The sequence below is a fragment of the Erinaceus europaeus genome, chromosome 5, assembly GCF_950295315.1.
Source record: "Erinaceus europaeus chromosome 5, mEriEur2.1, whole genome shotgun sequence".
Taxonomy (NCBI): Eukaryota; Metazoa; Chordata; class Mammalia; order Eulipotyphla; family Erinaceidae; genus Erinaceus; species Erinaceus europaeus.
The window spans coordinates 124,226,622-124,370,800 of NC_080166.1; the positions used below are offsets into that span (position 1 = coordinate 124,226,622).

The 144,179-nt window shown below is 42.2% G+C and overlaps 2 protein-coding genes across 3 annotated transcripts; one reads left to right on the top strand and one right to left on the bottom strand.

The window, feature by feature from the left end:
* Window positions 1-12,517: 12,517 nt before the first annotated feature.
* TGDS (TDP-glucose 4,6-dehydratase) lies at window positions 12,518-34,934 on the bottom strand. Its single transcript, XM_007526847.3, has 12 exons — window positions 34,809-34,934; window positions 32,437-32,503; window positions 29,702-29,770; window positions 27,776-27,866; window positions 26,504-26,646; window positions 22,186-22,284; window positions 20,865-20,924; window positions 20,359-20,402; window positions 18,953-19,118; window positions 15,350-15,408; window positions 14,970-15,067; window positions 12,518-13,307 (listed from the first exon to the last, which is right to left on the bottom strand). Exons 1-12 carry the CDS (start codon window positions 34,892-34,894, stop codon window positions 13,222-13,224), a joined length of 1,068 nt encoding a protein of 355 aa, XP_007526909.1. The 5' UTR covers window positions 34,895-34,934; the 3' UTR covers window positions 12,518-13,221.
* Window positions 34,935-39,405: 4,471 nt separating this feature from the next.
* GPR180 (G protein-coupled receptor 180) lies at window positions 39,406-76,614 on the top strand. 2 transcript variants are annotated; one of them, XM_007526846.2, is made up of 9 exons: window positions 39,406-39,621; window positions 42,891-43,049; window positions 57,100-57,300; window positions 65,508-65,688; window positions 65,821-65,870; window positions 69,534-69,691; window positions 71,985-72,176; window positions 74,548-74,625; window positions 76,224-76,614. In XM_007526846.2, exons 1-9 carry the CDS (start codon window positions 39,477-39,479, stop codon window positions 76,380-76,382), a joined length of 1,323 nt encoding a protein of 440 aa, XP_007526908.1. In that variant the 5' UTR covers window positions 39,406-39,476; the 3' UTR covers window positions 76,383-76,614. The 2 variants fall into 2 exon arrangements, with proteins under 2 accessions (XP_007526908.1, XP_060047741.1); XM_060191758.1 differs by lacking the exon at window positions 71,985-72,176.
* The last annotated feature ends 67,565 nt before the right edge of the window (window positions 76,615-144,179 follow it).

Here is a 144,179-nt window from a genome sequence, read left to right on the forward strand (position 1 = left end):
GTCATCAGAACGTCCACTGAGAGAGTGAGTGCCTAGTGCTGAAATGGAAGTCTTGCACACAGAGAAAGGACAAATGATAAGGAAGCTAGCATCATAGAATTGTGGGAGGAGACGCCATGTTGAAAAGCAATAGTGTATAGGTTGCAAGTCTGCCACTCAAATTAGCCCAAGGATTTTGGTCAATTCCAGTCTAATTATCTATGATAACTCTGAAAGCTAGCTAGGAGAGGCAGTAACAGTTAAACAAGAGACTATGCTGTGTATAGTTATAGCATCTAATAAAATTTTGAGCTGTTGTCAATTGATAATCTGTTTTTCACTTTGCTTCTGGGTGCTCACAGCACAGGGAAAAAAACCAAAATTATTTTCATCAGCCTCTTGTGCTTCTCAGTATTTCTCTCAAAGTATGAAAAATTGACTCCCATTGGCCAAATCCTGTACAATTTGAGAATTAAATTAATTAAGGAAAGTCATAATGAATTATTTACACTTTGAATAAAATTAAAGTCTGTGGGCACAGAAGGTGGAGGACAAAAGTGACTGTTAAGTAATAATCCTTGACCAATACACAGGAAGTGGCAGCAGCAGGAATCACCATTTCCCAAGTGTCAGAATGAAGACTGGACTTTACTAGGGAAAGCATCCATCAGACATTCTCAGTAGGTGCCAGGTCTGAGGGAATAAAGGGGAAGGACATTGCCTGGTCTTGAAGTCTATCTGTACAGATTGCTTAGGAGTCACAAGGGAGGTAAATGGAAACCATTTCTTGGAGAGGTCGAACAATGCCTTGATCAGACCACCGACATTAGCATTGCCATGAGGATACTCAGACATCATGTGCCTTCTAGTATGATTCCCTAAGAAAAGAAACATCTCTTACATAGTGGTCAACCAAGCCTACATAGCCTATACTTAATCCTGAGGCAACATGGCATCCAAAATAAAGGTCATGCTGTGAATGACTGGTCTGTATACTTTCAGAAAGATAAGGTCATGGAAACAAAGAGATACTGAGGAGCTGTTCCAGAAGAAAGGAGCTTAAACAGATGTGACAGTGCAATGTAGTCTGTGATCTTGGGCTGGTTTCAGTTAAAAAAAAAACAAACGTATACTGAGGAATTCAGGATAAAGAGATATCTGTAACCTATTTTCAAATGATTCAAAAAACATCAATGCTAATGTGTGCGCAAATACACAGAATGTGAAAAATAAATGGAGAAATGTAGTACAAGTTGAGGGATTTGAATAAAAGACTATGGGACATCCCTGCAATATTTTGTAACTTTTCTGAAAACTGGAAATTCACAATTAGAAAATTAACAGCAGCAACTGCAGTGCTCTTCTGAAAACCAGACAAATTCAGTTCAAATCTTAGTAATGGTAGAAATGAAAGAGAATTTAGGGTCCATTTAGCATGGTGCACAAATCTTACATATCAAGCAAATGAGCATAGTGTGATAAGCTCAATGATGTTTGTTTGTCTCCAGTATTATCTCTGGGCCTCAGTGCCTGCACTGTGAATCCACTGCTCATGGCAGCCATTTCTTTTCTTCCTTCCTTCCTTCCTTTTTTTTTTTTTTTTTAATATTTTACCTTAGCGCTATTCAGTTTTGGCTTATGTTGATGCAGGGGATTAAACCTGGGACTTTGGAGCCTCAAGCATGAGAGTTTCTTGGCATAACCATTATGCTTTCTGCCCTCCGCCCTTTTTTATTTTTATTTTTTAATTCAATAAGAAAGAGAGAAATTGACAGGGGAGAGGAGAGAGAAAGATAGACACCTGCAAACCTGCTTCACAATTCGTTGAAGTATCCCCATTGCAGGTGGGGAGCGAGGGCTCGAACCTAGATCCTTGCATGGGTCCTTGTGCATAGTGCGTGTGCATTTAACCAGGTGAGCCACTGCCTGGGGAGTAAAACTCTACTCCACTACAACTTGTGCCCTTTGAGGTAGCCTTTGCTAAAAGACCTTCCCTCTCTCCTCCTCATTGTCTGCTGTGTTAACTCAGTTATTTAAAGATGGTGTCCCTAGAGTTCTGACCTCCAGCTTTCCAGAGGGGTCGGACTATTTTACATTCCCACCAGCGATGTAGGAGAGTCCCTTTGCCCACCCCGTCTCTCCAACAGTTGGTGTTTCTGCCTTTCTTAATGTGTGACATTGTTATGTGGAAAACTGAGGGATGTTATACATGTACAGTCTACTGTATTTGATTGTCAACTGTAAGCCATTAATCCCCCCCAGTAAAGAAATTTTAAAAAGTTGCATAGCAAAGGGAATCACTGCTGTAGTAAAAGACACCCCCAACACCACCACCACAGAGTGGGCGGAAAATCTTCATGGGCCCTACCTCAGACAGGGGACTGATAACCAAAATACACAACGGACTCACCAAACTCAACAATAAGAAGACAAGAAACCTGGGTGGGAGTACAGAGCATAATGGTTATGCAAAGAAACTCTCATGCTTGAGGCTCCAAAAAAAAAAAGAAAAGAAAGAAAGAAAATGAAAAATGGGGGGAAGGGAGATATGGCCAGAATCTTCTCTAAAAAAGAGATGCTAAGGGCCAGCAGACATGGAAAAATGCTCAGTCACAGATGATCAGGGAAATGCAAATAAAGACATCAATGAGGGGCTGGGTGGTGGTGCACTCGGTTGAGCGCATATGTTAGAATGCACAAAGATCCAGGTTCAAGCCCCCGGTCCCCACTTGCAGGGGGAAAGCTTTGCAAGTGGTGAAGCTGGGCTGCAGGTGTCTCTCTGTCTCTCTCCCTCTCTATCACCCCCTTCCCTCTTGATTTCTGATGGTCTCTATCCAATAAATAAAGGTAATAAAAATTTTTTAAAAATAAAAACATCAATGAGAGGGGCCGGATGGTGACACACCTGGTTGAGAGCACGTATTACAATGTGCAAGGACCAGGGTTGGAGCCTCTGGTCCCCACCTGCAGGGGGAAAGCTTTGTGAGTGGTAAAGCAGGGCTTGCAGGTGTCTCTCTGTCTCTCGCTCTCTATCACCCTCTTGATTTCTGGCTGTCTCTATCAGCCAGAAATAAAGAAAATTAAAAAGAAAAATTTAAATCTTAAAAAAAAAAAGCGTCAATGAGATACCACTTTACACTTGTGAGAATGTCACCCATTAGGAAAGGCAGAAACACCAACTGTCAGCGAGGCTGTGTGGGTAAAGGGACTAACCACGGAGATTTTTCCCAGTACCCTAAAGACCAGAAAACTTGAACTCCAGAGCTTGAGTTTCAGAAGTTTGAGCTCACTGTAAAGGCTTCTCAGCTTAATGACTTGTCTCTCTTATTTTGATGGGAGGCGGGGCAAGCAGTCTCCCCATGAGATTGCTCCCCAGCCAAGCGCAACCGAGCTCAGCCATTAAAGAATAAGGCCTGGTTATTCACCCGAAGAATCAAGGTGAAATAAATTTAGCACAGGAGTCTCCTCAATCCTTTGATAGTTTAAAAGTAAAGGGGGGGGCGGTGCTTGGGAAGACGTGAGCAGAAGGCAGGGACAAGAAATAAATCGGAGTTGGGCAGTAGCGCAGCTGGTTAAGCACACGTGGTGCAAAGCCGAAGGACCAGTGTAAGAATCCCAGTTTGATCCCCCAGCTCCCCACCTGCTGGGGAGTCGCATCACAGGCGGTGAAGCAGGTCTGCAGGTGTCTATCTTTCTCTCCCCCTCTCTGTCTTCCCCTACTCTCTCCATTTCTCTCTGTCCTCTCCAACAACGACGACAACAGTAAAAACAAGGGCAACAAAAGGGAAAATAAATAAATAAAATTTAAAAAAAGAAAGAAAGAAAGAAATCCATCTCTTCTTTTGTCCCAGGGAAGATGGAGGAGCTGATGTTAAATGACTTTGAGGCTGATCAAGGTCAAGCTCAAGGAACCAACTTTGATAAAGGTAAAACAGAAACAGTGCTAGCTGGTCCTCAGCCCCACTCCCAGGTGCCTGACTTCCAGCTGCTTCTCAAGTTGTGTGTGCATGTGTGTATGTCTCCCTGTCCCTACCCACTCCATGTTCCACCACTAACCAACATTAGTAACAACTTAGCTGTTCCCCACCCTACACTCCCCCTTCCTCTCTTTCTCTCCTTCTCTCCCTCTCCCTCCATTTTGGTTTTGAACTGATTTCTTTTTCTTTTCTTTCTTTCTTTTTTTTTTTTTTGTTCTTTTGTTGAGCATTTTGTTTGATTGTGGCTATTTTGCTAACTATAATTGCCCCCAATTCCATCCGTTTTGTCCCAAAGGACACCATATCATCTTTTTTCATTGCAGAGGAGTATTCCATGGACTCTATATCCCATAACTTCTTTAGCCAGTCATCTGACAATGGGCATATAGGTTGCTTCCACTCTTTGGCTATTGTGAATAATGCACCTATGAACACTGGGGTGCCTATGTCCCTCTGAATCAGTGTTTGCACGTCATTTGGATAAATGCCTGAGTGGTATTGCTGAATCATAAGGTAATTCCATTTTCATGTGTTTAAGGACTCTCCAGGATGTGAAGATGATCTGGCTGTGAGATCTGTCACCCCACTGAGCACCAGGGTTGATAGCTGATCTGGCTGGCTAGGCAGGTGTCCCCTCTTCCATCGCTCCACATGCGTCCCTCCTGAAGCTGTGTGTTGGGTTGAAGAGGACAATCTTCCTGCCTAGAGACAGACCAGTCTTGGTTCAAGGGCATAGGACTGGCTGCACTTCCCTGCTAGAACCTCTGAGCAAGCTCCCAAGGACTCTCCATACAGTCTACCATAGGAGCTGCATCCATTTACAGTCCCACTATCAGTGTTACAGGGTCCCTGTTTCTCCACATCCTCAACAACACACACAGCCCAGAGTTTTCAAGAGGCTTTAATGGGTGTATGGGATGAAGTGAAGGGGGGAATGGAGCTTGGGACTCAAGCAGAACAGGGAGATATGAGGCAGAGACTCCCCTCAGACCACGCTCCCCTGTCCATCTGTCCTGGAAGCCATTAAGCCACGATTCTGGAGCCCTCACTAATTAAGGTAAGATAAATCAGACTCAAGACTGCTGCACTTAGCTCCTCGGTGCTCATTTCTCAAAATAGCAACTGGAGAAGTTGACAACACCCATTTTTCTGACTCAAAAACAGCTAAGTGACTGAGGAGGAAGCAGATTAAGCTGCAGGTCTATCTGCCTTGCCACCAACCAACAGTCCAGTCCTTCCTTCCCAAATGGACTGCAAGGCTCCCATCACACAGAACAACCTCTTTAGACTATGCATTTAGCCCTCTTCTCAATAACCCAATGATCATGGGAGAATTGCTCTGATTGGGAAATTTGCCCCACAAGGAATGCAAGAAGTACAAAGTGTAGCTCCTTGTCTCAGCAAGAAGGCACCACTGTCATCCAACACAACGGGGCTTATGAAACAGTCACATAGTCTAAGTGACCTCAGGTCTGCTGGGACAATGGCTGCCACCTCTTCCTCATTTGAGTCACTGAGAGTCCAGAGAGGTGAATGGTTCCTGGAGTCACTCAATTATTTGGTGACACATCTCAGCCCCCCAGGTCAGAGCAGCCACTCTATTCACTGCTTGCTCCTGGGTTAGAATCACCTGATCAAAGTAAGGCAGTTCTTTCATGACTATATTTATTTATTTTTTCAACTCAAAATAAATTTTAATGAAGGATGCATTTAATTCTGATAAATGTACATTAAAAACAATAACAAGCAGCAGATAATATATATTATTTATTTATTCCCTTTTGTTGCCCTTGTTGTTTTTATTTTTGTAGTTATTGTTGTTGTTCTTGATGTCATCGTTGTTGGATAGGACAGAGAGAAGTGGAGAGAGGAGGGGAAGACAGAGAGGAGGAGAGAAAGATAGACACCTGCAGACCTGCTTCACCGCCTGTGAAGCGACTTCCCTGCAGGTGGGGAGCCGGAGGCTCAAACCGGGATCCTTACGCTGGTCCTTGTGCTTTGGGTTAACCTGCACTTAACCCGTTGTACTACCACCTGACTTCTGATAAAATATTTTTTTATAAAAGATTGGAGTAGAAAAAATATAAGTTAAGATGCATTTAATTATTAGGGTGCAGTGAGATGACACAGAACTCTGGTGGTGGGAACTGTATGGCATTATACCCCTATTATCTTACCACCTTGTAAATCAATATTAAATCACTAGTAAAAAAAAAAATCAAGAAAAAAATTGTCCAGCTACCACAAAAATAAAAAAAGGAAAGAGCCTCTGATGAACATATTTGGATTTCTGGAATAGAAACATTTCGAAGCAATGGTAGATAGTAGGAAGATCAAGAGAAGTAATGCCATGATAGCAAAAAACAGTCCTTGTGTTGAAAGACAAAAACTGAAAACACTTTGCAGTCAATACACAACGATGAATATTTTCATTACTATATTTAACCAGAGCACTACTCAGTGCTGGTTTATCATGGTGCTGGGAATTGAACTGGGGACCCCAGAGCTCCAGTCTATATGTATTTTTATTAGTGACTTAACAGTGATTTACAAGATTATAAGCTAATAGGGATATAATTTTACATCACTCCCACCACCAAAGTTCTGTTCTCTTCCCCCAATGGCAACCACCATAGTTCACCCAGGATCATAGTTATAGCTTGATGATATCTACATTTTTTTCAAGTTTCTTTACTTGTGAGTGAAATTACCCCCTAGTTGGCCTTCGTTTTTCCTCTTCCCTCTCAGATAAGCAAAACAGTGCCTGACTTCCTTGGGTGTTCTCCAGTATCTCTTCCCTTTCAGTGATGGTGTAAAGACAAAGGCTTCATGTCACAAAAGTTCCAGATCTCGGTGGAAATGGAGCTCGTGCCCTCTGGTCATCTTCAGGCAACATTTTCCCTTCTGGGAGTATGGACCAACATCTTTTTGGGGTGCAAAAGGAAGGAGTTCTGGCTTCTGGAATGGTTTCTTTGCTGGACATACATGTTGGCCAGTCAACTTCTACCCCTGCATGTCTCTCTTTCCTTGGTGAGGTAGGACTCACGCTTTGGTCTTTATTTGTTTTAATATTTGTTTATTTATTTTCCCTTTTGTTGCCCTTGTTGTTTTTACTGTTGTGGTTATTATTGTTGTTGTTATTGATGTCATCATTGTTGAATAGGACAGAGAGAAATGGAGAGAGGAGGGGAAGACAGAGAGGAGGAGAAAAAGATAGACACCTGCAGACCTGCTTCACCGCCTGTGAAGCGACTCCCCTGCAGGTGGGGATCCGGGGGCTCAAACCGGCATCCTTAGCCAGTTCTTGCACTTTGTGCCACGTGTGCTTAACCCACTGGTACCGCCTGACTCCCACGCTTCTGTCTTTTTGTATAATCATTATGTTATGTCCCCAGCCCAAGTTATTTATTTGCTTGTTTATTTATGAGGCACTTATTTTTAACCTGTGCTCTGGAAGCACTTGGGGACCATTAGGTATTGAGGTAAACAGTCTCCATGACCTTGCTCAGGGCTGAGTCTTGCTGCTGACACAGACCTGCTCCTTCCCCAGCACGTGGAGGAAATCCATGGCAGGGTTAGTCTGGGAACCAGAAGATGAAATTGCTCCAGTTCATACACTGTCTTCAGGACTCTGGGTTCAGAAAAGGAGCGGGGTTCATCGAGACTTTAGGGGAAACAAAGGCTTTTCAGCCTCTTTTTACCAGCTTCCTGATGCATTGGAACATAAAGAGCATGACCTAGGAAGGCTTCTTGCCAAGCCTATTTGACCTAAACTTAGTGAGTAAAGCGTGCAGGTTAGCATGTGAGAAGACTGGGGCTCGAGACCCTAGTCCCCACATACTCTGAGGAGCTGCTGCATGAGCAGTGAAGCAGTGCAGAGGGTATTTTTCTTTCTCCGTTTCTCTCTTCCCTTATCTCTCTGCCTCTTGCCATCTATTAAAAAATAGCTGCCAGGAGTGATAGAGTAGTACAGGCACCAAACCCAGCAATAATCCTGGTGGCCAAAAAGTTAATATAATTTGACGACTTGGCAGTGGTGCACCAAATTGAACACACATTACCATGCTAAGGACATAGGTTCAAGTCCCCGGTCCTCACTGCAAGTGGGAAACTTCATGAAAGGTGAAGCAGGGCTACAGGTGTCGCTCTGTCTTTCTCCTGCTCTATCACCCCTAACCCCTCTCAATTTATCTTTTTCTATAAAGTATAAGAAAAATACAAAATAGAGAAAAATATTTTTTCTTGTTTCTGCTTTTTTCTCACCTGAAAACTTTACAAAGACAACAAAAAATCATGTAAAATACATTTTTTGATAGTTTTCTATGAGTGGCCTTTACTGGAAAAAAAAATACAATAAAATAAAATACTGCTGCTTCCAACAAATGCTGGAGAGGTTGTGGGGACAAAGGAACCCTCCTGCACTGCTGGTGGGAATGTCAATTGGTCCAACCCCTGTGGAGAGCAGTCTGGAGAACTCTCAGAAGGGTCGAAGTAGACGTACCTTATGACCTTGCCATTCCTCTCCTGGGAATGTACCCTAAGGAACCCAAAACACCCATCCAAAATGATTTATGATGCCTATGTTCATAACAGCAAAATTTGTAATGACCTAAAACTGGAAGCAACCCAGGTGTCCAACAACAAATGAGTAACTGAGAAAATTGTGGTCTAGATACACAATGGAATACTACTCAGCTAGTAAAAAATGGGTGAATTCACCTTCTTCACCTCATCTTGGATGGATCTTGAAGGAACCAGTTGAGATAAATTAGAAAGAGAAGGATGAATATGAGATGATGTCACTCATAGACAGAAATTGAAAAATACTACCATGACACCAACCTGACTTCCCTGGCCGGAGGACCTCAACCAATGTGTCCTGGAAACCCATCTACTCAGAGCCCACTAGGGAAAGATAGAAATAGGTTGGGGGTATGGATTGACCTGCCAACGCCATGTTCAGTGGAGAAGCAATTACAGAAGCCAGACCTTTCACCTTCTGCACCCCATAATGACCTGGGGACCATGCTCCCAGAAGGATAAAGAATAGGAAAGCTTTCAAGGGAGGTCATGGGATATGGAACTCTGGTGGTAGGAACTGTACCCTCTTATCCTATGGTCATGTCAATATTTTTTATTTTATAAATCTTTTAAAAAATTAGAAAAAAAGAAGTTGAAAAACAGGATCAGAAGGGAAAACACTAGGCATGCGGAGACAGCATAATGGTTATGCAAAAGCCTTTCAAGCCTGAGGCTCTGAGGTCTCAGGTTCAATCCCCAGGCCCATGATAAGCCAGAACTGATTAGTGTTCTGGTATAAAATAAAATAAAATAAAATAAAATGGAAAACACTAAGCAGAACTTGGACTGGAGTTGGTGTATTGCACCCAAGTGAAAGACTCTGGGGTGGGGCTGGGGAGGGTTCAGGTCCTGGGACATGATGTCAGAGGAGGACCTCGTGGGGGTTATTATGTGGAAAACTGAGACATGTTACACATGTACAGACTATTGTATTTTACTGTCAACTGTAAACCATTAGTCCCCCAGTAAAGAAATAAAAAATACTGCTGCTTCAAGAAGATTTGGAACACAGTATTTCTGTACCTTGTAGTCAGCATCCATGTGATTTATGGTAAAACCCTTCCTTTCATTTTACAAGGTCAATGTAATCATCTATCATGACATATGTTGGGAATAAAACTGCCTCCCTTGTCTTTTATTCTTAACTTTTAATTTCCTTTTTGAATCAGGCTTTTCAGTTTTGACCTTGACAATTGCGAAGGAAAATCAGATTGCACTAATTAGAATGTTGCAGAAACGCCATCTAAAACTATGGTGGGATTCGCTCATTAACTCAGGCAACCACAATCTCAGCTCCTGAGAATTTTAACTGATTTCATTGAAGCTACACAGTTCTTTTTCTCTGCCCCTAAGGTCAGCTGGAACTTGTGCAGACTAAGCCAGAGGTAACACACTCACATAGAATACCAGAAAGAGAAAAACCTGCCAGCGGGCAGCTTAATTGAAAGGAAAGGTGCATTTTCTAAACATTACCACATTTTCTAAACATTAGCACATTTCATATGTGACAGCCAACTAGGTGAAATGAACATTTTACTTTGAAGGCCTTTTTTTTTTTTCTTTTCTGGGCAAAAGAAAATTGCTTTATATTTTTACCTAAAGCTTCTTCTATTAAAAAAAAAAAATGTATAGGGCAGAACTCCAAAACCAATGATCAAAGTTTTAAAATGTTGTGCAAATAGGTGTTTCTTAAGGGCTTATTTGACACATTCATTGGACCTTTCTCTCTCTCTCGCACACGCGCGCTTTTTTTTTCCACTCAGGACTTCAACTGTCCTCTGTGAACTCAGCTATTCTCACAGCCGTCTTCACATTGTGAGCCATGCTTCTACTCCATGAAAGCAAGTAAGAGACTAAGCAAACAGCAGCACTGTTATTTTTTTTAAAGTGCTGAACTCTTATTTCTTTTTTATTTATTAACTTTACTTATTGGATAGAAACAATCAGAAACTGAAAGGGTGGGGGGGAGGGGAGAGAGAGAAAGAGAGATACCTATATATAGTACTGCTACATCACTCGCAAAGCTTTTCCTCTGAAGCTGGGGACCAGGGCCTTGAACCCCAGTCCTTCTGCTTTGTAACATGTGTACTCAACCAGGTGTGCCACCACCTGGCCCCTTGTAGCACTGTTATTAGACAACGAGTTTGGTTTTCCAGGAGTTTCAAGTCAGAGGAAGGAGAACATGAATTGTCAATAAAATTGCTTCTTTTGCTGGCACCAAAGATTAGAGACATGTCAGTGAGGATATTAAGAGGCCCACACCACCACCCCACAAACTCACATACAAGTAGCTCACTTTCTACTTAGTTCTTTTGAGGAGACCTTCTCTGTCCACGCATGCTGACTCACACTCCGAGCCGAGAAAGTGAAAGTTAGATAAATGAGGAAGTTTCCCACATGATATAGATGCTGTAAAGTAACACCTAAGTGTGTACATAAAAAAAAAAAAAAAAAAAAAGGAACTAACTGAAATTGATGTGACGCAGGGAGCAGGTAAAGACTGTGAACCTTTGATAAAACATGAGTATGAGGAGGCTGGGTGGTGTTGCACCAGGTTGAACACACGTTACCATGTGCAAGGACTACGGTTCAATTTAATAAAAAGCATAGGGGCTGGGCACTGGAGTAGCCTGCCGGGTACTCCATGTTACTGGCACATGTTACATGTTAACCCTGTGCAAAGACCAGGGTGGCGCCCTGGCCTGACCTGTAGGGGAGAAGCTTCATGGGTGGTGAAGAAGGTCGACAGGTGAAGACAGTCTCTTTGTCGCTCCCTCTTTATCTTCTCATTCTCTCTCAATTTCTCTTTGTTCTATCAAATAATGAAGAAAGAAAGAGAGAAAGAAAGAAAGAAAGAAAGAGAGAAAGAAAGAAGGGAGGCAGGAAGAAAGAAAAATGGCCACCTGGCACAGCAGAGTGGTAGTGCTGGCACCGAGCCTCCAGTGATAATCAATAAAACAAAACACACAAAAGCATAAGCACGAAACTAAAACAGGAAATTGTAAACACACAGAGACACACACACAATCGAAAATCAAATCCAATTGAATATGTGACATTAAAAATCAAAAAAGTGTCCCAATAAGTAGACTAAAGAATTAAAGAAATGGGAAACAGGGTCAGAGAAAGACCATAACTCTAAGAGTCGAGTGCATAGCCTTGCCAAGCACTAGGCTCAGGATTGAACCCTGGCACTCTGGGAGAACCATGCCATGGGAGGGAGCTCTAGAATTCTAGTCTCTCTCCCTCTCCCTCTCCCTCTCCCTCTCCCTCTCCCTCTCTATCTGAATGAAAAAGTTGTCCTAACTGGAGGAATCCCGTGTGTATGAGGCTCCATTTCAGAAAATAAAAAGAGGAGACAGGTGGGGAGAGAGGGCCTGAACCTGGGTCCTTGTGCTTTGTAACATGTGCACTCAACCAGGTGTGCCACCACTCGGCCCCCCTTTTAACATATATATCTTTTTTTTTTTTCCCTCCAGGGTTATTGCTGGGCTCGGTGCCTGCACCATGAATCCACAGCTCCTGGAGGCCATTTTTCCCCCTTTTGTTGCCCTTGTTGTTGTAGCCTCGTTGTGGTTACTATTATTGCCATTGTTGATGTTGTTCATTGTTGGATAGGACAGAGAGAAATGGAGAGAGGAGGGGAAGACAGAGAGAGAGGGGGAGAGAAAGATAGACACCTGCAGACCTGCTTCACCGCCCGTGAAGCGACTCCCCTGCAGGTGGGGAGCTGGGGGCTCGAACCGGGATCCTTACGCCGGTCCCCGCGCTTTGCGCCACGTGCGCTTAACCCACTGCGCCACCGCCTGACCCCCCATATATATCCTTTTAAAATATATATGTTTTTTTTTTTTTTTTTTTTTTGCTAATTTCTTTTTTCCAAGTCATCTTAAAGTCTTTAGGAGAGGAATAAAGAATACATAATCAAAAAAATTTAAAAACATTTTTATAGTCAAATAAAGACACATTACTAAAAGAAGTCAGTTACATTAAAATACGGAAAATTTTATAAATAAAATCACTTGAAGAATAAAATACATGATAAAATTTCTGAGACAAAGTTATCTACATAATATGACTGATTCTAAAAATATAAAAACTACATATATTTTTTTAAGTAACTTAATTTTACAGAATTATCACAATAGTTCCAAAGTGCTAAGACAGACTTCTGTTTTTATCTACTGTGCCAGCTCCCACTTTGTTCCACTCTTAAAGCAATTCAAGCACAATATCAGGCCTTATAAACAGAGCTGAAGTAAGGCATGTGGCTTATCCCATACCGTCTAGAAATGGAAACTTCTAGGCAGTGGGTGTGTCAGGGAAGCTGTGTGAGTTCAATGCCAGAGAAAGCTATCATCTGCCTGGAGTTGATATGTGTGCTTGAAAGGCCTCCTTCCTGCCCCGGCCCTTTGGAGGGGTCTTCCTACACCTCCTGTCCCCTAACTGCTGGGAGAATAGGTGTCTGAGATGCTTTCGGTATGTCAGATTTGACATGCCACTATGCCACTATGCCACTACCGGAACTCTTCTGAAGATCGGAGGCGTTTCTGCATCAAAATGTTAGGCCTAAAATCCATGAGTCTGATTCTAAGTGACAAAGAGGGCACTTCATTTGGTCACTTGATTTGCTATTACTCATCGAGGTAAGATCATTCTCTTCTGACTCCGAAACCCGTCCTCATTACATGAATGGCGGCTGCACTGGGAAGGGTTCTAATGCCTTCTCTGCGTTCTTCCAGTTGTGAAAATTCTCTCGGTACCATTCAACTGGTGAAAAAAACAAGGCAAAAGTCAAAAAGTTAGATACCAATTACACCAACTTTTTCTGAATTCCAGTTAGGTCACCAAAGTCCTGTCCATCAGCTGACTTGGCAGGTCAGGATTACCTAGCGGCACAATGATTTGATTCTGACATACCTAGTGAATAAAATTAGAGGCTCCTGAGTCATCTGAAAACTTAAGATTTAAAAGTTAACAAGGGAGGTGGTGGGTGGTGGTGCGCCCAGCTTAGCACACACAGTACCATGTACAAGGACCTGGGTTCAAGCCACTGCCCTGCATCTGCAGGGGAGATACTGCATGAGCAGTGAAGCAAGTCAGCAGGTGTCTGTCTCTCTTCCTCTCTACCTCCCCCTCTCCTCTCAATTTCTTTTTGTCCTATCCAATAAAATAGAAAGAAAAAAAAAAAAAAAGGAAAAAATGGCCACCAGGAGTGGTGGATTCTAGCACTGAGCTCCAGTAACAACTTCTAGCAATAACCATGGTGGCAGGAAAAAGAAAAAAAGAAAAAAAAAAATCAACCCGCAGCCTACTTGTTATATAAAAGTCTTTTATGTCTGAGGTTCCAAGGTTGCAGGCTCAATTCCAGCACCACCTGAAAGCCAGAGCTGAGCAGTGATCTGGTTTAAAACAATAACAACAACAACAATATAAAAATGAAAATAAACAATTTGAGGAAGGTAGCACAGTGGACTGGAAAGCCGCAGGTCCAGAGTCCAATCCCTGGCATGATATATGTTAAAGCAGTGCTCTGTTTCTTCCTTCCACTCTCTCTCATTAATAAATAAATAATAGTAAGGACCAGTGTAAGGAACCCAGTTTGAGCCCCCGGCTCCTCACCTGCAGGGGGGTCACTTCACAAATGGTGAAGCAGGTCTGCAGGTGTCTATCTTTCTGTCCCCTCTCTGTCTCCCCTCCTCTCTCTCAATTTCTCTTTGTCCTATCCAAAAACAACATCAATGGCAACAATAACAATAATGACAAGGGCAACAAAATGGGGGAAAAAAAGGCCTCCGGGAGCAGTGGATCTGTAGTGCAGGCACCGAGCCCCAGCAATAACCCTGGAGGATATATATATATATATATACCTGAGAATCACTGAAGTAGTTATCTTACAAGTGCTAATAAGATACTGGAAGTTGGGTGTCGGGTGGTAGGTTAAGCACACTTGGTGTGAAGCGCAAGGACCGGCATAAGGATCCCGGTTCGAGCCCCTGGCTCCCCACCTGCAGGGGAGTCGCTTCACAGGCGGTGAAGCTGATCTGTAGGTGTCTTTCTCTCCCCCTCTGCCTTTCCATTCTCTCTCCATTTCTCTGTCCTATCCAACAAATATGGCATCAACAACAACAATAATAATAACTACTACAACAATTAAAAAAAAACACCAAGGGCAACAAATGGGAAAATAAATAATAATAAAATAATAGTAATAAAAAAGATATTGGAAGTCTTATCAGAAGTTAGTCTGGAATTCCAGATGTTGAGAGAATACACTACTATTCACAGAAATATATTAAATGAAGTAAATTGAAAAGTGAACGTGACCTATTGCAATATTTTGCTGAATGTCTACTGTTCCAAAAATAAGCTGCATTTCCTTTAAGTTTTTCCCAACTCCCCATCCACAAAATTGATCAATACAAAACATACTTGTTTTCTTGATTCCTTCTTCCCAAGGCACTTTTGGTCTCCATCCCAAGCCAAATATTTTTTCTGACTTCATGGGATACCTCATGTCATTGGTAGGTCTTGAAAAACAAAACCATTTTAAGATGAGAGTGTGGATATACAGTTACGGATTTAAATACTACAATAAATAATGCATGGCATGCACCTTTATCATAATTCAAACTTTTTCTTTAGAAAGAACTAAATGTCCAACCTTTCCTCAAAGTTGTTTTTTGTTTGTTTGTTTTGTTTTTAACTGGTGCAGGGACTGACTTGGGGAGCCTCAGGCGTGGGATTCTCTTTGCATAACCATTATGCGATTTACCCACCCTCCTTCCTCAAAGTTTTAACTTGCTACTTACCTATCATTAACATAGTCAACCCAGTTTTCCATTTCAGATTCTGAGTTAGTTTCTTTGATCTGTCAAAATGGAGAAGGCTTTTGAGTCAAATTATAAATGAGAACAGCAAGAAGGAAGGAAACAAGGACAACAAAAGAGAAAATAAATATTTAAAAAAAAAGAGAGAAGAAAGAGGGAGAATGAAAGAGAAAAGAGGAAGATTGAGGCAACAGCCAAACTGTCTTTCTTCTGAGATGCTGTAAAAATTATGATGATTAGCTTTATGGCACAGAACTCTGGTGGCGGGTTTGTGGACCTCACAATCTTGTAAAAGATGACTAAGTCTTTAATTAAAAAAAAAAAATGAGAATAGCGCATAACAAAAATTCAGTAGCTGATTCAAGAGACTAGAAAAACAAACTCTTGTGGTCCAGGAGATGGCGCAGCAGATAAAGCACTGGACTCTCAAACATGGGGTCTCAAGTTCAATCCCTGGCAGCACATGTACCAGAGTGATGTCTGGTTCTGTCTCTCTCATTAATAAATAAATAAAATCTTAAAATAAATAAAAAAACAAACTCTTCAAACTGGGGAGAGACAGCTTAAATGGACAGATGTAAGTAAAACTTTCCATATTTTATAACCTCAAATAACTGACTGAAGCTCTGAATATACATTAAATAAGCCGTGAGAGAGAAATGAACATTGTCTGACTTTTGGCTATTTCTCAGTGATATCCTGATTTTCAATAAAGAAAAATATATTTGTGGTATACAATAAGTAAGAAAATAAGGATATGAAAAACTAACTTGTCACTTAGCATTCCATTCATTCATTCATTCATTCATTCGCCGGGGCTTGGTACCTACACAGTGAATCCACTCGTCCTGGCAGCCTTTTTTTTTTTTCCTCTTTCTTTTCTTTGATAGGACAGAGAGAATTTGAGAAGGAAAGGGGAGATAGAGAGGGAGAGATAGAAGAGACACCTACAGACCTGCTTCACTGCTAGTGAAGCCACACACACACACACACACACACACACACACACACGGGAGTGGAGGCTCCAACCCGGCCCCTATAGTTTTTATTAAAAAAAAAAAATCTGGAAACAAAAGATTGTTTTTTTTCCTTGGTGGTGCCAGCTCTGTGTGTAAGCCTGACCTCATCCCTCCAGGTGGCCCACCCCACCACCAGAGACAGAGGCAGAGGCTTGCCAACAGTAAAGTCTCCCCTCCACTCCTGTGTAGAGCCCTCCTTCAGTCTGAGGTGCGGGGAGCATCGCAAGGCAGTCAAAGCCACCAGGCAAACCCTCTCGCTGACTACACAATCTTTTTTTTTTTTTTTGCAATACCAGGTCACTGAGCACCTGCAATTTTATCCCTCCAGGCTGACTCTATCAGATGGAGAGAGGAGAGAGGGGCAGAGACAGAAAGTAGCACAAGAAAGACAAACCTTCCCTCAGTGCAGTAACACTCCACATGGTGCTGGGGGTGGGGTGGGACACTGAGCCTGGGTTCACACACTGGGCCAGACAGATGTCTTTCCAGGTGAGTTACTCACTAGCACCTCCAAAATTAACCTTTGAGGGCCTGTTAGACAGCCTACTAGTGTAACATTTTCCCAACACTCCCAAAGCCTCTCCTACACACACACACACACACACACACACACACACACACCAGTCCCCAAATGCCGGCTTCCTCATGACACTATAGCAAAGCAACACAACACTCAGTGGTTTCCCCGGAAAGTGGGTCTATTGGTCTTGACGCCTCAGTGGGTCATGGGTGACAGACCCATTGAGTGCTGTTAAAAGGGGGAATCTCACTTGATATCTCTGATACTGGGAAAATGGCAAATGTAAATGAAATGTGCTTAAGGAAAGCAAGGTCTGCCTGGAAGTCCTCTTCTCCAAAGTTGGCTGGGAGTTTAATTTATCATCAACATCACAAAGAAGCTTCACTATTCTAGGACCTCCTGTATAGTCATTCATACTTGATCCTGGCACAAGTTCCTAAACCTCTTGGGGCTTCCAAAGGGATGAAAGATAAAGGTGTCTTTTTCATTATTCATAGCAAGCCCCTTTTAACACTGGCATTTATATGAGCATGTGCTTTTATGGAAAGACCCTAAGGATGGGAATTGGTTGCCAGGGGAACCAACCGTGTGCTCAAAGGGAGGGAACCTACTGCCTCTACTCCCATGAGGGGAGAAGGGACAGCTAGACACCGAGTTAGCCATCACCAGCCAGTGATTTTATCAGCCATGCCTAATGAAGCCTCCATACGGCCCCAAAGTATTGTGTTCCAAGAGCTTCCAGGCTGCTGAGAGGGTGGTTGTTCCTGGGGAAGGAATGGAAACTCCACAGCCCTTCCCTCGGCTGTAACTTGGCCCACGCCTGGCACCCACCTGCGTGTCCCTGAGGTGTGTCTTAGGTGGTGATCTAGTAAGTAGACACTTTAGCTTGGCCTTGTGGCTTCTCTATAACACACTTTAGCAGCTGGCTGATCCAAAGGGCAGGTGACAAGCAGGTCTTGGCATGGACATCAAAAGAAAAGGGGCTGTCTTGTGGGGCTGAGCAGCTTAACCCACATGTTCTGACACTTCCAGGCAGGCAGTGTCACACCTGAGTTAAACTGTAGGGCATGCAGCTGGTGTTTGAAAATTGAATTATGTGGAAAACTCACACATCAGCAGTGCAGAGTATTCAATGAGAAATAAAAAAGAAAAAAAAAATGCTCAGTCTCCCTTTCTGCTGAATCCCAAGACTTAGCCACTGTTTGCTCATACATAAATACACTTTAACTACACTAGTTTATAGATCGTTGATCCTTAATTCTAGTACATAAGATTTCTTATATTTCTAAGACTGAGGCAGGTCTTTCAAAGGGTCTGTACATTTCATCTCTATTGTTTTCTTTTTTAAAAAGAGGATGAGGGTTTTAATTTATTTTATTTATTTATTATTGGATAGAGACAGACAGAAATAAGAGAGGGGGGAGCCAGGTGGTGGCGCAGCGGGTTAAGTGCATGTGTCAGAAAGCGCAGGGACCAGCATCAGGATCCTGGTTTGAGCCCCTGGCTCCCCACGTGCAGGGGAGTCGCTTCACAGGTGGTGAAGCAGGTCTGCAGGTGTCTATCTTTCTCTCCCCCTCTGTTTCCCCCTCCTCTCTCCATTTCTCGCTGCGCTAACAACGACAGCAATAACAACAACAATGATAAACAACAAGGCAGTAAAAGGGGAAAAAAATAAATAAAATTTATAAATAAAAAAAGAAAGTGAAAGGGGGGAGGAGGATGTGGAGAGGGAGAGACAGAGAGACAGCTGCAGCTCTACTTCATCACTCACGAAGCTTTCCCCCTGCAGGTGGGAACCAGGGGCTTGAACCTTGGGTCCTTGCACACCATGGTATGTACACGTAACCAGCCTGGCCCCTAATGTTTTCTTTTTTCCTGGAAAACTTTTTATTAAATCCATACTACCACTTCAAATAATAACAGATCATGGCAAATATATGGTATGCATAGTTAGGAATTTCATCTTTTTGGCTGCCTACGTAAGCTGTAAACTGTTGATTTTGTGGGGATTTTGAAGCCACAGGCCATTTTATAATAGATGCATACCAGCTGTATCAGTTCCTTGGCAAGCTGGACAACGGACATTTCAAAATTGGTTCCGATGTTATAAATTTCACCTGGTTTCCCCTTTTTCAGGACAGTGAGAAATGCTTCTACCACATCAGTAGCGTAGAGGAAGTTTCTCCTTTGAAGTCCAGATCCATGAATGCAGCTAAAAAGGATTACATGAAATGAAATCACAAAGGGAAAAGAGAAAAAAAAAAAAGTGTGCTGCACCAAAGAAAAAGACTCTGGGGTGGGAGGAGGGCTCAGGTCCTGGAATATGATGGCAGAGGAGGACCTAGAGGGGGCTAAATTGTTATGTGGAAAACTGAGAAATGTTACACATGTACAAACTAATGTATTTTACTGTCCACTATAAACCATTAATCTCCCCGAAAAAGAAAAAGAAGAAGAAAAAGGAAGGAAGGAAGGAAGGAAGGAAGGAAGGAAGGAAGGAAGGAAGGAAGGAAGCTGTCCCAAACCAACAGTCAGTGTCAGGTAAGTGAATGGCAGGCACAAGCCCAGAAAAAACAAATTCCACAGAGATCTTAAACATCTTTCCTGCTAACACAAAATTCTAGCAACTTTTCTAAAATTTATCCATGGTTCTTAAATGACCTCTAGGCTTCCTGAAGGCACTTGGTAGAAAAATGGCTAGTGTTTACGTAGCCCTGAGAAACTCATTTTGAGGAAACAACTACAGATCTGTGAGTTAGCTAAATCCTTTCAAGATAGTAAAATTAAAAAGCACAGATGTCAAATTTAAATGCTCTAACTCAAAGTTCAGGGATAAATCATTTAAGACTCCAAAGTACATAAAGAAGCAAATATATGAAGATGAATGATACAGAACTATTTATTTACTTATTGGATAGACAGAACTGGAGAGGGAAGGGGAGAAAGAGAGGGAGGGAGGGAGACACACCCACAGCACTGCTTTACTGCTTGTGAAGCTCCCCCCAACCCTCACAGATGGGGGCTGGAGTCTTGAACCCAAGTCCTTGTGTACTGTAACATGTGCGCTCAACAGGGTGCTCCACTGCTCAGCCCTGAGAACTATTTTTTTTTAGTGACATAGTGTACATCATCATGTGTGAGCACTTATTCATTTATTCATTCGTTTATTTTACTGAGAGAGACCACAGCACCACTGCACCATTCTGTGCATTTCCAAGGACTGAACCTAGGGGCTCATGGATCCTACCTGCTGAGTTCATATCCTGGCCCTAGATGATAACTTAACTTTAAAAACTGCTATACTGACAGTTGAAGGAACCTCTAATTTAGTTAAGACATTCAATTCTACGGCTTCCAATGCTAATACCTCATGAGCTTCAAGAAAGGCTACCACCAAACACTAACAGAATCCCAGCAAAATGTACCAATGCAAAAAAGAAGTAATAGCATACCATTTCCTGTTGTGTTGTAGTAAAGATATAAATTTTGGAATGACCTAAAACAACATGTAAATATTATGTTAGACTTTGGAATTTCACTCATTAGAAACTCACCATAACATGAAAAGATTGTTGTAGAAGAATAAACATATAGATAAATTTGAATTCTTCCTTAAAGGCCTTAACCAGAGTGTGAAGGCAGTAATTTATAGTGTCATTGCGTCCTGCAAAGTACAAGGGGTGTCCTCATATGCCTTCTTCCCAGGTCCTTCAGAATCCATTCTAGATAGCATTTTCCTCAATTGGAAGTCAAAGTTCAAAGGTCTACAGTCAAGCCAGTAGGGTGTGAGCTGAAAACTCACTATTGAGTTCCTGATGAGGTTAGCAGGAGGTGCCTCAGAAAATTGTGTATGATGACAACAACGTATTTGGAATAAATACACCAAAGAGAGATTGCTTGAAATACTGTTTACCATTACTATAGTTGCCTAGGAATTCAGAAGAAAAATAAAAAGTACCTTTTCTGGATATTGATGTGGTCCATAAACATTACTGCTCCTTGTGATGACAACTGGGAACTTAAGAGAGTATTCAACAGTAAGGCAAATGATAGGCTCAAAATGATGATTATCTCAGATATAAGCAATTTTAGTATCTGGGCCAAATTATAACACACAGCTTAAAGACAAAAACAAAGGACCCCCCCGCATGCACCCCCCAGTAGAGCTAGAAAAGATAGAGAAGGACTGAAATTGATGAAGATAAAGCCTTCAAAAAGAGGACGAATATTCTCCCTACAGGGACAAGGGAGAAGGAACAGAGGTGAAGGCAGGATTATGAATTAGAGATCGCAGCGAACTAATGGCATTTCTGGATGATGAGATCATTTGGCTAGAGGTCAAGTTTGAAACTAGCTCTTCCGGCTGTACAATCCTTACCAATAACAAGAGCTACAAGGAAAAGGGGAGGGGCCGCTGCTATAAGAGGGAGATTTAAGTTGTCCCTTGGTTTGCATTTTTCACCTAGTCTCTAGGAATCAAGGAATCTGTAGGAGTCCACTGGGTCAGGCTCAGGCTCTCACTAACAATGTCAGAGCCACCTCAGGCAAATCTGTTTTCTGGAATCACATCATCAGATCCATTTCCAACTTTGTGTCCCTTCCCCACCCCCACCCAAAAAACAAACAAACAAACAAACAAAAACCCTGCGACAAACTAAAAGATGCAATGCTGTGAATACTGACTTGGAGTTTCCATACCTAGGCCCAAAGAAAACCTGATTCAATAGATTCTGAACTTGGGTTGACAAGACAGCTCACCTGAATAGTGCACCTGCTTGGCCGTGCGCATGGTATGGGTCTGATCCCATTCCTCTCTTCCTTTCTTTCTTTCCTTCCTTCTTCCATTCATTCCTTCCTTCCCTCTTTCTCCTTTCCCATTCTTCTTCCTCTTCTCTCTGTCTCTCTCTCTTGCTACCTCCTTTCCTTTCTTTTCCTTTACTTATTTTCTCAACACTCTCTCTCCTTCCCTCCCCTCCCTTCCCCTCCCCTCCTTCTCTCCTCTCCTCTCTTCTCCTCTCCTCTCCTCTCCTCCCCTCTCCCCTCCCCATCCCCTTCTCTCTCTCTCTCCCTCTCCCTCTCTCTCTCCCAGAGCACTAGTCAGCCCTGGCTTATGGTGATGCCAAGACTTGGGAAATTTGGAGCTTCAGGCATGAGAACCTCTTTGCATAACCATTATGCTATCTTCCCAAGCCTGTCTCTCTTTCTCTAACTGAAAAAGTCAACCTGAAATGGGGGAAGCTCCAACAATGACAGAAAGGGTTTCTGAACTTGATTCTTACCTTGTATTGTTCCCAGTAAGACTGGACAAAACATTCAGCAGCTGCTTTTGATGATGCATAAGGATTTGTAGGCTGCTTGGGAGAGGACTCATCAAACTCCTAGGTTTAAAAAGATACATTTAAATAGCATGTGTTATGCATACTTTCTGAGCAGAAAAGTCAGAACAAATTACAGACTTGAAATGTTAATCACTGTGTGGGGAAAGGAATCCCATTTACTGAGCTCTACCAATGTGCACATGGCATTATTGTAAGCTCTTCACAGGCGGTGACTCTTTCAAAGCTCAGACAACCCTACGAGGCAAGCAGAGAAAAGAACAAGTACAAAGGGCCTGGGGCCGAAGGATGTCCAAAGGACATGTGGAATCCTGGGAGCCTCTGTCAAAACACTAACAGGTCTTGAGGTTTTCAGCAATTTAATAGGTTAATGTGTGTAAACACACACACACTGGTGTACTGGGTCATATCTGATATAGGGAGAAAACTGTATAAGGAAGGTTATCTGATAAAAAATGCAGAGTTAAGGGTGTTTGCTTATCACAAGTGAAACTGGGGACTAAGAAGTGTCTTTCAAACAACCAGCAGGCCCTCAAATAACAACCTTCTGTTCAATGTCAGTTTGCTATAACTTTGATGGGAAAAAAGAACTCTAACTGAACAAAGGAATGCTACTGAAATGCCTGCTTTTATATATTTTTAATTTAATATCACTATTTATTGAGGATAAAGAAAGAGAAATTGAGACGGGAGGAGGAGATAAAGAGGGAGAAAGAAGAAAAAGAGTTTGGAGTATGGCACCAAAGTAAGAAAGCAGAAGTACACTAGAGTTTGCAGTGAGTACCTCCCTAATACTTCCTCTCCACTTTTCCAAGCTTTGGGTCCAGGATTGCTCAACAATTTGTTTGGCTTTGTATGTTAACTCTCTTTTCAGTCACCAGGTTCCAGGTGTCATCAGGATGCCGGCCAGACTTCCCTGGATTGAAGACCCCACCAATATGTCCTGGAGCTCAGCTTCCCCAGAGATCCACCCTACTAGGGAAAGAGAGAGGCAGACTGGGAGTATGGACCGACCAGTCAACGCCCATGTTCAGTGGGGAAGCAATTACAGAAGCCAGACCTTCCACCTTCTGCAACCCACAATGACCCTGGGTCCATGCTCCCAGAGGGATAGAGAATGGGAAAGCTATCGGGGGAGGGGGTGGGATATAGAGATTGGGTGGTGGGAATTGTGTGGAGTTGTACCCCTCCTACCCTATGGTTTTGTTAATTAATCCTTTCTTAAAGAAAAAAAAAAGAATGAGAAAAAAAAAAAAGAAGAAAAAGAGGGGTCAGGTGGTGGCACATCTGGTTGAGCGCACATGTTTCAATGTGCAAGGACCAGAGTTCGAGCCCCAGGCCCCCACCTGCATGGGGTAGCCCTTACGAATGGTGAAGCAGCGTTGCAGGTGTCTCTCTGTCTCTCTCATTCTCTGTCACCCTCTTCCCTCTTGATTTCTGGCTGTTTCTATCCAGTAATTAAAGAGAGAGGGAGGGAGAAAGAGATACCTGCAGCACTGTTTCACCACTTGTGAAGCATCCCCCTGCCCAGGTGGAGACCAGGGGCTTAAACCTGGATCCTTGTGTGTGTTCAACCAAGTCCACCATAACTCTGCCCTTAAGACTTCCTTTTATTTTATGTTGTTTGACTTAAAGTCACAGCCCTCAAAAATAATAATAATAATAATAATAATAATCTATTAATGTAGGTAACTGAAGACATACTGTACGTGTTTTTTTCTGTTCCTGTGCAGGAATTTTGATTAGAACAAACAAATAAGCAAACAACACAACAGAGTGAGACACTGTGAAAAAACTGTAGACTTGAGAATAACCATCTTCTGCATGGAAAGTATAGTACTTACAATCAATCAAAAAATGAGATGGACCGACCAGTCAACGCCCATGTTCAGCGAGGAAGCAATTACAGAAGCCAGACCTTCTACCTTCTGCAACCCTCAATGATCCTGGGTCCATGCTCCCAGAGGGATAGAGAATGGGAAAGCTACTGGGGAGGGGGTGGGATATGGAGATTGGGTGGTGGGAATTGTGTGGAATTGTACCCCTCCTACCCTATGGTTTTGTTAATTAATCCTTTCTTAAATAATAAAAAATAATAAAAAATAAAAAAAATAAAAAAACAAAAAAAAACAACAAAAAAAGAAAAGGTAACAGCAGCAAATGCTGGAGAGGGTGTGGGGTCAAAGGAACCCTCCTGCACTGCTGGTGGGAATGTCAATTGGTCCAACCTCTGTGGAGAACAGTCTGGAGAACTCTCAGAAGGCTAGAAATGGACCTACCCTATGACCCTGCAATTCCTCTCCTGGGGATATATCCTAAGGAACCCAACACATCCATCCAAAAAGATCTGTGTACACATATGTTCTTGGCAGCACAATTTGTAATAGCCAAAACCTGGAAGCAACCCAGGTGTCCAACAACAGATGTTGGAGCAAGTTGTGGTATATATACACAATGGAATACTACTCAGCTGTAAAAAATGGTGACTTCACCGTTTTCAGCCGATCTTGGATGGACCTTGAAAAATCATGTTGAGTGAAATAAGTCAGAAACAGAAGGATGAATATGGGATGATCTCACTCTCAGGCAGAAGTTGAAAAACAAGATCAGAAAAGAAAACACAAGTAGAACCTGAAATGGAATTGGCATATTGCACCCAAGTAAAAGACTCTGGGGTGGGTGGGTGGGGAGAATACAGGTCCATGAAGGATGATAAATGACATAGTGGAGGTTGTATTGTTAAATGGGAGACTGGGGAATGTTATGCATGTACAAACTATTGTATTTACTGTTGAATGTAAAACATTAATTCCCCAATAAAGAAATAATTTAAATAAAAAAAAAATCTGGGTGGGAGTAAAAAAAAAAATCAAAAAATGAGAGAGTGGGGGGTGGGGTGAGGCCTGGACAGTGGTGCCCCCCAGCTACGCACACATATTACCAAGTGCAAGGACCCAGGTTTGAGCCCCACCCCACAACTGTAGGGGGGAGACTTCATGAGTAGTGAAGCCGGTCTGCAGGTGTCTATCTTTCTCTCTCCCTCCCTCTCAATTTCTCTGTCCTACCCAATAAAATAGAAAGGGGAAAAAAAAAAAAAGGCTGCCAGGACCAGCAGATTCATGTGCAGGCATTTTGCCCCAATGATAACCCTGGCGGCATTAAATATATATAATAAAAAATGAAGAAAAGAGAGAACAGGCGGGTATATGGTGTGGAACTATACAATGCAACCTTAAAATACTGTAAGCCACTATTAATCACAAATAGAAAAATGGAAAAAATAAACAGATAGGAAAAAGGGAGAGAGAGAGAGAAAAAGCAGATTCAGTTTCTACAGTAATTCTCCACTCACTCCCTTTTAGACAGCCCACTGTGCTTTCTGGAGTGAATGACAAGACAGCAGGCAGCACTGGACCTACCCTCCACGACTGCGGCTCATCGAGATGGCAGCCCCAGGTAAGGCTGGGTCCTTACTCAGGTGCTCACAAATAAATGACTGTCAGTTAGATTGTGAATAAATCTGGACTGGCACTAGGCTGCTGTTTCTCTTGTGACTGGGCACCACTTTCTGAACAGAAGGTATACTGGAATAATATAGTGGGATAACAAAAGTGTAATATAATCAGGATGAACAAATCCAGAATAGGTTTCCTTCCTTCCTTTCTCTTCTTCCTCCTTCTTTTTCTTCCTTCCCCCCCCCCCATTATAGGGGTTTCACTACTCTAGGCCAGTTTTTTAAGACAGACAAAAAGAAAGAAAGAAACAGACAGAGAGCAAAAGATACCAAACCACTGAAGCTTCAGTGAGACGGAGGCTGGACTTGAACTTGGGTAACACGCATGGTCACTCAGGTCCTTCTTCCAGGTGAGCTGTCAAGCAGTCCACTCATAGCAGCTTCTTTTCCTTATTATTATTATTATTTGCCTCCAGTTGCTGGGGTTTGGTGGCAGCACTGTGAATCCACCACTCCTAGAGGCCATTCCCTCAACACTTTTCTTATCCTTTCCATTTTATTCAACAGGACAGAAAGAAATTGACAGGAGAGGAGAGGCAGAAAGGAAGAAAGAAAGAGAGACACCTGCAGACCTGCTTGACCCACTGCAGGTGGGAGCGAGGCTCCAACCCGAGTCCTTGCTCACAGTACTCTGTGTGCTGAAGCAGGTGCACCGCTGCCTGGCCCCCATAGGTGCTTTTCATTAGGCAGATTTGGGTCACGATCCACGGTAAGGAAGGAGGTGAAGTAGACATTTTCTAGTCTTACCTTATCAAAACTGCCCCCATATACTTCGTCTGTGCTGACATACAGAAACTTCTCCACTCTGGCTTCGTAAGCAGCACTTACCAAAACGTGAGTGCCATAAACATTCACGTATGTGAACTCAAAGGCACGTACAAATGAGAGATCTAAGGAGGAAGAAGGAAAAAGCTGTACTCTACCCACACCACAGAACCAACACCAAACGGTAGGCTTGCTTTTAAAGAAAGTGCCGCTTCCTTCTCTTCATTCAAGAAAGCGACAATTTTGAAAGACAGTATAAAGCACACTATTTAAATAAATAAATAAATAAATAAATAAACACACCACTATTTCTGATTGCCTTAAGTCCAGATAGCAGAGTACATGTAAATTCTTAAAACCTGGAAAACTATCGTTGTAAAATTTGCAGGAGAATTTTTTAAGAGAAAGGAAGACAATAAATGACATGTCTAAGTTTTATGTATTCTTATATTTTCTTAAGAGTCTTAAACTTCCAGTATCTAATAGAGGGCTTATGATTTTCAGATGAACCTGTGATTGCTGTTCACAGCAATTGTTGCAGGTTAATGATTTTAAAAGTAAATTCACTTTCAAGTACTGATCCAACAATCTGGAAAGAGAAAACTTTTTGGTGATTCCCAGTCCAAAAGTCTAAGAGAGAAAAATGGCAAACCTGCCTACATAAACGTTCCTGCTCCGCAAAAGTTTATAGCCCAAGAAAGCCAAATAGCAAACGAGCTAAAAAACAAAACCAAACAATAACAACAACAAAAAACATTGGAGGGAGTCGAGCGGTAGCGCAGCACGTTAAGCACACATGGGGCTAAGCGCAAGGACCGGCTTAAGTATCCGGGTTCGAGCTCCGGGCTCCCCACCTGCAGGGGAGTCGCTTCACAGGCTGTGAAGCAGGTCTGCAGGTGTCTATCTTTCTCTCCTTCTCTCTATCTTCCCCTCCTCTCTCCATTTCTCTCTGTAATAACTACAACAACAATAAAAAAGCAACAAGGGCAACAAAAGGGGAAAAAAAACAGATGGTGGGAGCACAACTGAACATTACCCTACTGCCTGTACTGTTCTGTGCACAGGAGACATTTTCTAATACTTTGTCTAGCACTTTGTACAGTGAACTGTAACATATATTCAGAGGAATCTGCTCGTAAAGCTAAACACCCATGCAGACAATACCTAGACAAATGCTCAAGCCCATTAACTGAATTTTGACTTTGGCTAGTTATGAAGTGTCACTCATACCTGCAACAAGAAGACAACACTTACCTACATGTGTTTGCGCAGCAAAATGTAGCACTATATCTATTTTCTCCCTCTCAAAAAGCTGTTTCACAAAGTGAGAATCACATATGTCCCCCTGTATAGAAAAGAAAATGTGGAAAAACTAAGTTTCGTGATACACTACCATTCATATAACCATTTCACAACGTGAAAGAAATAGAACCAGAAAATCATTCCCCTTTCCACTATCCTAGTTTTTTTTTTTTAATAGGAAATAGCTTAAGTGACCAACTAAGTGGTCAAGTAATAAAGATGCCTTTCTCTATTAGCTTAGTATACAAGATATTTGATTCAGCGTATTTTCAACAAAGTGCCTAAAACAGTATTTACTGCGAAAACCAAGCTAAGTCATTTTTTTTTTGTCGTTGTTGTTCACAGCTTCCTTGCCCACCTAAGTAACGTCAATACATTAAAAAGGCAAATTTAAACCTAAATTTTAGTTTAAATCTCAGTTTAAAATCTGAGATAAGCATTATCAAAATACATTTCAAGTAAGTGCAATAACCTGAATGGCGTTTCAGTCTGACTAGATAAACCCAGGAGTACTTTTATGCTATCCATATATTTAATTCTTAAAAAAAATATGTATGCTCAAAAATTCTTTGGTGACTGAAGAAATCACTTTCATAAGGAACAGAATTAGAGGGCCAGGTGGTGACACACCTGGTTAAGCGCACACAGTACAGTGCACAAGGACTCAAGTTCAAGCCCCTGGTCCCCACCTGCAGGGGAGAAGCGACACAAGTTGGTGAAGCAGGGCTGCAGGTGTCTCTCAGTCTCTTTCCCTCTCTATCTCTTCTCCCCTCTTAATTTCTTTCTGTCTCTCTATAATAATAATAATAAATAAATAAAACTATTTTTAAAAGAACAGAATTATGAAGTGGCTCCTTAATATATTCTTTTAAGTGGATATAATAGGTAGTTGGAGGTACAGCTCAACTAGCACTGGACATCCATTCCTGAGCTTCCTGGTTCAATCCTTACCCCAAAGTACCAGAGTGACATTCTGGCTTCTCTCTCTGCCTCTCTCTCATATGTAATAAAATTAATTAAAAAAATAATGCATGATACAAAATAAAGTTTGCAGAAATACTGTTAGAAAATCCGTAATAGGGAGTTGGGCTGTAGCGCAGCAGGTTAAGCGCATGTGGAGCGAAGCGCAAGGACCCGGCGTAAGGATCCCGGTTCGAGTCCCAGGCTCCCCACCTGCAGGGGAGTCGCTTCACAGGCGGTGAAGCAGGTCTGCAGGTATCTTTCTCTCCCCCCTCTGTCTTCCTCTCCTCTCTCCATTTCTCTCTGTCCTACCTAACGACAACATCAATAACAACAATAATAATAACTAAACCACCAATAAAATACAAGGGCAACAAAAGGGAAAATAAATAAAAAATGTTAAATAGTTTTTTAAAAATTTGGTAATCAGTCGTATTTGACATGTCAATTTTCCTCTGCAAAATCCTGAGTATGCTCTTTGGTTTAAGCTTTAACTCTTTCAGGAGTGGCCAAGTAACCAGCCTTCCTGGAGGAGGGTCTCCCATTGGCTGTAACAGTCGCCTCTCTGGCTGCTGGCTGTTCTGAGTACCACCCATTCCACTTTATACCAATCTCTTTAAACCCCAGAAGGGTCTTGTTTTAAAAAGCTTCTGAAGATCCAAAAACCACAAACCATGTAAATTCATCAGTGACTCACAGCTCTGCCAAGGTACTAAAGAAATCACACGTAGCTTTCAGTATGGTGCCAATCCAGGAGTGTTCTCACAGTACTTGACTTTTCTCAAATTAAGCCGGCTCTACAATAAGTATGTTTCCCAAGCCCAAAATCCACAAACTTATAAAAAGAATGATAAAAATCCCTAAACGACTAGAGAGATACGGTATCATGATTATATAACTAGAAGAAAACGTCCATACCTGTATGAACTTGTAGTTTTGTTTGTTAGAAATGGTTTCGAGATTCTTTAAACTTGCACAGTAATCCAGCTGAAAATAAGAAAGTGTTGTAGGGTGGAGGGAGACAAAAACATTATTAATACTTTTTTCCTATATCAATTTATTTATTTATTTTATTATTATTATTATTATTATTTTTAACCAGAGCACTATTCAGCTCTGGCTTATGGTGGTGCGGGGGACTGAACCTGGGACTTTGGAGCCTCAGGCATGAGAGTCTGTTTGCATAACCATTATGCTATCTACTCTCTGCCCAGGTTGTTTATTTTATTTATTTATTTTTTATTTTTTAACCAGAGCACTGTTCAGCTCTGGCTTATGGTATATCAATTTATTTTAAAGACTATAGATATTCTGATCGGAATAAAAGACTATGTCTTTTTATAGGACTGATTTTTGTGTTTTAAGAAGCTTCTGAAATCTTCAAAGTCAAACAAAAAAGTAATTTCTTCTGCCCTTTCAAAGTACAGAAATCATTTCCTTCTCAAAATATAAAATACAAAGAACAGAAAAATCAGGGAGTCAGGTGGTTGCGCAGTGGGTTAAGCACACATGGCGCGAAGTGTAAGGACCGGGTTTCGATCCCCTAACTCCCCAACTGCAGGGGAGTCTCTTCACAGGCAGTGAAGCAGGTCTGCAGGTGTCTGTCTTTCTCTCCCCCTCTCTATCTTCCCCTCCTCTCTCCATTTCTTTCTGTCCTATCCAACAATGACAACATCAATAACAACAACAATAACTACAACAACAATAAAAAAGCAACAAAGGCAACAAAAGGGAAAATAAATAAATTTAAAAAAGAAAGTCTCACCAAAAAGAATCATTTTTAATAAACTTCTTTAAAAAAATTATCTGCCCAGACTTGCCCTCAGCTACTAGTAACTAAAAAAGTTTACCAAAAAGTTAGCAACTATAGGCAATTAAAATTGTTACATAGATTATAATGTACTTTAAAAAAAAAAAAAAGATGTGGTCCAGGAGGTGGCGCAGTGGATAAAGCATCAGACTCTGAAGCATGAGGTCCTGAGTTCAATCCCTGGCAGCACATGTACCAGAGTAATGTCTGGTTCTTTCTCTCTCTCTCTCTTTCCTTCTCTCTTCATGAATAAATAAATAAAATCTTAAAAAAAAAAAAAAGATACATTAGAGAGAGACAGGAGAAGGAGGAGGTGAAGGAAGAGAAGAACGAACAGAAGGGGAATTAGAACCACAGCATCACTCTGGCTTTATGAGTCTAGGAATCAAACTCAGAACCTCGTGCTTGAAGATTCAAAACTTAATGTGCTGAGCCGTCTTCTGGGCCACCTCAAGTTCATTTTTCAACCACTGCTAAATCAGTGTACAGATGAAGAAAATGACTGCGCATTAACGGGCTAGCTCAGACCATTGAAGAGCCGTGATTAGCCTATACATTCTCACTGTTATGTTTTATGAAATCAAGGGAACTATTTACACCTTGCATTAAAAGAATAATAATAAATATGCCAGTGGTTGCCGATCAGGGCTTTCAGACCCTCCAGGAAACAATTATACCCCAAAAAAAAAAAAATTCAAACTAAGCCAACTTTATTGTACTTTATGTTAATTTTTTCCAAGAGGTGAAAGTTATAAAATTAAATAATCACATTATATCAATTCTAAATTTTTTAAATAATCATATGGTTATAGAAAATATTGAATTTAGTAAATGTGAGAATTTGGTATAAATACTGCACTTAAAATCTTGACCTTAGGGGTCAGGCGGTAGCACAGCGGGTTAAGTTCACGTGGTGCAAAGTGCAAAGACCAGCGTAAGGATCCTGGTTCAAGTCCCCCCGGCTCCCCACCTGCAGGGGAGTCGCTTCACAAGCGGCGAAGCAGGTCTGAAGGTGTCTATCTTTCTCTCCCCCTCTGTCTTCCCTTTCTCTCTGTTCTATCCAACAATGACAACAATAAAAAAAACAAGGGCAACAAAAGGGAATAAATATTTTTTAAAATTATAAAAATAAAATAAAAAAGGAATCTCAACTTTACGGAGTGTCATAATAAATGAAAAGTTAGGCCAGGCAGTAGAACCCTTGCTGAGGGACTCGGGCATGCAGCGGTTTAAGCGCATATGGTGCAAAGTGCAAGGACTGGCAGAAAGATCCCCATTCGAGCCCCCGGCTCCCCACCTGCAGGGGAGTTGCTTCACAGGCAGTGAAGCAGGTCTGCAGGTGTCTATCTTTTCCTCCCCCTCTGTCTTCCCCTCCTCTCTCCATTTCTCTCTGTCCTATCCAACAATGACATCAATAACTACAATAATAAATACAATAATGAAAAATAAGGGCAACAAAAGGGAAAAATAATTAAATATTTAAAAAAGAAAAAAAAAAGAACTCTTGTTGAGCACACACATTACAATGTGCAAGTACCCAAGTTCAAGCCCCTGGTCCCCGTCTGAAGGGGAGAAGTTTGATAAGCAATGAAGCCGTGCTGCAGGTGTATCTCTTTCTCTCCCTTTCCACCTCTCTTCTTACCTCTAAATTTCTATCTCAATCCTAAATAAACATTAAAAAAATATTTAAGTTGCAAATGACTTTCTGTAAGATTAACCAGTGTGAATGCATGACCATATAGCTTCCTGCCCTGTTAAAAGGACTAAATGAAAACCTCCAATTTCAGCATGACAAAACCAAAGTACTTTCAGAAAGCGCAAATAACATTTTTACCCAACTCACCTTGTCTAGATTTATGATCAGATAGTCTGGATAACCTTCCACTAATGAGACAATCACATGTGACGCACTGCAAGGGAAAGAAAAAAAAAAATCCACCTTGTTAGTACGAAATTCCAATTTTCTGCCCAATTCAGAAAATGTTCAGATACATTCAAATTCTTCCAAGACAACAGAATGAATATTGTCATTTTTTTTTTTTTAAATACTGTGGGTTGATGTGTAGCCTTTCAAAAGCATGTCCCAACCAGGAGTGTGGATCTGGCGGAGGGGATCTACCAGATTTGATCATATATACCCAGAAGATTAAGCAGCCAGGAACAAGGACAGCCTCCACCCAAGTTTCTTCCCCTCTGCAGGCTTTAGTTGCATCCCATAGTCTGTTTCTGGAACAGAATCACTGCCTTTTAATAGTTCCTCCCCTCTCTGAGTAAAGCTGTCAGATTACAAGGGGTGACTGAATGTGCTAACAGAGCAAAGCTAAACACTAGATGCTCCCGGTCCGTCCTCCAGCAGACACTGGGAGCTTCCTGCTCACAGCCACACATGACAGGCAGCCTTTATACAGGAGCCAGACAACCTTCTAGAGGCTGAGTGACACCCCCTACCTCCATTTCACTTCACCCCGCTTATACCCCCAGGCTGAAGGTGTCAAGGCAGTAAGCAAGTGAGCATAAACAGCTATCAGTTCAGGTTGTGGTCAGTGTGTTCATTGGGGGAGAAGTCATAAGGCCTCAAGCAAGGTGTGCTTAAACAAGTGACCCAACAGGCTAAGCAACAGAAAGGTCTTTGAACAGGATGTGCATGCTGGTAGGCGTGGCTGGAGCCGAAAGACAGGGGGTTGGGTTGGAAACGTACAGTTTTGGACAAGTGAGCGTCTTTCAGGTGTGGTAAAGACTCTGGAATTAAAGGAGCTAAGAGAGAAACACTTAACAGAGACACTGACTGTGGTGTGAGGAAGAAGTCACTGGAACAAGGATGAATGCAGGAGGCCAATCAGGAGGCCACAAGAAGGCAGGTGCATCAAGGCGCAAAAAGTCCTCGACTAGGGGGTGGGGTGGTGGTGGTGAGAGTGTTGCAGACACCTGTCACCGGGAGATGAGTGACTGTATCCATGTGTCAGCAACTGTCCTGTAATCCAAACCTCCACCCATAAAGCAGAAGAGTGGGAGGGGAGAGCGAGCACAGGTACCCAGGCTAGGGGAGAAGGGAAGAGCAGTAGGAAGTGGTGACTCAAACTGCACATGCTACTATGATTCCATCCTAACTTTCTGGGCAGATGGCCGCACCAGTGTGCCCCAGAGCCTCACCTCCCCAGAGCCCTACCCCAACTAGGGAAGGATAGAAACAGGCTGGGGGTATGGATAGACCTGCCAATGCCTCTGTCCAGCGGAGAAATAATCACAGAAACCAGAATCCCCGCCTTCTGCACCCCAATAAGCATTTTGGTCCATGCTCCCAGCAGAAGTGAAAGCTTAGGAGAAGATGACTAGAGGTCTCTGAACTCCAATTCCATCAGGACCTGGAGATGAGGGAAAAAGGAAGGATATTCGGAAATAGCAATAGGGGTAGGTGTGACTTAGAAAGGAAGAGACAGCAGGGCCATATGGGGAAAAATGGGCAAAATATGTATATTTAGCTAGTTATAGAAATAATAAGTCGATCCATATCTGTGACGTTGGGAAACTACTGCAGTTTCCAATGGAGGGAATAGGGACACAGAACTCTGGTGGAGAGAACGGTATGGCATTATACCCCTGCTATCCTATAATTTTGTAAGTCAATGTTAAATCGCTAATATAAAAAAAGGAAGGAGGAGGAATAGAAGAGGAAAAGGAGGGGGAGGGGAGGGAAGAGAGGGGGAGAAGGAGGAGAATAAGGAGACAGGGAAGAGGAAGAAGAAAAATGAGCAACTTTGGAAGGAGTGAGCAGGGTTCGAGAGCGAAAGACATCTACATGAGGCCTGATCACACCACACCAAGACCTCCTGGCCACAGCAGTCGTCCCCCAACACACAGACACACAGACACACACACCCCGGGTGGCGACGGGATGAGGCATCAGGACAGCTGCTGACTGCAGTGTGCACGACTCCCTGCAGAAGAGTGACAGGTGCGCCCAGGCAGGTAAGGGCGGGGCTGCGGGGGTCCCACTGAGCTTTGGCTTTGGGAGGGGAAGCTTGCCAAAGAAGCCCCAGCTGTAAAAGAGGGACGTCCAGAGCGGGAACCCTGGAGGGCGAGCCCCCCGCGTGCATGATGAGGCCCCTGCCCCACCGGCCCGCAGAGCTGGCCCCGGGTCCGAGAGCAAGCAGAAGCGCGCCACGAGCTGGGAGGTAGTCGGGGAGCGGCTGCTGGGTCGGCGGCGCCGTTACCTACATGAAGCCGGCACCCCCGGTCACCAGGACCCGTTTCGCAAAACCTCTGGGAGGACCCGGGGCATCCTCCCCACCCGCAGCCGACATCTCCCAACTCAGCAGTGCCTGGTGCCGTAAAGCGCCCCGGCCGTACAGACTCTCCACCGCGACATTTTACGACTAGCCGCGTTGCCGGGTCCGTCCCTACGCAGCGCTTTACGGGGCCCTGCAGCCGCAGCTTCCGGAGCTGCACAGGTTTAGCCCCGCCCACCGGCGGACAGGGCAGGGCCGCCCTAGTGTACGCCGCATGGCAGAGCCACTGCGCAGGCGCAGCGGTTCTCCGCTGGCACCTATTGGGCTGGGCTTTTTGCAGAGTGGGTCCTGGAACCCGGCAAGTGTCACCAGTGTCCATTAGGCATTGTTTCCAATGCAGCTGATCAGAGTTCTAAATGACTGAATTCTTTTTGTTGGAATGCAGCAGTCTCTACAAATTATTCACTAGAAGAGCTGAGAACTCCCAGTGGAGTTCTGCAAAGACAAGAGATGGGAGGTTGGTTGAAATTGCAAAAGTTTAAAGGGCAGGAGCAGGCTGCTTGCAGTCATGGGTAAAGCTGCTCCTAGGTCTTGTCTGGAGATCTTCCGGTATTCTCTCACTCACTCTGCCCCAGCCTCCGTGTATTTACACTTTCTTGATGTTGCCAAGCATGCAATTTGAAAGTGAATGCTCTTTTCCCAGTTGTTACCCTTCTTGCTTCTTCAGTTCTCAGCTGATAGGGCCCTCCTCAATCGCTATCGAACAGGCCATGGCCGGTGCGCCGCTATGTTCCATCGCTGGGGAGCCAGAGACCACCCCGAACTGCCCCTGCGGCTACAGACAGACTATGACCCACATAGTCAACGACTGCCACCTCTCCAGATTCAAAGGAGGTCTCGAAACTTTACATCAGGCTCAACCTGACGCTGTTGACTGGCTACGGAAGAAGGGCAAACGCTAGAAGAAGAAAGCTGGAATATGATCTGATTAGTGAGCTCTCTCTTAGCTGCCCTAATCCAAATAGCACTTTTTCCTTTCACCCCTACCCCCAGCACTCACACTTACAATGAACTGCTTAGTTTTGCTTTTGTTTGTTTGTCTGTTTCCTGCTGTAATTTCAAGACCCTATAATAGGACTGGGCATAGGAAGAAAAACAAATAGTAACCATTGACTAAGTATCTTTGCCATTTATTATTTATTTTTACCAAAGCACAGCTCAGCTCTGGTTTATGGTGGTGTAGGGGATTGAACGTGGGACTTTGGAGCCTCAGGCATGAGAGTCTCTTTGCATAAAAATTACGCTATCTACCCCTGCCCCATCCTTTGCCATTATTTTTATGAAAGCACTGCTTAGCTCTGGTTTATAGAGGTGGGCAGAGGGTTGAACCTGGAACTTCAGAGCCTCAGGCATGAAAGTCTTTTACATAGTCATTACGCTATAATATACCTTCCACCCTATCTTGACTTTTAGCATATATGTTGATCAAATCTGAGGGGGGAATTTGGCATAACCAATGTATACACTTTATTTTGCTGGGGAGATAGCATAATGGTTATGCAAAAAGATTTCCAAACCTGAGGCTCTGAGGTCCAATGTTCATCAGCCAGAGGTGAGCAGTGTTCTGGCTAAACAAATAAATAAAATCCAAATTCATGCCATTAGTTACAACCTTATGTGTATATTTTCTGATATCCTATCATATATATTTGTATCAATGATAATTTCCTAAGAACATTGTCCAGTCATTGCTATACTGCTTAATAATTACAGAAAGCCTACATATGTGCAGTGGATAAAGCATGGGACTCTTAAGCATGAAGTCCTGAGTTCAATCCCCAGCAGCACATGTACCAGAGTGAAGTCTGGCTCTTTCTCTCTCTCCTCCTATGTTTCTCATAAATAAATAAATAAATAAATAAATAAAATATTTAAAAAAGAAAGAAAGCCTACATACAACCTCACTGATCACTAGTGTTGTCTCACTTTTTCAATACAGTGGGCTGATATGGGCCTTTTAAAAGAATGTCCCAGCATGGAGTGTGGACCAAAATACATTTTATCTGACCAGATTCTCTCCAGCTTGACTCTCCCAGGCAGGCCACAGGATGGACATCTAACTTACCTTTGGCCAACTGAAGCTTCCTGGAATTTGGAACTGGCCTAAGGTTCTAGCATAGTTTAGTAACTTCTTTTTTAAAATATTTATTTATTTATTTATTATTGGATAGAGACAGAGTGAAATTGAGGGGCGGGGAAGATAGAAAAGGAAAGAGAAAGAGAGTCACCTGTAGCCCTGCTTCACCACTTGTCAAGTGTTACCCCTGCAGGTGGGAACCAGGGCTTGAACCTGGGTCTTTGCACACTGTAATGTGAGCACTTAACTAGGTGCACCACTGCCTGGCTCTCTAGTAACTCTTCTTGAACTTTTAGGGTCTATAGATCTGACATTCATATCCATTCAAATAAGCTGAAGAAGTAAATAACAATAATAATTTAAAAATAATAAATAATAAATTAAATCACTGTCTTCAATGAGAGAGAAAAAAATGTTGATTATGAAGAGAAGACACACAAGAGGTGAAGAACTCTCACAGCATTCAAGGTCCATTCTCTCCCTCTATTCATAGGACCAATTTTCTATCTACAGTTTGCAAATACTAAATGTGTTTGTAGATAGATGTCTGGAAGCACTCACCCTAAACTATTAAGAGAAGTTACTTGGGAGTATCAGGTATGGACAGAGGAAGGTGGAAATGAGGACTTCCATGTTTACTTCATACAATTAGTACTATTACTATTATTTTACTATTCAGCTCTGGCTTATGGTGGTGCAGGGGATTGAATCTGGGACTTTGGAGCCTCAGACATGAGAGTCTCTTTGTATAACCATTATACTATCTACCCCCAACCTCTTCACTGTCTGTTTTTTTTTTTTTTTCCTTTATTGGGGGATCAGTGTTTTACATTCAACATTAAATACAATAGTTTGTACCTGCATAACATCTCTCAGTTTTCCACATAACAGTACAACCCCCCCCTAGGTCCTTTGCCATCCTTTTCCAGGACCTGTATTCTCCCAGCCCCACCGCCACCCCACCCCGGAGTCTTTTACTTTGGTGCAGTACACCACTGTTCATCTTTTTAAAGCCACATGAAAATTACCCTTATAATTTAAAATAGATAAAAGTCTCATATTATTAATATTGCCCATTTATAAATGATTTACCATAGATACAGAAAATACCTGACAAGTGGTAGAAAGTGTCCCCTCAACGACTGTTTTATTATTACTATTATTTTTTACCAGAGCACTGCTCAGCTTTGGTTTATGGTGGTGTGGGGGACTGAACTTGGTACTTGGGGGCCTCAGGCCTGAGAGTCTCTTTGCATAACCATTATGCTATCTACCCTCCATCAAGGCCTATTATTGTCTAAGTGGTGAATGAAGTCTGCTGTGAGAACTCTATTAGATGCAGTAGAAGTTTGTTGTTAAATGAGAATAAGTTATACGCCTGAAATTCTTAGTTCATTTTGAGCTTCTAGTTTGATCAAGATAGACAGTGTCTGGTGGGGTGGGGAATTCAGAGAAATCAAGACATTTACAACACAGGGTAGTGAGTGCCCTAATAAGAGAGTATGGGAATCTAACACTAGGGACATCTAACACAAACTTGGCGGGGCAGGGGGGGCGGGGTTAAGAAGGGCTTCTTAAGTTACCTTAAGAAGTGAAGTGGGGAAAGGAATGGTAGAATCAGCAAAATATCCTAGCCAGAGGCATCTGCAGAGACTATAGCCCTAGTGTGTACAGTGAACTCAGAGTGTAACTCAGGAAGGAAGGATGGAAGAAGAGAGAAGAGAAATCGAGATAAAGCAATTTGATAGACTTGAAAACCATAGTTTAAAGAATTTAAGAGGATAGGGGAAATAGCATAATGGCTATGTAGAAAGACTCCCATGCCTGAGGTCCCAGAGGTCCCAGGTTCAGTCCCCAGCACCTCCATAAGCCAAGTATCTATTGATGGCAGGGTGCACCTAATTGTGCATTTGATATGTCCTGCCATCACCGCACACAAGAGGCTCTACTAAACAGGTTTCATTGGCTGGACTGGACGTAGGGGTTTAAGGCTGGGGTTGGATGGGTAGGGGGGCTGTCCCATGACTGACCTTCTAGATGATAAATATTCAAGAAATGGGAACCAAAGAGGGGGGTATCTCAGTTGGAGGAAGCCAAGAAAGGCCTCGAGTTAAATTGTGCATGCTGTTAAGTATCTTGGAGACATAAAAGTGGGCATATCCGGTAGATGACAGAAGGGACCTTAAATGACAGGGGAGACTTTCGCGCACGCGCAGTGGCCCGGATAGGGCCGTAGAGGCGGGTCTTTCGCCGTAACCTGAAGCTCCATCTTTCTGAATCTCCATAAAAAAAGGCGGGAACTAGCCCGCAGGCTGGGGAAAGACGGGCCGAGCGTCTCTACTCGTCCCGCCCACCTCGGCCTCTGATTGGTGGGTTCTCTCAGCTCGTGGCGAAAGCGCTCTCCTTATTGGTTGTCAGTTTCCAGTGACTCCCGCTCCGCCCCCTCCTCTGACCCTCCCCAGCTGCCGACGTGGGGCCGAAACTGCAGGCGGTTGGCGCCCTGGGCTGCGGGCGGCGGGGATGGGGGCCCTGCGGCTGCTGGCGGTGGCCCTCACCTGCTGCTGGTGGCCGCCGGGCAGCCAGGGGAAGACGCTGTGGGGCAGCTTCAGCAGCGCTGCAGCCCGCGATGCGCAGGGCCAGAACGTCGGCCACTTCGAGTTCCACGGTAGGTGGGGCGCCGGGGGCGAGGCGCGAGGGCTCCTCCCTAGGACCGCACCCCTCCCTGCTCCCGACCTCCCAGCTCCCCTGCTCTGCAGGCACCTCCCGCAGCCCTTCCCACCGCAGCACCCAGAGATCGTGTGTGCATTTATTGCCAGCCCCCCACTGCTGCCCCCAGGCACTTGTCTGCGGCCCCCACCCTCTTAGTGTTGGGATTCTGCACCCCAAAGACCGATCTCCCCACCCCCATGCAAGGGAATGCAGAGGACTCGCCTGCCGCGGCTTCCCAGATCCTTCGCCCTCAGGAGCCACGTTTGCTCACTCCTGTCTCTGCTCCAGGGGTGACGTGTGAATGGAAGCTCCAGAACTCCCTTCTGGGGTTTGCTTTTTTTCTTTTTAAGATGCATGTGGATAAAATCACCCTGCAGAGGAGAAATTGTCCTGGAGTCTGGGGGACACCTGATCACCTAGTTGTCACCATTGCTAGGACAGTGCTTCCTTTGCTACAGAGTGAGTCAGTTTACTGTGGACTTCGAGGCCTGGAACTAAGTTGGCAGAAATCCGTGGAAGTGTATCCTCGAAGCTTCATGATTTGACTTGGTTTCCTCTCTGGCCCTTTTGTAATCAAAGTGATGTTTGAATCTTACCTTCTGGTCTCCCTCAAAAAAAAAAAATCAATAATTATTTCAATGAATGAATTTGCACTTTTGCTTTATATAATTTGGACCTTCAGAGTTTTTTTTTTTTTTTTTTGCACGGGATTCTTGGAACCTTTAATAGGACTAGTGTTCTAAGTAATTATTTGCTTAAGTGATTTAGAGTTCTAAGAAGATAATAGAAACTAGAAGCTATTTTAATATGAGGAAGGAATTTCAAGTTTTGGCAAAGTGTGGAATTGCTGAGGTAAAGGGAAGAAACCCTGAATTACTTTCAAATCTGAAGTTTTTCAAGAACTGTTAAAAGGGTGAAACGGATCTTGAGTGTATGAAGAAACCCTAGGTAGAGTTGTAATTTTGTTTTTAGGTCACACTGTCAGTTTTACATTCAGCTACTGTAACTGCACTTTGAGGACTGGGAGTGTTAATGTCACTAGAGTGAGTGGTACAGTCTGCGCCACGCTGGGCTCTGTATGGAAGCTGTGTCATGGGCTATTATCACTCATGGTCAGCCAGAGAACTTACACAAACCTGAGGTACTTGATGAAACAGAGGAGACAAATCACAGGAAGTCTGGATTTCTCAAGAAGGATTAAGCAATGGAGTATTCCAGCTGTGTGTGTGTGTATTTATTGCTACCGATTTCAATTCAGTAAAATACTAAGATAGCACTGACATAATGAACCAAAAAGGCATTTAAGATGTTATTAGGGTAATAGAATCTATCACTTTTTGTTTTTATTGCTACCAGGGTTATTGCTTTGGCTTCATGCCTGTACTACAAATCCACTGCCATTTTTTTCCCCCTATTTTTTATTAGCTAGGACAGATAGAAATTGAGAGGGGGTGGAAGTGAGAGAAAGAAAGAATGAGAGAGCACTGCAAATCTGCTTCACCACTGTGGGCAGGGAGTGGGGGCTTGAACCCAGGTCCTTGCTCATGGTAACTCATACTTAACCGAATGTGTCACTGCCCAGCCCCCAAGTCAGTCACTTTTCAGACTTGATAATTTCTTTACTTATTTACTATTTTTTAAGCAGAACACTGTTCAACTCTGGCTTATGGTGGTGGTGGTGGGGCTATGGGGGGGGTTGAACCTGGGACTTTAAAGCCTCAGGAATGAGAATCTCTTTACATAACCATTATGCTATCTACACCCATTCAGACTTGATCATTTAACTTGCAGTAAATTTATGTGGGTGACTGAGATTTCATACATCTATGCATCATAGGCTTGGAGATTTTTTTAAATGTTTAGATAAGGTGGTGATGATAACAATTAAAAACAACTGAAGACATTATTAATAAAAAGCAGGCTCCTGCTTCACTTCTTCTTTGCCAGAATCCCCAGAAGCAGCTCTTTTTTTTTTTTTTTTTTTTGCCATTTCTTCCCCACCCCCAATTTTTTTTTTTTTTTTTTTTTTTTACTTATTTAGCAGGGGGAGTGGGGCAGGATAGAGAGAACCAGAGCATCACTTTGGCATATGCAATGCCAGAGTTTGAACTCAGGACCTCATGGTTGAGGGTTTAACACTTTATCTACTAAGCCACCTCTTAGATGGCTTTTTACCATTTCTTTCCGGGGCTTTAAATGCAGTTGGTGTATGCAGTCAAGCTCATTCTGTAATACTCTTACTGTTGTTTTTTTTCATCGTTGTTGGGGTTATTTTTATCATTGTTATTAATGTCTTTGTTGTTGGATAGGACAGAGAGAAATGGAGAGAGGAGGGCAAGACAGAGAGGGGGAGAGAAAGATAGACACCTGCAGACCTGCTTCACTGACTGTGAAGCGACTCCCCTGCAGGTGGGGAGCCAGGGGCTTGAACCAGGATCCTTACCCCGGTCCTTGCACTTTGCGCCACGTGCACTTAACCCGCTGCGCTACCGCCCGACCCCAATAGTCTTACTTTTTAAGAAGTATTTTATTTATTTATGAGAAGCACAGGAGGAGAGGGAGAAAGAACCAGACATCAACCTGGTACATGTACTGCCAGGCATTGAACTTAGGACCTCTTGCTTGAGAGTCCAATGCCTTATCCACTGCACCACCTCCTGGACCACTATAAGAGTCTTACAATATCTGAAAATTCTTTTATGAAAGTCACAGGTATCAAATGTTCCATCCGGTATTTAAAAAAAAAAAAAAGACACCCAAAACTCATTTATCTAAACTTTTTTTGTGTTATTAGCTATGCCTACTTTTACATTAGTGTAATTGATTATTAACAATCGTGATATATAAAAATACTAAAGAAACCTTTCTCAGAAATGCCTTCATATAGTTTGTGGACAAATGTTAAGAACATGCGGAGTGGTTGAAAAATGAGGCAAAAAATTCTCTTACAGTGAATTTCCTGAGCCAGCAGACATTACTGTGTATTCAGGGAAATGTCGTCAGGAATCCACTAAGATAATCACCGCACAGTAATTTGGATAATCTGTGTGAATAATTTCTTGATGGCATCTGTGTGGGAGGTTCATTCTACCCAGTTAAGTGAGACTTAAGAAACACTTGAGCTGTCTAAATTCCCAAGGCTTATTTAAGTAAGTCTTGAACCGTCCTATCTTCTCAACCCCATGCAAGGTCAAACTAGTCAATGATTTTTGTTTTACAATCCAGGGGACCATGCTCTGCTGTGTGTCAGAATCAGTAACGTAGGCATAGCTGTTGAAAAAGAAGCAAAACTCTACCTGTTCCAAGCCCAGGAATGGCTCAAGCTACAGGAAAACACTCATGATTACAGTTGTAGCGAAAGATTATCCAAAGCTCAATTGACAAGTGAGTATGTCTGTACTTTTTTGATCTTTAGATGCTGTTTATTTCCCTCTGTGTTGAAGTATAGTGTTTCTTGATGCATTGTAATGGTAGTGTGTCTGGAAGGTGGCAAACAGAAGTTGAAGGGAACTAGCCATGTCCTTTATCAAGAGAATAGAATGCCTCCCTATCGTCTTATGATTCAGAATATTTGGGGGGTGGAGGAGGAAAGGAGTCCAGATCATTTATAATGGTGTACTTTTTAAACAATTATCTTTTATTTATTGGGTAGAGACAGCCAGAAATTGAGAGGGTAGGGGGAGGGAGAGAGACAGAGACACCGGCAACCCTGCTTCACCCCTTGTGAAGCTTTCCCCCTGCAGGTGGGGACCAGGGGCTCGAACCTGGGTCCTTGTGCACTGTAATGTGTGTGCTCAACCAGGTGCGCCACCACCTGGCCTCGTGTACTTTTTTTTTGAATTTTTTATTCACACAATCGGTAGTAATTTGACAGTTCTGTTTTAACCGGGTGACAGCATAAAGTGAATAATGACAGTGAACGAGTGATCATTATCCACTAGCACTGAACTCAGCAGTGAGCCTGCGTGATCTCAGGTTGTTCTGTAGTTGAACCCACGTGATGTTGCTTTGCAGTGTGTTGCTGAAAACAAGACCTAATCGTTAAGTGACACATTGTGCCACTTCGGGTGTACCATTAATTAATTAATTAATTTTAAACTTTGTTTTTTTTCCCTTTTTGTTGCCCTTGTTGTTTATTGTCATTGTTGTTGTTATTATTGTTGTTGTCATTGCTGTCATTGTTGGATAGGACAGAGAGAAATTGAGAGAAAAGGGGAAGACACAGAGGGGGAGAGAAAGATAGACACCTGCAGACCCACTTCACCATTTGTGAAGGGAATCCCCTGCAGGTGGGGGAGCCAGGGGCTTGAACCGAGATCCTCATGCCAGTCCGTGTGCTTAAGCTGCTGCACCACCGCCTGGCTCCTGGGGTATACCATTTATAAACTGCTAGGTTTGACTCTGGGGAAACTCTGCTTTTATGACTCTAATCTAGTTGTCTTGGTCTCTGGGCTCTCCAGTCTCAGCAGTACAGTTCCATCCACTAGGACCGGTTGGCCGTAGTGAGTGCAAATTGCTTTTAGTAGAGAAACCAGGACCGTGTCCTGAGACCCACTGGAGGTTCACTGTTTGTAGGAGTCAGGGAACGTGGGAAAAAAATAGGCATTGTCCTTCTCCCTTCTACTTTCCCTACCACGTTCTGCACATCAAAGAGTCTCTGCATCCTCTTTTAGCCTCGTTAAGTAAAAACACTGCCATTGTAGACATCCACACTGCCTCCTCTGTCTTAGTGACTGTCTGACAGTATATTGACAAAGTCCCATTGGCTAGAGTCAGGTAGCAAGAACTTATTTACCCAAACCCTGCATTTCAGAACTTATCCTGCAGACCTCCTTCACCACTCATGAAGCTTCCCACCTGCAGGTAGGGGCCCGGGGGCTTGAACCTGAGTCCTTGTACTTGGTAGCAGGGTAGCAGGTGCACTAAACCGAATGAGCCACCACCAGCTCCCTCCCCCCAGCCCTTACACTGGCCAGTGCTGAGTCCACTGTCTTGCTCATCCTCTGATGAGCTGGCCCTCTTCCGGTGTTCACTGTTTCAGAAAGATCCACTTAGCCACAAGCTAGAAACCAGGAGTCTTCCAACATTCCTCTGTTTGATCTCTGTGGACCCCTTGCCGTGTGGCCAGTAGTTGCTTCTAAGTGGCTCCTGCCTGCATCTCCTGCCTTTTATAGTTTCCTTCACTTCTACCTCCGCCCAGCTCCTGTATCTTTCACCTGTAGCCCTGCTGTGGCCTACTCTTTTCTGGACACTTTGCAGCTCTGCCAGGTCCCCTGTGGACCCAGAATGGTTTATCTGAAAAGCAGCCGTGATCTTGTCACCTTCACAGCCTTATCACACCGCTGGATACTTCCTGGGGCTTTCCCTCCTCTGCTTCCTCCTCCCAGCTGGCTGTTCCCTCTGTTAAGTTAGCACTTGAATTCTCATGGGCTCTTATTTGCCTTGGAAGCACTTATTTTTATTTATTTATTTATTACCAGAGCACTGCTTAGCTCTGGCTTATGGTCGTGCTGGGGGCTGAACATAGGACCTCAGATCCTCAGGCATGGAAATCTTTTGCATAACCCTTATGCTATCTCCCCAGCCACATTTTACTCATTTTTAAAATTTAAAATCAGTAGTGTATACACAATGGTGCCCTTCGGTCTGTTCATTCATTCCTTCATGCACTCAGCATCTCCATTGATTTCTGTCCTCTGCTGAGGACCAGTGGTCCTCAGGGACCCAAATCCTGATATCTTCACAGTCCTCAAAGCTCCAGGCTGGACTGTTTCAGACCCGTGTGGATAAATGTGAAATGGTAATCGTGATGGCCACTATACAGTAAGTAATTGGCCATATGAGAATGAGAATTTACTATACCTTAGTGCTGAGTTAAGAATTTACAGGGATAATAATACTTTTTAAAAATCACAAAGATGTGGACTGGGAGGTGGTACAGAGGGTAGAGCAAAGGACTTTCAAGCGTGAGATCCTGAGTTCAATTTCCAACACTGACTATGCCTCAGTGACGCTCTGGTTCTCGCCCTTCCTCTCCCTTTCTCTCTCTCCTCCCTCTCTCTTTCATTAATACATAGATAAATCTTTAAAAAATAAAACTTAAAGGTGTTTGTAGGATGGATTACCATAGAGCTTAGTGCTTGTGGGATTTTTTTTTTTTTTTGGGTTCCTTGCACCTCCAAGTCTTTAAACTTTTCTAACAAAAACTTAATAGTAAATTTTCTCATAAAGATGAATTTTTTACAAAAATAGTTGAGGCACAGGAGGTGGTAGTTCCATTGACAGAGCATGTGTTTTTCATAGGTGAGGTCTAGGGTTTCATCTCAGGTACCACATAGGACGGAGCAGTGTTCTGGTCTCTATAGCACTCTTCCTTCCTGTCTGTCTCATAAAAATAAGTAAACAAATCTAAAAAAAAAAAAAAAAGAAAGAAAGAGAGGAACTTATTAGGTGACCTCATCAAAGCTTTCTGTAACCCCACCTCCCCAGAGCCCTACTCTACCAAGGAAAGATAGAAACAGGTTGGGGGTATGGATTGACCTGCCAATACCCATGTCCAGCAGAGAAGCAATTGCAGAAGCTAGAACTCGCACCTTCTGCATCCCAAAAAGAATGTTGGCCCATACTACCAGAGGAGTAAATGATAGAGGAGGAAAACCAGAGGACTCTACCCCTATCCCACCAGGACCTGAAACATTTGTCACCAGCAGTCTTGTTTTTATACCATCACTGAAAGGGAAGTGAATCTGGAAAACACCAGAGGAAGCCAGGCACGGATTCTCTTATCAAAAAGGAGACACTCAGGAGTAGTAATAGGTATAATAGGTGTGACTGAGAAAGGAAGAGAAGGCAGGATCATTAAAAAAATGGGAGAAAAAGAAAAGTGGAAAGGAAGGGAGATAGAGGTAGATAGTTATAGAATCTATTGTAAATAAATAAAGACTGGCGGGGGGGACTGCTTGTTGGCACAGGTTTAAGACAATCAAAACCTTATTACATCAAGGTACAGTGGTACAGACTGGTATTATTTAGGTAGGCAAGGTAGGCAATTATCGGCAAAGATAAGACTAGACTGGTCTATGAATCCATAAGATAGTTACCAGATTTCAGCTACACGTGTATAAGACCAGGGAGCGGTGGCCATGGTAGGCACTGCTAGCGCTCAGGGAAGCAGGAAGCCGGAAGATGAGAGAGCGGAGAACAGAGAGCAACTTCCACCTAGCTACACGCTTAAATCAGATACCATGCACCCACAATCCCTTGTGGGTTTGCGTGAGTCTGTACTGTGCTCCATTGGCAGCCATCAGCCATATGCTGGCAAACGCTAGAAGAAGAAGCCATATGCTAATTATGTTCGCCAGCCCCAGCCATATGCGAATTGTGTCTATGCTGTGGCAACCCATGTCTCTGACTTCAGAAGGACTACTGCAGTTTCCAATGGAGGGAATGGGGACAGAGAACTCTGGTGGGGGGAACTGTATGGACTTATAGCTTACTGTCTTGAAAAAATTTTGTAAATCAATATTCAATCACTAATAAAAGTCATTAAAAAAAAAACACTCATCAGGCAGGGTAAAGCTCTGAGCTGTAGGAATCTGTTTTGTTTTCTGTCACATCCTCAGTATGATACTCTCTATATGTTTCTGAGTGTGTAAGTTCTATGTCAGTCATACACAGAATCTGTATAAACATAAGTTACTGAGACAGACACGCACACGCACAGGCACAGTATGGTGTCTCTTGCTACACTGAGAGTCATTGCTAGAGACTTGTAACAAGCCTTTGCCATCTTACAGCCACTCCACCTGTCTGTAAGAAATGTATGACATTGTCTACGGTTTGTGCAAGTTTAAAGATGCTGAATTTTAATGACAAACCTTTGGGATGAGTCATGTAACAGCAGCTAAAGCTTAGAAAACTGTTTGCTATGATTTTTCTAGTTTTTTCCTCTTCCCTGCTCTTACAGGAGTGTTTGTTTATTTGTGTGTTTGTTTGTTTAGTTATTGGAATGGAAGATCCCAGAGAAGAGGAATTTTCGAACAGGGAAATTATGTGACCTCTGCATCCCTGTAGATCTGAGCTCACATTCTGTGGTCATGAGTAGGAACATTCCAAGCTGCCCCAATTTCAGGATCCATCTTCCTCAGGTGGAACACAGATTATGTTGTCCAGCCTCCCTTCAGAGGATAGAATATTCTCTACTGTTATTGATACACATTAAGGGCTGTGGGTCTCATGTGAAGTTGAGCATGGACAGTTGACCTCCTGGAAATCTGTCTGTCAGTCTCCCACTGGCATGCCAGCCGTTGTGGTCGAGTGAGATGGCCGGAGTATGTGGGGAATTCCAACCAGCCTGTCAGTCTCGCCGTATCACTTCACCCCTCCTCCCTCTGGTGGGTTTCACCTTCTTTAAGTTTCTATTTTTCTGTTCTAGCATCACCCTCTATACCTTCTCATTGCCTTGCTCTCTTTTTCCTTATAAGGAGATATTATTAGTCTGATTGGTTGGCTTGGCTGCCTTCCTCTGCACAGCTACCCCTTTAGAAACTTGTAATTGAAACAATAAAGTGTTCCGTCCACCACCACGGTGCCCTGAGATGGTTTGTTGTGCTGTCCACCGCCACAGTGCACAGGAAGACCTCTCAGTGAGCTCACTCCTGCCACTGCTGCCCCAAGAGTCCCTGCTCTCCATCTGTCTCCGGTGGCCAGTGGACCAGACGGTGAAGTGGGAGGTGATTTGGCCTGTTCCCCCAAGGAACCCAACAGAAGGCAAGGTCCTGTGGGGACCTTGTGTTGTTTCTGATAGAGATGACCAGTAACGATGGAGACCTCCATCTATTCGAGGTCTAGGCCCATCATGTCTGTGTGGGAATCTCAGGACTCCTGGATGAGGGCCCCAGCTGATGGGGTGGCCTGATAGTGACTAAAGAGTCATTGTTAAAGTATACCAGTCTCTTGTCCTTATTCAACTTTTGTAGTCCTTGCTTTGAAAAGGTTAGCTCTGGAGTGAGTGAGGGAAATGTGATAGGAAGTAGGTGAGGAGGGTATCTAAGTCTAAGTGGATACTATTCCATTATGAACTTTATGATGTCTTTTTAGGCCTTCCTACTTGCTTGCTGCATATAAATTTGGGGACCTGGAATAAAATATATCCTCGTGAATATCTCCCTGTTCTCTGTTGACCATTTATCTATTTATCTGTGTGTCTATCTGAACTTATCTGTAGCGTAGACACATATAGATACGAAGATTTTTAATCTATACACATCTGTATCTACGTCACTTTCTGTGTACTTCATCAATTCTTGTAAACAAAATCCAAACCGCAAGAAAATTTACATTCTCTAAGGTTTTTTTTTTTAGATGTGTCATGTTTACAGCATGTAATTATCTAGGAGCTTTGGTATACTGAAACAAACAAAACATGCTGATTCATTACAGGGTAGTAGCGACACATATTTAATAATAGTTTCTTATAAAAATAGACCTCATCTCGTGGCCATTAATGAGACGTAAGAATTAATAGCCTTCAGCTTTCTTGGTAATAAGGTCTTAACTGTGCCTGATTGCTACCTAAAAACCAAACTGTTATGAACCGCGGAAAGGCTGGCAGATCTGAAAGATCTGAATGAATGTTTGAGAAATTATCCTTTAGTTTCCCTTTGTTCTTTTTTGAACAGCATCGTGAAACAGCAAGTTCTTAAATGATAGAAGCTATTGTAAAATTGTAAGCAGACTAGTGACATCCAAAAGCAGGAGAAATGCTGTTTCTGTATATATATATATATAAAGTCACTTGCAGTCAGATGTGATTTGGTATCTGAAGTGGTGTTGCGGTGCTGTCTGTCTGCACATAGTTCCTTTTGTGCACTAGGTATGTTTTGTAAGTCACCTAGAAGTGTGAACATTTTATTACTCTGTGTACTTTGCTTAACAGTGTTCTTTTTCTTATAACTGAGCAATTATCCGTTCAGCACCATCCTCTGTGATTCAAGTTGTGTTAATGTTTGTGGTGCTAAGTACATCAGCGTAGATTAGGTCCGCTGCGTGTTCTTGTGTCTCAAACATAATGAGCACACAGTTTTGTCTAGAGGCTTGTTTCCCAGGCTTGCTGGAAAAAGGCAGGGAGAGGGAAAAATGAAAAGGTCCTCATCCCTTTCTGAGGTAGACTTTTGTTGCTGTTTGATGTTCATCCACAGAATTTAAAAATGAACCATCAGAAAGTGTAGTGGTGACAGTACAATAGCTAATGCTGATACTGTCTTTCTGGACGAGAGAAAGCATCAGTGCTCAAGCAGCAGCAGAGCAGAAACTTCGCAGAATGAGGTCCCAGTGATCTAACTGCGAGCCCCTCACTTCAAAAACCCTTAATTCTCAGCCACTTATTGATCATATACTGAATTCCTGTTAAGGCTTTTCAAGTATTTGACAGACAGTGGAGGCTGAAGGCTTTGCTACATTCTCCCAGAAAATATACAGAAAAAAAGAAAAATAAGAAAGAAAGAAAGAAAGAAAAAGAAAGGAAGGAAGAAAGGAAGGAAGAAAAAGAAGCCAGTAGAAATGTCAGCCAACTTTAGTTAGTCATTTAATCTCACCAATGCTGGGATATTATTATTATAATCACCTTAACCCAATTTACCTGCTAATTAATGAGAATTCCCAGTTGTCTGATTCGGGCCCTCAAAATTAGAATCCTGTGATGAGCTGTGTCTGTGTTGCATTTGTGGAGACAACCTCTAAACAGTGTCCTCTTAACTTTTCAGTAGGGAAACCTTCAAGTCATGCTGAAGTCCAGCCACCATCTGTACATCCTGGGCCTCCATTGAGTGGTGCCTCCGTTTTACTTGGCGTTGGTGGTGTGTGTGAGTTTCTGTTCCTGATCGTGTTGTGTGGAACTCAGCCGTGGTTAGGAACCTTTCTCTACTCCATCTCGCAGCTCCTAAGAGGAAGGCTCTTCTTTTCCAAACCATAAGATTATTAATGCACCTAAGCAAATAGATCCTTTCAGCACGTCCTCTCAAGTGACTTTCATATGCAAATTCCCACCAGAAATTACCTTCATTTGTTAGAAATTAGTTTTTTTTTCTTTCTTTCTTTGAGAGAATGATTGAGACTAATGGATATGCACTGGGAGCAATCTAGAGTTGGACCCATCATAATCTCGTGTTTTTAAGAATATTGTATGTTTAACAGAATCATATTCTTTTCATGGACTGTTCATATCTTGTTTGCTCCTCTCCAGAACTCTGAAGCGCCAGAGGATAGCTTACTGGGTAAGGTGTCTGCTTTGCCTTGCCTGTGGCCTAGGTTCCAGCCCCACAGCGTCAGGGGAAGCTCTAGTGCTATGTGGTCTCATTCTCTCTTTTTCTCTCTGAATGAAAAAGCAGTTGAAGAGTACTAAAACTGCACGTGCCAGGCCTCAGTCCCACAGAAAAGTAGAACAAAACAAAAAAAAAGCTACAACTCTTAAACTAAGTTGAGCATGAAACTTTATTTTCGATCAAGATAGTAAATTTATTTGTTTTATTTATTTTCTTTTAAAATTATATATATTTTTTATTATTTATAAAAAGGAAACACTAACAAAACCTTAGGATTAGAGGGGTACAACTCCACACAATTCCCACCACCAGAACTCCGCATCCCATCTCCTCCCTTGATAGCTTTCCTATTCTTTAACCCCCTGGGAAAATGCACCCAAGGTCATTGTGGGATGCAGAAGGTGGAAGGTCTGGCTTCTGTAATTGCTTCCCTGCTGAGCATGGGCGTTGACAGGTTGATCCATACTCCCAGCCTGCTTCTCTCTTTCCCTAGTGGGGCAAGGTTCTGGGGTATCGGAACTCCAGGCCACATTGGTGGGGTTGTCTGTCCAGAGAAGCCTGGTTGGCATCATGGTAGCATCTGGAACCTGGTGGCTGAAAAGAGAGTTAACATATAAATAAAAAAAAAAAACTGTTGAACAATCATGGACCTAAAGGCTGGAGTAGTGCAGATGAAGAGTTTTGGGGGGGGTGTCTCTGTTCTGTAGATAGATAGTAAGCATATTTTAGTTATATTCCAAAGGGTCTATGGCTATACTAGTTTTTATTTTTATTTTATTTATTTTTATTTTTATTGTTGTAGTTATTATTGTTGTTGTTATTATTGATGTTAGATAGGACAGAGAGAAATGGAGAGAAGGAGGGGAAAACAGAGGGGGAGAGAAAGATAGACACCTGCAGACCTGCTTCACCACCTGTGAAGCGACTCCCCTACAGGTGGGGAGCTGGGGACTTGAATAGCTATACTAGTTTTTTTTTTTTTTTTTTTTTTCTCTGAGCCTGAAATCTGATATGCAGGTGGATCCAAGTTATTGTCTGGGGAGATGATGTCATCATTGGAAAAAGGACCAAAAAGCTGGATCAGGGAAGAGAGTAGCTCCCAAATATGGGAAAGATATATTAATATTGTTGATTCTAAACCCCATCGATTTGATGTGATCCGGGGCCCATATTCAACTTAGGAGCCTGTGTGACCTCTGCATCCCTGTAGATCTGAGCTCACATTCTGTGGTCATGAGTAGGAACATTCCAAGCTGCCCCAATATCAGGACCCATCTTCCTCAGGTGGAGCATAGAGTATGTTGTCCAGCCTCCCTTCAGAGGATGAAACATTCTCTACTGTTGTTGAGCCAAGTTGGGGGCAAGGTAGTAAATTTACAGGGGATAACCTCTTTGCTGAGTCACCAGGTTAGCCAAGTGGTAGAGCCAGACTTGCTTTTCTAACTCTTCTTATTTCTTATTCGTCATGTCTGAGACTGTCACCCCTGTGACAGTGTGAGAGCCTCATGGGTGAGAATCATTGTTTAGATCTAGAGGAGGTCTTACATGAATGTAGCATTTTCTAAAGAGGCTGCTGTTGGCATTTGGGGCAGTTCTTGATTGCGTGAGACTACTTTGTTGGGGCCAGGTGGTGGCGCATCTGCTTGAGTGCAGATACTGCAGTACCCAAAGACCCATGTTCAAGCCCCCAGTCCCCACCTGCAGGGAGGAAGCTTTACAAGCAGTGAAGTAGTGAAGCAGTGCTGTTGCTGTCTCTGTCTTCTCTGTTTCCCCTTCCTCTCTCAATTTCTCTGTCCCTCTGTCAAATAAATAAATAGGCTTTACCTTGTGTTGTTTGAAGTTCAGCACAGTAGCCCATGAAGTAGCTTCTCTTCTATTGTGACAACAGAATTGACCCTGCACATTTTCAGATACCCTTTAGGGAAATAAGATTACCCTGGGTTGAGCACCACTCATTAGTATAACTACCTTGTTTTATTATTATTTTAATGAGATACAGAGACAGAGACCACAGCATTGCAAGGTTCTGGCTTATCTTAGGTAGCTGGGAGTTGAACCTGGATGGAACCTTTGCACCTCAGACCCAAAAGTCTTGTGTGCTACCCTTGAGTTGTCTGACTGACCCTAAGCACTGTGTTTTAAAGAAAAGGAAAGAAAGGGCCAGGGAAATAGCATGGTAGTTCTACAGAAAGATTTCCGTGTCTGCGGCGCTGAAGTTCCCAGCACCACAATAAGCTAGAGTTGAGCAGTGCTCTGATTAAATAAGAAAAGGAGAATTAAGGGCTGGGTGAATGCACACGTTACAAGGCACAAGGGCCCAGGTTCAAACCCCCGGTCCTTACCTACAAGGGGAAAGCTTTATGAGTGGTGAAACAATGCTGTAGGTGTTTCTCTGTCTCTCTCCCTCTCTCCTTCCCCCTTTCTCTCAATTTCTGCCTGTCTCTATGCAATAAATAAAAAATATCTAATAGAAAATTAGTGCTGACTTTGGGGATTGGGTGGTAGTGCAGCAGGTTAAGTGCACATGACGCAAAGCACAAAGACCAATGTAAAGATCCCAGTTCGAGCCCCCGGCTCCCCACCTGCAGAGGGGTCGCTTCACAAGTGGTGAAGCAAGTCTGCAGGTGTCTATCTTTCTCTCCCCCCTCTGTCTTCCCCTCCTCTCTCCATTTCTCTCAGTCCTATCCAATAACAATGACAGCAATAACAACAATAATAATACTACAACAATGAAAAACAAGGGCAACAAAAGGGAAAATAAATAAATAAAAACAACAATAATAACCACAACAACAAGAGCAGCAAAAGGGAAAAAAATAGCCTCTAGGAGCAGTGGATTCCTGGTGCAGGCACCTCGCCCCAGCAATAACCCTAGAGGTAGAAATAAAAAAAATAAATTAAAAATAAATAATTTTTAAAAAGAAAATGAGAATTAACCTTTATTCAGCAATTCTTCTTCTTCTAGCGTTTGCCCTTCTTCCGTAGCCAGTCAACAGCGTCAGGTTGAGCCTGATGTAAAGTTTCGAGACCTCCTTTGAATCTGGAGAGGTGGCAGTCGTTGACTATGTGGGTCATAGTCTGTCTGGAGCCGCAGGGGCAGTTCGGGTCGTCTCTGGCTCCCCAGCGATGGAACATAGCGGCGCACCGGCCATGGCCTGTTCGATAGCAATTGAGGAGGGCCCAATCATAACGTGCTAGGTCAAAGCCTGGTTGACACTTGCAGGGGTCTGTGATGAGGTGTTTGTTCTTTACCTCAGCTGACTGCCAGCTCTGTTTCCAAGAGTCTGGAACAGAGAAGTTCAGTGTAGGCGTAGGGGACCAGATTGGGTGATGAGACGTCAAGCGTTGGACAGGGTGGGCGAAGATATCCGCGTATATTGGCAGGTCCGGTCGAGCGTAGACGTGGGAAATGAACTTAGATGATGCCGCATCCCGACGAATATCTGGCGGGGCGATGTTGCTAAGAACTGGCAGCCATGGAACCGGGGTGGAACGGATGGTTCCAGAAATGATCCTCATGGAGGAATATAATTTGGAATCAACCAAGTGGACATGGGGGCTACGGAACCATACTGGGGCACAGTATTCTGCAGTGGAATAGCATAATGCCAGAGATGATGATCGTAGTGTGGAAGCGCTCGCGCCCCATGAGGAGCTGGCCAGTCTTGCAATGATGTGATTCCTCGCGCCCACCTTTGCTGCAGTTTTTATGAGATGTTCGTGAAATGACAGGGTGCGATCGAGAGTAACGCCAAGATAGACTGGCTGGGCTTCATGCCGGATTCTCATATCGCCAAGCTGCACATTAAGCTTACGCGAGGCCGAGGCATGGTGTAGATGGAAAACAGATGATACCGTTTTTGCAGTGCTAGGGATTAGTCGCCATTTTTTACAGTAATCAGATATTAGAGACATGTCTTTCGTGAGTGTTTCCTCGAGGATGTCGACTTGGATGCCTGAGTAGCACAGCAGATGTCATCAGCGTACATGAACTTCCTTGAAGAAGTTTCTGGAAGGTCATTGATGTAAATATTAAATAGTGTAGGAGCCAGAACAGAGCGCTGGGGGAGGCCACTTGAGACAAGTCTCCATCTGCTAGACTTGTCACCCAGATGCACCCGGAATCTTCTGTTTTGGAGAAGAAATGATATAGTGTTGGCCACCCATGGAGGCAGGCATCTTGAGATCTTGACTAGGAGACCACGGTGCCAGACCGTGTCATAGGCTGCTGTGAGATCAACAAAGACAGCACCCGTCTTTAAATTCTTCTGGAATCCATTTTCAATGTAAGTTGAGAGGGCCAGGACTTGTTCACAGGTAGATCTTCCTGGGCGGAAACCAGCTTGGGCGGGTGATAGGAATTTCTCTGTAAGAGGAGAAATTTGTGACAGAAGCAGCCTCTCAAGGAGTTTGTAACACACGGAGAGGAGAGAAATTGGTCTATAGCTTGTGGCCAGTGTTGGGTCTTTCTTTGATTTCAAAACTGCTATTATCTTCACAGGACGCCAAATTTTGGGCATAGATTCGGATTCCAAGATGTGGGACAGGAATGAAGCGAGCCACTTCTTTGCCGCGGGGCCCAAGTTAAGAATGAGTTCTGGGGTGATGTTATCATAGCCAGCAGCTGTTCCCGGTTTAACCCTCTTCAAAGTGTCTTCCAGTTCAGACAGTGTAAAGGGAGAGAGTTTTGGAGATGGACAAGATAACCGGAAGTGGGATGACCACTCATGGGAAATTTCTCTTTTCCAGACTGGGTCGATCTTAGCACGTCCAACTTGAGTTAGGTGACTGGCCACTGAGTTTGGAGATACGGGAGGATGGGAGACGGGAGGGGGTTGGCTACCGGCACCCAGTCTGTGAAGAAGCTTCCAGGCCTTCCTACTTGAGTGGGTGAAGTTCAGACTTTCCATGAGTTGTTGCCAGCGGGCTTGGCGCGCTGCATCCAGGGAGGCAATGAGATGGTCAGCCACATCTGGGTCGCCCGACTCATCATACTGCTTTAGTAGTTGCTCACATTCAGCAATTGTTTTTGGTAAATGGCAGATAGCCTTGTTAAGTGACTCATAGAACTGAGGCTCCCAGCAGCTCTTCCGTCTGAAGTTTTGTCTTCGTTTTGCAGAGGAAGAAAATGTCTTTGCTTATATAACTCATCCAAGGTGATGTAGAAGGTAGGTATCAGAGCTGGGATTCAAAAGGATCTGTGTGATACCAGCATTTCATGAGCTTCCAGCCCCCTCCTGCCCCGCCCTCTGTGTATAGACCTGCCCCAGTAAAATAACTCTTTTTATGTTTTTGTGCCTTCTGTCTTTATATTGCTGTTACCTATTGACAGACTAACCAGTCAGAAAAGGACCTGAAGAAAATCTTTGGATTGGGAGTCGGGCTGTAGAGCAGAGGGTTAAGCGCAGGTGGCACAAAGCACAAGGACCGGCATAAGGATCCTGGTTCGAGCCCCGGCTCCCCACCTGCAGGGGAGTCGCTTCACAGGCGGTGAAGCAGGTCTGCAGGTGTCTATCTTTCTCTCCTTCCTCCTCTCTGTCTTCCCCTCCTCTCTCCATTTCTCTCTGTCCTATCCAACAATGACAACAACAATAATAACTACAGCAATAAAACAAGGGCAACAAAGGGATTAAATAAATAAAATAAATATTTAAAAAAAAATCTTTGGTTAGTACTTGATAGCTCCTAAGTTGAGCACTCCATTTTAAATTTAACCCAAGTAAGTCATTTTGCAAAGTATCCCTCCCTGCAAAATGGTTAAAATAGTCACTTTTGATTTGTGTATATTTTACCATAATATATTTTGCTTGAGTGTCCCTAACTGGCTTGAATCACTGAAAATATATGAAGTCAACAGAGTTTTGCTGTGAAAGCATTCTGTCCATTTGTGGTGTTTTGTGGTGCTTTTCTGGTGATTCCTTTGCTGAAGACATTATTTTTATCTGCTTTCTGTTTTACAGACCTTATTCCAATACTACAACAGGGCCTGGATTTCCAAGGCAATAAGGACTAAGCCAAAGAATTCTAACCTCAAATTGATTGTATGACTAAAGCAATGAACACATTTGGGGGTGGAGGTTGCTTTGAAAGCACTGTTTTCTTTCTCTTTAAAGTGACCATGAATCAGACTGAACATAACCTGACGGTGTCCCAGATTCCACATCCACACGTGTGGCATGTCTTTTATGCAGACAAGTATACGTGCAAAGATGACAGTGAAAATCTGCAGGTGGAAGATATCCCATTTGAAATTATCTTATTAAACCCAGATGCTGAAGGGAATCCATTCGACCATTTTAGTGCTGGAGAATCAGGTAAGAGCATATGTTTAAATCTATGGCCTAAATGTCGACCAGCAGAGCCGTACCCAAATTTCTGTTAATATAAACGACTCAACTCATTCAGCAGTCAGGCAGCAGCTACACACATGACTCTTTAGAGCTAGGAAAAAAAAAAAAGGTAAGACTTTAGATAGTAAGATCTCAATTATTCTAGAAAACACAGAGACTAAAATAGAAGTATAAAAATATCAGTCAGTTATTTCCCTTGGGTGAACAAATCATGGGTAGTTGTTAGTTTCCTCTGTATAGTCTTAGCCTTCTTGTTTTTGTGATAACCTAGGAATCTTTTCACAATCAGAAAGAGGTTAATGGCTTGAGCATTCTGAACTGGAAATTTGGTGATTAGATGAGATGAAAAGCTTCATAACTTGCATGACTGTTCTTTCAGAGCTAGACTGAGCATATTGAGGGGTTGCTTTCCCTGGAGGTTGTACCCCTTGTAGGAATTATCAAAGTCAGTAATGCTTTTCAAAATCAGACTTACTCCTTTAAAATGCTTTATCACAGTTTTACATTGATGAAGTATTTGAAGTGAGAACGGTGGCACTGACAGGAATGACTACTTGTGACTCAAGGTGGATGTGCTATAAAGTGTGGCACCCGGTTTACAAATTAGTATGTCAGGATGAAAACCAAAATCTGCCGGCAGCTGTCAGTGAGAAGGGCCAGGGGCTGAGCTCGTGAGTTCATTACGCACCTGGAAATGTTAGAAAAGTTCAGTCCAGTTCAGTCTCATTAGCCTGTGGGATGAGTAGACGAAGAGAGGCCGCGTTCAATTAAGCGGGTGCTTGGTCCAAGGTGCGGATTGCCACAGCTAGAAAGACCCCTCAAGGAGCAGTGTTTATGGACAGTAAGTCCAGAGGAAATCTATGCATGAAGGGATAAACATTTCTTTATCGCTGAATCTGAAAAAAAAAAAAGAAATATATATATATATACACACAAACACACATAGTAACAAGTAAGGCACTTGGCATATTAAAAATAGATCATTCTAAGTGCACATAGTACAAAGCACAAGTGCCTCAGCAAAGATCCAGGTTTGAGCCCCTGCTCCCCACCTGTGTATGTGGGGGGGTCACTTCACAAGTGGTGAAGCAGGTCTGCAGGTGTCTTTCTTTCTCCCTTTATCTTCCCCTATTCTCTCAATTTCTCTCTGTCCTATACAATAAGATCGGGAGGAAAATGGCCACCAGGAGCAGTGGATTCATAGTGCTAGCACCAAGCCCCAGTGTCAACCCTGGAGGCAAAAAAAAAAAAAAAAAAATCCACTGTAAAAATCGTTCTAAAATGCAAACGTAGGCCATTACTAGTAGTGAAGTCAGTGCCTACCACACCTTCCCTTCTTAGAAGAGATCTCATTTGGGAAGGCCTGGAAACCCAAGAGATGACTGATCACTTGGGATGGATGGGTTGGATGGTTTCATTTAACCATAAACCCTCACTGTGTCACAAGACACATTTAGAACAGTCTACAAGACTACACTGGATCATGAGAGGGCCTCCTTACCTCCTTATCCAGGCTTCCATTTCCCTAATCCTCAAATGTCCTTCCTCATTCCCAACTTGACGTCTCACCAGAGGCCAGAAAGTGGTGAAAAATGTGCCCTGTGCCATCTGTGGTCTGTAGAACATCGCTCATACTCACCCTGGCGCATCCTGAACCTTGCTCATGTCTTCGTTTGTCATCTTACCAGGGGTGGGCGAGGCTTATGGTTTACAATACAGTTGTTGACACATAGGTCCATCCTCTCATCTCCCCACAATACGTGTCTGTCTGTGAGACACTCTCACTCCCAGCTTAGGTCCTTTCCCACCCCAGAGCCCTCTCCATCCCATCCCTGCCCCTCCTTCCCCAGAGTCCTTTGCATTGGTGCAACACACCACACCCAGTCCAAGTTTTACCTTGCGTTTTTCTTTTCTAAAATTTCCCAAGATCCACCAGTAGGTGAGGTCATCCAGAATTTGCCCTTTTCTTTTTGGCTTATCTCAATACCTGTGTTCTGGAGCTTTCTCAGCATTCTGAATTACAACTAGAATTTTCTTTTATTTTAATATTTTATTTATTTATTAATGAGTGGGATAGGAGAAAGAACCAGACATCACTGTGGTACATGTGCTGCCAGGGACTGAACTCAGGACCTGCTTGAGAGACCAACACCTTTATCCACTGCACCACCTCCTGGACCACTTCTTCTTATTTTTTTATCTGAGTCTTTAATTATTTATTTGATAGAGACTGAGAATTTGAGAGGGAAGGGGGAGATAGATAGATAGACAGAGAGAGAGAGAGAGAGAGACACCTGCAGCCCTGCTTCACTACTCATGAAGGTGGGGACCAGGGATTTGAACCCAGGTCCTTGTGCACTATAATATGTGTGCTTAACTAGGTGTACCACTGTGTGATTCGTTCTCTCTCTCTCTCTCTCTCTCTCTCTCTCTCACACACACACACACGCATTAATAAATATTGACAAATCTTTAAATGAGGAACATAACTTCACTCTTTAGTATATCTTTTCATTAAGTATGTTATTCTATGCAAGACTGGTCTGAGGGGATTATAAAGAAGTGTCAGAAGTCTTCCGATTTTTTGTATGACTGTCTTAACTCCTAAGGAACATCATTTGATTGATTGAAATGTGAAATGCCTGAAAGCCTTAATATATGCCTAACTCTATATTGCCATAAAATGTGGCTAACTCTGCTTTGACATCCAAGCCAGCAATTCCTTTTTTTTTTTTTTTTTTTAAATGTTATTACCTTTATTTGTCGGATAGACACAGTCAGAAATCAAGAGGGGAGAGGGAGATAGAAAGATATCTGCAGCACTGCTTTATCACTTGCAAAGCTCCTCCCCACAAGTGGGGACCAGGGGCTCAAACCTGGGTCACATTTGTGCTTAATGAGGTATGCCAGCACCCAGCCCCAGCAATTCCTAGCTGATCCCTATATATAAACCTGGAGAGCTTAAAAAAAAAAAAAAAGATGTAGTTGTCCTCTCCCAGCAGGACTTGGTTTTGGAGTAGAAGCTTTGGTACTTCGTCAGAGTTCCAGAAGTTGGTTCTAATGTGTGGAACCATTTCTCAGACAGTCCTTACGGTTCTACTTTTGTTTGGGAGAGATGTTTTCAGCCTGATGAGGAGTCTCCCTACTCTACCACATTGGGTTTAGAATGTGTTTTTTTAAAAAAAGAAAATGTGTTTCCAGGGACTAATTCTAATTAGTCCTCTTTGGAACTTTTGCTCGTTTGTCTAACTCTCTACCCTTCGTGGAGAAAATTGATTTGCTTTGCCCTTTATTAAGAATACCTGGTAAACCAGGTTTCCAAGAGGTTTGAATTAAAATTTCGTAGTACACATCACTGCAAAACACACGTTATTCTACTTCACTTTTATCATTTGTTTCCCTTTAAACCAGTGATTTATTTTATACCTATTAAACTTTGGGTAATCTGATATTTCCTAGAGTTTGATCCAGAGTTTTAGAAGCACTAAGTCTAATACCATGTCAAGAAGTGACGCGCAGGAATATTCTGCATCAATGTAGAATACATCAAAATTACTTCTTTCAAAACCTAGGATCCTAAGAGCTGGAAGAGTGCTAACCAGTATAGCACACACTTTGTTCGAACCCCCAGAACTACATGAAAGCATTAGAGGAAGCTTCATGTGCAGTTAATGGTGCGATATCTCTCTTCTCTGTATCTCGCTCTCCCTCTCTGCTTCCCCCCCCCCATTTCCATCTGTGATTGAAAGGGAAAAGGAAACAAAAAAAATAGTTCACCTTGTACAGTTCAGTCATGCAGGTGAAAGTCCAACTTAGCCCCAGAAGTTATTTAAAAAATGGGGGGGGGGGCGTCAGGCGGAAGCGCAAGGACCAGCATAAGGATCCTGGTTCGAGCCCCAGCTCCCCACTGCAGGGGGTCAATTCATGAGTGGTGAGGCAAATCTGCAGGTGTCTATCTTTCTCTCCCCCTCTCTGTCTTCCCCTCCTCTCTCCATTTCTCCTTGGTAACAAGGAAAAAAAGAAGATCGAGTAAGCTGGTATGCTTGAAGTGATAGATTAGGTTTACTTCTTAGTGGCAAGGGTACTGGAGTTTCTCTGATGGGTTGGAGAATGTGAGAGTGGAAGGTTACATTTTGGAGTTCTGAGATAGCAGGTATGATGGGTAGGTAGGAAGTTTCCATGACCCAAAGGCTCTCCCTTTTCCTCACCCTTTTTTCTGGCTATCATATATCTGGATCTGGGTTTACTGACAATGTACTATAAATTTTCTTCTTGCTAAGTTTGACAAATCATCTTCCCATTGAGAGTGCCTTAAAATCTGTCCACTTCCTTATAAACGTGCTTGTCACCTTTCACATACTCTCTCCATAGTACTTATTTATTTATTTTTTAAATATTTATTTTATTTATTTATTCCCTTTTGTTGCCCTTGTTTTATTGTTGTGGTTATTATTATTGTTGTCATTGTTGAATAGGACAGAGAGAAATGGAGAGAGGAGGGGGAAGACAGAGAGGGGGAGAGAAAGATAGACAGACAGACACCTGCAGACCTGCTTCACCACTTGTGAAGTGACTCCCCTGCAGGTGGGGAGCCGGGGCTCGAACTGGGATCCTTACGCCGGTCCTTAAGCTTTGCGCCACCTGCACTTAACCCGCTACGCTACAGCCCAACTCCTTATTTATTTATTTTTGTGGACAGCTAGGGTTTAGCACAGGATAACTGCCTCTTTTAAAATTAGATTTCCATTTCAAGGAGAATAGAAATTGAACTTTTTTACATTTTTATGCAGGCTAGTAATAGAACAAAAAGTCAGGTTCATAGCTAAAGAGAAATAATTGACTTTTCTTCAGAGGTATTTCTTTAGAATACCGAGTTGCAGAATCAACATTCTTGCTTGGAAAGTAGATGGATAGAATTGAGGTAAAAATTCTTCAAAGTTAAAAATGCAGGACAAATGCCCTAACACAAGTTACTGAAGGAATTATCTTCATGAAATTATTTGCTGGTGACATGTGTAGTCATCAGTATTCCTCCTATAAGTAACCCCAGATTGTTCTTCTGATGGTGAATTTGTAACCTACCAGAGCATGAGGCTTTATCTTGTAATGGATAGTCCTTAAAGTATTATAAATAAGTGCAACCTTAAAGAGAATGCCAGGTTTGATTCTGTTTTCCAGGAAGGAACAATTCAAACCACAGGTTAGCGTATAGAACTTAAGTGGTGAGCATATATTCTGACTTATTCCATGACTACAGTGATTTCAGACTTCATTTGTTAAGCTGCAGTGATTTCTACGTAAGGCGTCTGAATAGAAAACCTCACTGTCCTGTAACAGGAAATAACTTCCGGAAGGCTAAACCTGCTTTTTCCTTCAGACTAGGGAAGTGAGCCCATAGCATCTGTTTATGTAGAGCAAGAGAGACACCCAGTGGCTGAAATACGATTTCCATTGTTGCCTTTTTCCCTCTGATTAAGAGTGAACTGCTCATTAACCGTTTCCCTTTGCTTTTTTTATTTTTCTGAACTGCTTTTCCAAAATGATTTACCAGAGAGTGGAAGCACTGACTCTCCTGCCCTGTGATTTGGGGGTTCACCCCACATGGGAGACGGAGCAGACTCCCTGTTCGTAATAGCAGTGGAAACCAGTGCGATGCAGACTGTTCATCATGAGTTCTGAAGAGAAACGGCTCTGTGGTAACCACTCACTGCTGGCGAGGGCTATTTAGGTAGAATGGAAAAGCTGGCCCCCCACCTTAGGGACTAGCTTAAAATGCAGCCAAGTAAATTCCAAGCTATTCAGAGACTCAAAGCAAGCCTACTGGCTTATATAACACTCCCCCCCTCCCCGAAATATCTGGAAAATGAAGGCATTGTCAAAAGATTTACAGTGCTTCAAGCTGCTGATAGGAGCTAGAGGCCACTTCATGATTGCTACCATTTTTAATAAATAACCTGCAGACTTACTTTACTCTTTGTCTTCCAGCCAGCTCCCTTTGTCCATTGGGAATTCTTGCTTAGTCAACATGGTGATTTCCTTGTCGTCCGGTTTTAGTCCTCTTCTCTTTCCCTGCATAAACCACTTTCAGCTTCAGTTCCTATTGCCTTACCCTTCCCACTCTTTGTGGTTTGGTTTCCTAAGACATTGTGATGAGCAGGCATACTTTTGAGAACCAAGTTATGGGCCAACAAGATAAGTCACTGGGAAAGGCATCTTTTTTTGCATGCATGCAACCCAAGTTTGAGCCTAGCCTCCCCACCACTTGGGGGAAGTTGTCTTTCCCTCTCTGCCTCTGTCTCTCTGCTTCTGTATCTCTGTATATCTCTATGAAAAAGTGAGCCCACAGTGGTGAAACCCCAGCAGTGACAAAGCAAAATAAAAGAGAGAGAGGACTGGAGAAATTGCTCATTTGGATATTGCACTGCTTTGCCATGTGCATGACCAGGTTTGAGCCCAGCTCTCACTATGTTGAAGGAAACCGCTAGGGGAGTCTTTCATTCTTTTCTTTTCCCTCTCTCTCTCTCTCTCTGCCTCTCTGCCTCTGCTCTGGAAAGAGAGGGAGAGGGAGACTACCACGGTATACTGCTAGCCAGTGACTTGTCTTTGGATTGGTAACCTTTTGGTCAGGTGTTATTGTTTGAGTCAGCTGTGGGTGGAGTCATGTGATCTCCTAGGATCTCTTCCTGACAAGAGCTGAAGTACTTTACTTGAGAAGAGGACTCAGGTCGTGACAGATATTTTGCAGCTTTGTCCGATTAGGAATTGAAGGGTCATGGTGGATTTCAAAGCCATGTCTCTCACAATATGAGCTGCATCAGAATCACTTGAAGGACTCCCTGCAGCACAGAATGCTGGGCCCCATCTCCATAGCTTCTAATTTAGTAGATCTAGAACAACTAGCATTCCTAGCAAGTTCCCTAGGGGTGTGGGGCTCCCGGCCTGGGGATCACACTTTGAGAACTGTCATCAAGGTGCACAAAACTTTTTACTGGCTGAGTCTTTTTTGAAACTGCTCACAAGGGAAATCTACTTGGGGGGGGGGGGGTAACAGGTATATCTAACTGCATTCTGAAATGACTGGTTTGTTTTTATATATATATAAGATTTATTTAGGGAGTCGGGCTGTAGCGCAGCGGGTTAAGCGCAGGTGGCGCAAAGCACAAGGACCAGCATAAGGATCCCGGTTCAAACCCCGGCTCCCCACCTGCAGGGGAGTCGCTTCACAGGCGGTGAAGCAGGTCTGCAGGTGTCTATCTTTCTCTCCCCCTCTGTCTTCCCCTCCTCTCTCCGTTTCTCTCTGTCCTATCCAACAACAACGACAACAACAATAATAACTACAACAATAAAACAACAAGGGCAACAAAAGGGAATAAATAAATAAAATTTTTAAAAAATTTATTTATAAGAGAGAGAAAGGACCAGAACACCTTTCAGCTCTGACATCAAGTGGGGTTGGGAACTAAACCTGGGACTGCTAGGACATCAGCTGTGCCTGTTGGTGCTCTAGTTGACTGAATAGTTTGGAGGTTTACATTGTTGTTGTTTACCTTTGTTTTTGCAAAAATACTTCCTGACCACTATCCTGTCCCCCCTTTCTCTCTCTGTCTCTCTCTTCCCCTCTCCCTCTCTTTTTTACAGATCGACTAGTGTAGCTAGTTTAGTACCGTTCATCTCCTTCTAGGTACAACTTTATCCTAAAGTAGATTTTTAAAATACTTTTATTTATTTATTTTGGATAGAGAAAGAGAAATGGAGAGAGAAGGGAAAGCTAGAAAGGGAGAGAGATAGACACCTTCAGCCCTGCTTCACTGCTTGTGACACTTCCCCCTGCAGGTGGGGCCTGGGGGCTTGAACCAAGATCTTTGTGCACTGTAGTGTGTGAGCTCTGCCGACTAAAAGATGGTTTACACTTGAGTCATTTCCTTTTTCTTTTTTTTTCCTCTCGCAAAAATGAATGTTATGACATCAATTAAAAAGCAAAGTTTTTTCTGGTGGTGGGAATCGTATGGAATGGTACCCCTCTTATGCCACAGTCTTGTCAATTATTATTAAATCACTAATTTAAAAAAAATCAAAGTTTAGAAATATATTGACAGGGCGATTTAAAAGCACCCCAACACTAACTGGCTTGTTTTACTGAAGCAAACTCCTTTCTTCTCTTCTCTTCACAGGGTTACATGAGTTCTTTTTCCTTCTAGTCCTAGTGTACTTTGTGATTGCTTGCATATATGCTCAATCACTGTGGCAGGCTATTAAGAAAGGAGGACCCATGCACATGATTTTAAAGGTTCTGACAACTGCATTGCTGTTACAGGCTGCTTCAGCTTTAACTAATTACATACATTTCTCCAGGTAACTCAAAACCACTAAAACTGTGTTCATCATTATGTCTAATTAATCCTAATTAGTCCACCAAAATTATGCTTGCTTTGATTACAAACATTTTTGTAATGCACACTAACACTCTTCTTTTCAATTTCTCAGCTACGCCAAAAATGGTATAGGTGTTCCTGTGATGGGAAGTCTGGCAGAGTGTGAGTATCTCTTGGAACATTTTTTAAAAAATATTTTACTTATTGTTGGATAGAGAGAAACTGAGAGGGGAGGGGAGACAGAGAGAGGGAAAGAGACAGAGACACCTGCAGCCCTGCTTCAGGTGTCTTCATGAATCTTTCCCTCTGCAGGTTTGAACCAGGGGCTTGAACTCGGCTCCTTTTGTACTATAGTGCATTCACTTAACCAGGTGCGCCAACTCCTGGCCCCCAACATTTTTCTTTCAAAGGTATAAATTTGTTATCTGCTACTAGTTTGCTTTTCTTTTCTGTATATTTTCTTTTGTCATGAAGCATATTTTCTGTCTAAGGCTGGGTAGAATTCAGCCTGACTGAAAACAGTTACAGATCTAGTTCCCATGTCTGATTTATTTTTTTCTTTTTATTTTATTTTATTTTATTTTACTTATAAAAAGGAAACACTGGCAAAACCATAGGATAAGAGGGGTACAACTCCACACAATTCCCACCACCAGATATCCGTATCCCATCCCCTCCCCTGATAGCCTTCCTATTCTTTAACCCTCTGGGAGTATGGACACAAGGTCATTGTGGGGTGCAGAAGGTGGAAGGTCTAGCTTCTGTAATTGCTTCCCTGCTGCACATGGGCATTGACAGGTTGATCCATACTCCCAGTCTGTCTCTCTTTCCCTAGTGGTTAAGGGCTCTGGGGAAGTGGAGCTCCAGGACACATTGGTGGGGTTGTCTGTCCAGGGAAGTCTGGTTGATATCATGCTAGCATCTGGCACCTGGTGGTTGAAAAGAAAGTTAACATACAAAGCCAAACAAATTGTTGAACAATCATGAACTTAAAGGCTGGAATAGTGCAGATGAAGCGTTGAGGGTTCCTCCTTTTTGTAGATAGCTAGTAGGCATATTTTAGTTATATTCCAAAGGGCCTGTGGCTATACTAGGCTGTTTTTTGTTTTGTTTTGTTTTTTTTCTTTTTCTTTTTTCCCCGGAGCCTGAAATCTGATATGCAGGTGGATCCAAGTTATTGTCTGGGGAGATGATGCCTGGAAAAGAACCAGAAAGCTGCATCAGGGGAGAGAATAGCTCCCTAATATGGGAAAGGTATATGAATATTGTTGACTGTAAACCCCATCGATTTGATTTGGTTTGGGACCCATATTCAGCTTAGGAGCCTATGTGACCTCTGAATCCCTGCAGATCTGAGCTCACATTCTGTGGTCATGAGTAGGAACATTCCAAGCTGCCCCAGTATCAATCTACCTTCCTCAGGTGTAGCATAGAGTATGTTGTCCATCCTCCCTTCGGAGGATGGAACATTCTCTACTGTTGTTGATCCAAGTTGAGAGCAAGGTCCTATGGGGAGTCCACAAAGGGGTCTATTTTGTTGTTCCTGATAGAGATGACTGGTAACAATGGAGAGAGGGATTTATTTGAGGTCTAGGCCCATCATGTCTATGTGGGAATCTCAGGACTCCCCGAATAGGGCCCCAGCTGATGGGGTGGCCTGATAGTGACCAAAGAGTCATCGTTAAAGTCTGCCGGTCTCTTGCCCTTATTCAGATTTTGCAGTCCTTGCTTTGCTAAGGCCTGGCAGCTATTTTTACCTTTTTCTTTCTTTTTGATAGTGGGTGACAGGGAGATATAGACAAGGAGAGAGAAAGAGATCTGTCACATTTCCCCTCCACTTGTGAAACTTTCCCCCTGCAGGTAGGGGTTGGGGGCTTGAACTTGGGTCCTTGTGTGTGGTAACATGCATTCTACTGGGTACACCACCAGCCTGCCCCTGCTTATGATCTTATATTTTTCTCTTCTGCTCTCTTCACACATAGGGAATCATACAGTATAATTCCTGTGAGTATATCAGGACATAGTCTCAGTCTTTATCGTCAGTTTTGAGATTCTAAAATTTCTGGAAACTTTCCTTTTCTTTGTGAAGTGGACATGTGCTATTCACCCACTGGCCGTGGGCAAGAGTTCCTTCTTGAATGTCATCTAGAGCTGTGGTGTGGTCGGTGTCTCTACTCTTCTCTTATATAATTCTGAATATCTAATAGAGTTATTTGAATGTTAAAACTAGCCAGAAACTTAGAAATAATTCAGCTTACATAGTTTTTTTTTCTTCTTTCTTTCCTTCTCTCTTTCTCTCCTCCTTTCTTTCTTTTTCTTCTTTCTTTCTTTTCTTTTCTTTTTTCTTACCAGAGCACTGCTCAGCTCTGGCCTGTGGCTTTGCCAGGAGTTGAACCTGGGGCCTCTGGAGCCTTTGGGGCCTCAGGCACACAAGTGCTGTAATTACATGATAGCTACCCTACCCCTCTCCCCAAGAATATCCCCATCCTTATAGAAGAGAAGTCAGAAGAGTAGACTTCCATGTTATGAATGGCTATCGAAAAAGCTTTCATTTTGTTACATTGCCCTCAGACTTTTATTCCAAAATTCACATCGAGAAACCTTCTGTGAGTGTGGCCATAAGTTAAATGCTATCCTCCAGAATAAATGGACAGGAACCTAAATTATTATTATTATTAATTATTTACCAGAGTACTGCTCAGCCCTGGCTTATGATGGTGCAGGGGATTGAACCTGGGACTTCGGAGCCTCAGGCATGAAAATCTGTTTACATAATCATTATGCTATCTCCCCCACCCCAACCTAAGTTATTCTTAGACCGTTGTGTTCTGTGGATGCCCAGTCACATGCAGACCTTTTGAAGTCGCCAGCTCCCCTGCAGTGTCTGTGATGGCCGCCTGGTGGCATATGGCACCAGCACTTGGAGACAAAAACCAGTGAATGTCACTCAGGGTAGCAGTAGTGCTTTTTATTGCCATGCTCTTCCTTGTAAATAGCACTCCAGAATAATTTGTTTACATTCTGGCATAACAGTCAGCAAACATTAACCCAGAAACAAAGGGAGAAAAACCGTGTTTTCCACATTGCAGAAAATACATGTATGTATTTTTTAAAAAACAAGCAAGCAATGGATTATTGAGAGCCAGGATTGTGCTGTTAGAGAAGCTCTGAAACACAGCAATTCATAAACATAGGCCATGGCAACTTACACATTAATAGGAGTGAGGGCTTTTTTTTTTTTTTTAATTGCTATTTCTCTAAGTGTTTACAAATGTAATGGCCACCTTTTAACTCAAGAATTAGTCCATACCATAGCTCTCACCGACTTGCGGCAGCTTCTCTTTGAAAAAGTGCCTATCTTCTGTGGAAAAGTATTCTTTTTTCTTTTTCATTCAAAATAACTCTATTGTGGGGGTAATGGTTTATAGCACTGCTATAGGCACATAAATTCAGTCCTTCATCTCCCTTTGATAGATGTCTGAAGAACACTCTCAATCCCCACTTAAGTACCTTTCTACTCATGCACCAAGGCCCTCCACTCTTTTTTTCCCAATGTCCTTTACTTTGCTGCAACATACCACATCTGGTGCAGGTTTATTTTATGTTTTCTTTTTTTTTTTTAATTTAATAATAATCGACAAAACTGTAGGATAAGAAGGGTACAGTTCCACACATTCCCCACCACCAGAGTTCCACATCCCACCCCCATCCATTGGAAGCTTTCCTAGTCTTTATCCCTCTGGAAGTATTCTTAACTCAAAAACAAAAGCAAATTTTGTCTGTACTGTGAAGACGGCGCTCACTTTGGTCTTTATTTCCTGTTAGTTTTTGACATCGCTTCCCAAATCCAGATGTTGTACCTACTTCTGAGTCTGTGCATGGGGTGGACACTTGTCAGGATGAAGAAGTCACAGAGCAGACCCCTGCAGTGGGACTCCACTCCCGCATCCACTGGCATCGCTGTGTTCATTGTCATAACGCAGGTGTGTAGCAATACTCAGCATTCTGCTTGGCCGTCAACATTCATAAATGCAAATGTGAACATCTCTCATTGCAAAACTGAAACCAAGAGCACACAAGGCATCTCTTGTTTTAAAGACTGTGTTGAAAGAGTGCTAAATCAAGTAACTACCTGATCTTCTGAGTGTTTGCGTATTTTTAAAAATTAAGTTTGTTCATTACTGTTATTTCTTGTGGCACACTAGATATAAAATTTAAGTATAGTTTGCCTTGATTTGAACTCCCTGTCTTTTGGTACAGTATACTTAATATTTGATTAGATTCTCATTTCCTGCTTATCAGTTTTTATATTTTCCAGCACATAGTTAATGCTCAATATGAAATGAGAGAACTGGGTGGGGGTAGATAGTATAATAGTTATGCAAAGAGACTCTCATGCCTGAGGCTTCAAAGTCCCAGGTTCAATCCCCTGCTCTGCCGTAAAGCAGAGTTGAGTAGTGCTCTGGTTAAAAAAAAAAAAAAAAAATTAAATGACAGAACCAGTGAATTTGAGATTCAAGAGACTTTTGTTCCATCCACTATTTTATACATAAAAGATTGAAGCAGATATCTCAGATGAGAGGGAAAAGGGAAAAAGAAAAAAAGAAAGAGAGAGAGAGAGAAAGGAAAAAAGAAAGAACCTTTGTGAAAGGCTCTTTATGTCTGTCTGCTGTTGCTATTCTTAGTTAGAGTGATACTTTCCATTTCATTCTAGGGTCTCTTTATGTGGATGTGCAGGGGATTTGTAAGTTTAAAAGAAAGGTACTATAGTGGGGAGTCGGGTGGTAGCGCAGCGGGTTAAGCGCACGTGGTGTGAAGCGCAAGGACAGGCTTAAGGATCCCGGTTGGAGCCCCCAGCTCCCCACCTGCATGGGGTTCCCTTCACAAGCTGTGAAGCAGGTCTGCAGGTGTCAGTCTTTCCCCCTCTCTGTCTTCCTTTCCTCTCTCCATTGCTTTCTGTCCTATCCAACAACGACATCAATAACTACAACAATTAAAAAAAGGGCAACAAAAGGGAATAAATAAATAAATATTTAAAAAAAAGTGTCATAGTTTTTATACTGAGTTTGGGACCATTAACCATGTATGAAAATAGAATGCACAGCTAGGCCCCACTGATGGCATTATAATAAAAATGTTAATGAGTTGAATAACATTGGCACCTTCATGCACAAAGGGTAGGCCGTGTGCTTTTTTTTTTTTTTTATTAGAGAGATAGAGAGAAATTGAGTGGGGAAGGAGAGAGCCACCTGTAGCCCTGCTTCACCACTTGTGAAGCTTTCCCTCCTGCAGGTGGAAACCAGGGGCTTGAACCTGGGTCCTTGTGTACCGGCATGAGAGCGCTTAACCAGGTGTGCTACCACCTGGCCCCTAGTTCCTATACTTTATTCATCTTTATACACCAGTATTTATTAATGGTATAGTAGGTGCTCACTGAAGTAGGTATGCCGCATTTTTCATGACTCATTTAGAAAGGGGTCATATTACAGCCAGTAGTGATATTTAGAAAAGAAGTGTGGGCCAGTGAGAAAGATCTGAACTAGGAGCCAGGCAGTGACACATTCAGTAGAGGGCACACATTTCCATGTGGAAGACCTGAGTTCAAGCCCCCAGTCCCCACCTGCTGGAGGGAAGCAGTGCTGCAGGTGTCTTTTTCTTCCTCTCTATTTTCCCTTCCCCTTCTTCTCAATTTTGGTCTCTAACTTCTCCCCTTAAAAAAAGGAGGGGCGGGGGGAGAGAAATGGCTTCTGGGATCAGTGGATTTGTTGTGCAGGCACTAAACCGTACTTGTGGTAATTAGAGAGAGAAAGAGAACTCAGACAATATTAAAATAAAGACAGGACTCTACCAGCTTAATGTTTTTTATTCAGCATTTGTAGAGTAGTGTTGGTTATGATCCCATTTCCTTATTTAAAACTTTTTTTTTTTTTTTTGGCAGGATGTATATGTGTGTGTGTGGGGGGGGGGGGGGGGGATGTCATCATCAATAAGGCGTCACTGCTCCAGGCCAAATTTTTCAGACAGAAAGACTGATAGAGAGATAGAGAAGCAGAGAGACACCACCAAACCTTGCATTGCGAGCTAAACTCAAACCCGAGTCTTGCCCATAACAAAGCAAGTATAGAAAGTGAACTATCTTGCCAGGCCCAATAAAAAGCTTTTAAACTATTTAAGGGGATGATGGGAAAAGAAAAAGTTACAACCTGCTTTATTCTAAGCAGGTCTGTTTTCTGTCTCCCTCTCTGAATGTAATATGTCTGTTTCTTTGTTTTGCAGAGTATTTTGCTGCTTTGGGAACAATTTGAAGACACCAGTCCTCACAGTTACCATTCACACCGCAACCTGGCAGGGATCCTCCTAATTGTGTTAAGGATTTGCCTGGCATTGTCATTAGGCTGTGGGCTGTACCAGATTGTCACAGTGGAGAGAAGTACACTAAAAAGGGAATTCTACACCACATTTGCCAAAGTATGGGTTTGGGTGGAAAATGGCTTCTTGAGACTCACAACTTTTTTCAGCTTTCTTTGAGAAGTTAAGCACATCAGCATTCATTCAGCTTTTATTACATGCTAGGTGCTACTGTAAGCCCATGTGTGCTTCTAATTTAAACGAATTTATTCTTCACAACTTATGAGACACAAATATTACCCCCATTTCACAGAATCTGTAGAACAGTGGTTTCCATATCATCTTTGAAAGACTTATTTTGACTAAGTCATAATTGCTTTGTTTATTTGTTTTGGAGTAATTAACTTTTTTTTTTTTTACTTTTTTTTTTTTTTTTTTTAACCAGAGCACTGCTCAGCTCTGGCTGGTGGTGGTGCTGGGCATTGAACCTGGGAACCCAGAGTCTCAAGCAGGATAGCCATTTAGCCATTTGCATGACCACTTTGTTGTCTCCCCAACCCCTGATTCACCATTGCTTCATCAGTAGAGATTGTACATTGTTTTTCTCCTTATAGCACCAGCATTTTTATGGGAAAAAAAAAATTGAACAGTGAGAATGTAACTCTCAGGAAGATAGTTGTTAATAATTGATTTTAAATTGTTGCTCTCCAAAGCGTGCACTGTCCTATAACAAACCGTGAGGAAGTCGCTCTCTGCGACTTAAGCAGACAGAGGCTTAAGCAAACAGAGAGCAGACAGAGGCTCCGAGAAGGTGTAGTAGATGCTATATTCCAGACCTCTCACTCCATCCACAGCTGATGCTGTTCACTGCATTCTGCCCTCACTCACTGTAGCCTTCTCAGGCTAGTGGAACCTAAAAGCAAATTTGATTATTATTACTACTTTCTACAGCTTCTGATAGAGGAAAAGGCTTGAAGCACTTATGCTATAGAAGTCTCTACCCTGGAATGTTTTTTTGTTTCTGGTAAAAACAGAACAAGCACTGCTCAGCTCTGGTTTATGATGGTGCAAGGGACTGAACCTGGGACTTTGGAGCCTTAGACATGAGAGTCTCTTTGCATATCCATTACACTATCTACCTTCTGTTCTGCTTTTCTGTAAAATTAAGAACCAATCCCATAGTGTATTGCACCGAAGTAAAAGACTCTGGTTGGGGGGGGGGGGGGTGTGTGTTTGGGTCCTGGATCATGATAGCAGAGGAGGACCTCTAGTGGGGGGTTGAATTGTTATGTGGAAAACTGGGAAATGCTACACATGTACAAACTATTGTATTTTACTGTCAACTGTAAAGCATTAATCCCCCAATAAAGAAATTTAAAAAGAAGAAGAAGGACCAACTCCAAAGAGCAGGCTTGGTATAGAGCTAAGCTGTCAGAGTGAGCCCACTCTGGTCCCAGTGTCCCTGGCTTTCCCAGGCAGGAGGGGGAGGAGACCCAAATCTCAGCTTCTTTCCTTCCTCACAAGAGCTTGTAAGCTCCTGTTGTGTTCCTGAGAGTCCACTGGAGGCTTCTGAGCGAGAAAATGCCATTTCACACTTATGTTGACTGCTTGAACAGTCAGTGTGGATCAAAAGTGTTTGGAAAATAAATTTTCTCTTGTTTTATGTTTGAAACATTCCCCAACTTTTTTCTTGAGCTTAAAAAAAGATTTTTCTATTTTAATTCACCTTTTGCTTTTTTTTAATCAGTTCAGACAACCCAAAGCTTTTAGAGTATCCAAATGTGTTTGTTACTTTCTCTGGCCCATTTATTCATGTATTGTTGCTTCATAGTAGCTAGTAGCATACTAAACACATTTTTCTGTGTCTTTGTTTTTTTTTTTTCCCTTCAATGCACTTAACATTTCGCCAATTCCTATTTGCTGGCTTATTTTTATTTCAAATTTAATTTTGGAAAAGAGAATGTATTGCCGTGGTTTTCGGAAGAACAGATAAAGAAGGAATTCGGGAGTTCATTGTTAAGATATTTCCTGTTCTCAGTTGCCCAGTGCTTTTGCTGGTTGTAACTCTCAAGCAGGTAGCCAAAGTTTATCAGACTCTTTGTCTATTTATGTCTACACCGAAAATATGAATGTTCTTATTTCTCTTTACTTTGATTTTGTACACATTGACTTTCTTCCTCTCAAGTTGTTACTTATATTAATTTTTTTCCTTTATGAGGTGAATGGCACATTAACATTTTGTAGTGTATTGAAATATATATATATAAGAGATTTACCAATAGCAATATTTTTTTGAATGTTCATTTGATTAGAAGCATGAAATAAAATTGCAACCGGCAAATTTATTTCTACCTTCTATTGGAAATTATTCTCAGGAGGCAGATTGAGGTCATTCAGGACCTCCTAAAGATGTTAATATTTTTTTAATCTGGTACCTTCTGAAAATAAAAGGAAATCTGCACTTAATGGACTTACTGTTCATTTGTTCCAGGGCTGCATCTTGTGGTTTTTATGCCACCCAGTTCTCGCTTTCCTTTCTGTCATCTTCAGTGATTACCAAAGAGACAAGGTAAGTGGTCTATGTGATCAGAGTCATTTCTATAGGCTTTATTGAGAAACTAATAATGTTGAAAGGCCTATTTTATCTATTCAGTGTGGCTTCTTGAATTCTTTAAAAGTTTAAAACAAAGCATTGAACTGTTGAATATATAAATTAGAAACTTAAATATGAAAGAAAAACTTGAACATTGAACTTAAGAGCTGAAGGTGAAAATAATACTTAAAATTTTTTTTTTTTTGCCTTCTTCATGTTAACTTTTATAATAGAGAAGCCAGTGGCCCGGGAGGTGGCGCAGTGGCTAAGGCACTAGACTCTCAAGCATGAGGTCCTGAGTTTGGTCCCCGGCAGCACATGTACCAGAGTGATGTCTGCTTCTTTCTCTCCTTTCTCATTAGTAAATAAATAAAGAGAAGTCATAACACATCTTGTTAAGAGAATATGATTCAAAGCCTTTGCAATGTAATGGTAAAAAAAAAAAAAAAAAAAGGTTAGGCAGCTGGTGTATGGCACCAAAATAAAGGACTCTGGGGTGGATGGAGAGTGTTCAGTTCCTGGAACATGCTGGCAGAGGAGGATCTAGGTGAGGGGTTAGAGTGTATGCGGAAAACTGAGAAATGTTACACATGGACCAACTACTGTATTTTACTGTCGACTGTAAACCATTAATTCTCCCAGTAAAGAAAAAAAAGTTAGGCGGAGTTATACATATCAGTCTTACGGTTTGAGCAGCCTATAGAAGGATGCTCAAGGATGCAGTGTCCTTCCTCTCTCTCTCTCTCTCTCTCATCACCAGAGTTATTAATGGGGCTCTGTAACTGCAGGATGAATCCACTACTCCTGGTAGCTACCCCCCCCCCTTTGTTTTCCTTCTTTCTTTCATTTGATAGTACAGAGATGAAATTGACAGGAGGGAGCTAGAGAGGAGAGAGAGAGAACTGCACTGCTTCACCACTCATGAAGATGAAGCTTTCCCCCCTGCACAGGTCAGGACCCAGGGGCATGGACCCAGGTCCTTGAACATGGTAGTGTGCACGCTCAACTGTACGCACCGCCACTGGGTCCCAAAGGTACAGTGCTTTGATGGCAATGATAACCACCTTCCTGGGCGACTGACTCATCTTTTCAAAGTGGAGTTCCGTAAAGGAGCCCTTGTCAAGCCACATAGCATGTGCTTGAATGAAGACATGTTGGTTGAGCCACAAATAGGATAGTCACCCACAAAAACAGAGCAAAAGGGCTGTTAGCATGCTCTTCAGGGTTCAGTTAGGGTCACACTTTATGGCTGTTACTAGATTTGCCAGGAACCCAACTTCTCTTACTACTTTCTGTAGTGTGGTATGTTTTCCCTGAGCAGAAAATGGGCCGGCAAGTTAATCTTCTATGTCTTATTTTTGTGTCTCTAAACTAACTCTTAAGGGAGTTTTACCTTTCAGTAATTACTGTCCTGGACATCAGTCATACTTCCCTTGAAAATCTCTTTTACGTTCCAACGTAAAGATGGAGGACAGAATAGCAAATAAACATAGGAAATGTCTGTTCATGATAGAGTGACTATGATTTCTCAGTTTTTCCATGCCGTAACAGTATTCCCTTTCTTTTCCTCTCAGGTGATTACCATAGGTGTTATCCTTTGCCAGTCTGCCTCCATGGTTATTCTGTATAGACTCTTTCTGTCCCACAGTCTATACTGGGAAGTCTCTTCGCTTTCCTCAGTGACGCTGCCGCTGACCATATCCTCTGGACATAAGAGTCGACCTCACTTTTGATGCTTGATTTTGTTGACAGGAGATGTGAATTGATTTTACAGTGCAATAAGGATCCAAATACAGTGACTTTTTTTTTTTTTCATACTTCTGGTATGAAGAACTGAACTGAAAAAAGCAAAACATGTTATTTATATTACTGCATTTAAGCAGTACCAAAACTGGGGGAAAAAAAAAAGAAAAATGATAAGTGAAATTTTTGCGCGAAATATACTTAATAAACTTTCAGAAAAGGGATGTTGTTACAAGGTGATTCATGCAGTTTCTATACAGAAATACCAGTGAAAGAAAATAATGTGATATTTTGGTAAGGAACTCACTACTTATAATGCCTCATACTATATCAGTAGTTAACTCAGGTTTGATAGTCTTACAAAGAGTGATCAGTTAAATGATTACTTGCTTAATCTAAACCAACTTTAGTTATGAAATCAGTGTGGTCCACTGATTAAAAATCACTTCTTTTTATGCTTTAAGGAAAATGCATTTCATATTAGATTTGAAGGAATTAGAGTGAAATGACTTTGGAAAATGAATATAAAGTATGGTCACAGATAAATGAATAAGCTTTTATTTATTTGTGATTAAGGTTATTCTTCATTTTTGTCTATCACTTTTGACTTCAGTTCAGATTCTAGCTTAATTAGCAAGGCATTCTTGATAGATGGCTTATGAAAAATGAAACTGAGATACATGGCATGGATTCATTTTAAAATATGAACTCTTGGGTGAAAGGACAAGCAGGTTTACACGTTCAAAAAGAAAGAAGGAAAAAAAGTACTATGTGATATGGTACTAAAATTTTAATCCTGATATAATTCATTTCTCTTGCATTGAATCCCCAATCATAATTAAGCCATATACACAGATTAAATTAACAGAAGCATTTCACATAAATGTTGGTTTCAGTCATCAACTACCCATGAATTCCTGCCCAAGGATACTTAATCAGGATTAAATTTTCTATGAATAATTGAAAAACAAAATACTCACTGGATTTGTTATAATCCATGTTGGCACTGGATTCTAAGTAGTTGCCATCTTGAATCCTTTGTAATAAAGCTATGTTTGTGTGTGTGTGTGTTGTCCCAGTGTTAAGAATGCTAGCTAAAAAGTACTCTATCAAGTGCCTGTTTAGAGACTTGCTAAATGGTTGTCGGGACCTGCTGTCTAAAGTGAGCATTCCCACTAATAATCACTAATTGGAAATGATCCTGTTTCTGTCAAGTTTTCATTTTTACCTCTGGCTTATGGTCTTGAATCTATTTCTAAGCAAGAAGTGCACCGATTCAGCCACTAGGCTTTTAGATTAAATGGTTAAGATAATGTGGGACCATTGAAAAATCTCTACAACTTGGTTTGTCCCTTGCACCTACTCTTACTGCAAATGGCTGGCTTTCTGCTTCATTTTAAAGTCACGATGTGTATGTTTGTGACTAGCAAAATGGCAACGTGACAGCATCTAGCCTGCTTGGCCTGCTTATTAAGCCATCTCTCTAACAGTTCTTTGTAAATGATTTAATAAATTAGAGCTACAGGTTGAGACTAGAGAGTCTGCGGTATACTTTAGCTTTTCATGGACTCCTATGTGGTCACGACCTTTTTCTTTGACCACATCTGACTAATGACCCCAGTTATTGTCTGCTCTGTTCAACTGAGGTGTAGTTAATGAAGCCGGAGGAAGAAATGCTGGAGCCTTCTCATCAGTTTTGTGAACTTGTAGCAATGGGGAGCGAAGGGTGTTTGCGGCACTTCACACAAAGAACATAGAAACTGTCATCAGCTTCAATTACTATGCTTGCATTTATGTAACTCTTAAAAGTTTGTTTAAATTACTTTTTAAACTTATGGTTGGATTTACTGATAAGTTATTGCTCAACAGCTATTGCTAAATGAAGGAAAATAGTTGTTTTAATTAATTAATAAACGTACAAAATGGGTAAAGCCTAGTAATCAGGACTCAAGATGCAGAGTTGGCCAGTGGATATGACAGAGAGTTTTGTCACCATGAGTTTCAGAAAGGTAAGTGTATACTGCAAATCCTCATTAGAGATCACCGCTCTTCTGCTTCTCTTTCTCTGTCAGACTGTGCCTTTCTTTTTTTCTCTTCTCTTTTCTTTTTAACCAGACCACTGATCATCTCTGGCTTATGGTGGTGCAGGGGATTGAACCTGGGACTTTGAAACCAGACTATGCTTTTCTATATCTTAATTATGGGTTTTTTTTTCCCCCCTTAAAAGGGTGGTTTATCCAGAAGAGGTTTCTTTTAGAAGCATTTAGTTTCTCCCCCTAGGAGAGTCTATGAATGTATTTATTCCTTGGCCCTCATCACCATTAAGCCCCACTGTACTAGCCAGACTCCTGTAGTAGCTGCGTAGAAGGGAGAAGAAATGATTCCCCCAAAGCCACCCGATTTCTCTTGCACTGTCCTCCTTTACCCTCATGATTTATCAAATGTTTGTTTTGGGAGAATGGGCGAGTACCCCGAGTGGATCTTAGCTGCTGGTTTTTACAGTAGGCCTGGCATTGTGCCCAAACTAGAAATAAGCTTGAAAATCTTAAGTGTGCGCCTCAGCACTTGTCAATGTCTGCACCTTGGTGTTCAGCCACATGGCCTTGCTCTGTGGTAGAGAGAATTCCGGCAGAAGAGCTGACTCTTGGGAGACATTGGTTGATCTCCAGTCAAGTACCCAAGCCTGTTGAAAGGAACCCAGTGCCTGCTGGGTCTCCTGCTTCAGTTTCTTGTGCTCCTGGACCAAGTGTGCAGTGTTTCACTCTGTGGTCAGGGTGCTGGGGTCTGCCCATCAGTTGAATATTTCCTCATAACTTCTACTCAGTTTTCCTGGGATTCCATCCCACTATCCAAACTACTAAATGTGAAAGGAACCTTTTTTTTTTTTTTTTTTTACTGTTAAAACTTTTCTTTTAATTGATTAATGATCAACAAGACCGTAGGATAAGGAGTAAAATTCCACACAATTCCCACCACTAGCATTCTGTATCCCATCCCCCTCATTGGAAGCTTCCCTATTCTTTATCCCTCTAGGAGTCCATCTTTATGGGGTGCAGAAGGTGGGAATTGTGGCTTCTGTAATTGCTTCTTCACTGGACATAGGCATTGGCAGCCTGTCTCTGTCTTTCCCTAGTAGAGTAGGGCTCTGTGGAGGTGGAGTTCTAGGACACATTGGTGAGGTCCTCTGCCCAGGGAAATCAGGTTGACGTCATGGTAGCATCTGCAGCTTGGTGACCAAAAAGCATTAGAATACAAAGCAGAACAATTTGCTTAATAATCAGGAACCTAAAGGTAAGAATATAGCAGATGAGATTTGGGGTCTCCATTTTGGAAAAAGCTAGGAAGACTATTTTAGGTATTCTAATCCCTATAATATTTATGTCTGATGTGAAATGTGTGTTAAATTCTCATGGTTCCTTGCTGGTCAGATTCTGCCTGAATAGACCATCCTATCTAACATTGCTACCCAATTCTAAATGCTCTATTACATCACTTCCTTTTTATATATATATATATAATTTAAGTTGTACTTATTTATTAATTGTGAGAGTGACCAGAACATTGATCTGTTGGATGTGGTCTTAGGAACTGAGCCCAGGGCCTCTGGTATGCAAATCTTATGTTCTACCAGCTGAACCCCGCTCCTAACTGCCACTTTTCAATATATAATACTTAACCACTTACCTTCATAAGTGCTCTTTCTTCTTGCCAGTGTCTTTAAATAGCTATGCACTATTACTCAAATTTTTCTCAGTCTCTCCCATGTGTGTGGGAGGTGGTACATGTTAAAGAATTTCTCCTATCAGTCTGCTTGGTGCTTATTTAATTATTTTTCTACTCATTGGAGGAGATGGGGATGCAGGATCTTTTCTTTTTGTGCTCTAGCAATATACAAATTATACCATACCATACCAGTGGTTTTGTACGTTCAGTAATCTGCTCTGTATTCCTGTTTGTAGTACAGAGCAAGCAATCCATCCACTTTCTCAAGCTGCACAGAAATTTCTATTTATTTTTCTTTTTTGATAGAGACAGAAATTGAGAGAGGAGACACTGTGGGAGAAAAAGACATTTGTTAGCCCTGCTTGTGCAGCTTCCCCCCTGCAGGTGGGGACTGAAGTTTTGGGCCCAGGTCTTTGTGTGTGGTGACGTGTGTGTGTGTGTGTGTGTGTGTGTGTGTGTGTGTGTGTGTGTGTGTGTGTGTGTGGTGACGTGTGTGTGTGTGTGGTGACGTGTGTGTGTGTGCTCTACCAGTTATGTCACCATCCAGGCCTTTTAATTTTTTTTTTTATTATTAACCCTCTGTTACTGAACATTGCTGTTTCATAGTCTTTTACTGTTATAGGAAATCTCTTAATAAAAATGAGTCTGGGGAAGGGGCAGAAAATAGCTCACCTGGTTGACCACAAAAGGAATCAGATTTGAGTCTCTCATCCACATGGGAGCACTATACATAGCACCAGGTAAGGCTTCCAGAATGGTGAAGTGGTGCTGTAGTGTCTCTTCTCTCTGTCTCTCCGTGTCTATCTGAAATTAAAATTAAAAGGCAGGGGATGGAGGTTAATGGGAGTTCTGGGATGTATGCATAAGGATCCAGCGCGCGCACACACACACACACACACACACACACACACACACACACACACACACACACACACACACACACACACACACACACACACACACTGCCTGCTTCTCCCTTTCCCTCAGTCCCTTCACACTGCTTGCACACCCACCACCCCCAGGCTCTGAATTCCTGGAATTAGGAGTGTTGTTGTTATTCATGATGGGACCTGATAGTTTATGCTAATGAATGACTCAGGATGAGGACTAGCCACACCAGAAAGACCGAGCATATAATTAGAGGGTTGGGACTTTGAGTCACAGTGATGTATCTCAACTTGCACCCTAGGGAGGCTGAAGAGGGGCTGGGGATTAAGTTCACCTTTGTGACCAATGCTGTAATCAATTATTCCTATCTAACGAAACTTAGTGGAAGCAACACTGGTGGACAGGCAAACTGGTAGATATGTTTTTGTACTGTTAGAATGGTCAGTAATGTTGGCATGTTTTTTATGTTCTCTCTGTGCCAACAACTAGCAAAAGCCTTGGCTTTTTGTGAATATTTAAATCCCTCATGCTTGCTTCCAATATTTATGTTAATAAAGTTTTGATCCACCTGGAGTTTATTTAGCTATAAAGTGTGAATTAGAGATTCACTGGTAATTTGGATATGGTTGTGTATACCAGATTTACCACTTAACCACCTTTTCTTTACCAGTTTATTGCCTGTCTAGACTTTTAAGGTTGTTCCAGTGAACTGTCGATTCATGATCTAAATACCACACTGTTTTGATTATTATAGTTATAAAATAAATTTTATTATCTGCCAGGAATAATTCCTGTGAGTCTCACAGTTTTACTACTCATTTTTTCATGAGCAAATCAGTGAATCAGCATTTTGATTTTGAAAAGAAAACCAAATTCTGCAGGAGTCAGGTGGTAGCGCAGTGGGTTAAGCGCACATGGTGCAAAGCGCAAGGACTGGCATAAGGATCCCGGTTCAAGCCCCCGGCCCCCTACCCGCAAGCCCGTCTGCAGGTGTCTATCTTTCTCTCCCTCTGTTTTTCCCTCCTCTCTCCATTTCTCTCTGTCCTAACAACGACGACATCAATAACAACAAGAATAAAAAAACAAGAGCAACAAAAGGGAAAATAAATAAAAAAATAATAAAAAAAAGAAAACCAAATTCTGTTTGCTATTTTTAGTGGGATGGCTTAATTTGCCACATCACTTTAGTGGGATGGCTTAATTTGCCACATCACTTTAATTTCTTAAATTGTCGAATATTTAATTTCTTAAATTGTTGAATATTAATTAGAAGACAGCTCATCTCTGTGGCTCCTTCGGAGCCAAATTGTCCGAATCTGTGGTTGCTTCCAAAGTGACCAGACAATTTACATGAAATACTTTTCTGTTTCTTTAATGTGAGTGTATGCTCATCAACCATTTTTTAAAGACCTGATGTAGATCTTAGACTTCTTGTTACCATTGCCTCTTCCAGTGTTTTCTCTCACGATGTTTTGCATATGGCTCTGGTTTAGAAGCAGAGACTTAAGTGTTTGCTTTTGCCTCCAGTCATCTAGCTGAATTCTGTAGTCATTTTCTAGTTGGTCCTATTTGTATCTTAAGGGTAAATAGTCTTGCTATCTTCAAATAATGATTATTTCTTAAATTCTCTCCTTTTCCTGTTTTTTTCCTTTAAAGCCTCTATTTTTAATTTTTTTATCTTTATTTATTTATTGGATAGAGACAGCCAGACATCGAGAGGGAAGGGGGTGATAGGGAGAGAGACACCTGCAGCCCAGCTTCACCCCTGCAGGTGGGGGCCGGGGGGGGGGGGCTTGAAATCAGGTCCTTGCACACTGTAATGCGTGTGCTTAACCAGGTGTGCCACCACCCGGGCCCTTAAAGCCTCTATTTTTAACCCTTTTGTTAGTATCCCCTGAAAAGTGTTAGTTTTGGGAACATGGAAGTAAGATTCTCCCATGATTCTCCCATTGCACGTGAAGTGGTTCTAAGTAGATTTGGGAAAATTCAATATTCCTAGAGCAATAGCAAATATATACACATAGAAAATTAAGACAGAATACTAAAAAATGTTCAAATCAATCAGAAGAGAAAAGGGAAAAAAAACTAAAAACTCAGTCTACTCCCACCTCCCGCAACAAGCACTCAACTCCTGTAATTTATCTCTTTTGTAACTGACTCAAGATGGTATTGTAATATCACCCTGCTCTTTGCACAACCTGAGAAAAACCCCAAAGTGTAGTAAGAGCTTTGCTTTCTTGGCACTTCCAGCAGGAGCAGAACTGCATGAGAGGGTGGGGAGGGAGGGGTCGTAGCAAATTGGTTATGCAAAGAGACTATCATACCTGAGGCTCCAAAGTCCTAGGTTCAATCCCCCACACAAAGTTGAGCAGTGTTCTGGTAAAAAAAAAAAAAAAAAACAAGAAGAAGAAGAAAGAAAAAGAAAAAAAGAATAAAATAAAATACTGTATGAGATCCATGATAGATTATCTTGTCCAACTCTAGAAACTACCAGAAACCCACTCAAGGTGAACTAAACAGCCAAAGCAGTCCCACAACTATTAATTAAATGCTGTTTAAAAGACTTCTGGGAAAGAAATCTTTAGACCTAGATGGTTTCACTGGAAAATTCTACCAGATATTTGAAGAACTAACACCAACTCTACATAACCCACAATCTTTCCAGAAGCGTAAAAAAAAAAGTATACAAAGGAAATTGAGTGGAAGAATGAATGTCCTTTAAGCAAGCCCTACTAGTGCCAGCAGACAGCCACATACAAAATAATGACCATCAACTGAAAAAAAAATTGACTTGTGAATCAGTTTAAATAAAAATATCACACTATAAAACTTTTAGAACATGTAGGATGAAAATCTTTGTGAATTAAGGCTAAACTAAGAGTTCTCAAACACCAACACACAGGTACACTGTTAAATTTTACTTCATTAGAGTTTAAAATATTTGCTCTGCAAAAGACATAAGAAAATAAGCAAGGAAGGAAGGGAGGGAGGCAGGAAATAGGCAATTTATAGTCTGGAAAAAATATATATTTGAAAATCACCCAAAGAAAGACTCCACATATTGGGCTGGGGAAATAGCACAACAGTTTTGCAAAAAGGCCTCCATGCCCAAGGACCCAAAAGTCCCAGGTTTAATCCCCAGCACCACCATAAACCAGAAATGAGTAGTGCTCTGGTTTAAAAAAAAAAAAACTTTACATAAGGAGTGTGTAATGAATGCTAACCCAACAGTGAGAGTAATTCTATTGAATAAAGTAGGTTAAGTCTTGCTTGAACAGGCAATTCACCAAAAAGAATATGCAGATGACAAATTAGCGCATGAAGAAATGTGCAGCCTAATTACCCATTATGGAACTGTAAACTGAAATCACGGCATGACACCACTGCGTACCTATTAGAACAGCTAAAATGAAGATGTGAAAACACCAAGTTCTACCAAAGGTGGGTAGCAAGTGGAAATGCTAGTAGGAGTGCGGAAAGATGCAGCCATTCTGGAAAACAAATTTGCAGTTGCTTCTAAAGCCAAACAAATTACTATGTGACCCCAACGCCCTATTCCTCAGTGTTAATCCTAGAGCAGTGAAAACTTTAGTTCACACAAAGATTTGTGAACAAATGTAGCAGTACTACCATCTGTCACCAAAAGCCAGAAGGCAGTACAGGTGTCCTCAGTGAATTTCCATACAAAGGAAGAGCAAAATAAAATATGGAAGCACACAACTAGGATGAGTCTCAAAAGTACTGTGCTAAGGAAAACAAGTCAGTTTTTTTAAACATTCTTTTGTTGTTGTTGTATATCTTTATTTATTGGGTAGAGACAGCCAGAAATGGAGAAAAAGAGGAAAAATATATTGTGGTGAGATGTGACATTGTACCCATTTACCAACAATTGTAAACGATTAACTTCCAGGGCTAGGGAGACAGCATAATGGTTTTACAAATGACTTCCCTGCCAGAGGCTCTGAGGTCCCATATTCAACCTTCAGCACCACCTTAAACCAGAATTGTGCAGTGCTGTGATCTCCCAGCCCCTCTCTCTTTCTGTGTCTCTCATTATAAAAGAAAAAGTAAATAAAATAATTTTTAAAACATATTAACCTCCCAATAAGACATTTTATTTTCAACATATGGCACAGTCAATTCAGTTTTTAAAGTCTGAATCTTAATTTTTTTTTTTATTGCCTCTAAGGGCTTGGTGATCATCTTCCCCTTTTTCTTTTCCAATTTTTAAATTTTTTTTTTATTTTTACCTATTTATTGGATAGAGACAGCCAAAAATCAAGAGAGATGGGGGATAGAGAGAAAGATAGACGGACACCTGCAGCACTGCTTCACCACTCGTGAAGCTTTCTCCCTGAAAGTGGGGACCAGGGACTTGAACCTGGATCCTTGCACACAGTAACATGTGCGCTCAACCAGGTGCGCCACCACTGGGCCCCATGTTTCCCTTTTTCTACTCAGAGTGAGATTAACCTATATTCATCCTTCTCTTTCTGGCATATCTCAATATGATTCCTTCAGGTTTCATCCAATATGAGAGGAAGAAGAGGACTTCATTCTTAATAGCTGTGTACTATTTCATTGTGTATATAGACTACAACTTTCTTAGCCACTTATCTGTTGTTGGACACCTAGGTTGCTTCCAGGTTTTGAGCTAATACAAATTGTGCTGTGATGAACATAAAGATATATAGATCACTTTGGATGGATGTGTTTGTTCCCTTAGTATATCACCAGGAGTTGGCTGGTCATAAGGTAGGTCCATTTCTAGCCTAGTACTCTAGACTTCTCTCCATAAGGGTTGGACCAATTTACATTCCTAAAAGTATCCCTTTACTCCTGAAATCTCTCCAACATCTGTTGTTACTGTTCTTTCTGATGTATTAACATTCTCCCAGGAGCGAAATTGTATCTCATTGTTGTCTTTGCATTTCTCTGTTAACTAGTGACTTTGAGCTTTTTTTTTTTTCTCCTAAGTTTGTTGACCCTTTGGATCTCTCCTTTGGTGAGTATTCTATGTATAGCCTCTCCCCATTTTTGGAGGAGGTTCTTTATTTTTTATTGCTGTTGAGTTTGATGCAAAACTATACAAAGGTATAATTTTGGCTATTAATCTTTTATCTGATATATGAAATAAAAATATATTCCCTTTGTCCATAGGAAGTCTACTTGGGAGAGTCAGGCGGTAGCGCAGCGGGGTTAAGTGCAGGTGGCACAAAGCACAAGGACCAGCAAGGATCCTGGTTCGAGACCCCAGCTCCCTACCTGCAGGGGAGCAGGTCTGCAGGTGTCTGTCTTTCTCTCCCCCTCTCTGTCTTCCCCTCCTCTCTCCATTTCTCTCTGTCCTATCCAACAACAACAACATCAAAAATAACTACAACAATAAAACAAGGGCAACAAAAGGGAATAAATAAATATTTTTTAAAAAGAAGTCTACTTGGGTGGTGGTTTCTTTTGCTATGCAGAAGCTTTTTAATTTAATGTAGTCCTATTGTTTTATTTTTATTTTCCTTGCAAATGAGCTTGAGTCACTAAGGATACCATTACAACTTAGATCAAAAAGAGTTCTGTTAATATTTTTCTCTAAATATTTAATGGTTTCTGTTTTATCATCCAAATTCTTGATCCATCTGTAGTTTACTTTTGTGTGTAGTGATATTAAGTGGTTCAGTTTCATTCTCTTGCATGTTTCAACACATTTTCCCCAACACCATTTGTTAAAGAGACTCTACTTTCTCCCTTTAATATTTTGTGCCCTCCTATCAAAAATTAGATGTCTATAGTTGTGGGGGGGGTAAAATATTTTTTAAATTGATATCAGATGCTTTTCTGTATCAAAAACTATGAATTTTCCCTTTTGTTGTGTTAGTATGCTATACTAATGTAAGTGGTAATACTAATGTAGTGTGAATAAGTGTTAAGAGACTTCCTGATGGAGACATTTTTTTTTTCTTTTGTAAGTCTAGGCATTTCAAAGTGATGAGATTGAGTCTCCTTTATTCTTTATTTATGTATTTATTTATTTTCCCTTTCGTTGCCCTTGTTTTTTTATTGTAGTTATTATTATTTTTTATATTTATTTATTTTCCCTTTTGTTGTCTTTGTTGTTTTTTATTGTTGCTTTAGTTATTATTGTTATTGATGTCGTCGTTAGATAGGACAGAGAGAAATGGAGAGAGGTGGGAAAAACAGAGAGGGGAGAGTAAGATAGACAACTGCAGACCTACTTCACTGCTTGTGAAGCGACTCCCCTGCAGGTGGGGAACCGGGGGATCCTACTGGGATGCTTACTCTGGTCCTTGCGCTTTGCGCCACGTGGGCTTAACCCGCTGCACTACCGCCAGACTCCCATTGTAGTTATTACTGCTGTTGTTGTTGTTGTCGTCGTTGTTGGATAGGACAGAGAGAAATGGAGAGAGGAGGGAAAGACAGAGGGGGAGAGAAAGACAGACACCTGCAGACCTGCTTCACTGCTTGTGAAGCGACTCCACTGCAGGTGGGAAGCCCGGGGCCAACCAGGTTCCTTACCCTGGTCCTTGCGCTTAACCGACTGCACTGCCGCCAGACTCCCTCTTTTATTCTTTTTAAGATTTCTTTTATTTAATGAACAAGGAGTTCCCACCTGCAGGAGGGAAGTTTCATGAGCAGTGAAGCAGTGCTTCAAATGTCTTTCTCTTCTTTTTCTTTCCCTTTCTCTCTCTCTCTTTTTTTTTTTTTTTTTTTTTTGCCTCTAGAGTTATTGTTGAGGCTTGATACAGCAGTACTAATCCACTGCTCCTGGTGGCCATTTTTTTTCATTTGATTGGCTAAGAGAGAGAGAAATTGAGAGAGGACGGGGAGCAAAGGGGAGGGAAACACGGACACCTGCAGACCTGCTCTACCTGCAGACCTGCTCTACCACTTGTGAAGTGTCTCCCTTGGAGGTGGGGAGCCCTGGGCTCAAGTCTGGATCCTTGTGTGGACCCTTTTACTTAGTACTTACAGGTGTCTCTCTTTCTCTCTTGATTTCTCTCTGATTCTGTCCAATGAAATCAAAACAAATAAAATATTTTAAATTTTCTTTTATTTGTTATATATGACAGAATTCCACCTGGGACAGAGAAAGAGACCAAGAGGAGAGAGAGAGAGAGAGAGAGAGAGAGAGAGAGAGAAGCCAAAGCACCACTCTGGCATTTGGAATATGGAAACTCAGATAGGCAAGTCCAATCCTCTACCAGGTGAAATACCTTCCTAGTGTCTGGAGTGTCATTTCTGGAAGATGTCTTTGAAAGGCCAGATTCCTGTGCTTGCTCTGAAAAGAGTAGGAATCACTTTCTAACTCTGAATGTTTGCTGTATGCATCACTCACATTTCAGGTTAATTGCCACTAGAGGCTTTAGATTATATCTGGTTCCATATAAAAGATGCTCAAATGCTCAACCTTTTTTTTTTTTTCTTTCTCCTTTGGTATCTAGGAGCTCTTATCATCTACTACATAGAGCAGAAACTCTGTTCTCAACAGGGACCAACTATCAAATCCTGACGTTGCCATTTTTCAGTTATTGTTTCACTTACAGATTTGGAAGCAGGGAATCTTTCACTACAGAGAACAAGGTTCTTATAGAAAAGAGTAATGAGAAGCCAGATGGGAGATGGGTCCTTCCTAGACTCACAATAGTGTAAAATTATATTCTACATAGTGCTTGTGCCTACCATGTTCAGTTTTCTTTATTTGTAGATCCCAAGGTTGTGTGCAAAACTTTCAGTGAACTTGTGGGGTTTTTTTCTAGTCTACTCATTCATAGAGATAATATTTAAATGTCCTTGAGATGAAAGCATTTGTTTTAAATGATCATACACATGCGGTTAGAGCAGAAAGTAGGTGTGACTGGACCATGTTCAAGATTCTATCTAATTCACACACGACTACATTCCAAATTACGCCCACACTAAATATACTTTTAAATCTCTTGCCTAGCCTGTGAGTCTTACAGATCTTTCAGAAGATTAGCTTTTAAGACTTACCCAGAAGTTAATGTTTGTGAAAGACCTTTTTTTTTTTTTGAAGAAGTTGAGGACTTTTTAGAACATCGTCATTTCTTCTCAAATACACCAATCACTGTGACTGAAATGTCTCATAATTCATAAATCAAACTATTCTAGATTTCCTTTTTTTTGTAAAGAAAGAGTGTTTTATAGAAACCAGTGGCATTTCATGGTTGTTAAAGTTTAATATTTAAAAAAAAATTTAGTGGTTTAGTGATTTACAAAATTACAAGATGACGGGTACAATTCCGTACTGTTTCCACCACCAGAGTTCTGGATCCCCAATCCCTCCATTGTAAGCTATAGCAGTTCTCATAAGGTTTTTTTCCAAAGTAACATTGCATGGAAATCTTTTGTTTAACAGGAAAACACATTTGTGAACATGTCAGCCTCATACCCTGGCCATACTTAGTGAGGTATAACTCATAGGGGGTGTTAGAACTTCACCCTATGTAGCATCTTCACAAAAGAACCATAAATATGTAGCGAGCTAACAAGACAAAGGAAATGGGCTTTGAGTTTCTAGGGTGGCAGATTGTGAGAAGGTAAATACAGGAGGGAACTAGAGGAAGGTAGGGGTTAGTTAGTACAATTAATCCTGTAGATTCTTCTGGGGTCATCTCGAGGCTGAATCAGGTCAAGAGTTGTCTCCAGTGATTAAATTCTGTCATTCCTGTCAAAGAAGGGGAAGGGCATCTTTGTAAATTTCTGCCCTGATTTTAGATCAACAGAAAGAGCAGAGATTTTCTTGTATCTGTTGCTTCTCAGTTGTCTCCCACTCAAAATAATCTTTTTCAAATGTGTGTGTGGGTGTGGGTGTCAGTGCATTTTATTTATTAGAGAGACACAAAGAAATCATGAGAGGGGAGTTGGGTGGTAGCACAGCGGGTTAAATGCAGGTAGCGCAAAACACAAGGACTGGAGTAAGGATCCCAGTTCGAGCCACCGGCTCCCCACCTAAAGAGGAGTCACTTCACAAGCGGTAAAGCAGGTCTGTAGGTGTCTATCTTTCTCTCCCCCTCTCTGTCTTTCCCTCCTCTCTCCATTTCTCTCTGTCCTAACAACAATGACATCAATAACAACAACAACAATAACTACAACAATAAAACAACAATGGCAACAAAAGGGAATAGATAAATCAATATTTAAAAAAGAAATCTGAAAAAAGAGAGACAAATCATGAGGGAGGGAAAAGGGAGAGAGAGAGACAGACACCTACAGCACTCTTTTACTGCTTGTAAAGCTTCCCCCCCCAGACTTGAACTCGGGTCCTTGTGCATAGTAACACATGCACTTAACTGGGTGTGCTATCATCCAGCCCCTCCTCAAAATAATCTTTATATGAATGTGGCATATTTTGGTGTTATTTGTTTTGCTGCCTTCCAGGTTCCAGAATTTCCCTGAAACAGCTATTTGAGGCAAGAAATTCATGGGAATTGAATTGTTTCAAGGATGTAACTCATGCATGAGTGAACACTTTTTTAAAAATTATTTTTATTTATTTATTATTGTATAGAGACAGAGAGAAATTGAGAAGGGAGGAGGAGATAGAGAGGGAGAGTCATAGAGAGACACCTGAAGCTTTCTCCTGCAGTTGGGGGACCAGGGGATTGAACCTGGATCCTTGCGCACTGTAATGTGTGCACTTAACCAGGTATGCCTCTGCCTGTCCCCGAGTAAATACTTAAAAAAAAATTGGGGGGGGGGAGTTGGGCAGTAGCGCAGCGGGTTAAACACATGTGGTGCGAAGTGCACGGACTGATTTAAAGATCCCAGTTGGAGCCCCCGGCTCCCCATCTGCAGGAGAGTCCCTTCACAAGCGGTGAAGCAGGTCTGCAGGTATCTATCTACCTTTCTCTCTTCCTCTCTCTCTTCCCCTCCTCTTTTCATTTCTCTCTGTCCTATCCAACAACAACGACAAGAATAACTACAACAATAAAACAACAAGGGCAACAAAAGGGAATAAATAAATATATTTTTTAAATTTATTATCTTTATTTATTGGTTAGAGACAGCCAGAAATTGAGAGCGGGAGTGGGGGAGATAGGGAGACAGAGAGGCACCTGCAGCCCTGCTTCACCACTCGCAAAGCTTTCCCCCTGCAGGTGGGGACGAGGGCTTGAACCCCTGTCCTTGTGCACCCATAACAAGTGTGCTCAACCAGGTGCGGCACTACCCGGCCCCATGAATGAATACTTTGCATGTATGAGATTGTGAATTCTGTCTTGAATGAGTGAGTGAGTGAGTGAGTGAGTAGAGTAATTTACAAAGTTAACCTGTGAATTTCAGAAATCATGGTTCTTCTTCTAGCCCTTCTTCTAGCCCTTCTTCCGTAGCCAGTCAACAGCATCAGGTTGTGCCTGATGTAAAGTTTCGAGACCTCCTTTGAATCTGGAGAGGTGGCAGTCGTTGACTATGTGGGTCATAGTCTGTCTGTAGCCGCAGGGGCAGTTCAGGTCGTCTCTGGCTCCCCAGCGATGGAACATAGCGGTGCACCGGCCATGGCCTGTTCGGTAGCCATTGAGGAGGGCCCAATCATAACGTGCTAGGTCAAAGCCGGGTTGACGCTCGCAGGGGTCTGTGATGAGGTGTTTGTTCTTTACCTCAGCTGACTGCCAGCTCTGTTTCCAAGAGTCTGGAACAGAGAAGTTCAGTGTAGGCGTAGGGGACCAGATTGGGTGATGAGACGTCAAGCGTTGGACAGGGTGGGCGAAGATATCCGCGTATATTGGCAGGTCTGGTCAAGCGTAGACGTGGGAAATGAACTTAGATGATGCCGCATCCCGACGGATATCTGGCGGGGCGATGTTGCTAAGAACTGGCAGCCATGGAACCGGGGTGGAACGGATGGTTCCAGAAATGTTCCTCATGGAGGAATATAATTTGGAATCGACCAAGTGGACATGGGGGCTACGGAACCATACTGGGGCACAGTATTCTGCAGTGGAATAGCATAATGCCAGAGATGATGATCGTAGTGTGGAAGCGCTCGCACCCCATGAGGAGCTGGCCAGTCTTGCAATGATGTTATTCCTCGCGCCCACCTTTGCTGCAGTTTTTATGAGATGTTCGTGAAATGACAGAGTGCGATCGAGAGTAACGCCAAGATAGACTGACTGGGCTTCATGCCGGATTCTCATATCGCCAAGCTGCACATTAAGCTCACATGAGGCTGAGGCATGGTGTAGATGGAAAACAGATGATACCTTTTTTGCAGTGCTAGGGATTAGTCGCCATTTTTTACAGTAATCAGATATTAGAGACATGTCTTTCGTGAGTGTTTCCTCGAGGATGTCGAACTTGGATGCCTGAGTAGCACAGCAGATGTCATCAGCGTACATGAACTTCCTTGAAGAAGTTTCTGGAAGGTCATTGATGTAAATATTAAATAGTGTAGGAGCCAGAACAGAGCGCTGGGGGAGGCCACTTGAGACAAGTCTCCATCTGCTAGACTTGTCACCCAGATGCACCCGGAATCTTCTGTTTTGGAGAAGAAATGATATAGTGTTGGCCACCCATGGAGGCAGGCATCTTGAGATCTTGACTAGGAGACCATGGTGCCAGACCGTGTCATAGGCTGCTGTGAGATCAACAAAGACAGCACCCGTCTTAAAATTCTTCTGGAATCCATTTTCAATGTAAGTTGAGAGGGCCAGGGCTTGTTCGCAGGTAGATCTTCCTGGGCGGAAACCAGCTTGGGCGGGTGATAGGAATTTCTCTGTAAGAGGAGAAATTCGTGACAGAAGCAGCCTCTCAAGGAGTTTGTAACACACAGAGAGGAGAGAAATTGGTCTATAGCTGGCGGCCAGTGTTGGGTCTTTCTTTGATTTCAAAACTGCTATTATCTTCACACGACGCCAAATTTTAGGCATAGATTCGGATTCCAAGATGTGGGACAGGAATGTAGTGAGTCACTTCTTTGCCGCGGGGCCCAACTTAAGAATGAGTTCTGGGGTAATGTTATCATAGCCAGCAGCTGTTCCCGGTTTAACCCTCTTCAAAGCGTCTTCCAGTTCAGACAGTGTAAAGGGAGAGAGTTTTGGAGATGGACAAGATAACTGGAAGTGGGATGACCACTCATGGGAAATTTCTCTTTTTCAGACTGGGTCGATCTTAGCACGTCCAACTTGAGTTAGGTGACTGGCCACTGAGTTTGGAGATAGGGAGGATGGGAGACGGGAGAGGGTTGGCTACATGGTACAAACCTGATACAGAAAAGTTAAGTTTTAAACATAATAGCTCAAATCACAAGTTACAATTTCTATGTAAATTTCAAGGTCTGAGCACCATCTCATATTTTTAAATATAGATCTCCTCGAAGAAAGAGCAGCATTGCACTATCCGACCTCCAGCTTCCAGGAACCTGTCCCTCACATCCAGGCACTACCCAGTGAAACCCCCTCCCCCCAACCGAAAGAAAGGATGTTTGCTCTGAACCAGATGTTTTCCCCCAGGCTCTGCTGGAAGGCAGGGTTTCCCGCCCTTTGTCTTACTTTCTTGTTCATGCTTCTGTTCTTTAACATCTTGCTGTTCGGGGTGTCTCTGACTCCTTGATACTACGCCACACTCAGTTCAAGTTTGTGTCAACAGCTGTGACATGTCTAAACTGCATTATCTTGAAAGCCTTGGTGCTGGGGGTGGGGGGGATAAGAAAGGAGCCAAATGAATAAAACAAAACATTTCAAAAGGGTTCCTATGGCGACAACCTGAAATCGGGAAGTACTACACACGGGTTGGAGTTGACTCATTCAGCTGGGAACATCCTCTCCCATTCTGCTACATCATTTGTGTACAAGGTTTAATGTCGCTTGTTCGGGGAGAATGGGAAAGTCTGACGCTCGCCTTCACCTCCCTAAAGGTGTGCCCCCTTTTTTTTTTTACAGCTAAAAATCCACTCTCAAATTGGTGATTTGTTTGCAGTGATTTATGGCGATCTTTAGAAACAGCATGAGCACTGCACCAAGGGTGTGGGAAGCAAGGGTGCAAAATGGGTATGTTTTTCTGTAGAGGGTAATCAGAAAATAATGAGTCTGCATTCTAATAAGGCTAAAGTCACAAGAGCAGATTGAAAAGCCTTCCTTTTATTGCCAGTGGAACCCGCTCAGCGCTGTATTCAAGGGCGATAAAAGCAGTGCTGTGTTCCTGTACACCTGACTTCATGAGACCTTTATGTCTGTTGCCTCTTTAGTATTCACATATGAGTTTTAATAGATTTTGCTTAGAGTTTTTTTTTTTTTAAATGAAGTAAAGCTTCAGGATTTAGGTGTCAATGCAACTGGATAGCTCCTGGCTTACAGGGAAGGAGTCTGAATTGAAGATCAGCTTACTTATTTAATTTAATTTTGTTTAATTTTAGAAAGGAAATACTTTTTTTATCTCCCTATGTACAGGCAATAGCCTCCCTTCCCTGGCTAATTTCCCTGCCTTTTCCTGTTTTGTTTGTTTCTTTGCTTGTTTTCTTAATGCTTCTTAAATTGTTTATTGGAAACATTTTTCCCCCCACTTTGTGGTCTGCTCTTTTGGTTTTACACGAGCGATGTTTTTGTTTGTTTGATTGCTTGTTTCATGCAGAAAGTTCAAGTTTTCATCTAGTTAAACCTACAAATGTTTTGGTGTCTCTGCCTCCTCTTTTCTTCAGTCTTCGAAGATTATGAATACCATTATATTGTTTATTCACTATCTCCATGGTTGATTTGCACTTTCCTACATCAATTTTTAAATCTAAAAATTACCCTGATGCAGAACCCACTCCTGGGCTATGTGCTAGGATTAACAATAAATAAAAATCTATGCTAGATCCTGCCCCAGACTAAGTTGGATAGAATTCTCTTGAGGGTGGGATCAGGTCCTTGTACTTTTTTTTTTTTTTTTTTTACAACTTTTGCAGGTGACTGGTAGGTAATATGCATCCAGAGCCAAGAACCACTGTGTAAAGGGTTAGGATGTGTTCAGTATTTCTCTTTCCCAAATGGTTTGAATCCACCTTGCTGTGACATTTTTGAAGAATATTTACTGGTGTAAAAATGGTCATGAAAAATGAGCATACATAAAAAAATATTGACATAACTTTCATATATATATATATATATATATACACACACACATGTGTGCTGATACTGATTTTATGCTAGTATGCACAATGCAATATAAGCCACCCAAAAACAAACAATGAGCAAATTTTACTGATTATCTTGGAGTTCTGGGCTTCAAATTTTGTTTATTCTTCTCTGCCTCCTGTTTCCAAATTCTCTACAAAGAATATGGATTAGCGGGAGTCGGGCTGTAGCGCAGCGGGTTAAGCGCAGGTGGCGCAAAGCGCAAGGATGGGCATAAAATTCCCAGTTCGAATCCCGGCTCCCCACCTGCAGGGGCGTCGCTTCACAGGCGGTGAAGCAGGTCTGCAGGTGTCTATCTTTCTCCCCTCCTCTCTGTCTTCCCCTCCTCTCTCCATTTCTCTCTGTCCTATCCAACAACGACAACAACAATAATAACTACAACAATAAAACAACAAGGGCAACAAAAGGGAATAAATAAATAAAATAAATATTTTTTAAAAAAGAATATGGATTAGCCTTTATAGAGAGGAAAAAAATAGTTGAAAAAGAACTTCCATTAAAAATAATTCCAGTCATTAATTTTTTTAAGTGCAGAAAATTGGTAGGAATGATTTGATTATGATGCTGTCATTAGGTTAAGTCTGTGGTTTGCAGAAGTAGATTATCAGATGAGGACAAGTGTGCTTGTGTTCTTAAGTTTTACCATGCTTCTAGTTTTAATAAATAACTATTTGTTTCTTTTATATGCCTATATAGGTGTAAATTATAGCTAATGTATGCTTTTTAATATCCATGGATCTCTGAGAACAAAAATAAAACATCTTGGGAAAGACTGATAAAAAGAATCTATATACTTCATTATGTGTTCTTTTAACCAATCAGGAAGTCATAGCAGCTCGTGTGGCATTGTCTTAGCTTATATTACTACATGTCTTCACATTACACAGGGAAATTGATTTATAAGAAGAAGGTATCTCATCCACAGAGGATTTAAAAAAAATATTTTATTTATTTATTTATTCCCTTTTGTTGCCCTTGTTGCACAGAGGATTTTTAAAAAGCTTATAGACTAAAATATTTAGACAAAATTTAGTCCATTCTCCCATTCACACAAGACCAGTCATTTCTTCAAAGTTTTACAAAAGACCTGTAGCAAGTTAGTATATTTCACTTGTTCTAAGATCTCATTGCTTTTAAGACTCACCAATAGTTTACTAGGAAGGAAAGCCCAGGGTCCAGGTGGTGGCGAACCCAGTTAAGCGCAGATACCACAGTGAGCAAGGGACCCAGGTTCAAGCCCCTGGTTCCCACCCAGAGGGGGAAAGCTTCACAGGTGGTGAAGCAGGTCTGCAGATATCTCTCTCCCTCTCTATCTCCTCTTCCACTTTCAATTTCTCTCTGCCCTTATCCAATAATAAACAAATATATATATTTTTAAATTTGAAAAAGAAAGGCCCAGTTAATGATTATGGCACAATGTTTTCCAAACACCTCAAGGATTAGATTCCAACTTCAAGATTCTAAATTTTAAGCAATATATGCATCTTATAGTCATCACAGGTATAGACATTATTCATTTGTTTATGCATTACTGGGGCTTCATGGTTCTGACACTAACTGGGCTTAAGAATGGGTCTTGCACATGACACAGTAGGCCCACTATCCAGATGAGCTAGCTTGCCGTCAGCATTATTCTTTTCAGCTGACAACACGGAAACATGAGACTTTCCTGTCCAGTACATCCAGGACTTGACTTTTCATATCCGACTGTTCTTTCGTGTTCTCACCATGTGAGTAAAAACAAAAGCTATAAATGTCATAACAGAACTAAGGGAGAAAGGCTTCCTAGGGCAGTTGTCATAGGGAAACTTAGTTCAGGTAACAATCAGCCTGAGATGTATCAGAGGCTAGTTCTCTGACTATACCACGGGACACTGGAATTACTTGTCTAGAGACATTTGTTTCTGCCAGAATAAGTGTGATGTCTTTTGCAGACTCTGATCGATTAAATGGCTCAGGCACATTCTTATCTGTAACTTTGGCCCCTCCCCTAAATCAGTGTGGAGGGAGAGAGTGAGAGACACTGTATCTCAAATGGTCTAATAATTGCAGCTGAGTAGAGTGGCAAGTATGCTGTTTAGTCAAAGTCTTTAATTTTTTTTTTTTTTTAAAGGATTTACTTATGCTATGAAGGAGAAGCAAGAAGGAGAGCAGAGCACCTCTCTTGCAGATGTCCTGGCAGGATCCTGGGCCTTCGGCACACAAGTCCTACACTTTACCCACTGAGCCACTTCACTAACTTCTATGGCAAATCTTGTTTAAGTATTTATTTATTTTTTTATTCCCTTTTGTTGCCCTTGTTGTTCTGTTGTTGCAGTTATTGATGTCGTCGCAGTTGGATAAGACAGAGAGAAATGGAGAGAGGAGGGGAAGACAGAGAGGGAGAGAGAAAGACACCTGCAGACCTGCTTCACTGCCTGTGAAGTGACTCCCCTGCAGGTGGGCTCTATGGCAAATCTTAAAGCCATAAACCTATGGCTTTAAGAAAGAACTGGATGACCCCACTCAGAGGTGAAACTTAACAAACAAAAGCAAGGGAAAACACCAGGTGACACTTCAACTAACTGAGCAGGGGACACAGACTCTAAAAGGGGGAGATGGGAAGGGGTCCACAGGGTGTTGGGAACACAGTGCATGACCATGGAGGAAGCTCAGTTGGTGGTGGGTGTGAAGCACCGATACCTGTGACAGAGAGATAAGAAGCTGTATCGGGGCTGGGTGGTGGTGCACCTGGTTGAGCACTCATGTTACAATGGGTGAGGACCCAGGTTCCCCACCTGCCTCCGGGAAAGCTTTGCAAGCAGTGCAGCAGGGCTGCAAGTGTCTCTCTGTCTCTCTCCCTCTCTAACACTCCTTTCCCTCTCAACTTCTGACTACCTGTAGCCAATAAATAAATAAAGATAACAACATCTATATAAAACAGCTACTCACATGACAACAACTGTCTTGTAAATAAATCATTATTTCCCCTCATTAAAGTGATTTGGGAAAGAAAAAACAAGCAGACATTTAAAAAGGAGTCTTAAACTCTTTTAAAATCTCCTTATTTTACAGAAAAGTACTCTAAGGGTTCTGGGAAAAGCAATTTGACGGAGAAGACCTGGTCACATAGAAGCAGAGTCAAGACTAGACCAGAATCCAGGCCCCCAGGGTCCCAGTCTAACTTTTTTTTTGCTTCCAAGGTTATTGCTGGGGCTCGGTGCCTGCACTACGAATCCACTGCTCCTGGAGGCCATTTCCCCCCATTTTCTTTTCTTTTTGCCTTTGTTGGTTATGGTTGTTGTTGGATAGGACAGAGAGAAATAGAGAGAGGAGGGGAAGATAAAGAGGAGAGAAAAACAAACACCTGCAGACCTGCTTCACCGCTTGTGAAGCAACCCCCCCCCCCCCGCAGGTGGGGAGCCGGGGGCTTGAACCAGGTTCCCTACACAGGTCCATGTGCTTTGCGCACTTAACCCCGGGCACTACCGCCTGCCCCCACCAAGGGATTCTTTTTTACTTTTTTTTTTTTTGCCTCCAGGGTTATTGCTGGGGTTCAGTGCCTGCACCATGAATTCACTGCTCCTGGAGGCCATTTTCCCCCCTTTTGTTGCCCTAGTTGTAGCCTTGTTGTGGTTACTGTTGTTATTGTTGATGTCGTTCATTATCGGATAGGACAGAGAGAAATGGAGAGAGGAGGGGAAGACAGAGAGAGGGAGAGAAAGACAGATACCTGCAGACCTGCTTCACCGCCTGTGAAGCGACTCCCCTGCAGGTGGGGAGCAAGGGCTTGAACCGGGATCCTTACGCTGGTCATTGTGCTTTACGCCACATGCGCTTGACCCACTGTGCTACCACATGACCCCCTACAATTTTTATTTTATGAAAGATAAAAGAAGGTCAAAACATCTGAGATGTTCTCTTGTTGGCCTTGAGGAAAGAAGCATTAGGGCTGGGTGGTGGTGCACCTGGTTAATGCATGTATTACGATGCATAAGAACACAGGCTCAGTCCCTTGCTTTCTACTAAGAGGGTGTCAGAAGCAAAGAAGAAAGTCTCTACTCCTTCCAAAGCCAAGCTTTGAAGGCCAAGAAAATAGTGATGACATTAAAGCTCTGAAGACAGCCCAAGTATCGTTGAAAGAGCACCCCCAGGAGAAACAAGCTTGACCACTATGCCATCATCAAGTTCCCCTGACCATTGAAATAGGATGCCAAGGCCTATAAACACCAGCTAAAACAGGCTATGAAGAAATTCTATGACATTGATGTGGCCAAGGTCAACAGCCTGATGACACCTGATGGAGAGAAGAAGGCTAATGCTCATTGGCTCCTGACTGTGATGCCTTGGATGTTGCCAGCAAAAATGGGATCATCCAAACTGGGTGCTTCTGGTTAAGTAGAGTAGAGTAGAGTAGAGTAGAGTAGAGTAGAGTAGAGTAGGGTAGGGTAGGGTAGGGTAGGGTAGGGTAGGGTAGGGTAGGGTAGGATAGGATAGGATAGGATAGGATAGGATAGGATAGGATAGGATAGGATAGGATAGGATAGGATAGAATAGAATAGAATAGAATATACATGGATCCCTCACCACCATCACTTATACCCCCTCACCTTCTCTCCCATTCTGTGTTCTTCCTCTTGAGTAACCTCAAATTTAAAAGATTTTATTTTATTAATTGAATGAGATAAAGAGAAGTTCTACTGCTACACCGCCTCCCAGGCCACTTAATAATCACACTTTTTATGTATGTATGCATGGCTTATTTTTATTTTTGTTTTGCCTTTGTACTATCATTACTTCCTTTAATTGCATGTGTGTCTGAAATCATCCAAGATGTGTCTTTTGCAGTATCTTTATTGGATAGAGACAGCCAGAAATTGACAGGGAAGGAGGTAATAGAGAGGGAGACAAACAGAGAGACACCTGCATCACTGCTTCACCACTTGCAAAGTTTTCCCCCTGCAGGTGGGGACTGGAGGCTGGAACCCGGGTCCTTGCATATTGTATGATGTGTGCTCAAGCAGGTGTACCACCACCTGGATCCTATCCAGCATATTTCTCTATCCTTCTAATAGATTCCACTTCCTACAATAACCTTGTATTCCTTTCATATTTAAGTAAAAGACAGGTTTTCAGTTTCTTTTTTGCCCTCTTGTATTTTTATTTATTTATTTATTTATTTATTTTATTTAAGAAAGGATTAATTAACAAAACCATAGGGTAGGAGGGGTACAACTCCACACAATTCCCACCGCCCAATCTCCATATCCCACCCCCTCCCCCGATAGCTTTCCCATTCTCTATCCCTCTGGGAGCATGGACCCAGGGTCATTGTGGGTTGCAGAAGGTAGAAGGTCTGGCTTCTGTAATTGCTTCCCCGCTGAACATGGGCGTTGACTGGTCGGTCCATACTCCCAGTCTGCCTCTCTCTTTCCCTAGTAGGGTGGGTCTCTGGGGAAGATGAGCTACAGGACATATTGGTGGGGTCTTCAATCCAGGGAAGTCTGGCCGGCATCCTGATGACACCTGGAACCTGGTGACTGAAAAGAGAGTTAACATACAAAGCCAAACAAATTGTTGAGCAATCATGGACCCAAAGCTTGGAAAAGTGGAGAGGAAGTATTAGGGAGGTACTCACTGCAAACTCTAGTGTACTTCTGCTTTCTTACTTTGGTGCCATACTCCAAACTCAGTCAATTTCTGCTTTGCGTTTCTACTTCTTTTTTTTTTTTTAACATGCATAACATTCCCCAGATTCCCATTTAACAATACAACCCCCACTATTTCTTTTTTTTTTTTTTACTTTTTTTTTTTTTAATTTTTTTTTTTTATTAAAGAAAGGATTAATTAACAAAACCATAGGGTAGGAGGGGTACAACTCCACACAATTCCCACCGCCCAATCTCCATATCCCACCCCTCCCCCGATAGCTTTCCCATTCTCTATCCCTCTGGGAGCATGGACCCAGGGTCATTGAGGGTTGCAGAAGGTAGAAGGTCTGGCTTCTGTAATTGCTTCCTCGCTGAACATGGGCGTTGACTGGTCGGTCCATACTCCCAGTCTGCCTCTCTCTTTCCCTAGTAGGATGGGTCTCTGGGGAAGCTGAGCTCCAGGACACATTGGTGGTGTCTTCAATCCAGGGTAGTCTGGCCGGCATCCTGATGACACCTGGAACCTGGTGACTGAAAAGAGAGTTAACATACAAAGCCAAACAAATTGTTGAGCAATCATGGACCCAAAGCTTGGAAAAGTGGAGAGGAAGTATTAGGGAGGTACTCACTGCAAACTCTAGTATACTTCTGCTTTCTTACTTTGGTGCCATACTCCAAACTCAGTCAACTTCTGCTTTGCGTTTCTACTTCTTCTTTTTTTTTTTTTTTACATGCATAACATTCCCCAGATTCCCATTTAGCAATACAACCCCCACTATGTCATTCATCATTTTTCATGGACCTGTATTCTCCCCACCCACCCACCCACCCCTGAGTCTTTTACTTTGGTGTAATACTCCAATTCCATTTCAGGTTCGACTTGTGTTTTCTTTTCTAATCTTGTTTTTCAACTTTGGCCTGAGAGTAAGATCATCCCGTATCCATCCTTCTGTTTCTGACTAATTTCACTCAACATGATTTTTTCAAGGTCCATCCAAGATCGGCTGAAAACGGTGAAGTCACCATTTTTTACAGCTGAGTAGTATTCCATTGTGTATATATACCACAACTTGCTCAGCCACTCATCTGTTGTTGGACACCTGGGTTGCTTCCAGGTTTTGGCTATTACAAATTGTGCTGCCAAGAACATATGTGTACACAGATCTTTTTGGATGGATGTGTTGGGTTCCTTAGGATATATCCCCAGGAGGGGAATTGCAGGGTCATAGGGTAGGTCCATTTCTAGCCTTCTGAGAGTTCTCCAGACTGTTCTCCACAGAGGTTGGACCAATTGACATTCCCACCAGCAGTGCAGGAGGGTTCCTTTGACCCCACACCCTCTCCAGCATTTGCTGCTGTTACCTTTTCTGATGTGTGACATTCTCACAGGAGTGAAGTGATATCTCATTGTTGTCTTGATTTGCATTTCTCTGACAATCAGAGACTTGGAGCATTTTTTCATGTTTCTCAGCCTTTTGGATCTCTTCTGTGGTGAATATTCTGTCCAAGTTCTCCCCCCATTTTTGGATGGGGTTATTTGTTGTCTTGTTGTTGAGTCTGGCAAGCTCTTTATATATGTTGGTTATTAAACTCTTATCTGATGCATGGCATGTAAAGATCTTCTCCCATTCTGTGAGGGGTCTCTTGATTTGGGTAGTGGTTTCTTTTGCTGTATAGAAGCTTTTTAATTTGATGTAGTCCCATAGGTTTATACTTGCCTTAGTCTTCCTTGTTATTGGATTCGTTTCATTGAAAATGTCTTTAAAATTTATGCGGAAAAAAGTTCTTCCAATATTTTCCTCTAAGTATCTGATAGTTTCTGGTCTAACATCCAAGTCCTTGATCCACTTGGAATTTACTTTTGTATTTGGTGAAATACAGTGATTCAGTTTCATTCATCTGCATGTTTCAACCCATTGTTTCCAACACCATTTGTTGAAGAGACTCTGCTTCCCCCATATAATAGTCTGGGCCCCTTTGTCAAAGATTAGATGTCCATACGTGTGGGGCCTCATTTCTGAGCTCTCAATTCTATTCCACTGGTCAGTTTGTCTATTCATGTTCCAGTACCAAGCAGTTTTGATGACAATGGCCCTATAATACAGTTTGAGATCTGGGAGTGTGATGCCTCCGGTTCTGTTCTTTTTTCTCAAGATTGTTTTGGCAATTCTAGGTCTTTTCTGGTTCCAGATAAACATTTGTAGCATTAGTTCTATTCTCCTAAAAAATGTGCTTGGGATCTTGATGGGGATAGCATTAAATTTGTAGATGGCTCTGGGTAATATATTCATTTTGATGATGTTAATTCTTCCAACCCATGAACATGGAATATCTTTCCACTTCTTTGTGTCTTTTTCAATTTCTTTGAGTAGTGACTCATAATTTTCAGTATACAAGTCTTTCACTTCTTTGGTTAGGTTTATTCCTAGATATTTTATTGTTTTTGTTGCTATAGAAAAAGGAACTGATTTCTGGATTTCAATTTCTTCTAACTTAGTGTTTGCATAGAGAAATGCCACTGACTTTTGAATGTTAATTTTATAGCCTGACACATTACTGTATTGCCTGATGATTTCCAAAAGCTTCTTGCTGGATTCCTTAGGTTTTTCCACGTATACTATCATGTCATCTGCAAATAAGGAGAGTTTGACTTCTTCTCTTCCAATCTGTATGCCTTTAATTCCTTGCTCCTGCCTGATTGCTATGGCAAGAACTTCCAACACTATGTTGAATAGTAATGGTGATAGTGAGCAGCCCTGTCTAGTACCTCATCTGAGGGGAAATGCTTCCAGTGTTTCACTATTGAGTATGATGTTGGCTGTAGGTTTGCTATATATAGACTCCACTATCTTCAGGAATTTTCCATCTATTCCTATTTTTTGTAGTGTTTTGATCATAAAGGGATGTTGTATTTTGTCAAAGGCTTTCTCTGCATCTATTGATATGACCATGTGAGTACAAACACGCGTGGCTGGTGACAGAGAGGAGAGAGGGGCCTAAGGAGAGATTAAGTGACTGCTAACAGTTCGACAGTTTGTCAGCGGAGACACCACCTCCAGTCTGCTCCACCAACAAGGGGACAGCTGAAGGGAGGAAAGGACTCCCCAGAGACTCACCAAGTGCAACTCTGAGTCTCCATTGCTACTACCCTCAGAATCTGGAGCAGCAACAGGGAGGGACACCAGGGTACAGAGATTTAACTGGGAAACTCAGGAGAAGACCTATACCTTGGTGGCATAGCTGAGGGGCTGTGAAAGTCTCTTTGCATAACCACTGGATTATCTCTGCCACACCCTGCTTTATCTCTTGGTCAGGAGTCAGTGATTAAGCTAAGAAGCCTATTGATAGTTTAAAAGCCCTCAGGCTCCCATAGCCTACAGGGGAAAAAAAAAAGGCTTTTACACCACTGAACTCCAACTCAGGGATTGAAAAAACTGTTAACTTATATAAAATGGTTAAAACAACAAGAAAAAATATTGGAGACTCGAACCAGGACAAGAGTCCAGCTAAAAGTCCTCCAGAGGGTGAAGCACAAAACAACGAGTTCAACATCCAAACATTAGCTAAGGAAATAATAACAGGAGTGAGTAAAGAATTTGAAAAAATTGTAATCAGAAATGCAGGAACAACAAATGAGAATATGGAAGAAAATTCTAATTATCTCATGGTTATTAGAGAGCTGAAAGCTGAAATCGCTGAGCTAAGAAGGCAACTAGCTGAACAAACTAAAACAGTATCAGAGCAGGGCAACAAAATAGATGAACTCCAGAAAGCAGTAGAGGGCAGAGAGAATAGAATCAATGAGGCTGAAGACAGAATTAGCAAGATTGAGGATGAATTAGAGACAACTAAAAAAGAAGTAAGAGATCTCAAAAAGAGATTAAGAGATGCTGAAAACAACAACAGAGTCCTATGGGATGACTTCAAAAGAAACAATATACGCATTATTGGCTTACCAGAGGAAGAAAGAGAAGGGGAGGAAGAAAGCGTTCTCCAGGCCATAATAGCTGAAAATTTCTCTAGTCTAGACAACACCAAAGACATAAAGATTCAAGAAGCCCAGAGGGTCCCAAACAGAATTAACCCAGACCTAAAGACACCAAGATATGTCATACTTAGATTGGAAAGGAATAAGGATAAAGAAAGGATCCTCAAGGCTGCAAGAGAAAAACAAAGAGTCACCTACAAAGGAAAACCCATAAGATTAGCAGCAGACTTCTCCATACAAACACTACAGGCCAGAAGAGAATGGCAAGATATCTATCGAGTGCTCAATGAGAAAGGCTTTCAGCCAAGAATACTATATCCTGCTAGACTGTCATTCAGACTAGATGGAAGCATCAAAACCTTCTCAGACAAGCAACAGTTGAAGGAAGCAACCATCACCAAGCCTGCCCTGAAAGAAGTTCTGAAAGGTCTCCTATAAACAACCAGACCACCACAAATAGGACATATATCAAAACACTCTAAAACTCTACAAGAATGGCGTTAAAATATCTTCAATCTTTGATATCAATAAATGTCAATGGCCTGAATGCACCTATTAAAAGACACAGAGTAGGAAGATGGATCAGAAAACACAACCCAACAATATGTTGTCTACAGGAAACTCACCTAACGCAACAAGACAAACACAGACTTAAAGTGAAAGGATGGAAAACTATCATTCAAGCCAATGGCCCACAAAAAAGGGCAGGAACAGCTATTCTCATATCTGACATGATAGACTTTAAAATAGATAAGATTAAAAAAGATAGGAATGGACACTACTTAATGCTCAGAGGATCAGTCAATCAAGAGGACTTAACAATTATTAATATCTATGCACCCAATGAGAAGCCATCTAAATACATCAAACTTCTACTGAAAGAGCTACAGCAATATATTAACAGTAACAGAATCATAGTAGGGGACTTCAACACCCAACTCTCTCAACTTGACAGATCATCCAGGCAGAAAATCAGTAAAGACATAAGGTAGCTAATTGAAGAGATAGATAAACTAGAACTATTGGACATTTTCAGAGTCATTCATCCCAAGAAACTGGAATACACATTTTACTCAAATCCACATGGATCATTCTCAAGGATAGACCATATGTTAGGCCACAAAGATAGCATCAGCCTATTCAAGAGCACTGAAATCATCCCAAGCATCTTCTCAGACCACAGTGGAATTAAACTAACACTTAACAATCAACAAAAGATTAGTAACAGTGCCAAAATGTGGAAGCTCAACAGTACACTTCTTAACGACTTCTGGGTCAAAGAGGAAATCAAGGAAGAAATCAAAATGTTTCGAGAGTTCAATGAAAATGAAGACACAAGCTATCAAAATATTTGGGACACAGTTAAAGCAGTCCTAAGAGGGAAGTTCATAGCTATACAAGCACACATTAGGAAACAAGAAAAGGCACAAATAAACAGCCTGATTGCACATCTTAAAGACTTAGAAGAAGAACAACAAAGGAATCCTAAAGCAACCAGAAGGACAGAAATTACTAAAGTTAGGGCAGAAATAAATAACATTGAGAATAGGAAAACCATACAAAAGATCAATGAAAGTAAATGTTGGTTCTTCGAAAGAGTAAACAAAATTGACAAACCTTTAGCCAGACTCACAAAACAAAAAAGGGAGAAGACCCAAATAAATCGGATAGTAAATGAAAGAGGAGAAATCACAACAGACACTGCAGAAATTCAACATATCATGCGAGGCTTCTATGAACAACTATATGCCACCAAGCTAGAGAACCTGGAAGAAATGAATGATTTCCTAGATACCTACCAACTTCCAAAACTAAGTCAAGAGGAAGTGGATAACATGAACAGGCCCATCACAGCTAATGAAATTGAAACAGTTATCAAAAATCTTCCCAAAAATAAAAGTCCTGGACCAGATGGTTTTACAAATGAATTCTACAAAACTTTCAAAGAAGAACTAATACCTCTACTTTTAAAAGTCTTCCAGAAGATTGAAGACACTGGAATACTCCCTGCCTGCTTCTATGAAGCCAACATCACCCTGATACCAAAAGCAGACAGGGACACAGCCAAAAAAGAAAACTACAGACCAATATCTCTGATGAACATAGATGTGAAAATATTGAACAAAATTCTAGCCAACCGGATACAGCAGTATATCAAAAAAATTGTTCATCATGACCAAGTGGGGTTTATCCCAGGCATGCAAGGTTGGTTTAATATACGTAAATCAATCAATGTGATCCACCACATCAACAAAAGCAAGACCAAAAACCACATGGTTTTCAGTTTTTTTAAACATAGTAGTATTATATCTTATATTAGTGCCTTTCTCTAGCTTATTTTCTTTACTCAGTCACCTTTCCATGAATACTTCAGTTGTGTCTTTAGTTATCATTCATTTTTAAAAATTATTTTTATTTATTGGATAGAGACAGCCAGAAATTGAGATGAGAGGGGGAAGGAGAGAGGGAGAGAAAGAAAGAGATCCCTGCAGCACTACTTTATCACTTGTGAGGCTCTCTCCCTGCAGGTGGGAATCGGGGGCTTGAAGCTGGGTCCTTGCACATTATAACTAGTGCACTCAGTCAGGTGCACCACCATCCGGCCCTTCTTTCATTTTTTAAAAAATGGAGATGACCCTAAATCTTTATCTTTTAATTTGTAGAGTTGTGCATATGTACACACACACACACACACTAAAATTCCTTCCCATAACATATTAGCTTTTAAGTAAGGAGTGAGAGATATGTCTTTAAATGATATATGCATGAATTATGAATTACTGGTTTCATAAGTTTTATCAGCAGTAACAATCCATTTTTCTAATATTGTCTGTGTTGCTGTGGCTTCAGGATAGAAATTAAAATCTATTTTCTTTAATGCTTTGAATGCTAAGAAGCATCCTTATAATGATATGTCATTATGTCCTTATATAGAGTATGATCTCATGCAATAAAATGTAGTTTGTGGGAGACCCAATATTACATAGTTGGTGTTCATGAATATTGTTGTATTCATACTTTACGGGGTGGGGATTGGCATTTTATAGGCAGAGTCTGTATTACAGCTACACAATTGCCCCACAAATGTTAAAACAATTGCCAATTGAGAGGAAGCATCAACTGAAATTCTTGAGTTCACTCTTTCACTGCAAGAATGGCCTCACACAAGATGGTGGATGGCTTCATTAACAGCCTGTTTGAACAGCATTTTCTAACATGGAGATAAAATTGTTCTGAAGAGTTTGTTTAGGGCTTCAAATGAATATTTCAGCCCAGGCAGAGAAGCACACGGGGGAATACTGCACAAACAACCCTGAACTAACCCTCTGTGTTCAAGGAGTGTGTCTATCTGGAGAGAAACACTGTGGGTTCATGGGGAGAAAAAAAAGACTTTCAGATAGGGTTCTCTTGTTGTTTGCTTTTGTTTGCCCTGTGACAGAACTGAATTCTCAGTTGCCATCTAAGGGCCTGGAACCTCTGTGAGAAATTAGAAGACGTTCCTATTTCTTTAGTAAACATAAATTTAGGACTTTCAAAAGCCTCTCTCCTAAAGACTCTCAACAACACTATATGGAATACAACATTAAAAAGATTTACAAATTAATGTATTTTGCTGTGTCGTATGATGATTTTAATTTATGAGTTTTTTTAGGGAAAAAAAAATCTTTGAAGTGTATCAACCCTTACATGTTCACAAGATCTGGGGGATCAGGGCCTTCATTTGCATTTTTTGTGTTTTCTTTGGCTCAAAATAGATTTGATTGAAAAACAAAATTTGGCACAAGATGAATCCATAATAGGATTTTATTGCTTCTGTTATTTAAGGTGGGAAAAAAACCAACAATGTTATGCTTTGAGGTGTGATTAGCACATAACTAAGGCGGTTACTTTTCAGATCTGTCCTGTGTCATTTTATTTTGTACTCACTGGATTCCACATTTGAGGAATGCTGTGTTGGAAGATTACAATTCACTTCACTCTCCTTGCATCTACCAAGAAACACAACTTTTAATGGTGTCTCCTTTGCCAGATTGCATGAAATGTGTGTTGTAAACTAACTTACTACAGAAGCCAATAGGTTTGCCCAAAATTGCATTCAATAGATACTTTAATTATAAGAAATTAATGGTTAAATACTAAAATAAAATAAAGTTGTCTTCCCCTGTGTAAGGATTGTGTGCAGTTAGGGTCTGATTTTGCTCTCTTAGTGCAGCTCCATAAGCAAGGAAACAAGGATGACAACAATTAGTTCACTTCCTGCAGTGTGTAATCTACTGATTCTCGCCCCCCCCCCTCCTCTCCTCTCCTCTCCTCTCCTCTCCTCTCCTCTCCTCTCCTCTCCTCTCCTCTCCTCTCCTCTCCTCTCCTCTCCTCTCCTCTCCTCTCCTCTCCTCTCCTCTCCTCTCCTCTCCCCTCCCCTCCCCTCCTCCCCTCCCCTCCCCTCCCCTCCCCACCCCTCCACTCCTCTTCCTTTTCTTTCCCTTTTCCTTTCTCTTGCAGTCTATGGAAAAGTTGAGATCAGGGCCGGATGATGGCACACCTAGCTGAGCACATGTGTTGTAGTGTGCAAGGACCTGGGTTCGAGCCTCAGTTCCCACCTGGAGGGGGGAAAGCTTTCACAAGTGGTGAAACAGGGCTGCAGACTCTTTCTCAGTCTCCCCCTACCCTCTCAATTTCTGGCTGTCTCTATCCAATAATAAATAAAGATAATAAAAATTTTTTTTAAAAAAAGGAAAGTTGAGATCAAGGCCAACAAAATAGCTCACTTAGATAGTGCCCTGTTTTGTTATGTGAGACACCCAGGTTCAAGCCTGGTCCCCATAGCCTGGAAGAAAGCTCTTTTACTCTCAGCCTTTATGCCTTCTCTGGAAACATGGAGAGAGAGAGAGAGAGAGAGAGAGAGAGAGAGAGAGAGAGAGAGAGAGATCAGAATGACTGTTGGCTTCATTTTCCATAAATGGTCAGTTTAGTTTCCTCCTTGATATGATTGTGAGTTTGTATTGTCCCTATTATTTCCTCTAGCTTTACTGTCACAATATTATTTAAACACAAGTTGAGAAGCCAACATGGTTTAAAACTATAAACAAAATGTCAGGAGCCAGATGGTGGCTCACATTACAGTGATCAAGGACCCAGGTTCAAGCCCCTTGTCCCCACGTGCAGGAGGAAACCTTCACAAGTGGTGAAGCAGGGCTGCAGGTGTCTCTCTGTCTCTTTCCCTTTCTTTCTCTCTCTCTCCTCCTCCCCTCTCAATTTTTCTTTTTCTGTCCAATAATAAATATATAAACAAAATAAAAGAAGTAAAAATTAGAACTTAAAAAAAGAAAATGTCTACCTCAGACTTATGATCTGAATGAGGCATATACTTCAAAGTCAGTCTGTCAAAATGTGCAGTAAGGGAGTCAGGCAGTATAGTGCGGGGGTTAAGCACATGTGACAAAAAGCGCAAGGACTGGCTTAAGGATCCCAGTTCAAGCCCCTGGCTCTCCACCTGCAGGGGAGTCGCTTCACAGGTGGTGAAGCAGGTCTGCAGGTGTCTATCTTTCTCTCCCCCTCTCTGTCTTCCCCTCCTCTCCATTTCTCTCTGTCCTAACAACAACAACATCAATAACAGCAATAATAACTACAACAACAATAAAAAAACAAGGGCAACAAAAGGGAAAATAAATAAAAAAAATATTTTAAAAACATGCAGTAAATGCGTGAAACCATTACCTGAAGACTGTACTATCAGTCACACACATGTCTATCATTACATACTTCCCCAACACTCTGCATACTTACTCTTTATCTTATTTTCAAATTTATTGGCATGTGACTCAATTGAATATGTATACTTGTGTGTATGTGAGGTTGCTCTCAAACATGTGGACACAGAGAAACATTTAGATGGAAGTAATCAAAAAGATAAGGATGAAAAACTCTGCATGTGGAAACTTCACATATTTAAAAAATAAAAATGTATTAGGGTCGTAGACCTCAGATCAAGCTTGAAATGGTTTCTGATTGCAAAGACAGAACAATATGGTCATAAAACAAACACACACAAAATACAACCCACACTAATGGCCATGGATTGAAATGCATCAAATACAGTTACATAAGTGAGTTGTGAAAGATTACAAAAAAAATCACCATTGATGGAAACATAATCAGCATTTTGAAAATTGATAAAGAAAATAAAAGGCCTACCATATCCTCTCCATACACACTGTCCCAGTGCATGAAGGCCCAAATCTCTCTCTAGCATGACTTCAGTTCATAACTGAAGAAAGGTTAGGATAGATAATAACTGTTTGGGGGCTCCAAATAACTCACTAAAATATTAAGTACCAATGCCTACTTACCTCCCCCCAATAATGAATCATTTAAAATATTTTTTAAGAGGTAGCATAATAGTTATGCAAAAGGATGTTCATGCCTGAGGTTCTGAGGTCCCAGCTTCAATTCTCATACCACCATAAATAAGGAAAAAACAAAACAAAAACTAGTATAGTCACGGACCCTTTGGAATATAACTAAAATTTGCCTACTAGCTATCTACAAAAAGGAGACCCCCCCACTCTTCATCTGCACTATTCCAGCCTTTAGGTTTATGATTAGTCAACAATTTGTTTGGCTTTATATGTTAACACTCTTTTCAGCCACCAGGTTCCAGATGCTACCATGATGCCAACCAAACTTCAAACAGACGACCCTACCAATGTATCCTGGAGTCCTGCTTCCCCAGAGCCCTGCCCCACTAGGGAAAGAGAGAAGCAGACTGGGAGTATGGATCAGCCTGTCAATGCCCATGTTCAGCAGGGAAGAAATTACTAAAGCCAGACCTTCCACCTTCTGCATCCCACAATGACCTTGGGTCCATACTCCCAGTGGGTTAAAGAATAGGAAAGCTATCAGGGGAGGGGATGGGATATGGAGTTCTAATGGTGGGAATTATGAGGAGTTGTACCCCTCTAATCCTATGGCTTTGTCAGTGTTCCTTTTTATAAATAAAGAATAAATGAGCAAGTGCTGAGCAGTGTTCTGGAAAACACACACACACACACGAGAGAGAGAGGGGGGGGACACAAAGCACTGTTCTGTTCTGCCATGTGCTGGTAGTGGAGATTGAACCTGGGACCTCTGGAGCCTCAGGCACGTGTGCACGTGCTGAGCTCTCTCCGTGACGCACTTTGAAGTAGTATATAAAGTGACGCAGCTGTCTATGAAGTAGTTGTTGCCAAAGAACACACCTGAGTTAGATCAGATTGGCCTCAATGTAGGTAGAGCTGGTCTAGATCACGTCACTAGAATCACAGAGAGTAGAGGAACCGGACATAGCACAGCACACAGCCAACGAGATGCAGAACAGAAGGGACTCTGCAGGGGGAAAAAAAGCCCGCTTCCTTCAACTAAAACAATCTCTCAAAAAATAAAAGAGATGGAAAGAAATTACAGAAACACACACCCAAAAGAAAGGAAAATCTAGGGGCTGGATGGTGGTATATCTGGTTAAGTGCACATATTACTATGCACAAAGACCTGGGTTCAAGCCCCAGGTCCCGACCTGCAGGGGGGATGATTTATGAGAGGTGAAGCAATGTTGTAGGTCTCTCTCTTTCCCTCCCTCTCAGGTTCTCTCTGTTCTATAAAATAAAACAAAGTTAAGAATTTGAAAAAAGGAAAATAAGAGCTAAAACTTACTAAACAAATCAATGTGACAAAAAATATAGTCCCTTACTTGAAACTAGATGTTGAAAAAAAAAGTAAGTAAAACAAGTTTGGGCACAAAAGTGACAATTAAAAATGTGAATTTTGGATATTTTACATTAAGAATTGTAATCCTTTTGATAAAGTGTAATTGTACTCTTGTAGGTTTCTTTTTTTCATCTTTATTTGTGATTGATAGTGGATTATAAGACTGTAAGACACAATGTCTACTTCCACACCACCCATCACCAAAGTTCTGTGTCCCACCCTCTCACCTCCCTCTTGTAAGTTTCTTAGGAGTTATTAGGTCAGGCAGAATAACTTGGCTAGTGTGCTACTTCCTTATGTCCATGACCTAGGTTTGAGCCTGGCCCCCACTGTATTAAAGGAAACTTCAGTGGTGTGGCCTTCTTCTCCCTTCCTTTCCCTTCCTTTCCCTTCCTTTCCCTTCTTTTCCTTTCCTTTCCTTTCCTTTCCTTTCCTTTCCTTTCCTTTCCTTTCCTTTCCTTTCCTTTCCTTTCCTTTCCTTTCCTTTCCTTTCCTTTCCTTTCCTTTCCTTTCCTTTCCTTTCCTTTCCCTTCTTCCTTCCCTTCCCTTCCCTTCCCTTCCCTTCCCTTCCCTTCCCTTCCCTTCCCTTCCCTTCCCTTCCCTTCCCTTCCCTTCCCTTCCCTTCCCTTCCCTTCCCTTCCCTTCCCTTCCCTTCCCTTCCCTTCCCCTCCCCTCCCCTCCCCTTCCCTCTTCTCCTCTTTCTCTTCTTTCTCGCCCTCTCCCCCCTCCTCCCTTCCCTTCTCTTCTCTTCGCCTCTCCTATTCTCCTCTCTTCTCTCTCTCTCTCCCCTCTCTGCCTCTATCTTCTTCTTTTTTTTTTTTTTAGATAGTTAATTTCAGAGAAGTATACTCATATTTGTGATTGAATGTCAGGAATGCCAGTGGTTATCAGGAAGCCATAATGCTGTAGATACTTGTGCTAGTTACCACACAGGACAGAGTAAAAGATGGGACTGTGGGTGGAGAATTGTTCATGACTAGTGGTGTTTAGGCTGCATAATGAATCCAGGGATACTGTGTCTCCTATTTTGCCTACTTTGGTAAATTCAAAATGTTCACATTTACAAAAATAAATAAATAAATCATAGAAATTTACCTCTCAAGGAAAACAATTGATATAGTTTAGGAGACAAAAGGGAATAAAATGAATCATAGATTATTTTCTTAACTTTTTTGACTCCTGGAAATGCTAAAACCATTTTATTCTGCACTATTTATTTTTTAATATTTATTTATTTATTCCCTTTTGTTGCCCTTGTTTTATTGTAGTTGTTATTGATGTCCTTGCTGTTGGATAGAACAGAGAGAAATGGAGAGAGGAGGGGAAGACAGAGAAGGGGAGAGAAAGATAGACACCTGCAGACCTGTGTAGCAACTCCTCTGCAGGTGGGGAGCCGGGGTCTCGAACCTGGATCCTTAATCCAGTCCTTGCCCTTGACATCACCTGTGCTTAACCAGCTGTGCTACCGCCAGACTCCCACTATTTATCTTTTTGACATATTGTTTGGCTTTTCATGGGTTTGAACATTGTCTAAATAGTGTCATTCTGGGGGCTGGGTGGTGGCACACCTGGTTGAGCGCACATGTTACAATGTGAAAGGACCCAGGTTCGAGCCCTAGGTCCCCACTTACAGAGGGAAAGCTTCATGAGTGATGAAACAGATTTTCAGGTCTCTCTCTCTCTCCCTCTCTGTTTCCCCTGACCTCAATTTCTGACTGTCTCAATCCAGTAAATAAATAAAGATAATAAAAAAAAACAAAAAATAATGTCATTCCAGCTGTGACCTGCTTTTCTCAATCAGATGTTTAAGCTCCGTCCTATCATCGTGTGTCTGTAACCCTCTCATTTTCACCACTCTATAGCCTTTCATCGTATGAATAGACCATCATCTGTTTCACCTGTCAGTGGTTGATAACTGTTTCCAGATTGGATGAGTCATTGAAAGAATGGATGTTCCACTGGGACAGACATACAAAGAGTTGAAATTCTAGTCTCAGAGAATACACAGGACTACTATTTTCTATAGTGGTTCTACCTCTATGCCAGAAGGTAGCATGACCTAGCCAGCATCTCTCCCCCATGCTTCTGGTACCAGCACTTCCATCTTCCTCCTGTTTTATCAACTGATGCAGTCTGAACGGTGCGTGTATGTGTGGGAGAAGATTAGCCCTAACTACTCCCCAGGAACGCATGTGTGTCACTTGCAGCGGTGAGATGCAGAAAAAGGAGGTTTGGAGCAGAAAGGGGAACACAATCCTTTATTTGCGCTTGCACCTCAGAGTTCGGTGAGAGAGCAACAGTTTGGGCCACGTGGAGGTAGCAAAAATGGCCGCCTCGCACAGCAACCTTCCCTGCATCTAATCACCGAAGTGAAAGGCGGGCAAGAGAGCGAGGGGCGGAAGAAGGGCTTTTATGGGAATAGCTCTCCCGAGAATGGGAAAGGGGAGGGAGGAGTAACCATAGCACTCCAGGGTAGGATAATAACTCTTGTGAGAATGGGAAGGGGGAGGAGTAACCAAAGCACTGCAACTATTGCGGGAATCAGCAGTGCCCTGAGGGCACAACATGGCAGATGTGACTGCATCTGCACAATTTCCCAGCACATGTGACTTAGCATATGTCCCCAGGACAGCTCAGGAGGGACCTGTGACTGGTATGTACCTCAGGTTGACCAATGAGATTTGATTTGACAATTTTGAGGGGAGGAGGAATTTTTTTTTGCATTTTTTTCTTTATTGGGGAATTAATGGTTTATAATCAACAGCAAAATACAGTAGTTTGTACATATGTAACATTTCTCAGTTTTCCATATATGAATCTAATCCCCTCAAGGTCTTCATCTGCCATTATGTTCCAGGACCCAAACACTCCTCCTCCCTCCCCAAACCCATCCTGCAGTCTTTTACTTTGGGGCAATATCTTTTCTTTTATTTTTATTATTAATTAATTAATTTTATTTATTTTTTACCAGAGCACTGCTCAGCTCTGGCTTATAGCAGTGTAGGGGATTCAACCTGGGACTTAAGATCCTCAGGCATGAAAGTTTCTTTGCGTAACCATTGTGCTATACCCCCACTCTATTTTATTTTATTTTATTTTATTTTATTTTATTTTATTTGCCTCTAGGGTTATCACTGGGGCTTGGTGCTGGCATTAAGAGGCCACTGCTCCTGGCAGCCATTTTTTTCCTATTTTATTGGATAGGACAGAGAGAAATTGAGAAAGGAGGGGGAGACAGAGAGGAGGGCCAGCAGGTGGTTCACCCAGTAGAGTGCACACATTACCATACACAAGGACCAGGGTTCAAGTCCTGCAGGCCACCACATGGGAACACCTGCATGAGAGAAGCTTCATGAGTGCAGATGTCTCTCCTTCTCTATGTCTCTCTGTTTCTCACTCTAATAACTAAAAGAAAGGAATATAGCTGCCAGGACTGGTGGAGTGGTATAGGCATGGAGCTCCAGCAATAACTGTGGTGGCAAAAAAAAAAAGGAAAAAGGGGAGTTGGTGGTAGCGCAGCGAGTTAAGTGCATGTGGTGTAAAGCGCAAGGACCTGTGTGAGGATCCGGGTTCCAGCCCCGGCTCCCCACCTGCAGGGGAGTCGCTTCACAGGCAGTGAAGCAGGTCTGCAGGTGTCTGTCTTTCACTCCCCCTCTCTGTCTTCCCCTCCTCTCTCCATTTCTCTCTGTCCTATCCAACAATGACGACATCAATAACAACAATAATAACCACCACCACCACCACAACAACAACAACAGAAAAAGAAAACAAGGGCAACAAAAGGGAAAAATAAATAAATTTTAAAAAATAATAAAAAAAAAAAGAATAAACTGCCTGGTTGAGGTGTGTGTGTGTGTCCCTGAAGCTTAGGTTCCATTAACTCCTTGGTGAACCTTCACTTGCCTTTAAGTTACAGAAATTAATTTTCAAAGTGAGGAGGCTGGCAAAGAGTGAGTGCAGTCTAAATGCTGACTGACAGATGACTGGATACAGAAATTATAGGGTATATACTCCATGGAATAGTACTCTGCAATCAAAAAAGATGGTGTTGTGTTCTTTGGGATGTCGTTAATGTTCGGGGCTCTAGCAGGCCGGGCTAGCTTCGCGGCGGTAGACAGAGACTTGAAGACACACGGCTGGGCAGAGAACACGGTTTAATCTTTATTCACAAGCGGGAAAATCACCACACCATGTGCTTCTCCATCTTTCTCCCTCCCCCCCCCCCCCGGTGGCTGCGGTGGGGACTCTGGCAGTCCGTAGGGTTTTGGGGGCCGAGACAAGGGGGTGCGTGAAACTATCAGGGGCCCAACCACAATCTCACAGAGGTGGGGAGGAGGAGGGGGAGACCAAACCAATGTGAAGCATAGCAACAATTCCCCCTTTTCTTTTTAGCTAAATGACCATAGTATCAGGGGTGTGGGGTGAACAGAAACCTATATCGTACAGGCATTTTTTAAAAAAGAAACTGGCACAAACATGGAGGAACATGTAAGCAAGCAACAAGAACCAGTGTGCTGCCAAGGGAAGGCCTGAGGGGGACCTTTTTTTTGCCTCTGGGGGGGTGTTACTTGACTCGACGGGCATTTTCTAGCGTGGGGGTGGGGAACAGCCTAGAGTCCGAAGGCAGCTGGCTGCAGTCAGTCTTTGAGAAACCCAGCAGCATAAAGGGAAGCTGTTAGTTTTGTGCAAAGTGTCCAAGAGGTATACCAGTGAGTCTGATAGAAATGCCAGTCCAAAGCAGATGTCCACGGAAGAATGCCAGGGGGTGGAACGTTGTATGAGGAAGGTCAGCTGCTGGAATTCCGCTTTTCTGGATATACTTGACAGCTGCAATTTACTTACTATGAAACAAAACTTGTATCAGGTTAGAAGTTTATCACAATTGATAACTCTATTACAATTGGAAGTCTTTTTTAGTATGATTTTAAGGTTGTTTAAAGTTTAAACAATAAAATGTGGAAAGGTAAACAGAAGAACCATGAAAAAAAAAAGCCTTGTGTATGAGAATGATTAGCATAACCATAGTGCAATCTAACCTTTCTAATTGAGAAGGAATTTGAGAGTTTTACATATCAACAACGTCTTTTTAACCTTTTGTTACACCCATTCAAGATGGAGACACACCCTAGGTGTGCGCAGGTTTTTTTTTTTTAGACTTAGTTAAAATATATTGATTTTTAACTAATTTTTAACTCAGACTTTGAATGTAAGTTAATTTTACCTTTATGAGAACTATGTTGAAAACCTTTTTCATTTAACTCTGTCTGGTAAGAATATAGCCTTAAAGTTATATTTTTAACCTTAAAGTTAATGTTTACCAAACTTTAAACACACACGTAAACATGGTCTTTAATACACAAGGAGAGAAACCTTTGTTATGAAGACATGTCATTTTAAACACGAATTTATATCTGTATTGTCTTAGCTGTTCAGGGAGTGCGTTGTCTAGTGGTGGCCTCTTGAGCAGCTTCAGCTCTAGGAATTGTAGGTTGTGATCTCTGGACAAATCTCTGCATATCCTAGCTCGTCTGCCTTCAGACCCATGTTTGGGATCTCTGCCAGGGGGCCCAGTTTCAGCAGGGAGCCCGCGGTCTCCAGGTGGTCCAGGATCTGCCCAGACTTCATAGCAGGAGGGCGGGCGGGCCAGCCATGCAGAAGGCACGGGCCAAGGTGCCCTGGGGTGGTGGCCATGATAGGCTGCCGCGGCCCTGCCCCATAACCCTGCCATGTCTGCTGCCCTGCTCCCAGCGGCCGAGCAGTGTGGGCGGGAGCCTGTGCCCAATGCCCCATGCCACGCGGCGGAAAGCCAGCTCATGTGGACTGGCGTTGGGCTCCTGCGGGCTGGCGTTGGGCAGAAACCACAGAGTGGTCCAGAGATAAATGTTCCAGAAACAGTGAAACAGTCTCGTGAAGAAAGGGCAGAGGCCTTTGGAAACCTCTTCACAAGCAGAAAAGAAGGCCATTGTAGATAGGTAGGCAAAGTCTTCACTTATCTGGGAGATGCGCAGGCCAGGTCCACGTGGGCACCATTTGTCGTTAATGTTCGAGGCTCTAGTAGGCCGGGCTAGCTTCGCGGTGGTAGACAGAGACTCGAGGACACACAGCTGAGCAGAGAAGCTGTATTTCTTTATTCAGGAGCAACGATTCAAAAACTAATCTAATCTAATCTAATCACCACAAGTTCTGTCCTGCATCCTTCTCCTCCAGCAGCAGTGGCAAGAAGAACTCAGGAAGTATGTAGGGTAGGGGGCGGGGAGAAGGGAGAAGTGAAACTAGCAAGGGCTAAACCAAATCTGCCAGAGGCGGGGGGGGGGGGGGGGGGGGGGAGTGAGACCAAACCAATGTAATAGAAAAGACCATGTAAATAGACCACAATGTCAAGCAATGTAACAGAAGCACGGTGTGGTGATTTGCCTGCTCGTGCATAAAGATTAAACTGCTTTGTGAAGCGACTCTCCTGCAGGTGGGGAGCCATGGGGAGCTGGGGGCTGGAACTGGGATCTTTATGCCCATCCTTGCACTTTGCGCCACCTGCACTTAACCTGCTGCGCTACCGCCCAATTCCCAGTAAACTATTTCTAAGACTTGTGAAAACTCTGGTGGTTATTTTTATGAGGTGAGAGGGTGGGGACACAGACCTTTGGTGTTGGGTATAGTGTGGAACTTGACATAGTAATCTTACAACCTTGTAACCCACTAGTAATTACAAATAAAAAACTGAAAAGAAGGGGCTGGGTGGTGGCACGCCTGGTTGAGTGCACATGTTACAATGCACAAGGACCCAGGTTCTAGTCCACAGTCCCCACCTGCAGGGGGAAAGCTTTGTGAGTTGTGTGGTGAAGCAGGGCTGCAGGTGTCTCTGTGACTCTCTTCCTCGCTATACCCCCCTTGATTTCTGGCTGTTTCTACTCAATAAATAAAGGTAATAAAAATTAAAAATCAACTGAAAAGGGAAAAAAAGGATGAGGTGGCTATGAACCAGAGCACATTTCTGAGCAGCACAGTAGGTGAATATCTCTTGACACTGGGGTTATGAGTTAACAGTAAATAACAGGCCTAATCCAAGCTTTATTAAGGAAGTAGTCTGACTATTTGGAAGAAAACTAGAATTAAAAGCCTGACAGGCTTCAATACGGGGGGGGGGGTTGTACAAGAACCTTCTACCCCCACTTATAAATACCAGAGGACCAAGACCCTTTCTTGTCTGCAGAAGTAAAAAGCATTTCAAAAGGCCAGGGAGATGGCTCAGTGATACTTGCATGCACAAGGATCTAGGTTCAATTCCCAGATCCACATAAAAATAGCAGAACGATTGACTAGAGAAATAGCTCAACTGGTAGAGTATAGGACTCATGTACTGACGGTTCTCAGGTCAGTCCCCAGAGCCATTCATGCCAGAGTAGCGCTCTGGCTTGTCTCTGTCACCCTCTGTCTTGTGTGAGGCTTTTTTTCTCTCTGAGATAAATGAAAGCAAATTAAAATAAAATAAGATGTGAGTGGACCAACAAAATATCTCACTTGCTCAGTGCACTGCGTTGCCTTATGTGTGTGACCCAGATTTGAGCATCCCGTCTGCCTTGAGGGAAACTTTGGTGTGTGTTCTCTCTCATATTCTCTCTCACTCTGTCTCTCTGCCTCTCTGTCTCTTCTTTAAAAATATTTTTATTGATTTATTATTGGGTAGAGACAGGGAGAGGTTTAAAGGGGAGAGGGAGGGGGACAGTTCAGAAAAAAAGAGGGAAGAGGGAGAGATAGAGAGAGAAAGAGACAGAAAGCAGCCCTGTTTCACCACTCATGACGGTTTCCCCCTGCAGTTGGGGACCAGGGGCTTGAACCTGGGTCTTACTCTGCCATTTAAGGAACACTTGTACTGAAATGAGTGCAGCCTAGAATGTTCCCAGCTGTGACCATGGACTGTGAGCTCAGACAGACAGGGTTACACAGGTGCCTGAGCTAAATGTGAATAGACATGGGCACCGGGTCAGAGCGACATGGTAACAGTTTGTTGTATTTGCATATTTTCTTCAGCTACTCTCTGTGTTGATTCAGCTTTCGAGGTCCTATTCTTAACTCTACACCATTTTCCCAAACAGTGTTTTTAGACTGACTCCATGTTAGCTATCAAGTTCTAGTGAAATTTACCAACCTCCTCGGCCCCTAGGAGCATGCATACCTAAAATACTTCAAATAAACTTCCTAGCTTCTTTTCACCCTAAAACCCTATTCTTAGCTGATCTATTCCTACTTTTTGGTTCCTGTTTATTAAGCATTTTGTTCTGCTTTATATCTGACTGCCTTTCAGCCAAGTTGTGGATGCTATTATGATTCCATCCTGACTTCCCTGGGCAGATGATCTCATCAGTGCATCCTAGAACCTCCCCTATTCTACTAGGGAAAGATAGAAACAGGCTGGAGCTGGGGATCCACCTGCCAATGCCCATGTCCAGCAGATAAGCAATTACAGAAGCCAGAGCTCCTGCCTTCTGTACCCCATAAGGAGTTTTAGTCCATATGACGGGAAGGGTAAGTGATAGGAGAGGATGACTAGAGGGCTCTAAATCCCAATTCTGTCAGGAATCTTGTTTTTGTGCCACCACTGAAAGGACAATGAATCTAGAAAACACCAGAGGAAGCCAAGTACTATGTCACTTAGCTGAGAGAGAAGAGCAAAAAAAAGGAAGGACACTTCAAAGTAGTAATAGGTGTAGGTGTGACTTAGAAAGGAAGTGAAGGCAGGACCACTGAAAAAATGGGCAAGATATATGTATCTGTAGATATGAATAAGTAGTTACAGATATAAAAATCAACCCCTATCTCTGACCTTGGGAGAACTACTGCAGTTTCCAGTGGAGGGGGTGAGAACACACAGAATTCTGGTGTGGAATTATACCCCTATTATCTTATAATTTTGTAAAATATTAAATCACTGATAAAAATAAATAAAAGAGGAGATCAGGAAAAGACCATCTCAACTCAAAGCAGTCTGACTTTGGTTTGAGCGTTAGGTGCCTGTGTGTGTATGTGTGTATGTGTGTGTGTGTGTGTGTGTGTCTGTGTGTCTGTGAGTATGTGTATGTCTGTGTCTGTGAGTGTGTGTGTGTGTCTGTGTATGTGAGTGTGTGTGTCTGTGTCTATCTGTGAGAGTGTGTCTGTCTGTGAGTGTGTGTGTGTGTCTGTCTGTGAGTGTGTGTGTGTGTCTGTCTGTGAGTGTGTGTGTGTCTGTCTGTCTGTGAGTGTGTGTGTGTGTGTCTGTGTGTATGTGAGTATGTGTATGTCTGTGTCTGTGAGTGTGTGTGTGTGTCTGTGAGTGTGTGTGTGTGTCTGTGAGTGTGTGTGTGTGTGTGTCTGTGAGTGTGTGTGTGTCTGTCTGTCTCTGTGTGTGTGTCTGTGAGCGTGTGTGTGTCGGTCTGTGAGTGTGTGTGTGTGTGTGTGAATGTGAATGTGTGTGTGTCTGTGTGTTTTAGTTACTTGGCTCTGCACCAATCAGCAAAGCCAGCAGACAGTAATCTTAGAGTGTTAGAGTGGGTTCAGGTTCATCAATCACAGTACCAGGCAACAGACCACTAGGGGGGATTGTTAAGTCATTTTATGGAAAAAAAAAAAAAAGAATGACTCTTCACTTTGGAAATGACTGTGTAAGCTCTCATTAGTGGTCCTGAAGTAGGCACAGCACCCCAGAGCCAAAATCCAATCTCTGTGAGCAAACTCACATCCCCACCTCATACCTCAGTAGTGATCCAACACCCCTGTCAACATGCCTTTTTTCTTGTTTTAATTGCAAAAGGATTACTGTGGGCTTTGAAGACATCACTGTGCCCAATACCTACTTCTAGAAGGGATCATTCCCACAGTATTTTAGCAGGTGCAGCCCGGGAGCTGGGCCCTGCCCTTTGCTGAGTCCCGTGTGTATGAGGCTCTGAATTAGGCAGCTTAGATATCTAAATTCGACTCACTCCAAAGCCTAACAAGAAATAGCCCGGAGTAATTCCACCCCACCCCCAATCACCATGATCACTCAATGACAGGGAATGGGGAGGTCCATCTCAATGAAGCATTTTTTCAGACAAAGAGACAACACTCTCAATGAGAGAGAGAGAGAGAGAGGAGAGGAGAGGAGAGGAGAGGAGAGGAGAGGAGAGGAGAGGAGAGGAGAGAAGAAGAGAAGGAGAAGAGAGAGAGAGAATAAAGAGAAGGGGGGCCTAAAACCTACATCTTACATGAGAGGATTGTTTAAACAAAACACCAGTCAGTTGTAGAGTTGCCTCTCCAGCAGATAAGGTACATGGATTGCAGTGTGTTCATAATAATCATTTTGAAAACAGTGCACCAAGAACTTTCTTGTGCTGGGCATCCTGAGAGGATGCTTTGAAAGACAGCATGTTTGGAAAATTTGAGAGCAGGAGGGGTGTTCAGAAGGCCCACGATTGTTTCAGTCATTAAACACCGATATTTAATTTGAGTTTAGTAATCCAAAGCACTATTATTTGAACCCAAGCAAAGAGAGGCAGGAGGTGGGGGCTGGGGGGGGTGGAGAGAGGAAAATTAAATAAGTATTCTAAAAGAGCAAGGAGGGGCCAACTGCTCTGGGCAGAGAAGGGCAATAAAAGGCATCTTTATGACTGTCCAATAGTAGAATAGACTCTCACCCCCCCCCAACCCCAGCCAAGCAGAATGTCAAATTCTGTCCCTCTTTTTTCCCACCCTCTTAAAGCATGCTGAAAGGGAAATTCTTCACAGAATCTTAAAGAACTTTTTTTTGACACAACAGCTGCAAAATCTATTTTCTAAACAAAGATTTATACATATTTATATGAGCTTAATCCATATTTTTTTTTAATAACTCATCCTCAGAACTGCAGAGGTAAACTATATGTAAATACCTCAAGTAATAGGCTTGTAGTGCAAATCACATCATTTTATCTTCAATTTTGCATTCGTTTTTCTGGCTTAAAGGTGCATCAGAGATATGCATTTTAGCATATTCAGAACACGGGGCGTGAAATTAAATGTTTGACAGAGTGAGAAAAATATACAGACTTTGGAGATGCCTTAAAAATAGTAATTTATGCAGATCTAGAGGAGTGAAATCATTTGCAATGGAGTGACCCTCTCTCCAGGAATTTTGTGCTCAGTGTTCTTCCCTAATCTCTTGCTGTATCTTCATTTTTCATTGAACTCGCCAGTTTTCTGCGAAGCCGTCTTGTAGATAAGGGGAGTCCTAAAGAAGAAGAAAGAGGACGCTCAGTGGGTCCGTTTCCATTGCACTTTTACCCAAGGCAATGGGCAGAATTTAACGGATTCCTTCCAACATATGTTTTTGCCAGATAAGTAAACAGTGTGTGTCGGAAATGAAAAAGCATTTGCAATTTAATGACATTACAGCTCTCAGCTTAGGCTGGCGTGCTGCGAGGCGAAAAGCAGAAAGAGAGAGGAGAGTAGAAAGAGAAAAAGAACAAAGTTCATCTTCCCTTTTGTGCATTTTTATCAAGGGAAAATATAACTTCTCTCTCCCTCTTGTTCTCTTTTGCTTGCCGCCGTCTTTTTGCCCCTTCTTTTTTTTTTTTTCCTTTCCTTTTTGTCTCACTCATTTACATTTTTTTTTCCTTTCCTGCCTTTCTGTCTTCTGTTCTGTTTTACCTTTTTCTTCTATCAGCATGGATGCTTCATTTCTTTCTTTCTTTGTGTGTCCCCTATTCATCTATTTGGGCCATTCAGGTTTTTTTTATTTTTATTTTTTATTTTTTTTTACTTTAGACGCAGCTGTTTACCCCACAATGTATCTTTCTTCCTGTGTTGTACTCCTAGTGCTATAGCTCATAGTCAACAGGATTGTGAGGGATTAGAACGTTTCATTTCAAAGCACTACAAATCTGCTCTCTTGCCTTGGGCCCCTCTCCTGTTTGCCTCTGATACTTGTCGTTTTACTGCACATGCACTGAGGTCTTTTGCCGCACCCCCAGATATCACTGCACCCTGATGTCTCTCCACTGGCAGTCATTGTCTCTGCATCTCGTGCTGGTCCTGGGAGGTTCTGGTAGCCTAACCTAGAAACAGCAGGGCCATTTTCTTCTGCCCTGGGTTAAGCTCAGATGGCTGTGGATGTGACCACGGAGGGTCAGAATCGGTCCTTTCAATTTCTGGTGGCCAGGACAGAGTGTCCTGGAGTAGATGCTTGTAATGGGCCATCTCCCCATAGAAAACAAGCCTGTGGACTTCACTCAGCTGCGTTTGCTGCCACGCTCCCTTTATGTAAAGACTACTAACCAAATTTTGTGTGTGTGTGTGTGTGTGTGTGTGTGTGTGTGTGTGCGCGCGCGCACGCGCACATCTGAGTTTGGTGACTGTGTCATTGGGTTTACAGGAGTCTAAGCAGGATGATATGATCAATGAAACTAGGTTTTCTGGAATCATCTAAGAAGGCTATAGTAAACCATCAAGGACAGGCATAGGGAAAGACTTGATTGTCTTTTTAGCTTGGATTACTAACTTAAATACCAGAAGTAAAAGTCAACTGGAAGGAAAAAGAAATAAAGAGAAAAGAGAAGAAAAGAAAGAACACTAACAACAACGAAAACAAAAACAAAAACAACACAGTATTTCCCCCCACTTAGGTTCTTGACTTAAAACATTTTTTTTTTTAAGTTTTGAATCACCACCTAGCGAAATTGGGTTTCCATCCACTCTTCTGGTGACAGACTAGTTGAGATGAACGAGAGAACCCTTTAAAGGGCCAGGGATGTTTCTGATTGAGTTTTTTGCTGCCTTGAATCATCAGCCTGTCAACTGACGCAATTTAGGGAGAAACAACTTTGAACGTGAAGATTAGACTTCACCCTCGCCTTTTTATGTCTGCAAAAACAAACTCCTGTTTGTTTTCAACACGATCATCAGAGAAATTTGAATATTAGCCCTCAGATGTTTAACATAAATTACCATTCCAGGAATCTTCTTGAAAGTTACCAGTTCTCCCGCAGGTGGAACGTAATTGAAAGGCCCTGTAATCAAATTGCAAGCCCTATCACAGAAATACTGTGCAGACTTTAAAAAAAAAAAAAAGCTTAAATAAAATGCTCTTGTCTAAAGACATGTGCATGTTTTTACCATCAAATTACATCTTCCACATCTCCCAGATCCGGCACTTGGTAAGTAAAAAGAAAATCTATTTGGACATAAGGATGTAACGTAGCTGGAGGTGGTAATTTAATCAAGCAAGGATATATTTCAATGTTTTTCTGGTCTCCTAGGCATTAGCACTTTAAATTCATTATGTCGGTTTGAGAGATATGTGCAGCCTTAAGGATCTAAAAATGAAATCCTAGAAGTATAGCCTGCTAGAGGATATATATTGAACTTAAGAGATTAAAATGGTGTAACCATTGCAACAGAATGGGGCCTATCATATTTCTCATTTTCCCCCCACTAAGCAGGAGCATTTTGCAGATAGAAAATACAGTCTTGTCTAATTAGAAAAAACCTGGCTTGAGAGCCAGTGCCTCCCAAGCTTCATACTGATGAAGTGGATGTTATTAGAAAGAAAACGTTGACTTCGCGCATAGTCTGAAGGTGAAAAGACATTGCGTTTGAGATTTTCTGTATCAATAATTTATTAAGGAGAAAGGACACAAGTAGTGTCAGGCAGCCCAGTGCTAAGAGAGACAGGCTATTCTGTATTTCAGGCAAATCACAAAAAGGGCCCCGGTTATGAAGCCGTCCTTAACCCAGCTGAGACGTTAAATCTCTGATATCATTATGTCAATTTAGGAACGTTAATGATCTGTAATATTAATTCATCATTCTGCAAAATAGGGGAAGAGTTGCCATAATTAGCTGTATTAGACACAATTAGAAGGTTGTCTGAGCTGTTGTAAAGATGCCGACGATGATAAGGGCGTTCGTTACATTGTGAGCCATCCTGACCAGGTAAACGGGATGCATGTGCCAGTGTTAGCACCTTGGGGCCCTCCCAAAGCAGATATGGCAAAAGGGCAGCCACCCACGGAGCCGGTGGCACTGACTAGATGCCTTATCAGCTCTCGTTCATCGCCTACTGAGGTTTACCACTTTCTTCCAGGGAGAATTGGCTTTGAAAGAAGTACAACTTTTTAGCATATCTGCTTGAATTCCTTGCAGGGAAGTTAAAACAGGCTGTCTGGGTGGGTGGGGGTGGGGATACACAGATGTCACATGGACTACCTACTACACTGACATGCAGGACATCTTTGAAAAGTCACATTTGCAGATGCCACCCCATAAACACTGGGAGATTTGAAAACATGGCTCTCTTTAACACTTGAGAGCCTCAAGTTGCCTTTCACCAAATGCCCATGAGCTCATACTTTTCCCTTCTTGTTCAAAGTCTGTCTTAGACAGGGGAGGTATTTATTCATTTTACATACTTATTTGAGAGAGAGACAGACAGACAGAGACAGAGAGAGACAGAGACAGAGAGAGAGACCAGAGCACTGCTCAGCTCTGGTTTATGGTAGTTCTGGGACTGAACCTGAGGCCTTATAGCCTCAGGCATGAAAGCCTTTGGCATAATCATTATACTTTCTCCCCTTGCCATTTATTTACTTATTTGATAGGACAGAAAAAAGTTGAGAGGGGTGGAGAAAGTAGGAAGAGAAAAAAGGAAACACCTGTAGCCTTGCTTCACTGCTTGTGAAACTTCCCAGCTGCAGGTGGGGACTATGGGCTTGAACCCAGATCTTTGTCCATGTTACTGTGTGCAATCAGCCAAGTGCGCCACTACCCAGCCCCTAGATGGCAATTTTTAAGTCACAGTCTCAGGTGTAAAGATCAACAGGACTCTGGATGGGGCACCACACAGCCAGAATGACACAAGATTGAATTGTCCAGTCTCTCTCTTTGACAGGACAGGTGAGCTGGCGAGAAAGGACTCTTCTCAACATCAACTGTTTTTTTTTTACCTTAAGGAATCAGGAACACTTACCCCGTTGCTTTGTCTGTGGATAAGGTCCTTCTGAGCACAGAGGGGCTGTCACTACTGGAATAAGCTGAGTGGTAAGGGAGGAGAGCTGATAACTTGTGTCCACATGGAACTATAAGAGAGAACATGCGCCACTCTGTCCCAACAGGGACTGTTAAGCCTGAGACCCCACTCCATATCCCCTAACTGCTCTCGGCACAGGCTCAGCATCTCATAAGCTTTGGAATGAGAAGAAACTGTGCTGAGACCCTTTGGCAGACTTCTCCCAGGCCATGTGGGTTTCCATCAGCATCCCAGCACTCACCTTTGTAAAAAAAAAAAAAAAAAATATATATATATATATATATATATATATATATATATATATGCACATGGGCTAGCAAAATAGCTCACTTGGATAGTGCGCTGCTTTGATATGTCAATGCCCAGGTTCCAGCCTGGCTTCTCCAGAGCACTGACGGACACTTTGGTGCTGTTCTCTCTCTCTCTCTCTCTCTCTCTCTCTCATTCTTTCTCTCTCCCTCTGCCTCTCTGTCTCTATCTAAAAACAAAAACAAAACTACACATCCAGGTCCCAGGGTGGTGACTCACTCAGACAGTACAAATGTTACCAAAGCTCAAGGAACTAGGTTCAAGCCCTCAGCCCCCACCTGCAAGAGGGAATCTTCACCAGTGGTGGAGCAGTGCTGCAGGTGCTTCTCTTTCTCCTGCAGTCTCCTGAGGTCTGTTCCTCTCTATTTCTCTCTGTCTCTACAAAATAAAGGGGAGAGACAGAGAGAGACAGAGACTAGACTTTGCTACACTTGGGTTCAAGCTCCCAGTTCCCAGATGTAGGGAAGATAGCTTCACCAGTGGTGGAGCAGTGCTGCAGATATTTTTCTCTCTCCTGATTTCCCATTTCCCCCTCTCAATTTCTCTCTGTCCTATTTCAATAAATAAAGAAGTAAATATCTTTAAAAGAAAGAAAGGCTGGAAGGTAGGAAGAAAGAACGAGAGGGAGAAAGAAAGAAAGAAAGAAAATAAGAAAGAAAGGAAAGAAGAAAGGAAGGGAGGAAGGAAGGAAGGAAGGAAGGAAGGAAGGAAGGAATGAAGGAAGGAGAGTAGTTGATATTTAGGCACTGAACCCTGATAACGGGAAAAATTCACATACATTCAGCACTGTTGATTTCTCGTGTGGCACTTGCCAGAAAAACCTTGAAAACATCATCAGTGTAGTAACTTAGTGACAGGAGACAAATCAAGTCTTTCCCCCCCCTAAAATTTGTGATTAAAGGTGGTTCCAAGGTTATCAGATTATAGGGCATAGTCCACACCACACCCATTACCCAAGCTCTGTGTCCCCACCTCCCAACAATAACCAGGACAGTTCTTACAAAGTCCTAGAGACTGTTTGCTTCTGTTTTTTTCTTTTTTTAATTTTGTGTGTTTCAGTCCTCTAGATTCCACATTTGAGTGAAATCACTCAGTCTTTCACCTCTTCACAAGTTTCACAGGTGTGACCACCTTAAGTTCTATCTTGTCAATCATCTGAAAAATCTTAGCCTTGCTGATTTGAGCCAAGACCTAACATCCCAACCATACCACTCAACAGGGACCAAAACCTCTTCTCAGAGAAATCGCTGCTCCGTCTTCATCCCTGAGCAGCCTAATAAACCAGCCAGGTGTTCCTGTCCGTTCTGGAATGCTTCAAGTTTCATAACAGTTGGCTGGACATGATGCTGGACAGGAAAATGGTGTTCCCTCCTTCTAGACTGCAAGATCTCCCCCTCTGGAAACATGGAGAAATTTACCAAACCAAGCCCATCACCTTCCCCAACGCTTTGGAACAATTACCATCAACAAGTCTGATTTACCACAGTTGGAGCAATAGCCCAGGTGGTAAAGCATTGTCATTTACCGGAAGTCCTTAGTTTGACTCCAAGCACTATGTATGCCAGAGTGATGCCTTGGCCTGATTCTCTCTCTCCTGTGAATCTCTCTCTCTCTCTCATAAAAAATAAGACTAAATGGGGGAACAGGGGAAGGTAGCGCAGAGGGTTAAGTGCACATGGCACTAAGCGCAAGAACCAGTGTAAGGATCCTGGATCAATATAATATTTTATTTTATTTTATCCGGTAGATGCAAAATATTGTCATTTCAATAATGAATCAATATGAGAAGTTATTAATACGACATTTTGCATTCATTCTCTCTTTTTTTGTACCAGAGCTCTGATGTCTACTTAATATATCTTGGTTATATTCTATTTTTTAATATTTATAGTTTTTCATTAGTGCTTTAATCATGTTTTATAAGCTTTTAATATTACAAGGTATAGGGGCTGAGGGGTGGCACACCTGGTTGGGTACATATGCTACAATGTGCAAGGACCCAGGTTCGAGTCCCTAACCCCCACCTACAAAGGGAAAGCTTCACAAGTGGTGAAGCAGGGCTGCAGGTATCTCTCTGTTTCTCTTCCTCTCCATCCCCCCTTCCCTCTCTGTTTCTGACTACCCCTATCCAATAAATGAATAAAGATGATAAAATTTTTTTTTTTAATTACAAGGTATAGTTCCACACCACACCCACCACCAAAGCTCTGTGCCCACCCTCAAACTTCTCCAGGAAAAAAATATTTCTTTCTTTCCTTTTTTTCCTCCAGAGTTATTGCTGGGACTCTGTGCCTGCACTAGGATTCCACTGCTCCTGGAGGCCATTTTTCCCATTTTATTGACCTTATTATTATTGCTGTTGTTGTTATTAGATAGGACAGAAAGAAATGGAGAGAGGAGGGGAAGACAGACGGGGGGAGAAGGATAGACACCTGCAGATCTGCTTCACTGCTTGTGAAGCGACCCCCCTGCAGGTGGGGAGCCGGGGGCTTGAACTGGGATCCTTACAGCGATTCTTGTACTTTGTGCCAAGTGCACTTAACCCACTGCCCTACCGCCTGGCCCCCAGGAAAAAATATTTCTAATTAAGGGTAATTATGCTTAATGGAGTAAGTAAAGAGTTGAAAGACAACTACCCGACTCCCAACAATAACCACCAAGTTTCTCACAAAGACTTAAAAATACGTTTATTTCTCTGTTTTGTTTGTTTTCTAGAGAACTGCTCAACTCTGGACTTTGGATGTGTGGGGGATTGAACCTGGGGCTTTCGAGCCTCAGGCATAAGAATCTCTTTGCATGACATTTGCCTAAATTGGCCCCTACAATCACAATCCAAATCTTGGGCTCCCGCCTGTCCCATCTCAGCTCGCCCTCTTGTCTCCTTCCACCGTATCCAAATGCCACCTCATTTTCCTCTGAGTAGGCTGACCCGGATCCACTTCTTACTCCCTCTGACTCAGATCCCAACCTGGGATTCCCAGGGAAAATACGGGATGCCCAGTCAAGGTCACATTTCAGAGAGAGGGCAAATATTCTCTTGGCAGATGACTCTTTCATACTCCACGAACTAAAACTAAAAATTCCTTTGTTGTTTATCTGGTAAACCTCGTTATTATAATAAAAATAACAGGAAAGATAAGACTTTTCGAATCAATATGAGAGAAATAAGGAGAGAGAGAGAGAGAGAAGCAGAGCATCATTCTGAATCATGTAATGCCAGTGACTGAACTCAGGAACTCATGCTTGAGAGTCCAACATTCTTTTTAAAAAATTTTTTTTTTTATTTAAGAAAGGATTAATTAACAAAACCATAGGGTAGGAGGGGTACAATTCCACACAGTTCCCACCACCAAATCTCCATATCCCACTCCCTCCCCCGATAGCTTTCCCATTCTCTATCCCTCTGGGAGCATGGACCCAGGGTCATTGAGGGTTGCAGAAGGTAGAAGGTCTGGCTTCTGTAATTGCTTCCCCGCTGAACATGGGCGTTGACTGGTCGGTCCATACTCCCAGTCTGCCTCTCTCTTTCCCTAGTAAGGTGTGTCTCTGGGGAAGCTGAGCTCTAGGACACATTGGTGGGGTCTTCAATCCAGGGAAGCCTGGTTAGCATCCTGGTGGCATCTGGAACCTGGTGATTGAAAAGAGAGTTAACATACAAAGCCAAACAAATTGTTGAGCAATCATGGACCCAAAGCTTGGAATAGTGGAGAGGAAGTGTTAGGGAGGTACTCACTGCAAACTCTAGTGTACTTCTGCTTTCAGGTATATATTTTGCAGTAGTTTATGGATACGTGTGAACATAAGCTCTCTCTCACAGAAACTGGTGTATATCTAGGTTTTGGGACTTTGTTAGAAAGTGAACCACCTGAGATGAAATTAGAGTGTACTATAAAAGGAAAGGTCTCACCCGAGTAATGAAGCTGAAGGGTTGGTTGTCATTCCACACGTGAAGTCTCTGGACACAGTCTGAGGTGAAGCATGTTGAGGTGGCAATCGTTGCGTTGGTTAGGTTGTGGTCGGTGGATGCAATATTATTTGGTATGGATTGGAAGAGGCATACGGGAAAGTGGGCCCTATCCAAGGGTTCCAGGACTGGGGGAAGTAGGGGCTCTATAGTGGAGATGTGAGGTTCCTGCTGTCTTAGGGTTCAAAAAGACAATCGATAGTTAATGTTATCATCACATTATTTGGTAAATGGGTTAACTTTGAAAAGTCCTTTTGTTAGGGTTTGCTGTACAGTATCCAGTATCTTGTATATAGCTGTGCTATTGGATGCTTCTAATCTACTTGGTCTAGGCTTTTGAGAGAGTCCGCATATCAAATACACAGCCTATATATTAAAAGATTCAGTTTATGTTTTGAAAAACTTTGAGACATACAACTGATTTTCCCCCTCTCATATTAATTAACTAGTGATTTATATGTCTACATTTTGCTAGGAGTGTACATAAACACCATTCCCACCACCAAAATACTGTGACCCATCCCTCCCACCCACTCCCACCCCCCACTGGCCCAGGAAGCTACATGTCTACCCCTCACCACAGGGCTTTTACTTTGGTGCCCTACTTACAATTTGGTCAGGTCCTGCTTTTAGTTTCCCTGAGAGTCCAACATTCTATCCGAAGCTCCACCTCTGGTCTGAAAAAGGATAAGTCTCCATAAAGGGAAAATTTCTTGTGTCACTTTATTTACAGTTAATTAATTTCTTTTTTCTCTTTTCTTTTTTCTTTGTTATTAGTTTTTTCCCCCCCTTCTCACTGGTTTGACTAAAAATAGCCTTTGTTGTTGCATTGCATTTACAGTTAATTTACTACAGCTACTGACTTACAAGGTTCAAAGAGAAAAATGAGATTCCTCAGGAAGATAGCCGAGCCTTCACAGAATATGTTGAGAGAGATGTGAAAGTACCACAGCTCAGGGAGTAAGGAAGTCCCATCCTCAAAGAACTTACTATATCCACCACTGCTTTGTCAAATGCTAGTAAACTTGCTAATAAGTCTATTGCTGATTCTAAGGTAGAAGGCTTGTTTTTCCTGTTATTGTTATTATTATAATAACTAGGCTTACCAGATGAACAACAAAGAAGTTTTCAGTCTAAGTTTGTGGTGTATGGGAGAGGCATCTGCCAAAGTGAATATTTGCCATTTCTCTGAAATGTGACCTTGACTAGATACCCAGTCAAAGCCTTTTTTGCTCCAAATAGTCATTCAGATCGTCAAATTGAAGTAATCAGTAGCTCCTTTCTACTAACTGGAGAATGAGCTACAAGTGGTTTGTTATATGGGACGCACAAGCCATTCTAGTACGTCATAAATTCTCTCATGATAAACAGTAGTTGAAAATAAAATAGCAGTGATATTTCAGAAGTAATGTTAGGGTCTCCCCAGCTGTAGAGAGTGAAATGGTCAAAATAACTTGTCTGTTACGAGAGAAGCATACACACATAAAAACACCACAGGGGAGCTGGGCAGCGGGTTCAGCGCAGGTGGCGCAAAGCACAAGGACCAGTGTAAGAATCCCAGTTCAAGCCCCCAGCTCAGGGAGTCACTTCACAGGCGGTGAAGCAGGTCTGCAGGTGTCTATCTTTCTCTTCCCCCTCTGTCTTCCCCTCCTCTCTCCATTTCTCTCTGTCCTATCCAACAACGATGACATCATCAACAATAATAATAACTACAACAATAAAACAAAGTCAACAAAAGGGAATAAATAAATAAATATTTTTAAAAAAGAAAAAAATACCAACAGTTTTTCTCCTACTGCTAGTAAGAGAAATATCACCTAATTGAGAATCCAAGATCAGGTCTGGACTAAACTGAGGGGGCAGGGGTTCCTCATTGCTGATCCATCACTCAATGTCAACCACAGTTGTTGAGCTCAGAACAATTTCACAACAGAAAAAGGCAGGAGTGGATCAACTCGAATGAAGAGAAGAGGTTGGACCAATAATTTCAATGGGATATTGGCTTAAGTTTAATTTACTGGAAGATGGTTCAATTTCACTCCGTTTTAGCTTTGTAGCCAAGTGACTGGAGTTCTAAATTGGGTATGATTCAACGGCTGCAACTGTACATATTTCCCCTTTTTTATCAGGCCAAAACCAACTGTCAGATAAATAAAAATCTCTCATCTCTATCCACCTGCACAGAATGACCTCATCTTGGACTCTCCTGTGTTCCACAGGGCTTTCTTTTGCAAAAAATCGCAAACTTTACTACAAGATAGAAATGGATAGACCTAAAATCTCCAAATAAAGAAAATCAAACCTCTAGACATTTCAACATTTTATAAAACTAATTAAGTAAGAAGAGTAATAGAGGAGAAGCATGAATACACATCATAGAACAATTTTATCCCTTTTTACTTATTTTCTACTATACATAAATTACGATATAGCCTAGCAATATACAAAAATACTATATAATAAGAGCTATATAATATATACTATATACAAATATACTATATAATAAGAGGTATATACTATATACGAATATACTATATAATAAGAGGTAGCACTTCCGCATGATTTTACACACACCCACACCCACACGCTAATATTAGATTGTGTTTAGATCACAAGCTGCTGTTCATATCACTAAGACACACAAAACCCCAAACCTATTCTTTCATATTCTAGCATCTTACTCTTAAAATAGTAGAGATGCATTTTCCCCAAATATTCACCGAAAATACAAAATATAATAAAATAAGATCCATGGCAGGGTGATGGAGCTCAAAATTCCAAAATTCAAAAAAAAAAAAAAAAGTCATTCGTTTGCTCAGCAAAAACTGTCTTGTTTGCTTGTGTATAGTTGGATGGCAGCAATTGTGACATCCCCAGGCTTTCTCTTTCTTTCTTTCTTTCTTTTTCTTCTTCTTTCTTTCTTTCTTTCTTTCTTTTCTTTTTTTTTTTACTTAATATTTGGTGATTTGTGAACAGGAGAAAGGAAGCAAAACAAACAAACAAACAATGTAAAACAACAACAACAGTAAAAACCTGACCATAAAGAGAAGAAAGAAAAAAAACAGGACAGCATAATATTTTCCACCAGCCTTTTTCTTTTTAAATAAAATCTTGTGAGAACAAAAGATGATGCTTTTTGAGAGGTGACGGAGCACCTTTCAGTGCTCTGACACTGTGAACACACGGACAAGTGGTCTGGTATCACAGGAACGCTGACAAGGCCAGTCTGGCATTTCTGAGCCGGTGTCTTTGTCATGACAATAAACTGCCTTGGGCACAAGACTGGAAGAGCCTTTTCTCTAACAAGTTGCTGAGATAAATGGAAGCTTTCTTTCAGTGATGGTAGCAACCTGAAAGATATGTCCTTTGAGCTGTGCTTTGTCACTTTTGACATTCATTTACTTTTAAAGTTAGTATGTCCCAGAATCAAATTAGGTAAAGCATTTTTAGTGGAGGTTATTCAAGGACTTTGAGTACCATTAATTTAAGTGTTTTACTTTCTTAAGTCAGTAGCTGACATAAGAGGCAAGAAACTCAGAGGAAGAGGTGTGTGTGTGTGTGTGTGTGTGTGTGTGTGTGTGTGTGTGTGTTCGAGATGGAATCTGCACTTAACGAGCAAGCACTCGGAGAAAATTCTTAAACCTCACTGGGAAGAAGTGTCAGTTCTCTTTGTAAATTAGAAAGTAAATTTAATGTGACTGGTGACATTGATTTTGCTGGAACTAAGTGACTCCTTGCCACTTGAACCTATGCTTGCTGCTCTTTTTCATCTAATCTCTGATTCACAGTGCATCCAGACAACTCAAAAGCCAACAGCAGAACGCAGCGTAGAGTGAATGGTATTAACATCTGCCCTCTTTTCCCTCATCCTAACTCTTATCCGTGTTGCTAGAGTTTTATTGTGCTGTGTTTTGTTTGCAGCACTGTGAAGACACTCTTTATAGCTGAATCACAAACTGGCAGCCCTTTTCAAACTATGTGTGTATATATGTTGGGAAAGGAGTGGGTCTTAGATAAATTGTAGGTGATACAAAGAATTGGGTGAATCTTTTAATTTCCCGACTCTCACTTAATTTAATGAGATCCAATACTTTAAATCCTGATTGGTATTTTGTTTGTTTTTAAAAAGCATTTTATGAAATATACACGACTGTGAGCACTTAGTCATTATTCAAGGGAAAGTTTGATGAATCAAGTTGGTGGTGTACTGTTTAGGGCGTTCTCCAGTGGGGTTTCCTCACTAGATGGCGCTGGTGGGCCTGGAGGTAAAGAAGCGAGTTGGACCTTCCGCAGATACAAGGTTGTCCAATTAGCACAGTCACTATGGAGTCCCTCAAAATCACACAGAGAAAAGCCTCCATATTTTTTCTTCTGTAAAGAATGATTCTTCTGCCCATGTTTTTGTTCCATGCTCTCTAGGACCTCCTAAGTCAGGTGAAACTGATAGAACACAGAGAAATTGAGAAGGGAGAGGGAGGTAGGAGGAAGAGAGACACCTACAGCTTATGAAACACTGTTTGTGAAGCTTTGCTCCTGCAGGTGGGGACCAGGAGCTTGAACCCAGGTCCTTGTGCATGGTAATGAAATGTGATTGCATACAGCATTATATTAGCTTCAGGTACACAACATAATGACTCAGGATTTATATGCTTTGAAAAATTATTGCAATACACCCAGTTTTTGTCACCTTACATAGCTACATTTTTTTCTTGTGTTAAATATTTTTTAAGTTTTAAATTATTTTAATAGCTTGTATAATTAGTGATTAAATGTTACTTGACAAGATTTCAGACATATCACCCCATATCTGCATGTGTATGTACAATTCTCCCCACCCACCGTCAGGATTCCCCTTCCCCTCTCCCCTCTAATTACATTGCAGTTCTCCCAAAATCCAAGAGACATTTTTCTGCAAATTTGTTTGCTCCAGTTTTCTATATTCCAGATCTGAGAGACAACATCAAGTAATTCTGCCACCTCTGTGCTTATTTTACTTAGTGCAGTCACTTCCTGTTTCATTCATTTTTATCCCAACAATACAATCTCTTTTATCTTTGTTCCATACTTCCAGTGGGATAAAGAATAGGGAAGCTTCCAATGGAGGGGGTGGGATACGAATCTCAGGTGGTGGGAACTGTATGGAATTGTGCCCCCTCTTATCCCACAATCTTGTCGATCATTATTAAATCACTAATAGGATAAAATGCAATCTCTTTTTAAGCTGTAGAGTAATATTCTGTAACTACTCCTTTTTTGTTTTGCCCCCAGGCTTATCACTGGGGCTCAGTGTCAGCACTATGAACTCATTGATCCTGACAGCTATTTTTTCCATTTTATTGGATAGGACAGAGAGAAATTGAGAAGGGGGGTGGGATAGAGAGGGAGAGAGAAAGTTAAACACCTACAGACCTGCATCACCGCTTATAAAGCGTCCCCCCTGCAGGTGGGGAGCTGGGGGCTCAAACCTGGATCCTTGCTCATATCCTTGCACTTTGTGTTAGGTGCACTTAACACCATACGCCACCACCCAGCCCCTATTCTGTAAGTTCTTCATCTAGTTGTCTGTTAATGGGTATTGTAGAGGTTGACTCCCAATCTAGGCTGATGTGAATGGTGCAGCTATGAAGATAGTGATACACACATGTGGTGGCTATTGTTAAGCTTCATTCTTGTAGCAGTTTTCAAATATGTGTTACTAAGTCTGCTGTACACCACAGCCCCGGCCCTCTTTGCTTTACAGCTGAAAATGGGCCCCTCTTGACTGCCTTTGCCCTTTCATTCTCTTCCCACCCTTGCTGAGGATAACTGCGAGAATTATTTTTTCTTTCTTTCTTTTTTTAGTATTTTATTTTTCCTTATTTATTGGGTAGAGACAGAGAGAAATTGAAAAAGAAAAGGGACATAGAGAAGGAGAGAGAGAAAGAGAGAGAGAGAGATCTGCAACAATATTTCATGGTTCATAAAGCTTTCCCCTTGCAGGTGGGGACTGAGGGACTTGAACCTGGGTCCTTGTGCATTGTAACATGTGCTCTCAGCCAGGTGCTCCACCACCCAGCCCCACTGCTAGAATTCTTTAACTCCAGTTAGCCTAGTGGGGTTATTTATTTATTTATTTATTTATTTATTTATTTATTTATGATTGGATAGAGACACAGAGAAACTAAGAGCAGAAAGGTAGAGAGAGAGAGACAGAGAGACAACTGCAGCCCTGCTTCACCACTCAAAGATTTTCCCCTGCAGGTGGGGACCGGAAGCTTGAACCTAGGTCCTTGCACACTGTAATGTGTGCACTTAACCAGGTGCACCACTGCCTGGCTCCTCAGCCTCATAGGATTTACTCTGACAAGTTCCCTGCCAGCGATGACTGCCTTCTCCCACTTACTCTCATCTAGACCTCACCCAGAACCGCTTCTTTTAGGACACCTTCTAGTTCAGGGTGCTTCCTTAGGTCGCACAGTCTGCTCTGTTTGTCTGTCACCTCAACCTGGAGCTGAACTCAAGTCATATGATAGTCTCCCTGCTAAGGATAACTGCAAGGTTGTGTAAATGCTGTCGTCTTGATTTCTTGCACACATGATGTGACCTCAAGTCTCACTGACTGAAATTCTGTTTGTCTGTTTTTCGCCAAAGTACTGTTCAGTCTGGTTTCTGGTGTAGCCTCAGAGATGAGTGTCTTTACACATAACTTGTGCACTTCATGAGGTGCACCACCACCTGGCCCCCAGCCCCTATTTTTCATGAGCAGTGAAGCTGTGCTGCAGGTGTCTCTCATTTTAGCTGTCTGTCTGCTATCTATCTATCTATCTATCTATCATCTATCTCCTTCATCCCTCTCCATTTCTGTCTCTACCAAAGTTTTTTTCTTTTTTTATATTTATTTTATTTATTTATTCCCTTTTGTTGCCCTTGTTGTTTTATTGTTGTAGTTATTATTGTTGTTGTCGTTGTTGGATAGGACAGAGAGAAATGGAGAGAGGAGGGGAAGACAGAGAGGGGGAGAGAAAGATAGACACCTGCAGACCTGCTTCACTGCCTGTGAAGTGACTCCCCTGCAGGTAGGGAGCTGGGGTTCGAACCGGGATCCTTATGCCGGTCCTTGTGCTTTGTGCCACCTGCGCTTAACCTGCTGTGCTACAGCCCAACTCCCCCCAAAGTTTTTTTAAATGGGGAAAAAAAGAATAGAAAACAGCCACTAAGAGTGGTGGATTTGTGCCGACATTGAGCTCCAGCAATAACCCTGGTGGGAATTAAAAGAAGGAAAGGAAAAGAAGGAGAAGGAGGAGGAGAAGAAGGAGGAGGAGAAGAAGGAGGAGGAGGAGAAGGAGGAGGAGGGGGAGAAGGAGGTGGAGGAAGAGGAGGAAGAGGAGGAGGAGGAAAATAAAAGGCAAAGAAAGGCAGGACTACCGTGTCAGCACACCAGGGTGGAGATGGCAGTCTTGTACCTGCAGAATCCCCCTCCCTCTGGCCCCCATGCCATCCTCCAACTCTATGCTGGGTTTCCCTGACTGTGTCCCTTAGTCCTTGTGGGTATAGAATATTCCAGTTTGTCCCTCCAGAGGATACTTCCCAGCATTTCTCTTTCTTTATCTCTCCTTGGGACTGGTTGGATTTAACTGAGCACTATTTATACCAAATAAATGTCCTCTCTAAGTCTGCCAGGCCTTTCACCCATGAAAAGAGCTATAGCAGATATACCACAGAACCTATTGTAACCAAACTGTGTCACTGCTGGTATTTCATTTATTTATTTATTTTATCAGAGCACTGCTCAGTTCTGGCTTATGGTGGTACAGGTGATTGAATCTGGGACTTTGGAGCCTCAGACATGAGAGTCTGTTTGCATAACCATTATGCTATCTACACCGGCCTGTATCATAGTTGGTATTTCTTGGAGATGACAGGCAGCAAGACAGAAAGATGTTTCTGGGGGTTTGAGTGGTGGTGCACCCAGTTGAGCATACACGTTACCAGACTCAGGGACCTGGGTTCAAGCCCCCATTCCCACCTGCAGGGAGGGCATTTGATGAGCAGTGAAGCAGTGATGCAGGTGTCTCTCTCTGTCTCCCTTCCTCTCTATCTCCCCCTTCCCTTTCAATTTTTCATTGTCTCTATTAGAAAAAAGAAGAAATTTCTGAAATAATTCCTGATCTTAAGGCACTTAGTCTAACTAGAGGAAAAAAGAGAAGCACTTTAGAAACTAAATGCAGTGGATAAAGCACTGGACTCTCAAGCATGAGCTCCTGAGTTTGATCCCTGGTATCACTTGTTGCCAGGGATGCTCTTGTCCTCTTTTCCCTCATCCTTTCTCAGATAAACAGAACCTAATACTGGCGTATGAGAAGACATGGCAAGGGGCATAGAGTGCTCTGATAACTGAAGGAAGGCACAACTGCCCAGCGATCAAGCCTATAAAAAGGCTGGAGAATGAATGGAGATCTTAGTGGAAGGTGGATACCCTTCCAGTGGACCAGTAGTGTGAGGAGACCGCCTTAAGCAGATCCCAGAAGACTGTGGGAGGAAGTAGTGCGCTTTCCACTAGAAATATGGATCGAGGCCAGATAGGGAAGGAAACTAAGGAGCTTGGACTTTATCCTGGTGGTAATGAAGAGATAATGAAGATTTTTAATTAAGGGTTTGGCATGATTAAGTGGTGTTTTAGGGAGATTACTGTGGCAGCCATGAATTAGAGGGAGGAGTGGGGGAGACGAATAAGCAGTTACTTTGGAGGCTGTTAGAATCATTCAGGCTTGAAGTGGCAGGGGTCTGGGGGCGATGGGAATAGAAGAGAAGGGTGGAATGCAAGAGATAGTGTTAGGGAATGCCCAGCAAACCCTGGAGACTTGTGGGTATTTGAGACAAAGGGACTGGGGTGACAGTGGCTGGTGTTGGTAGGCGAGCATCCGGCAGCAAAGGAGGAAACTGAATTATGGGCTGTAGCGTCATAACAGGTACCCAGGTTTAAGTACCCAGCATCTAGGTAGACAGGTAAGATTGAGACTTCAAGACCCACCAGGCTGGAGATCCAGCCCTCTCGCTTTTTCTAAACATCTCCTTACTTAATAAACAAACAAAAAAAAATCAGAGTGTGTGTGTGTGTGTGTGTGTGTGCAATTATCATAGTATGTGTGCATTTTAGCATGTGTTTATATATATATATGGAAAAAAGAATTCAGGTCATTCTTTGAATAATTTAAACTTCTAGAGAAGAGTCCTTTTTAAAAATACATCATCCAAATATTTCAAAGGCAAAATTTTCAAGCTAAATCTCCTGGATAATATTCCCAAATATTCATATTTCCTCCTTCAGGGAGGCTCAGCCTTAATGTCTAATAGAGCCCAATTACCAAGTAATTTCCTGTTGAATGTGGCGGCAATTGCACTCCATCCATGGAGCTCTGTGGCAGCTGACTAGCTACCAGCTTCCTCCTGAGCCTCTGAGGCCCCGTGTCTGCTTCCTTCCTGCAAAGTGGAAGTACTCAAAGTCTCCAGATTTCACATAGAAGGAAAACTCACCTGCCTAGCTAATGGGAGCAAGAAAGCAAAGTTATACAAATCTTTTATTAACTTATTTATTCCTAATATTTATTTACTATTTATTGGATAGAGACAGAAAGAAATTGAGAGGGAAGGGGAGAGGTAGAGAAAAAGAGAGAGACATCTGCAGCACTGTTTTACTGCTTGTAAAGCTTCCCCCTGCAGGTGGTGACCAGGGGTTTGAACCCAGGTCCTTGTGCATTGTAGTATGTGCACTCAACCAGGTGCACCATCACCAGTTCCTGATAGATATATGTTTTTTTCTTTACTGGGGAGGATTAATGTTTATAGTCAAAGGTAAAATATAGTAGTTGGTACATTAGTAACATTTCTCAGTTTTCCACATAACACTCTAACCCCCACTAGATGCTCCTCTGACAGCATGTTCCAGGACCTGAGCCCTCCCCATCCCCCCAGCTCCAGAGTCCAAATCCAGTTCAAGTTCAGCTTTGTGTTTCCTCTTCTGTTCTTATTTTTTTACTTCTTTTTATGAGTAGGATCGTCCCATATTCATCTTTCTCTTTCTGGCTTATTTTATTTTAATTAATTTATTTAAATATTTATTTATTTTTACCAAAGCACTGATCAGCTCTGATTTATGGTGGTATTGAGGATTGAATTGGGACTTCAGAGCTTCAAGCATGAGAGTCTCTTTGCAAACATTATGCTATCTTCCCCCTGCCCTTTCTGGCTTATTTTATTTTAATGAAAGAGAGATATAGTGGTCCGGGAGGTGGCTCAGTGGATAAAGCATCAGATTCTCAAGCATGAGGTCCTGAGTTCAATCCCCGGGAGCACATGTACCAGAGTGATGTCTGGCTCTTTCTCTTTCCTCCTATGTTTCACAGTAATAAATAAAATCTTAAAAAAAGAGAGAGAGAAAAGAAAGAGAGATACAATGAAAAAGACAGAGAGACAGCAGAGCACTGCTCAGCTCTGGCTTCTAGTGGTGCTGAGGATTGACTTTGGGATCTGAGAGCCTCAGGCATGAAAGCCTTTTGCAGAACCTTTATGCAGTTTCCCAGGCCTGAGTCTTTTTTTTTTTTTTTTTTAACACATGGTAATGAGACAGTGGTCTCAGGTGACTCTGAGGCCCCCTATTTTTGATGAAGGTAAGTATGATTATACGTCATGTCCTGCCCCCCAAGGGTCTTCATTCCATTCAATTCTCCAGCAGCTTCTAGTCTTCTCAGTAGTGCTTTGAACTCTTGAATTTAGGACGTGCTTGCCAGTTAATGTCTGCTGGCTGCTCCCGACCTCAAAATAAAGAGGGTGGGGTGGGAGGAGGAGACTCACACACAGTTAAAATTCAACTGAGTTGACCTCAGATGCCCTCATATGTCTAAGCTTTAGTTTTCCCCATATATAAACAAGGTATAAATCTTGGGGAGGGGGGAGCTAAATTATATACACCTTTATGGCACCAGGTGGTGAGTACACATGTTACAATGCTCAAGGGCCCAAGTTCAAGCCCCCAGCCCCCAACTTTAGAGAACAAGTTTCCTAAGTGATGAAGCAGTGCTGCAGGTGTCTCTCGCTCTCCCTCACTAACTCCCCTCTCTTAGCTCAGTTTCTTTCTGTTCTATCAAGTATAAGTAAAATAAATGAAAAATTTTTTTAAAGTTACTTCCATCTTTCTATGATATAGTTTGCCTCATACTCATTCTTAAGCAACAGAAAAGAAGGTATTGTGGAAAAATATCTAAACTTGGTTAATCCAAGGCCAGTGGTCTGGTCTTCATTTTCCTTCAGCAAAGAAAGGCAAAGGTCAACAATAGTCTTTTTTTTTTCTTCTTCTTCTGGGTTGAAAAATGAATTCTGAATTTCTCTTTTATTAATATGTTGCCCTTTCTGATGTGTCAGGAATAGAAATGGTGGAGGGTTGGAATGTGACCATGATATATGACTCCATTGCTCTTTCTACTAACTGCTATTATCATTTCACAAAAATTACATCTGAAAGCAAGGATTTTTATGTCGCAGGATTCCAAGTGAATAACCTTTGCTAACATGATCAGTAATTTCTCCAAGACATGATCTGGAGAATACTTGATGCTAGGCATCCCCTCAACCCTTTCTCTGTCTCTCTGAGATTGTCACAAGGAGGGTATCCAGGATATATTGCATGTGTATGTCATTAAATATCAGGAAAGGGAAAAAGGGGCAAACATACACTTAACTACTTAAACTACAACAACAACAACAAAAATCTGCTCCCTAGTGGAGTGTCTACACATTAACTCTACAAGAGTGTTCCATAGGCAAATTCATCTTCAGGGAACTGTCCTGAGTGCTGGAAAGAATAGACCCTGATATTTCATTAAATACAGCAAAAGCTAGTGACCTCAGACTCATGAACCAGGAACCCACTTGCTGAAAGTGCCTTCCGTTAGGAGGGGAAGGGCATCATTTTCTCAAGGAATGAGGGTGGGTGAAGGGGTAGCAGAGAGTGGATGGTGGGCTTCCCAGGCCCCAGACATTTGTTCCTTATAAAGGAACCCTTATAAATCCTGAATTGGCAGCCTCTATGTTTGCCCTGAATGCTCCCAAACATGTCTCTATTCCTTCACTGCTACCTGGACCCATTTTGTTTTTAATTTCAGTAGAAAAGAGGGTGGCTTTCCCATCTGCTCAGAGTTCTGGGGAACCTTTAGGAACGGGTTCATGAAGGCCACTTGTTGTATATACTTGACTTCAGTCCTGGGTGTGGGTTCTAACAGGACGTGAGTGACTTTCAAGTGGCTCTGGAATGCCACTCATGATCCACTTACTCATAATTATGACCCCACTTGGTTGTCTTATGTCCTTGTGCTCCGTGAGGGGCATGCCTTGGATCCAAGCTAGAAGAACCACCTTG

Bases quoted from the DNA above. Each gene is read 5' to 3' on its own strand.
- TGDS (XM_007526847.3), bottom strand. From the start codon at position 34,894: ATGTCGGCTGCGGGTGGGGAGGATGCCCCGGGTCCTCCCAGAGGTTTT. The intron at 20,403-20,864 runs GTACTTTTTATT...ATGTTGTTTTAG, and splicing joins CACATCAATATCCAGAAAAG to GTCATTCCAAAATTTATATC. The intron at 13,308-14,969 runs GTATGTTTTGTA...TTTTTTCACCAG, and splicing joins AGAAGGAATCAAGAAAACAA to TTGAATGGTACCGAGAGAAT.
- GPR180 (XM_007526846.2), top strand. From the start codon at position 39,477: ATGGGGGCCCTGCGGCTGCTGGCGGTGGCCCTCACCTGCTGCTGGTGG. The intron at 39,622-42,890 runs GTAGGTGGGGCG...TTTACAATCCAG, and splicing joins CGGCCACTTCGAGTTCCACG to GGGACCATGCTCTGCTGTGT. The intron at 72,177-74,547 runs GTATGGGTTTGG...CATTTGTTCCAG, and splicing joins TCTACACCACATTTGCCAAA to GGCTGCATCTTGTGGTTTTT.